Below are 143565 nucleotides of genomic sequence, written 5' to 3' on the forward strand. Positions count from 1 at the left end.
GCATTAAAAGCCACTGGAATTGCATTGTTTTGCTTTCAAAGACATCTAAAATTAGTTTTGCTTTTGAGAGCTTGTTGCCTTTCCCACAGACTTCCTCCAAATTCCTGCAGCATGTTCGGGAAATGCTCCCTAGAATGCAGATTTCCTGGTGGATGTGTGGATTATTCTTCCTTAATCTCAAGTATCAATGACTGGAATCTGAACCTAAATAAGGAGCTGACATGTGTAACTAATTTTCAAAAGAACTTTCTTTAAGCTTATTACCAAAGCAACTGCTTTCATTCTTAGGATTTGGGCAATATAAATAAAGGTAATTCCTTTATCACCCTACATAAAATCCTTTATTATGCTGTGTACTAGCCAAAAAATGAGTAAATTCTGATATAGTCATGAAAATTATTTCACAAGAATTTATCACATAAGTGATACATATATTTATCACTTTATTTCCAGCCAGTATTTATTGTGGAATAATGCAGGAAAAAGCTTTCAGTGTGTCGCATTTGCCATTAGAACATATTCAAATGTACTGTTTCTATTCTCAAAATATTCAGCCACTGTCTAAGATGCAATAAAATATTAACATAGTTTAAAACCTACATTCTTTTGGCTGTGTAGATTTTGTGTGTTTTCATTTTTATTGCTATCTTTGGCTTCTAACATCTTCATGTGAGCTTTCAAAGGAGCAAACCAAAGCAAGGTTGGAAAAGAACAAGAGCAGGGGCACAGTGTTTAGAATTTAATGAGCCCAGTGATTAAAAACTTCTGATCATACAATGATTTCTTCCATGGGAGATATATTATATCATCTCAGGATAGTTTTTAACACCATAATTTATAATACTTCACATCGTTTTGAAGGTAATTTTTCTCCCCTCAATACCTGTTGGTGTTTAATTGTCACAGGATGGCTTTATTGAGCTGAGTCATGACAATGACACTTGAGGAACTTTAAGGTGACTTTCTCTGCACTGGTTTGGCCACAAATGCTGCAGAGAAATGGAAATAGGAAGTTCTCTAAAATACAAACTGCTCCAATGCAATGAAATTATTAAAATTGTAGATCCACAGCCCCCAGATTAAGCTGCTCCATAATATCAGGATCTGTATTCAGCAGCTACAAAGGCACAGCATTTTTTTTTTTTTTTTTTTTGGAGGCAAAGACATTCCTGGGTGGAAATGAGTGCAGGAAAATTCTCTGCTGTAAATTATTTTACTATTCCTTCATGGGGATGAAATGGGTGGAATTTTGTATAAACATTCTTCATTTGGCTTATCCTCTCAGCCACCTGGCAATAGTTCTGGCTGCTTCTGGAAGGAGCCAAGGTGAAGCCTGAGGATTACATAACAATTTAGGAAAAAAGTAGAAGATCATTTACCTCCTACCGTTCCTGAAACATTTAAATTAGAGTTGTTTACGATATCAGGTCAAAATATGAAAATATTCATGGTGAGTTGAGCGTCTGGAATCTTAATTAATCAAGTACATTGTTTATGAAAGTTCTGTAAATGTTTCTTCCAGGGACAGCCAGTGAAATTATCACTGCCATTTAGAAGGTTTTCGAGATATTTTAACTTTCGGTTCACAAAAAGAAGCAGCGGAAACCTCTGGATGCAGGAATCCACATGACCAGAAAAGCCCGAGGATTTCACCCACTGCTCTCACTCAAGGCTGAGGGATGGAAGACAGGAATTTACCTGAAAATACACCAGTCAGGGAGCTCCCCTTTCTGGTTGCTTCTCTGCAGCAACAGGACACTGAATTACTGAAAAGTGGTAAAATTCACTGAGTGGTAAAATTCAAGTGAGATTCACTGGGCAAGCAGCGGAGCAGTAACAAACAGGACCTGCATCAGCAGTATTGTAGACTATTTTCTCAACCTAAATATATTTATGCAAACATGCTCAAAGCTGAACCCTCTCTTTTGTTGCTGGGCCACAGATCAGTCTGCTCCTGATTTAAAATGCATGGCTAAGTTTAAAACTTTAGTAAGGGCCAATCTCTGAATAATCCTTTAAGGATTATTGTAATTAAGGGACTAATCCTTAGATGCTTCTTAATTTGTGTCCGTTTTAAAATGGAGTGCCACTTCTTTCATCACAAAAGAGAGAAGAAGAGGTGAAACTCACAAAGGTTTAAACATTAACAGCCTTTCCTGTCACCTCATGCATCTGAGCCACACAAACAGGTAGAATATTTCAAGCCAGGAGGTCATTAAAACCAAACCGAGCACGGAACCCCACCCCACAAAAAAAAGCACGCCTGAAAACCAAGAGAGATTTTAAACCTGGAGATGGGTTGATGGTGAAAACTATTCTGTGTGCAGATAAGGCAAATACAGTTTAAGGACAGACACTTCAACTTGTGAACCCTCAAATGCTTCTTTGCATCAACCCTTCCCTACGGCGTTTTTTAATCTTCTTTTCTTTTCCTTGTCAGGATCGGGATGAAAGCGCTAGAGACGGTGTTTCAGGCTCAAATGTTTATAATTTCTTATCTATATTACAGAAGTCATGAGTTCTACAGCATTCTACTAACAAGCTACAAAAATGGCTAATTATCTTTCTCTACAAGGTCTTTTAAGGATAAATTGTCCAATTAAGGAATGACACCTAAATTATTTTTACTTTTAACCTAATAACTAATCACCCGAAGTCCTCAATGCGGATTTTTCTGTCCAGTTACACAAAACCACCCAAACCATGAAGAAGAAGGACCAGCCACCGTCCTAAAACCTCCATCTTGCCTTATATATATTGCTATGTTCTAAACCCTTAAACTCTTAAGTTTTCTACCATGTGATATTACACACTTCTATTCAAACTACACATCCCTAATCCTAGTTCTGTCTTTCAATTCTGGAAGCATTCTCCACGGCCTCAGGTCAAATGCAGTGTTCTCCTGGGGGTCTGTGCCTTTCAGCACAGAAAGTTTAAAATTCTCAGCAGCCAGGGTTCCAACACTCCCCTTCTCCCCAGCAGAAGCCTGTTTGAAGAACACATCAGTGACAGCCGTTTTTCTAATCACCCCAGGATATATATTTATTGTTTATCATGGAAAGAGTGAATTGGGCAAAATGCTAAAGTAATTAAATTCTTGATGCACATGAGGGAAGCTTCATGGTCTAATCTAAGGAATGTCGAGGCTGAAGACAGTGCACAATCAGCAAAAGGAAGCCATGGGGTGGCATTGCTGGGCTAAAACCCCTGCCAGCAGTGCACTGGCTGTACCTGGGCATCAGCTGCCATTGCTTAAAGGTGCTCGAGGTCTCTGCTTGCAGCACTCCTGGGCTAAGCAGTGTAGAAAAGGAGGCAGGAACACCTCGCAGTGCTACAGGGCTTGGAAACAGCCTCTCTTCCCAATTCCACTCTAGATCCGGGCAGGACACAGATCTGGATGCCTCTCTTCCTGTATCTGTAAAATGAGAATGTTTATAAATATTTACAAAGGAAAAAAACCCATCCTAGGGATTGTTGTTATGAGCAGAAAGAGAGTGAGAAACAAGCAGTTGATGCATCTCATGCCGTGTTACTTTTGTGTGGATGTGCAGCACTGGAAGCTGTGTGAGTTGGAACAGGGGTGAGAAATCATTAGGAGACATGGGAAAAGGCTCACTCTTGTTTATACCCCTTGGAAATAGCATCTCTTATTTTTATTTCTGCCTGAAACATGTAAGTATTACAAAGGTTCCATGCTGGATGTTTTGGCACGCGTGCAGGGGCAGGTGTTGAACATTCTGTGGGCTCCATAAGGATGATTGCTCCATGATACACATTTATCTTTAAGATAGTTTACAGAGTTGGGGGTTTTGTTGTTGTTGTTGTTATTTTTTTGTGGGGTTTTTTCCCCTTTTCTCTGTGACAAATTACATTGTGCTTTATGGAAATGTAACATTTTGTATGAATGGCTGGCAGCAGCCATGTTGCATAGCAATGAGCAAGACAAAGTGGCTCCACTCTTATTTGCAACTGGCTCAGACCTTTCCATTAGCAAATTAAAATCTGTTCAAATTTATTTACTAATATATTAGGAGAAGCTTCATGCTAACCCCTGTTGACCTGTATTGTATAGCAAACAACTGTAGCAGTGAAAATAATTAATAGAATGTATTGCACCTCCTGCTTGTTTCTCCATCACAGCCCGGGGTCGGCTGCAGAGTGGGTTTGCCATCTGCATTCTGTTACAAGGCCACATTTACTTAAAAATTATCAATTATATTCTGAAATTACTTCCTTTAATTGAACTCTCTCTATTCAAGGGAGCCCCTGTTTTTAAAGCTTCTGGAAGTGTGTACATGAAAATGTTTTCCTTTTCAAAACTTGAGGGGAACTTGCTGAATTACCTGTGGATGCAAAAGGAGCAAATATACAACAACAATTCCTTGTTACATCAGTTATTCATTATCATTATTATATCATACTTGTGTTATTCAGGTGGAAAGTATTACAAGACATTTTTTAATTTTGTATTTGCTATCATAATGTTTTCCAGAGAAGCAGTGGCTGCCCCATCCCTGGAATTGTCCAAGGCTGGGTTGGATGGAGCTTGGAGCCACCTGAGACAGTGGAAGGTGGAACTGGATGAGCTTTCGTGTCCCTTCCCAAACCATTGGGGTGTTACCCTCATTCAGCTTTTTCACCCTGGAGAACAGCTAATTCTGAGGTCCTCATCTGATTGATAAAGGAGAAAGCCATTAGGAGACAGAAGGATGAAAAAGGGGGGTGTGAGATAAAAATGCAGTTTCCAGCTGCACAGACGGAGGTTTAGGTGCTAATGAACGCTGGGGATGTGTAAATGCTTCCTTTCTATCAACGCAAACAGCTACAATACAAGCTGTCAGAGGGTGATCAGCTGGTGAGTCTTAGCCCTACACGACATATTCAAGTTTTAAGAAGGAAGGCAACGTGCCACTTTAACATCTCAGTGAAACAGATTTTTTAATGCCTATAGGTACAGAAATAAATTTACAATTAATGGCCATGGTGACAAATTTCACACAGTGAATGTAGGCCTATTTTATTATTATGTGAACAAAACCACTGATGATCTCTGGAAAACATACAATTCTAGGTAATTTACTCAGTTTTTGATAACTTCCTTTCTGTATAAACGCTAACATTAATTAATGAGTGCTAGATCATCACCCTTCAAATGTCTTGGTAACAATCTTATGATTATTTCTATAAACAATAGAAGATCTTCTCTAAAACAACTAGAAAATCTACTCTGATTAGGTGTTTTTTTTATAATGTATTTCCTATATGGAAAGAAGGGCTATTAGCCATTACAGGTCGCTGTTGACCTCTTGTGGTCCCATTCTGTGGTTACAGAAAAACTCTAAGGCCAGCCAGGAGTTGGACATCGATGCTCCTTGTGGGTCCCTTCCAACTTAGGATATTCTATGATTCTGTAATTCTCTGATAGCCAGGAAATCCCCGGAATTCTCCCCTAAACCTTAAAAAGAACAAACCCAATATCATTTCTGCATCATAAGACTGGAATAGAAATCAAATTATTGTTTAGAATGGCTTCTTTCCTGTGGAGCGGCCTAAATGCTGATTTAGCAATTATTAATTATCAATTAATCTATATATAAATTATATATTATATATATATATATAATATATTATAAATATATATATTATAAATTTATCAATTCTTAAGAATTGCATTTAAATTCATTCAATACTAAATAAGATAAAGGACTCACTGCTAGCAGCCAGCTCTTTCTTTCCCAAAATGGAAAAGAACAAAATTTATTTAAAAAAAAAAAAAAAAAAAAAAAAAAAAAGGATACAATACAACACAATGTTCTTCTTCTCTATTAAGTATTCAGCTAACCAAGAAGTAACAATTAGCAGCAGGAGAAAAGGCAATCAGTGATGTGCTGTGTAATTACTGTGCCCCAGGTCTCATCGGGAGAGCACTGAGTCCAACAGGGACTGGTGCTCTGCTTCCAGCAGCCTGGCTGGAGTTCTGCTGGGGCAACTTCTTGACACGGCACTCATCACCCCAGCAGCCAGGAAACACAGACAATTCATTATTTACTTGTCACTGGTATTAATATTGTGTTTCAATGTGTTCATCTCTTGGAACAAAGCTTGTGAGGGTCAGGGCTTTGTTTTGGAAAGGAAAGAGGAGAGGAGGAAGATGAGAAATAAAAGAATGAAGATCCAGATTACTTTCAGCACTGATAAATCAAAATTTAGGCCATTCCACAGGAAGGAAGCTGTTCTAAGCAATCATTCCCTCTGGAAGCTCTACAAGCTCTTAACTTTCTGCGCTAGTGAAAGATTATCTGAAAAAAATTCAATCTCTATATTCAAGTGAAAAAAAAAATGTTCAGAAACTCAGTCTGGCCTATTGTCTCACAAAGAAAACCAAACCCAAACATGTTAATAAACAGCTGAAAGAAAGCAGCACAGTTCTAATTGTTGCTAAGAAAAATAAACAGAGCAGAAGCCCCCTCCATCTCGATAACAGCAATTGGAATATTACCGAGAAAGCAAAATTCTGTTGAGCTACACATATTTGCGAAGAAGATTTAAATTTGCACTTTTATGCTAAGCAGGAACAAGGAAAACTGTAGGGGATCCTGTGGGGTTTTTCCTCCCTGCAATTTCATGTTCCTGCTGCCTATAAAGATATAGCAATCCAACATTTCCCAGCATGAAAACACAGGCTCTGCTCTGTGTTTGCTCTGAAAGCAAAGGAATATTCAATACAATTGTGAAATTAATTAATTAAAAATGCATAGATGCTGTTGTGTCTGGTATCCCTGTTTTATCTCTTAGCATGTATCACGTTTCCTCTGGCCCACCACAATTTCAGCAGCTGCACAGCACCTGGTTCAACCACCTGTGACCTCTGTGCCCCTCCAGGCTGCAGAACAGCTCCCAGCTGCTTTTCCCTGGCTGGGAGGGTGAATGGGCAAACAGGAACCCTCTCCTCAGGAAACGAACATAATCCTAACCTGACTCCAGGAAACCGAGCTGTGCTAATTCACAGAAATGCCACGAGGTGGCAAATTGGGATTGCATTAAGCCCTTGTACTCTCACAACCAACGGCAGCGAGGGAAAAAATCAAACTGCAGTCACTGGGATGGGAAAGGTGCATTCATAAAAACCATTTAATCTAATGTTCCTATCAAAGCCAAAAAGAGTTTTGAATAATAACAATAATTTTTGAATTATTTCCTTTCCCTGTCTTTAAACTTAGCAGGATCCTCTCACACACTTCTCCATGGAAAGAGTTGTCATGCCCTGGAACAGGCTTCCAGGAAGGTTGTGAAGTCTCCATCCCTGGAAATCATGTGGATATGTTTTTTGGAGACGGTTTTTGTGGCAGCAGAGGACACGGTTCAGTGGTGAGCATGGTGACAGTGCTGATGGTTGGTGATCCTAGAGGTCTTTTCCAACCTTAATGATTCTGTAATTCTGTTTTCCTCAGCAGTTTCTGTCTTGTTTTCAATAATAGCAAAAAATAAAGAACCACATTTCTGTTTTGTTTTCAATAATAGCAAAAAATAAAGAACCTCATATCACAGTTTTTAAATATGTAATTACAAAATATATACATGACCGTTCACTTTCAGTGAAATGGACCCAAAACTACCTGATTCAACTGGAAGTAAATGTTTTTTTCTTGGCGACCAAGGCAGGGTAGGTGTGGGAATACGTGCCAGGAAATGTTCAGTACCTGCATGCACGCATTTGCACCTGAGGGTACGGAGCATCTCCACCCTACACAATTGCTCAAGTGCCACAAATCCCACGATTTCCGTGGCGCTCTGCATTTTGCACACAATGTTTGTGCCTTTAATTGATGAAGGGAACCACAGGAGCGCTCCCGGCTCCTCGCTGGGAGCAGGACAGCTCCTCAGTGCTACTCCACCACCAGGAGCCCATGATTTATTGTTAAATGTGAATACGTCCCAGGAACAGCACTTGGAAATTGCCTTCTTGGGAAAATGGAAGAGAACAAAACTGCTCTTCCAGGCTCTCTTCCCTTTGCTCTGCCATGAAGATTCTTCGCTTGGGATTTTTTCTGTTTGCCAGACAACAGATGCTCTGAAGCACCGGGTGCAGGTGACCTTTGGGCCCGAGGAGTCTGCCAGGTCTCCTCCCTATCCCAATCTCCCCCCATTCCCAATCTCCCCCCATTCCCAGTCTTGCCCCAATCCCAGTCTCCCCAGTCCAGTCTCCCCCTATCCCAGAGTCTCCCCATTCCCAATCTCCCCATTCCCAGTTTCCCCCCAGGCCCAGTCTCCCCCCATCCCAGTCTCCCCCCTATCCCAGTATCCTCCCTATCCCAGTTTGTTTTCCCATTCCCAGTCTCTCCCAATTCCCAGTTACCCACCTTCCCAGTCTCCCCATTCCCATTTCCCCCATTCCCAGTTTGTTTCCCCATTCCCAGTTCGTTTCCCCATTCCCAGTTCGTTTCCCCAATTCCCAGTTCATTCCCCCGTTACCAGTTCATTTACCCATTCCCAGTTCATTTCCCATTCCCAGTTTGTTTCCCTATTCCCAGTTCTCTCATTCCCAGTTCGCTTCCCCATTCCCAGTTATCCCATTCCCAGTTCATTCTCCCCATTCCCAGTTCGTTCCCCCATTCCCAGGTCGTTTCCCTATTCCCAGTTCGTTCCCCCATTCCCAGTTCCCCATTCCCAGTTCTCCCATTCCCAGTTTGTTCTCCCATTCCCAGTTTGTTTACCCATTCCCAGTTCATTTCCCCATTCCCAGTTTGTTCTCCCATTCCCAGTTTGTTTACCCATTCCCAGTTCATTTCCCCGTTCCCAGTTTGTTTCCCCATTCCCAGTTCGTTCCCCCATTCCCAGTTCTCCCATTCCCAGTTCTCCCATTCCCAGTTCGTTCCCCCATTCCCAGTTCCCCCATTCCCAGTTCTCCCATTCCCAGTTCGTTCCCCCATTCCCAGTTCTCCCATTCCCAGTTCCCCCATTCCCAGTTCTCCCATTCCCAGTTCGTTCCCCCATTCCCAGGTCGTTTCCCCGCTCCCAGTTCGTTCCCCCATTCCCAGTTCTCTCATTCCCAGTTCGTTTCCCCATTCCCAGTTCATTCTCCCATTCCCAGTTCGTTTCCCCATTCCCAGTTCATTCTCCCATTCCCAGTTCGTTTCCCCATTCCCAGTTCATTCTCCCATTCCCAGTTCGTTTCCCCATTCCCAGTTCTCCCATTCCCAGTTCATTCTCCCATTCCCAGTTCGTTTCCCCATTCCCAGTTCATTCTCCCATTCCCAGTTCGTTTCCCCATTCCCAGTTCTCCCATTCCCAGTTCATTCTCCCATTCCCAGTTCGTTTCCCCATTCCCAGTTCTCCCATTCCCAGTTCGTTCGCCCATTCCCAGTTCTCCCATTCCCAGTTCATTTCCCCATTCCCAGTTCATTCTGTCATTCCCAGTTCGTTCGCCCATTCCCAGTTCTCCCATTCCCAGTTCTCCCATTCCCAGTTCTCCCATTCCCAGTTTGTTCTCCCATTCCCAGTTCATTTCCCCATTCCCAGTTCTCCCATTCCCAGTTCCCCCATTCCCAGTTCGTTTCCCCATTCCCAGTTCTCCCATTCCCAGTTCTCCCATTCCCAGTTCGTTCGCCCATTCCCAGTTCTCCCATTCCCAGTTCGTTTCCCCATTCCCAGTTCCCCATTCCCAGTTCGTTCTCCCATTCCCAGTTCGTTTCCCCATTCCCAGTTCGTTTCCCCATTCCCAGTTCCCCATTCCCAGTTCGTTCTCCCATTCCCAGTTCGTTTCCCCATTCCCAGTTCGTTTCCCCATTCCCAGTTCTCCCATTCCCAGTTCTCCCATTCCCAGTTCGTTTCCCCATTCCCAGTTCGTTTCCCCATTCCCAGTTCTCCCATTCCCAGTTCGTTCTCCCATTCCCAGTTCGTTTCCCCATTCCCAGTTCGTTTCCCATTCCCAGTTCTCCCATTCCCAGTTCGTTTCCCCATTCCCAGTTCTCCCATTCCCAGTTCTCCCATTCCCAGTTCGTTTCCCCATTCCCGGCCTCTCCCGCCTCTGGCCCCTCCGTCCCGGCCCGGCAGCGCCCCCTGGCGGCCGGCTCACAGCCCCGCCCAGTGAGCCACGCCTCTTAACTCCGCCCCCGCCGCCGATTGGCGGGAGCGGCCGAGGGGCGGGCCGAGGCCACGCCCCCTGGTTATTGAGGGGCTGGTGGGGGTCGCACCAAGATGGCGGCCGGGCGGGGGACAGGGACCCGGCGCAGCGGCGGGGCTGGCGGTCCCGCGCACCTCGCCCGCTCAGCCCTGGAGGAGGCGGGCAGCTCCGGCATCCTCCGCCTCACCGGGGTGCAGCTGCGCGACGACCCCAGCAGCGGCAGCGCGGCAGCAGGTGAGGGGGCTCCGGCCGTGACGGGGCCGCCGGGGACGGGCGGCGCGGGGGCCGTGAGGGGAGGCAGCGGAGGCGGTGAGCCCTGTGGTGGCACGGGAGGGCTGCGGGGGTGACACGGGAGCGGCAGCTCCGGGCCCCGCTGTGTGAGGGCCGTGGGGACAGCGGGGGCTCCGCCTCTGGGGGCTCTCCCTGCAGGCAGCGGGACGGGCTCCGGAGCGGGTGGGGGCTCCCTTCTCGTGGGTGGGGAGGGGGACTGGAAGCTGTGCCCGCAGCAGGGTGTGCAGCGGGAGGGGAGCTCCTGAGCTGGCGCTGGGGGAATCGGAGCTGAGGTGGGGCTGGACCTGCAGGGTGTGGGATCCCTTGCAGTGAAGCTGTCCCGGGAGGATGAGAGGGATGTGCGATGGTAAAAGTAAACCTTGGACAGCCGCGCAAGCAGGGTGAAGTAAAGCCACCCCATACAGACCACTCTGCTAGTGGGAAAGCCCAAATGAGCAAATTTCTTGATAACATGCACAGAAAGAGCTCTTCACATAACACCAAATGAAATTCTGGGAAAAGGAATCATTCCTGAGTGCTAGCTATTTAACTAAGTTTTTTTTCCAAACATATTTCCCAACAGATGGATGCTCGTGGAGAAGGGAAACTGCCAGGGATGAGAAGATCACTGTTGAAGCAGGGCACGCTGCAAACATGACGTGCTCTTTCATGCTTGAAGCTGGATAAATCTCCCTGCCTCAGCAGGTGGAAAGTGAAACCCAGGCCTGGAGCAATTCTGGTGGTTTCTGTGGTTAATCCCCAGATGGTGCTCCCCACTCCTCAGAAACTCCTGGCACTTCTGGGCTTTGCTCTCTTGGTTTTGGTGATCTCAGTACCACGTTTTATTCTGAAATGTAAAAGAGCCCTGGGGCAGTTCAGGATCCTGCTCAGGTCCAAGTGCCCTGGGGCAGCTCAGGATCCTGCTCCACGTTCATTGCTGGCATTTCTTGTCTGGACAGTTTGGTTTTGCTTGATGCCTTGTGCTCAAATGGCATTCCTTACTCCTGCTCTTGCTGAGGACACTCAGTGGGTTGGGGCTGGGCCCTGCTTGGAGCAGAGAGGGATGGGATTGCAAGGAGCTTCCTTCCAAACTGTGAACACACAAGGGCCCTGATGAGACAGGCACTGAGACTGTGCCCAGTGCCTGGCAGTCTGCCTGTGTCACAGCTCCAGGGGCACAGTCTGCTCCTGCAGCCCCTCCTCTGCCTGTCTCCTGCCCCTGGGATCTGTATTTTCCGAAAATAAACGGAATTTCACCCTTCAAAAGTCTGCTTCAAAGTGACAGAGGAAAAGCTTAATAAAAATGCCAAGGTCACATTTCTTTGCCTCCTAAAATAATATGACAGATCCAGTATCTGTATTATTAACTATGAGTGTGAGCTTGTTTTCTTTTTAGGGGCTTTCTGATTTACCTGGGGTCTTGTGCTGCACAAGCACATGGCTGCAGCCACTCCTGAGCCTGTGGGCAGCAGCTCTCTGGGACCAGTGGTTATTTACTGACTTGGCTAAAGATGCCCTCTCAGTGCAGAAATAGCTGTGTGAATGCTCCTCTCTTGGCAAACGTTGTATTCTGACAAAAGCCTCAGTGTTTTGCAGAAAAATCCCTTTGCAAAGGACATTTATTGTTGTGTTTTGAAGTGGAGCAGTCCTCAGGCTGAGCAGAGACAAGCAGGATTTCTCCAACAACCCCACTGTCCTCACCTGCCATTGGCAGTCCAAGCAAGGCTGCAAAATGTCACTAAAATCTTCCAGGAAGTGACTTAGTAGCAATAATAATTTTTAAAAAAGCAAATTTTGATGGAGATGGCATTTCATGCAGCAGATCACTCTGGTTTGTAGGTAAAAGCTAGTGGAACAGAGTGTGTGATCACTTGGTGTTAGAAAAAAACCCTCAAAAATAGCATGTTTGGCAAAAGCGACAAATTAGCTGCAATAACTGAAGTATCAAAGACAGTTACTGATGGGATAATTTGGGTTATTTAAGTCTGTCCTGGGAAAATGAGGATTAGGAAGAGGCATAATTAAAATATGCAAAGCCGAAGGGGAATAGAGAATAGATATTAAGTCACTTCAAATTAGTAATTCATGAGAGGGTGGAAGGGAGAGAAATGGATGAAATTATGCTCTGAAAGGGCCCTGATATTCCATTGTTGCAGAGAGAAAAGCTATTCAGAGCCTGAGCACGTCTTCTGTGCACACAGAAATTGGAGAGGAGAAGGATTGAAAGGAGCTGATCCTGTAGGGTTCCCTCACATCTAAAGGAATATGTTCTTGTAGGGGCATCAGGAGTCTTCCAAGCTCTGTTTTCTGTACATTGACAGCAGAGCTCCAGGAGCTCGACCAGGAGAGTCCTTAGCACCTCAGTGTAGGATTGTGAGAGGCAGAGTTCCCTGGTGTGCTGAAAATTAATTCCATCAGGGTGGGGTTTACTGTCTAATCAGACAGCAGAGACCATTTTGAAACATAAACTTTAAGGGATTTAGAGATTTTAGAGGAGCTAAGATTTTAGTTAGAGATAAGCCTTACTGGAGTTAATTAAAATAAAGGGATTTTGTAAGTAGGCCTTGATGAAGTTAAGAGTTAGTAGCTAACTAATAATTGATTGCTTGTCAACACAATGTTTAGTTAGCTGGGTTTGTAATGGGGAATATAGAAACTGACAAACAGCTTTTAGGAACATGAGACAATTGTGGGCCTCCTCTGTTCTGAAACCAGTTGAAGACAGGGAATGGGAGTTCTACCAAGGTTCATTTGTCATATTTGCATTGAAAAGGTAGAAAGGTCAGAATGAGGAAGACTTCATTTACTTGCTCACTCTGGGACCCCTCCCCATGAAAGGGACCACTGACCCATTTCAAGGAACAAACTGCGCATGCTTAATAGCTTTGGGAATGATAAGCATAGGAAGCGAGGAATGGGATGTACTAAATGATGAATATGTATTTGTGTTTTGGGTATTCAATTCTGGTGTGGATAAAAGGACTCTGTAATCATTGGAAAGGTGCAGTGTGTATTTGGGAGCTGTCCCGCACGCTGCCCAGCGCCGCAATGAACATACACTGTCTAACTTTAAACTGTTAGAGAGCTTTTGTCCGTCACAGTTGGATATCAGTACCAGATCAATATCCCTATTTCTTTAATAAATCAATTTCAGCAAGATGTTTTTGTTCCTGAGCATCAAAAGTCCAGTGCAAAACTCCTGAAGGCACTGTTTTGTCTACCAATAGAAAGGAGTTTTGTAATGGAATCAAAGAACCACCAGGAAAATGAGTTCAGCCTTAAATCCTTACTCCCTGGAAGTTCAGAGTTGATTTCCAGGTGGGCTCCATGCAGGAGCTTTGCATCAGGAGGAAGGTTGACATCTCACTGCCTTAAAGGGATGTCAGGCTCCAGAACGAGCAAAAGTGAGCGTCCAGCTGCTCAAGAAGCAGCCTGGAACCATTCCACAGAGTGTGAACCTACAGCTGCTGCCACTGTGATGTCAGAGGCCGCTTGGGGTGTCGCTGAAAGGTTGGCAAGTCCCCGCAGTGCCTACAGGACACTGCTGTTCCTGCAATCCAGACCTCCTCGATGCCTCCTCCTGCTGGCATTCCAGCAGGATCCTTCTCCAGGAGTTCTCAGTCAGCTGCCTGCAAACCAGCCAGGGTTTTATAGCTTTTGGGCTATGCTGTTCTGCAAGTTCTAGCGCAGGTCTGCAGAAATGATCCGGCAAATCGCTGCCGCAGCGTGTGATTTTCTGTCTGCCACATCTGCAATGTATTTTTATCCAGATAAACCCTGGCTGGTGACAGCTCATCTGGGGAGTAAGTAGTGCTTTTCCCTAGGTGCAGCATATCTGGCTTTGGGATCGCTGTGCTCTTTCTGCTCTTCCTTAGGAGCTGAGCTGATTCTGGAACAGAAATGCCAGTGAGATGCCTTTGGTTTGGTAGAGCTCCTGTCAACAGCTTCTGCTAAAAGGGGTGTCTCAATGGGGACAGCATTTGGAATGTGGGGAGCCCCGTGGGGATTCCATTCCCCACGCACACCAGTCTGGGGGGTCTGTAATTCCCTCACTTTGCTGCTTCAGCCAACTTCCAAAAGCAGACTGGAAGAGCTTATCAGAAGTGCTTCTAAAAACTGCAATTATCTTCAGAACTGACAGAAAACATCTTTTTCCCATAATTAAAGGATTTGACTAATAACCTGTGCTAAAATAGAGATAACCTTCATGAGGAAATGTAACTTCCCAACAGTGTGTGCTCCTGAACCCAGGAGCTGTTCCTGTGCAGTGTCAGAATAGAATTCACACTGCTAAGGGGATTTTGGGAAAGCTTTTCTAGGGAAGCATTTTCAGCAAGCTAAAAAGAACCAACATATGCAATTTAATACTAGGAAAAAAAAAAAAAAGGAAAACTTCTCTAGCTCTTGGGCAGAGCAGAATCATGGACTATTAAAGAGCAATTTACATTTTCTTGACTGAGTTTCTATTTATCTATTGTTGAAACAGCACAAAAAATAGAAAAATGTAGAAAAAAAAAAAATCTGGTATTTTGTCCTGTCCTGTTGCTCACTGTGGAAAAGAACTGTTGCTCCTAGAGGGATGTTATGAAATAAAAATGCTCTCTTATTTGGGCTGACTTGTTCCATGGGGGATGCCCTACCAGAGGCAGTTTTCTAACAGCATCTGGTTCATCTTCTCTTGCCCACTGCAGATCTGATCACCCAGTTATCCAGAGGTGGATACATGGCAGCCCATCCTTTGGTGAGTGGGAAAGGAACCTTGGACATTCCCAGAGTTTAAGAACTGTGGAGCAAGCTGTGAGTGAGCTTTGCCTGCTCCAGCAGTGTGCCAGCCTGAAAAAATGTCCATGTCTGCTTTTGCAGCAGCAGCAGTGGGATCTCTGGCTGTTTCCTCAAATTCTGTTCAAAGTTTTTAAACAGATGAAAGTTGCAGGGAGAAGATTGTGGGTTTAGCCATGGTGGAATATCTAATTCACAGCAATTTTCAATACTGTATAATTGCCTCATTTTAGTTTAGTTTTAACAACTTAGAATTCCCTTTCTATCGAGTTTCATGATTTATCTTTACTACAGCTGGATATATAGCTGAGCATAAATAAGGTTAAAATTGGTAATGTAACTCACTGGAGCCATTGAAAGAAAGTTTTAAATAACAATCCACACTTACAAATGTTGGGTTGCAATAACAATCCTAGGGAGGGGCATGACAGCCACATTAATATTGGCCAAATTTATTAGGGTTAATATTAAACATTTTAAAGAGAGCACCAGTGAGATGTGAAGTGTAGAATGGTGCCTTTGATTTGCTTCAGTTCTCTAAGTGGCCTTTGTGACAGCTTTAAAGCAGTTGGGAAACAGCAAATTTGGGGCAACTTGATGCAATGCTGTGCCCCTGCAGAGCAGCAGCTGGGGCACCCCATAATTTATAGATATTTAAATTGTACTGTGACACGTGCAACAGAGAACGGAAGCTCTAGAGCCACGTGCATGTCTAGATCAGTTTCTGATGTCAAAGCAGCTGAAAGCTGTGTGTAACTACAAAGCTCCCAAGTGGCAGAAGGGAGATTCTCACTCCTGTTACTGACTGTCCCCAGGCCACAACACTGCCACCAGGACGTCAGCTGGCTCCTTCCCTTCCTGGACAAGAGGATAGTGAGAAGGAGGTGGACAAGGAGCCTGCAGCTTTTGCCTCAGCAGAAGCAGTAAGTGCCAGCTTTGGTTACCATTGGTGCAATTCAGAGTTTCTGGTCAGACAGCAGCTGCCTCTCACAGCTGGAGGTGCTGAGGGCTGGAGTCCTGCCATGACACTGTGCTTCACCCCAGCCACTGGCACCTGGAAAATTGGTTTTGAACTTCCCTTTTAGTCAGCAGTTTCTCTTGCAGGATACAGGAGAAACTGTCTCCTGGATGTACCTGCACCTCTGCACAGATTATTTAAGAAAATCCGTGAAAATTGAACATGAAACTGGCCATGAACTTGTTTTGTTTTCGTTCATTCAGTTTGTGATGTGGACAGCAAAAAACAGATTAAGCACTGGATGTGGCTGACAGGCATCTTCCCGAGGGCTTGCATTTGGAATACGAGCTCAGGAGATCCCTGCAAGCTCCCTTCCTGACATTAATTTCTCATCACAGATCCACACGAGCTCTCTGCTGGGAGCTGAAGAAGCAGATGATGAGACATTTCTCGTGTCTGACACCCTCAGCCAAAGCGCAGGCGCTCTGGACAAACCCAGGGCCGGGCTGCAGAAGAAATGCCAGCTGACAGAGGAAGTGCTGGAGCAACTGAGTATGTGTGGTGTGCCTGGTGTCTGGCGTGCGTGTCCTGACTTCAGCTGCACCAAAGGGACAGAGGAAGCAGGAATTCTCTCTGGGCATTCCTCAGGGCAGCTCAGACTGGGTTCAGTTTCTCTGCGCTGGAGGCAAAAGCAGGGATGGCTTCTGATTCAGCAGAAGGTGCTTTGACCTAGTGAATGAACTACTGAACTCCTGAGTGCTGATGGCCAAATCAAGCAGGATATTTGTTTCCTAAATTCTCTTTAGTCCCCTGACAAGTCACTGGAGCAAAAGTACTTCATAGCAATCTATTAGATTGAAGACAAGCAGTGTGGTCCTTCAAATGGCACAGGCAGGGTTATCATCAGAATTTGGCCTGGTAACCCATGATGAAGGTCCTGGATCCTAAAGCCCCATCATTATTGATTATAACATGAGATGCTGTTCTTTAAAATCATAAAGACAATCTTTTGGCAAACTGCTGAAAGTTGGGAAGGTCCCCTTCTCTCCTGGAAACACTTTGCACCGTTTCTTAAAAATTAATCCCAGAACCCAAAGTGTATTTAATCTTCGGAAATAATAAACCTTTTGTTGAATCACACAAAGGGTTTATTCCCAGGAAAATAAAGGCTGTGTTGTTTTAGCTCTCCTAAATATTTGTAGAAAACAAACTCTTGCTTTGGTACCTGGCCTTTCCTGATTTCTGTCTCCTGTGGATATTTCTCCTGGTGCTTTGTTTTCCTGTCAAGGTAACTCTTCAAAGCACTGTAGAAAATCAGAAAATCTGTGGAGCCATCTGTGCTTTGGAGCTGCCTCTGTTGCTGTTGTTGCCCACAGAGGGCTCACAGCCAGACAGTGGGGCTGCATTTTCAGTCTGCTGGAGGGTGGTGTCTGTTTGAAGTGAGCATCCTGCATTTCATTTCTTTCAGGGGGCATTGTGAACGAGGGGGACCCCAAGACCAAATACACTGAATTTGTTCACATTGGCCAAGGGTAAGTCCAATCTTAGTTACTCCTACAAAGCCACGGGCTGGGCATTTTGCTGCTGTAATAGCAAGTGTGAATCCAGGCAAGCTCCAAACATGATGTGGGTTTAGATCCTCCCATCTCAGTACAGGTCAGAATTAATAATTTTGGTCAAAAGGTGTTGTCAAAGAAAACTTGACACTGGCAGTGCCTTGCCTGCAACAAGGATCAGGACCTGAAAAATCTCCCATCCCTCAAACCTTTTTGCCTAAAAGAGCACCTTACCACCCCACAGCTGTCAGATAAAATTTCTCAATAACATTTATTTCAAATATTTTGCTTAAAAAATATTCAGTAATCCAGAATACAACCACGTAGTTTAGCAATTAAAACCAGAGGTGAAATACTAAGCTCTCACACTGTCATATGAAATCCCACCCTGTGTAGTCTGCAGCATACATTCCCTGGAAAAAAATACACACACAGACACAAAAAGAAGGAAAAAAACCCAACATAGCAAGGCAAAATGGAAAAAAAAATTAAATATTTCTCAGTTTTTGTAGGCACACTCTCCCCCTGCTCTTAGGTTTTGAAGATCTGTGCTCCAGCTCTTTTTCTTCAGTTTTCTTCTCAGTTTTCCCTTGGACACCCTGCATGGCAGAGGGCTGCTGTGCTGCTGTCTGAAGAATAGATGAACCAAGGTGTTTTAAAACACTTCATGCAGCAGAGATCTCCTGTCTGGGCTGGCTTTCACTCCCAGCACCTGAATTGCTTCTTCTTTCTTCACTGCTCTTTTGTTTCCAGGGGTTTCGGGACTGTTTACAAAGCCATCGACCCAGCCACAGGAGATGTGGTGAGTGTCAACACCCCCAGCACATTGTGCAGCTCTTCAGGGCTTTCCCCTCTGCTGTGAGCTCTGCTGGAGCTTTGGGTGGCCAGCAGAGCTTTCCTGGGCAGGCTGTTCCTCAAGCACAGAGCAGTGGCAGCCTGCAGACTTTGTACCTACTCAGTTCCAGAAAGAATGCAAGAGGGCAGTGGTATCTTTCAGAGAAGGACATCATTAAGGCTTAAAATACCAGAGAATGGGTTATTTCTTTAGAAACCCAGAAAATAATTGCAAATCTGAACTGTGGAGTTCAGATTGCTCATGGAGTAGCAAAATCAAAGTTCAAGAAGCGAGAAACGTTGTGGGATTGTAATTTTTTGTGTGTGCGTAACTGCTATGATCTTTTAGGGTGGGATTTTACCCATCATGTACGCATGTGTTTGCTTTTTTATGCAACCAAGACCAGCAGCAGCTGCTGAAATAATGGCCAAACCCCATAGAATTGCTGAAGGATTCCCAGCTGTTTTGATATATTTTCACAGTCACAAAATCCTGCTTGCAAAACCTGTGTGAATAATGAGAGAGGTGATAAACTGAGGCCATCAGGGAAGAATGTGGGTGCAGGGTGTTGTCAGAGATCTGTGGGTGATAGCTCAGGGAAATTTTTGCAGAATTTAGAAGGCAAAATGTCTCTGGCAAGTGTCTTGTAAGTGGCACCAAAGCAAGTGGAGAAATCAACTGTTGTCCTGTCACTTCCTGAGCCCTGGAGTCTGATCACAAGGTCACACAGGGCAGTTGGCACAGCCCAGCCCCATCATTCCAAAAACACTCTCTCCTTGGTCATTGTGCTCTCCTGCAGCAGAACTTCTGGAGCCCATGGTCTCCAATTTCATTTCAGGTGGCCCTAAAGAAGATGCCTCTCCGCAAACGGAGCAGAAAGGAACTCGTTGTCAACGAGATTCAGGTCATGAAGGAAAACAGGCATCCCAATATTGTCAATTATATAGACAGGTGAGTGGTTCTGGTGTTAGCACGGGAATGTTAACGGCAAGACAAAGGTTAAAAAACCCCTCTGGGCACTGGCAGAACATGGAGCTCTTTCTTAATTCTCTATTCATCTCCAGTGGATGGGAGGAGATGGCCTTGGGTCTCCATTAATCTTTTCTGGTGTTTGTAGTTGGAAACCTCTTTTCAAAAACCTGGATGTGCCATGTCTTACTAAAACAACAGCCTGTCAGTTCATTACCTCTGTGTTATTTCTGGGGTTTGGTTTTTTCAGGTTGATCATATTTTCTATGCCTTAACGATAAGTGCTGATAAACCATCATAGAAATTATCTCCCTTGGGCTGTTGCCACCATTTTCCGTTGCTGTGGAAGACTAAATTCTCATTTGCAGAACCACATAATTTGCCAGCTTTTACATAGTTTTTCCTCTTTCTGACTGTATTTTATGCAGTGTTTTCCAAATGGTTGGCCAACACCTGTCCTCAGTGGTGCAGAGCCTCCTCCCACGGGTAACTCAGGAGTTGTGTTGCCTTGTTCCTGGAGTGAATGGTGGAAGTTATAAATTAAGATAATGGCTCAGTTGATGGCAAGTGTCCTGGTTCCAGATTGATCTCTGCTGTTACTAAATTGCATTATTCTCGTTTGCCATCTAAGGCATCTCCTTTTTCATGGATTTGCCTTTCTCATTTAGACTGCACAGATTCCAAATACTCTGTAGCCTGCAAGGAATGTCTCTCCATTTCATTCTGCCTCCATTTACAAGTGACCTGGAAACAAAACTCCCCTGCAGTCTTTTCCACGAGGAAATTTAGCTGTGCACATTCACCTCCATGCCTTTGTTTTCTTCTCTCAGCTACCTGGTGAATGAAGACCTGTGGCTCGTGATGGAATATGTGGATGGAGGCACTTTAACCAGCGTTATTGTCCGAGTCTTTATGGAGGAAAGAATGATAGCTGCTATCAGCAGGGAGGTGAGGGACCCTGCTTGTGCTTCCAATGGCTTGGACAGGGTGGGACAGGAGTGACTTCATGTTCAGAGCTTTGTTCCAGTGCTGCTGTTACGAAATGTAAAATAAAAGGGTGTCTCGGTTTGAAAAGACAGGTGTCTATTAAGGAAGGCAGGAGATTCTCTTGAAATGGAAAATGTAAACCCCCTCTCTCTGAATTATTATAATTTTGAAATTAAGAGGCTCTCGGGTAAAGATATGGGAATAGGAATAACAGTTCTTTACAAGGACAATTAAAAATACAAAAGCAATAGTACACTGCCAACAGAACCACAGGCAGTGGAGGACAGGCAAAGTCTTGGAAAATGTGGGGTCACTCACAAAGATGCATTTTGTAAGAAATGGACTTAAAGAAACCCCAAAAAGCCGTGCCACAAAATCACAAAGTGTACCTAGATCCACACCTCTATTCCCTATGGCTCTTCTCCCTTAACAGAATTTCCTTTTGTCAGATTTGACTAGGAAAAAATTCCATTTTTGTGAGGTGTTGTGAACTGTTTTTACTACCTGTAATAACCATCCCGGGTCTGAGTATTCTTGTAATGCAATGCCATGCAGCAGAGAACCTGTCCACTTTATAGCTTTGCTCTCAATATTTGTTCCTCATTGTTTTCTCATCTAAATGTACATTTGCAAGATGTGTGTCAGCCTAAGACAAAGGGCATCTAAGTGAGCTTCCTACCAATACAACTGCATTTCTTATACTCTGTTATACACTTTTGTCATAGTCTCTTTTTTAATTTATTTAACGTTCTAAACTTTGCCTCATTAAACTGGAGCATGTCTGCACTGCATTCTTGGCCCGTAAAAGCAAACATGCTCATGGCAGAATTTTAAAATGGCAAATAAAAATAGAGCTTCATTTCTCACAGCCCTCAGCTTAAAAGGAGAGCATTGCACCCCAAATGGTGTTTGCTTCTGAAAAATGACTAATGTGCTACTCCCAACTCTGCTCTTGAGGCCAACATAAAACCTCTGTCATGCAGCCTCCCACACAAAAGTGATCCACTTCATAATGGAGGGAGAGATGTTTTCCTTTTTGACAAACCCTCCTTGTCACCTGGATGGAGAGAGCAGAACCACTGCAGCCATTCTGGCTGGGTTAGGAATGGAAGTCTATGTCAACAATTGGTGTTTCACCTAGAAATTCAATCTTTTAGAGCCATTCCCTTCTCTTGTGTGATGAAATGAGGTTCATTAACTTTTACCCTCATGGGTTTTGTCTCAGTGCCTCAAAGCCCTGGATTTCCTTCATTCAAAGAACGTGATCCATAGAGATGTCAAAAGTGACAATATTCTTCTCGGGATGGACGGATCTGTGAAACTGAGTAGGTATTCTTGGTCAGCACAGCATCCCCGTGTTCTCAGACCTAGAGTGGGGAATTCTTGTGCTCGGTGTCATGGTTCAAGCTGGTTTTGACAGTATTTTTGTTTTCCTCCTCAGCTGATTTTGGCCTGTGTGCTCAGCTGACCCTGGAGCGGAGCACACGGTGCACAGTGCTTGGCTCTCCTTACTGGGTAGCACCAGAAATCCTGAAAAGAAAGGAATATGACACCCAAGTGGACATCTGGGCCCTTGGGATCGTGGCCATTGAAATGCTGGAGGGGGAACCTCCGTACTTTAAAGAAAGCCCTGTCCAGGTAAGGTGCAAACTCTGTCATTTACCACTGTCTTGCCAATCAGTGCCATGTTTTGTCTCCCATGAACCAAAACCCCACTCAAATCAGCCTGAAATAGTTCTACCAAGGCCCACTTCTAGAAATGTCCCTGCAGAACATCTCATCAGAGGAGAAGTGACCTGTGCAAGTGCAAAAATGTGCCCTTTTGGCCTCCAGCACTGCTTGAGTTCCTCCTGCTGTGTTTGATCTCTCCCTGAGCTGGAGCTGGGAATGACAGCAGTGAGTTTCTTCAATTGGAAAATTATTATGAAAAGCATTACAAGTGTATCTGCAGGCCCAGAAGTCTTTTCAAATTCTGACCAGTGCCTTTCAGGGAGGGTCACTGGTTCTAGTGATGCCATAATTATGTATTACCCAAAAAAACGTCTAAAAGTATGTTTTAGCAAAGCTACTTGTAGTAAACATATTTTGAAGTTTTCAGTTTTAGATCCTAATTCTTTAAAATTAAATGATGAGTTCTCATATCAAATGATGAAGGAATAGTGGAGGAATGTACACAAGGATGAAATCTCATGACTAGCTGAAACCAGGTTAAATGCTGCACAGTTAATTCCTGAGGAAGACAACAGTTCTGAAGATTTCAGTCTTCCACTCTTTTTGAAAAAGTTCCCTGACTTTTCTTGGAAGACCACTTTTGGATTGCTTTTGCCTTGTATAAGGCAGCAAACACAGATGAAGAGAATTATTTCCAGATCCCAAAATACTCGGAGTTGGGAGGGATCACCAAGTCCAGCTCCTGAGGGAATGGCCCTCTGGGGATTGATGTGACCAGTGCCACGCTCTGACCAGCCGAGCTGCACTCAGGGTCATTATCACCACTGCTCTGGAGTGACAGTTCCCTGCTTCCTTACCCTCAAACGCTGAGAAGCCCTTGAGCCCCTTGAGAAGCACCAGGAGCTCTCAGAAAGCCAGGAGGGGCCTGCAGTGGAGCTGTCACCCCAGGGATGGTCAGTGGCTGTCCTGTGCTTCCTGTGTCCCCAGGCTCAGCGCCTGATCGCCCGGAACAGGTACCCCCCTCTGAAGATGCCCAGCAAGATTTCAGTTCTGTTCCACGCCTTCCTGCACTCCTGCCTGGACACCGACCCCAGCGTCCGCTGGACAGCCAGCGAGCTCCTGCAGGTAAAGGCCCAGTGGCTGCAGGGGAAAGTCCCCTCACCAGGTGCCCTCCTCTCCTGTTAATCCCCAGTCTCGGTGCTTTGCAAAGTAGAATCATAGAAGAATTTGGCCTGGAAGGGACCTTTGAAGTCCATCTGGTCCAACCTCCCTGCCATGAGTGGGGACATCTTCAACTTGATCAGGTTGCTCAGAGCTCTGTCCGACCTGACTTTGGATGTTTTCAGGGATGGGGCATCCAACACCCCTCTGGGCAACCTGTGCCAGTGTTTCACCACCCCTAGCATAAACAATTTCTTCCTTAGACCTGAATCTCTCTTTTCATTTAAAACCATTATCCTTTGTCCCTTTACAACAGGCCCTACTAAAAATGGGTCCCCTTGAGGTTTGAAAGGCTGCAATGAGGTTTCCCTGGGGCCTTCTCTTCTCCAGGCTGAACAGTCCCAGTTGTCTTGGCCTTTCCTCAGAGGAAAGGTGTTCCATCTACCCTCTAACCCTTTGTTGTATTTTGGGAGTGCATTCAGTTTTAGCTGGTGGCAAGAGAACTGCAGTAGAATGGTGCCACGTACAGAGGCCCAAAATGGTGTTGGTGGAAAAGGAACCCAGTGCCAGCCCAGCAGTCTGGGAGATTTGGCTGTTCTTGTCTTGGTGCTGAAAACCTGCACCTCAGTGTTCTCCACAACAGCACAGGCCTAAATCCTAATGGGACCAACATTTCTTGGAGGTGCTGGAGTTCCCTGTGGAACAGCTTGCACTCATCTTTTCTGACAACTAAAGCAGCCCCTACCTTTAGAAAAAAGGAACCTAAGTGAGTCCTTTCAGTTTCCTGAAATGAAAAAAGCCCCGAGGCAGCAAGTGGCATTCCCAGAGTGCTGGCAGGGCCAAAATCCCAGCAAGCTGAAGACACCTTGATAAATTGATTAATGGGATTACTGGGCCATGTTTGCCTCTGACAGCAAGGTCCTGAATATTAAGATGAGGTGGAGATGGTCCCCTCAGTCCAATTTATGTGTATTTCTGGTAAGCAGAGGAATCATGCTTCCCCTTGTGAGAAACTGGGTTTGGAAAGTAACAGTTCCTTTCTTTTTTCTTTTTTTTTCCCTTTGGGCAGCATCCATTTTTACAAACAGCCACGAGTCTCTCTGTCCTGCCTGACGTGATCCATATAGCCAGGAAAATCTGTCGGGCCATGGAAGCACTTCATACCAGCAGTGCCAACCTAGAGGAAAAGAAGGAATAAAATTTTCACTCCTTTGGGAGATTTGCTCCCTTCTCACCCAATGGTTACATTTTCTTCTGAATTACTGGTTGCTTCTTAAAGATGGAAAGTCGCAATTATGGGGGTTTTGGTATGGTTTGGAAATGGGAAAAGGTCTCCTTCATTCATCAGCTCCCTGGAATGCCCACGGGCTGGGTTTTGCCCACTTGTGGCACTTCTGGATGAGGAAGAAAGTGCAATTGCACTTCCAGACAAAAACGGGTGAAGAATGGGGCAGCCAAAACATCCTGTTGGATACACACAGTCAGCTGGGACTGTGGAGTGCTTGGAGAATTCCCTGTCCTCCCTCCACCTGGCAGAACATGTGGACACAAAAAATATATAATATATAGAGATTACAGAGAAAGATATGTATATAACATAGATGGCTAAATGGGGGTGTGCAAATGTACATAGACACATAATGTACTGGATAATTATTACATGTATAAATATTTATAGAATATATATTATTATTATAGTACTATATATAGAATGTTTTTATATCATTATAATTATATGTACAGATAGTGTGTTACAGAGCTGTGGACATACATTTACCTTGTAACTTATATTGTCCCCTATTCACACCCCACCCCATAACTCTCCTGCATTGTAGCTCCTTATATCTATAATATATATCTGTATATGCATATATATATGGGGTGTGTATATATAGTATGTATACACAGTGTGCATATATAATATTTTATGTATTATAAATATAAAAATATATAAATATAAAAAATATTTTATATATGTTATATATAAAATAAAAATATAATATATAATTTTAATAAAAATATTTTATATGTAAAATATGTAATATTTTTATGTACACTCAGAGGCGCTTCTGTAACTGTTACAAAATGTACAGAGACTATAACAGCGTGTAGAGGATAACGCGTGGCACCCTCTATAAATCAAAGGCCGTTTTTATGCGGGTGTGTTGCACCGGCCGCGCTCAGGTGTCGGTACCTGGCCGTGCTCACACCTGTGCAGGTGGGCACAGAGCGCCCTCCCGCGGCCGCCGCCGGCGCAGAAATCGCTAAAACGGAATTTTTTGGTAAAATTTTATTTAGCTCACTTCGTATTGAAAAGCTACAAAAGGTTGCAATGAAACGTTTTACACCCATTTCCACCTGTTTTCATTTCTGAGGTGGCTCGAGCGTGTACATAAATGCAGCCCTTCTCCCCTCCCAAAAAACCAACCGCAAGATGTTTTCCCACATGTCAGTATTGTTAAAAAATGAACAAATTTAACTACCAATGTTAGGAGCAGACAGCAGCACAAGCCCCTGTCAGCCTCCCTTGCCTGGCTTCACCTGGGAAGGCAGAAGCATCTGTAAGCCAGCAGAGCCAGCTGTGTTCCCAGGCTGGATCAGCTCCTCCTGATGGGAAAACCAAATAGCTCCCAAAAACAACCAATGCAGAGGTCCAGGCATCCTGCTGAGCCTCCCAGCACTGCCAGTCCCTCCGGGCAGCACTGGCCAGCAGTGCCTGTCCCCATGCCATGGGGGCAGACTGGGGGATTGTCTGGAGCTGGCACAATGCTCAAGGCCTGAAAGTCACATGTCTGTGCTCCCCACCCTGACTCCCCACTTTTCCAGGCTGTACATGCCCAAGAACCGCTGGTCACACTCCCTGTGTCCCACTGAAGCTGGGGACAACCCTGTACAGAGGCTGGAACAGGGTGGTGGTGCTGGGACTGGGGGCCAGGGCTGTGGGGCTGCAGGGAAAGAGCCAAGGGACTCCCCCCCCAGCTTGGGGCTGAGGTGGCTTTGTGCCCTCAGTGGGCTCAGGAGCTTCCTCAGCCACCAGAGAGTTCAGGAGCTCAGGAGCTTCCTCAGCCAAATCGTGGGGCAGGGAGGCACAAACCTCTGGTGCCAGCTCGGTGTGGATCTTTTTTCAGGCTAAACACTGACCCTTGGCCAAGCCAAGCCCTGGGAATGGCCCCATCCCATGGGAACACTGCGGGAAGCAGCTCCCACAGCCTGGACCAGAGTGTGAGGAAAAGCAAAGCAAACAGCTCTCGGTGCAGGTCTCGGGCAGCCCTGACATTTGCAGTTCCCCTCATCCCAGCTCTGCTCTGCATGAGACAGTTTATGCTTTTAAAAAGAGAAATCTCAGTTTACAAACACTTGTGAGAGTAAGCAGCCCTGAAGCCATGATCTTACAGAGAATGTCACTTGCCTGTGGGGCACCTCTGTCAAGATCTCTGCTGTGCCAAAGGGCCTGAGCCCAAACTGTCTGAAAAGAGCTGGATTTAGGTCCTTGGTACGTGCAAGCTGATGGCACTGCAGCATCATTCACAGCCCCACAGACCATCCCTGGCATGTCAGAGAAAGCATTTTCCTCCCACAGCAATGATCCTTTTGGAGCCCTGAGGAGACTTCAAAACCTTTTGGAAAAACACTAGCTCTGTCAAGGGCCATTTCACAAACTGTAAAAATCGCACAGCGTGGCTGAAGTGCCTAAAAGGCACACAGAAATCCAAATTTCCTGGCTGTAAAAAAAGGCAGAACGGTCCTTCAGCTTCACTTTCCCACCCAGAATCTGCAGCTGTGTAAAATCCATTTCCGAGTGTCTGGCACAGAGCCCCGTGCACTGCCAGGGTCACTGCCCAGCGTGCCCACCCCAGACAGCTGCTGAGGGAACCCTGCCGAGGCTGCAGGGGAAGGGAAGAGCTGGCACCAGACCCCTGCTGTGAGGGAAATGTGAAATAACACCCGTCCTCCGTACCCAAGTGAAACTCCATCAAACATCAGCCGTGCCAGCAATAAATGATGGCAAAAAAATTGAGAGTGAAACCTGACAACTGCCAGGGAACAGCACCCTGCTTTTGCAAACCGACCCTTCTCATGAGCTCATTCTTTCCTTTTTCGGGCTGGTGCTACATCTACCAAAACAAGAGGGCTGTTATCCCATTTTTAGCATTATGTGGCTTAAACAAAGCAAGGAGGCTCCCATTACTGAATCTGTGCCCTGAGCAAAGCCACAGCTGAACTGTGAGGTGCCCTTGGACAGAGATACCAAACTGAGAGTCACCAGCTCGAGGTGGAGAAGAGAACAATCAGAAAGTCAATCCGAGAGCCTTTGGGTGGACAAAGCTCTTGTTTGCTGTGGTGTTCAAACAGGCACTGCAAGATCTGCCCCTCTATTTTAATGTCGTCCTGGCAAGACTGGTCTTAAGGCCATGAGCTATGACTGAGCCCCTCGAGTAGTGACATTTTCACCAAGGAACAGAAACACCTAATCTGGAGTGAAATTCATCAAGAAATTTATATCCTTCTATGGCAAGGATATGGAAAAAAAAATCCCCATGAATCCCCTTTGTATTTGCCAGTCCCCAAGCTGCTGGTGGGTGCCCGATGCAGCTGCAGCCATTCCTGCCTGCATCCTCAACGATGCTGCTGGGAAGATGCTCCCATCCTCACGAACTTACCTGCCAGCATCCCATTTGCCCCCCTCCTACTGCATGAGCCGTATCACGAGCATAGATATGTATAAATACGCATTTCCCCCCTCCCAGCGCCTCTCCGCCCATTACCAGTGGTAACGCGGAGAGTCGGAGGGCTTTTTTTTTCCCCTTTAAAGCGATTATGCTGATGCGCACCCTGCGCTGCCGAGAGGTGACAGCTCCGTGTGGCTCTGCGCGGCCGCGGCGCTCAGAGCTCGGCGAGGTCATCGCTGCACAGCACCGTGACGCTGATGTGACCCGGCAGCTCGGCTGCTTCCCCGCCGCCTCTGCCCCGCAGCCGCAGCCTCCGCTGCTCGCGGGGCTCCCCGGGGGACGCTGCCAGCACCGCCTGCCCCAGGAACCGGTCGCTCAGGAGGCTGCTGCTCCAGACCTGGCGACGAGAGGACACAAATGACCCGGCTGAGGCAGCGCCGCTGTCACACTCCGCCGGGAAGGGTCATCCCCGATAACCCCTTGGAGAAGCAGCGAGGAGGGGGTGTGCGTCTAAATTTAGCTAATTGTCTAGAGAGCGTGAGGGAGAGTCTGCATTTGCATGCTCATTTACATAGACTATGCAAATAAAGAGAGAAATGCAGGTTTTTGCTTTCTAGGTCACAGCCTGCATAGAAGAGGAATAAAAATGACCTTTTTTTAGCTCATCAACAGTAAAACCTACCTACAGTAGCCTGTCTGCTGCTCTGCCTGCCTGTGCCCACCTCTGTACCTCCTCAGTGCTGGAGTTTTAGAGCCTGGCCCACAGACTAGACTGAAGATGAAGTTTTCCTCGACTGCATCATCTCAATGCCGAGCTCTATTTCTCCAGCTAGTGCTGAGGTAAACAGTGAGGTCTAATCCCCACAGGACTAGAATTCAGGGTAGAAAACTTCTTAATGACAGCCTTAGCTTTGGTTTTGTTTCAAACACTGACTCTGAACAACACTTGGCTTTTCTTTGTCTCTGTTGCATCAGGTACCACATGGGGCAAAAGGAATTCTGTAAATTCCATCAAAGCCTTGGAATGAAATGTGCCTTGGAATGAAACATTCCTTGGAATGAAATATGCCCTGTGATCCCAAAGTGCCATCAGCTGGTGTTTGTGGAGGAGAAGCAGCAGCAGAGCTCCAGGCAGAGCCCAGCAAGGGGAGCAGAGGTTCTCCCTCTTCTCTCCTGGATATCAGTCACACAAAGGAACAGCTGGCCCAGTGAAGGCCAGGGCTGCTGCTGTGTTGCCCTCCCTGCCCTGGGCAGCTGCCCTGGGGCTGTCTCACCTGGATGGTGACAGGACTGTCGATGTCCTTCCTGTAGAAGATCACCTGGGTGTTGAAGACGGGGCTGGTGGTGCCGTGCTGCACCGGGGAGCGCCGGCTTTGGTTCTCACACTTGATGAGCACGTAGGGATCTGCTCCTGGAACACAGTCAGCAGCACAGCTCTGGGCACACAGAATGGCAGCTGAGAGCTGCCCAGAAACCCAGCAGAGACAATCCCCTCCTGTGCCTGGCAGCACCACAGGACAGGGCACCAGGGCACGTCACAGCCACTGCTCCCTGTCCAGGTGAAAACACGGAATCATGGAATGGTTTGGGTTGGCAGGGACCTTAAAGCCCATCCCATCCCACCCCCTGCCATGGCAGGGACACCTTCCACTGTCCCAGGCTGCTCCAAGCTCTGTCCAGCCTGGCCTTGGGCACTGCCAGGGATCCAGGGGCAGCCACAGCTGCTCTGGGCACCCTGTGCCAGGGCCTCACCACCCTCACAGGGGAGAATTTTTCCCTAATATCCAATCTAACCCTCATATGTGACCCCCTGCAATTGTTCAACATTCTAGAAATGCTTTGTTTTTACACTGAGCATTTTTAGTTCTTATTAAAGTTGATCTTCTCTTTCCTTTACAATAAGAAGCAAGAACCATTTTGGAAAAACCAAACACATTCAAATAGAATGGGCCATTCCATTTTCTAATTCACTTTTAATTATACAAATGCAATATCATGTTTTATATTTCAACACAACTCTGTCCATTTCTGTTGTTAATGACAGAATACCTTTTTTTTTCCCTCACCTTGCTACTTCTTAGGTACAGATTTTAAATAAACCCAGGGTATCTGTAAGTCAGGCGTGTGAGTGTTTCTAACACACTTTTTTCACCATCTACTTGAAAATACTAGCACAGCCAGAAGGCAGCACAATTTTAGGCAACTTTAGCTTTTTAACAAACCATACCCAGATGATTTTTCTCAGACACATCACTCATTTACAAGATCAGGTACAACACCTCACACGAACAAACCACACAAGAGCTGCATCCAAGGCAGACACAGCCACTTCCATGTATGAGGCAGACACAGATTTTTCCATGTGTTGCTCTGTGGTTACACCTGGCCAGAGCTGTTTCCCTGACAACCCCTCACAGTTCCATGGCAGGTGGCAGGATGCTGGCTTTTTCTGCTGGGCAATTGCCTCCCGTGTCACTGAACTGTGAATTCAGCTCTGGGGCAGGGGGTGGCACCAGGCTGTGGCACCAGGGCTGGAAAAGCTGCCCTCTTTGCAAAGCAATTTGGATCTGGATAAAACGGGGTCTTGCTCCTCACCCCAATGGTGTTAACAGCTTTGTCCGAGGGCAAAGAGCAGAGCAACACCTGATTATTAACAGTAATTAAGAGATAAAGAGCATAAGGAGGGGTTGGGAAAGGGCACAGAGCTAAAGAGGTGACAGGCACATCTGCTGGATGGATGAGGGAGCAGTTAATGAGGGGACTGGCTAAGTGAAGGGAAAAGGAAAGAAAATATTTGAAGGAAACATTCAAATTCTCAACAAGACCTCACAGAGGGAGGTAGAAGGGGGACACAAAATGTTCCTGTACCCATGATGCTCCAAAATGTTCTGACCCCGTGATGGCAGTGCTGGATGAGTCAGTTGTTTTAGGAAAACTGGCTCTAATCCCACAACAAAAGCAAGCAGTGGAGAGCACACGGGGGATCAGATGTTCTCAGCTATGGATGGCCCAGTTCTGTGCCTGGTTTATTTACAGGACAAAGGAAAAACACCAAGGTCTGCTAGAGTGGAAAAGCAGTGTCCTGGTATTGGCCATGGGCTGGGAATGAAACTGGAGCTCTGGCAGTGGAAGGAGGGCTGGGTTCAGCTCTGGGGCACACAGATGGCTCCAGCTCTGCCCTGAACCCCATAACAGCTCTCTTCCCTCAGTCCTGGCCATGCTGCTGCTTTGGGAAGTTGTACAAAAGAACAGTGCAAAGGAAAAAGTTGGAATCTGTAAAAGCCAGAAACACCTGAACAGTAATGGCATTTCTAAGGCTTAAAGAAATCTGTATTCAGTAGTCTAAGGCTTAATTTTTGGGTTTTTGAGAACTGCTCCGAGGATCTAACACCCACATCCTACAGCACTGTACCAAAGCAAAAGGCTTTCTGGAAAACATTCCTGAGGGAATGTTGCCAGCTGCATTCCCACTCCTCCCTACTGCTCTTCCCAGAACCTGGAGAGCTCTGACAGCCTCAGCCCCTGGAAAAGGGCATGGCACAATCAGCAGGCACAGTGCTGAGACACAAGCACTGCCCTGGCAACCACAGCAGGTTGCTTTGCCTCTTTTTGCAGGTGAATCTCTGCTTCTCCTTCCTTCTCCTTTCTCAGGCTGCTCCCAAGGCAGCTTCCACTAAAGATTCTCTGCTTCCAGGGCCATCACACACCACGGATCTCAACACTCAGTTTATATTCTAGAGTGGTGAAAAACAATCCAGTGTGCAAATCCAACATGGAATGTCAGCAGGAAGACTTAAAGGTGCAAAAGGTGATTTGTTCTCAAAGAGAAACTCGGGGAAAAGGCCTGACAGACAGTAGTGAGAGCCATTTTTAAAACAGGCTTGGGAATGAGGGACAGAAAATCCTCTAGCATAGAGTTTCCTCATCATCCTGCAGACCTGCCACTGTGCTTGGCTCACAGACAGCTGGATCCACTTCAGAGCACACTGACTTGGAGAGAGGCACATCCACAAGGAGCATCCAGGACTGAGGCTGGGCCAGTACATTCATCCACTACTCCTAACAACAGCAAACCATCCATTGCTTTGTCCAGACAGAGCAATGGATCAGAGACAGCACCAAGGAGGAGCTTTTCAATAAACATTTAAAATAAAAATTAAATAAATTTCCTCTGGCCAGGAACAGGGCTCTGATAATAACCAGCACTGAGCTGTGAAAAATGAAGACTATGAGAGAGCAGGAGTAGAAAATGAAAAAGCAAATGACAACTGGCCAAGTTTTCTAATTAATTCAACATCAGATGCTATAAAGACATTTTGGTGTCCTTCAGGACACTTCTTCTGACAGACACACAGTCACGTACAAAACATTTAACCCCTCTTCTACTTTACCCAGCTGAAAATGATTGTTGGAAAACATGAAGTCCTCCTTGAAGTGCTCTAATGAGGTAAATGTAACACATTACATGAGTCTGTGTCATTCAGCTGCCTCCTGGATATTTTAGAAAATACACGACCCTGACAGAAGAACCTTACTGATCTCCACAATTAGCTCCTCAGGAGGGTCTGCCTACTCCTGCCCATCCTGCCCACTCATGGACCTGCCCATAACTTGCTGTTGTGCATCCCCATATTCATCTGATCTCTCCACTGGAGCAGGTTTTACAGCAAGGTGGAAAAACAAATCCCATAAATCCTCTGTTTGGATAATTTCTGATTGCTTACATATCAACCCTAATCATCTTTAGAGGACTGAAAAGCCAATTCCACTCCTCCAGACTCTCTTTCCACTTACCTCCTGATCTGTCTTGTTTCTGCAAACCCTCTGCAGAGTGGACTTTGATTTGGGTGACTCTGCGTGGGTAGCCACGAAGAAGACTCCAACACGTCATTTTAGGCCTATCTGCCTTCAGCTCCCTGAAAAATCATGGAAAAAGCAACCTAAGCAAAGAATGTCAAGCAAACAATCAATGGTTGTGGAAATCTGGCATTTTTAGAACATGAGATTTGTAGTTTTTCCTCATCTGCAGTTTTTGAATTCTGTGGCGCAGAAATGACAGATGTAAGAGATAAAAATAGAGCAAAGCAAAGTAAAACAAATTTGTGTTATCTTTTGCGTGGAAGTAAAAGTGGTGAAAAAAAAAAAAACCAAACCAATTTTAAATAGTGGAAAACACTGTCAAATCAAGAAATAAATGCATGGGCCTCATTCATGAAGCACTGGTTCTACTCTTGGAGCAACCACTGCTTTCAGAGGACACGGTCACAGAAACAAGCACCAGCTGCAGTGCTCAGTGTCCTGACCCAGAATTGGGGGCCACAAGAACTGAACTAAAAAGGCCAAAAGACTCAAAGTGCATCATCCAAGATAACCCTCACTAAACATTTCCTCACCATGCACAAAGCTGGAGATTCTCAGAGGTGCTCCTGATGTCTCCAGGGCCCAGTTCTGGAGCCACATGAGCCAGTGAGTTGGAGGACAGCCCGGCAACCCCTTCCACAGAGCTGCAGCCTGTGGGCTAAGGAGGATCTCCTGCAGCTGTGAGCGGCACTCACCTGAGTTTTGAGGGCACATCTGTGTAGAGCCTGAGGATAAATTTTGTGGGGACACCTGGGATGTAGGTGGTTGGGACGAGGACGTAGCGGCCTTGCTGGAGGGTCCTCCTCAGGAACACGCTGCGTGTGTTGGAGTAGGGAGATGTGGCCACTCTCTCCTGCACCGTGAGCTTGTGCAGCCTGTACCTTCTGTTGTCCTCCACCTGCAGCAGGAGAGGGGTTAGTGCCAGCAGGGACAGCAGGGCAAACGGGCAGGGCTCTCCCTGAGCTCCACACACCTTTTCACACAATGTGCAATAAAGGCAAATCGTTTGGCAACTGTTTTCTCATCCACTTCAGCTGTGGCAGGTAAAAGTTTGGGGCTGGCAAAGACAGGAAGCCACTGAAAGAGATGATGTGATGCCACTGCAGAGCTTGGAACACTTCCAGAGATGGACACACACACTCCAAGGACTGCACCTGCTCAGACAAGGCTGAGATCCTGTGGAAGAGGTTTTACAGCAACTTCTGAGAGCCAGAGAGAAGTTTGATAAGAGGATCCACGTTTACCCCTGAAAGAATTTCCTACCAAGGTCGTTGACATAGAAACCAGGAAAGAAAGAAGAGAAACCTGCAACTGTCAATTCCAATGAGCACTTTGTCTCTCATGACCAATGAGTAAAGTGCAAACTGATGAGTTTTGTAAGAATGCATAAAAAGCATGCATGTTATCATAAAAACAGTTTGAAGCCTTCTGAAAATGGAGTGTGCTGCTTTGCATTGTGACCATCTCAACTACAAGAAGATCCCTCTGCCTCCCTTCTCTTGCCTTTCACAGCAGGCTCCCAATCCAGATGCACACAGCTGGATTTTCCTTGCCCTTTCCTGAACACAAAAGCCACAGAATAACCATGCATGTTTTGTTCTAAGCCCTGCAGTTGTGCTTAACTCTTAACATCCTCTCCAGGGGACTGGTATTGCCAGAGCACAGTTTAAATCTCAACCTCTCTCAAGCAGCTCTTGGGGCAAAGGCAGCCCTTCATTCTTTTCTGGCAGCTCTCTTCCCAAGGCCTTTAGTCATGCTAATGAGCCTGGTGTGTTAGAATTTATCTAAAATAGAAAAATTATTGGTCAGAAATAAAAATAGAGCACTGAAGCTTTTAGGAGGTGTGATTTTCTTTTTCAAGCCTTTCCAAATTACAGGCATGAACAAGGGAAATTATTCTGCTTTCTGCAACAACAGTTTTCAATATATGTGGTTAACAGGTGATTGGCAAATGAGTAGGTGTGATGCAGATGTCAGCAGATCTAACCAACTGTTAAAAATTGACTTTTTTTAGGGTAGGGCCATAGATTTAATGTAGTCCCAGGAGCTGTAGCAACAGATGCCAGGATTACCCCAGTCCTCAGTGAAAGAGCAGAAAATTTGCTGTTTCTTTGCTTCCCTCCTCCTCTGAGTTTGAGTGTTTTCATTTTACTCAATTTGTCTTGAGAGTGCAATTAAATTACCTTTTGGGATCCCTGTGGTTCCTTTTCCCATATATTCATTTCCTGCTCACCAGTCCAGCTTTTGACAAGACTTTTTTTCTAAGTGGCAACAGAAAAACTGAAGACTTTTCAACCTCATTCTCCTCGTTGTATTTGCTGGTGAAATGGAGGCAGAAGAAGGAGAAAAAACCCTCCTTGTTTTAAGTATTAATATAATTTTGCCTTTCTCTAGAAAGTTTGGGGATAGGAAAAGCACTTAAATTATTTTGCAAGGGGCGAAAATTATTTATTTCAAATAAATTAAATGTATTCAAACAGTGTTTGAGCTGAACTAAATTCAGCTGAGTTCCCACAGCCTGAGCACAGTGCCCACATGAAGTCGGAGCACAGAGCCAGAGCCCAGGATAATCCTGGTATATTATCTGAAAGATCCAGTTTCAAAGTAGTAACTCACAGAGTAAGTGCCCAGACCCCACAGGCAGTAAGAGAAGTCTGTGCCTGAATTTGTGTGTGCTGGGAGAGAGAAGGGCAGGAAGGTGGGAAAGGGAGTAGGAATGGATGAACAGATAAACTGATTATCTAGATTTATCTATCCAGAGATGGATCTGTATCTGCCAAAGACCTCACTGTCAGGGTGAAGCAGGACTGCGCAAACTGAACACACTCGCACCAGGAGCACAGCTGCTGCCTACCTTGAGGATTTCAAAGCCGATTGTGATGTTGTCTCCTCTCCCTTCTTTCCTGTACTTGCGGCGATCCTCCTGCTGTAATGACACCAATACTTTGTCCTGGGCCTTCTTAACATCAAAGAGGTACTGGGAGGAGAGAGGGGAGAGAAGAGATGCTAGAATTACCTCAGGAGGCTGAGGGTAAAGCCATCACCAAGGAAATATGTTGTCTTAGGTTGGAAATGGGGGTGTGTATTCTATTTCCATCTGTCAGAGCTGGGGCAGTTCTCTGCTGTTCCTTGGGCAGTTTTCTTTATCTCTCCCACAGCCAATCCTCCCTCCAGGAGATCTCTTCTCTTCATGGGCCATTAATTATTAATTATCTCCTGTTCATGGCCAGTGAGTGTCCCTGCATGGCTGAGAAAATTCCATCATCCCACGGGGAGAGGCTCTGCCCAGGAGAGGAGCCAAGCATTCCTACCTGGATACAATCTGAGATTTTGGGACACCACAGCAGCCTTTGCCCACTGCATTCCCAGAGGAGCAGCTTTCTGCCCCACTGCATTCCCAGAGGAGCAGCTTTCTGCCCCACTGCATTCCCAGAGGAGCAGCTTTCTTCTCCACTGCATTCCCAGAGGAGCAGCTTTCTTCCCCACTGCATTCCCAGAGGGAGCCCAGGCCCATCTCCAGCAGCCCTGGAGCTTCAGAGGAAAACTCCAGCCTTGTCCAGGATCCTGCTCCAGCAGAAGCACAGCTGGCACTGCAGGAGGGCTGAGCCACCATGGAATGGCACTGCTGCCCACACCCTGACCCACAGGCTGCCAGGGCCTGCTCTGACTCTGGCAGTGCTATTTTATATTACTGCATTTTTAATTTTTTTTTCTCTAGTAAAGAACTGTTATTCTTGCTCCCATATCTTTGCCTGAGAGCCCCCTTTAATTTCAAAATTATAACGATTCAGAGGAGGGGGTTTGCATCTTCCATTTCAGGGGAGGTCCTGCCTTCCTTAGCAGCCACCTGTCTTTTCAAACCAAGACATGTGTGCATACAAAGGAGGCAAATGGGAATACATCTGGGGGAGGAAGGAGAGTTCTCCATGGAACAGACATTCCCAGCAATTCACAGCTGGAAAATGAATGCTAATAAAAAGGATCTTACAATCAAAAGTAGCAGGTAAATAAAAGGTATTGATGAACATGGTAATCTTAGTGATAGGACATAGGGAATGACCTTAAGGTGAAGCAAGGTAGGTTTAGACTGGATGTTAGGAAAAAATTCTCCCCTGTGAGGGTGGGGAGACCCTGGCACAGGTGCCCAGAGCAGCTGTGGCTGCCCCTGGATCCCTGAAGTACCCAAGGCCAGGCTGGACAGGGCTGGGAGCACCTGGGACAGTGGAAGGTGTCCCTGCCCATGGCAGGGGATGGGATGGGATGGGATGGGATGGGATGGGATGGGATGGGATGGGATGGGATGGGATGGGATGGGATGGGATGGGATGGGATGGGATGGGCTTTAAGGTCCCTGCCAACCCAAACCATTCCATGACTCTCTGATTCTATGAACTCACATAAAAGACAGCCTGGGACAAAGCTACAAAATAACTGGAGTCAGCAGGAGGACACCTCACTTGAAAGCAAAAGACAAAAGATTAAGTTTTATTTAGCTGTAAATCAGGAATGAGATTAGAAAAACAAACCAACAGACTCCACATGGGGTCTTAGATAATTTTTTATTCTCCTTTTAACTAAACAGTGCCTGTAAATTTCAAACATCTTTATATAGGGCCTGTACATGAAGGAATCTTTGAAATCTTATTTAAAAGGCACTTTGTTCTGCATCTACAGTTCCTATTTAATGTGAGAATGACAGGAATGCTAATTTTGGACTTCTCAGTTTTCCTGAATACCCAGTAAAAAACAGCTAAGAAAGACTCCTGCACCTCTAACATACAAATATTTTATCCAAACTGTTTACAGTAAACTTGAGTCAACTTGGGTTTAAGACAAATCAAAGGAATTTATCTCAAGTTTAAGCAGCCGTTCCCATCTTACTAAATCTGATTTGAACAGTTACATCACTAAAAATCACTACCAGACCAGTTCATAAGTATGAACAAAAGAAGGTCAGACAGGTGTTTCTTTATATGACAAGGAATTTAATTAATTTGTTCATTATTAGAGAGTCCTTTAAATTTTGCACTGTGCATGCAGAGGGCAAACCTGAGCTGTCAGGACCAGCGGAGGGAAGAGGACATTATTTACCCCACGTTTGGACAGATGCTGTACTCTCCCATCCTCAAAGACATTTAAATGTGAAGAAAATAAATAGAAACATAAACCTGCAGCAGTGCACAGCTGGGTACCACGTGCACCACATGTTCTGATTTAAGCAGAAATTCCCTGGCACCATGGAGAGGAATATCATCATTGGCTCAATTCCCTCCTCCCTTTTCCTTCGACTGCTGCTAAAAAACAAATTATTGAGCTTTGCTCTGAGGTGGATATTGAGATTGCCTTGGCTCCAGAACCATCCACATCCCTCTGCCTTGGAGCTCTGCTGAACAAGGCCCCATCCCAAGCTCTGATTTGTGTTTTATATCACTTACTGCAGCAGAGAAAGCACAGGGCCCTGGGAGAGTCCCAGGGGCTGTAAGGGAACCTAAAAAGTGAGATATAAAGCTGCAGCAACACCCAGTAAGGCACATTTTAATTCCTGTCCCTGCTGAAGCATACACAGGTTACCCCCTCAGGCAGCCCAGGGTGCTCCAAGGCCATGGAGGGGTGGAAGGGCAACAAGGGGAACCAGGAAAGTTCTCCTGGTCTGGTGACAGCTCTGCAACTGTGACCTGCTTCTGATGGCACTTCGGCTCTCTCAATGGGCAGTGATCTAGAAGTCAGCAGGTGACTGCAGAATACACAAATACTTGGTTGAAACTGCCTTATCAAAGGAACTGGAAGCGTCACAATCCCTCTCTGCACAGACAAACCTCACAGGAGGCCTCAGTGCCAGGAGAACAGAGATTATCTCTAGATTATGGTGGGCTGTGCCACAGTAACCTGTAATGGCCCTAAAATAACACAAATGTGTTCCAGCAGTGCTGCCAAGAGCCTTTTAATCAACTGGCCCAGAGGAAACACTGGAATACAGAGGCCTTCCACGGCATCAGGCATGGCACTCAGCTGGAACATGTGCATTTTGTTCTCTGTGACAGCTAAACACTTACAAATGAGACCAGACAAGCTCTGGGAACACATCCAGAATCTCACAGGGCAATACCTGAATTACATCACCCCCTGGAAATGAGGCACTGACAGAAGGCAGAGCAGTGAAGAACTGCAGGGTGAGCTGGGAATCTGAGATCTGATGTGAGCAGCAGAGGCTGCACTGCTCCAGTGCTCCATCCTGCTCTGCAAACACAGGCTGCAGGCAGAAACCTCCCTTGCAAGTGCAGAGAAGCAGATCCAAAAATATCTTTAATTAATCTGGACAGAAAGATCGATATTCAGAGTAGTAACTAACAGAGTAAGTGCCCAGACCCCACAGGCAGTAACAGAAGTCTATGTCTGAATTTGCATGTGCTGGGAGAGAGAAGGGCAGGAAGGTGGGAAAGGGAGTAGGAATGGATGTACAGATAAACTGAATAGCTTGAAATGACCAGGTAGGATGAGACAAGGGAAATTCTGTAATGCTGATGAGAGGGTGAGCTTGGGGTAGAGATCAGAATCTTTCATTAATGCCAAGGCATGCTAACTTAATACAGTGGATCAAATCCCCAAGCTGTTTAAGGGGGTTAAGTGAGTTCTGTCATTACAAAATCAGACTTGCTGCCTTTCTGTGACTGGGAGAATGAAAGAAGTCCAGGCAGGACGTCAGTAATTTTGTTGTGTGTGTGACTCACCAGCCCCAAGCATGATCAGTCCTAAACAAATATCCATACTCTTCTGAGAAATTGAACCAAAATAATGAAACATGCAGTAACAGCACACTCCCAGGGCAATGAGATTTTTGTCTGGTAGTCACTGCCAACTCCTAAACAGGGTGGATACTTCAGGAGCCCCAGCTAAAGTGGGTTCACTTCCATATCTCACCAAACTTCCCACCTGGGGGTTCTGCAGGAAGGTCTCTGTCATCAAATACCTCACAAAACACAGGAGTTCCCACCTGGGGGTTCTGCAGGAAGGTCGTCTCTCTGTCATCAAATACCTCACAAAACACAGGGGTTCCCACCTGGGGGTTCTGCAGGAAGGTCTCTCTGTTATCAAATACCTCACAAAACACAGGGGTTCCCACCTGGGGGTTCTGCAGGAAGGTCTCTCTGTTATCAAAGCAGCCCCCAGATCGGTTCAGCAGAGGCTCTGGATGCTTTGCCCAAGCCCCATACATAATTTCCTTCTCCCAGGTCTTGTGGAGGCTGAAGCAGGAGGTGTTCACAGTCCTGCAGATGTCCACATCTGTGAAATTCTTACACCAGTCCTCAAACGTCATCCTGCTCCACAGAACACCAGGGAAGTAATGGTTTGTTTAAAAATAAACAGTGATATTCACGCAAAGAGCTAAAACAAAACACAAAATCTTCCAGTAATTTGAAGAGGAAGCATTGCTCAGCTGTCCAGGGGACAAACTGATTCACTGGAAAGCTTTCCATGTGGAAATACTCGTGAAGCCACAATCACAGAGTTTTAGAGCTTAATTCAGAGCAGCATCACTCAGTGTGTTTGGTCAGATCAGGATCTGTCCTGTTGCATCTCCCAAGCCTAAAGGACTGGTTGAAGCTCCCAGGCTGGATTTGATAACACATTTTACAAAAGCCAAAGACATCACCTTCAATTAAAGCAGGATCCACTCCTCATTATTACAGCCCTTATTGTCACATCTGTCCCTGAGCACGACTCCAACCTCTGCACTCTGGACAGAGCTTTTGTTTAACCCCGTCTCACCTGTGCCTGCAAAAGGAACGGGCTGGACTGCAGAGCAACAGAAAAACAGCCTGGCTCTTTGAATTACCATCATGGTCTGGCTTATTCATGGCCCAGAGCCAAACCCTGCAGCTGCCAGTCCTGACAAAGCCAACAGAATTACTTTCACACTGAGCCCTGCCAGCTCGCGTGATGCAATATTGATCATCTCCTGAAGGACCTGCTGGGCTCAGGATCTAAGCTTTAAGCAAGGTCAAAATTAATAGAGCTCTGGACATTGTATAGAGAATGAACACTTCTCATTCCCATGCTGGAAAATCCCTACAAATATCAAAATTCACTGGATGCAGCTCTATTTTTAGATGCCTCAGCCATGGCTGACCTACAGCAGGCACAGACCTCAGCAAACAGGGTGTGAAATGCAGACATTTTTACCCATTTCCAAATTTAACTGGTCTAAACAGTGTTCAACACTGGGCATTGTGTCATGTAAACCAGCACATGCTCTCCTGGTTTCTGAGAGATTATCCTAAATACAGACAATAGATTCTGAGAGCTGCTAATTTTCTTCTACTAGTTTTAAATCCATTTTTGTTATTCTTCCCTGTCATCCCTTGGGAGTTTGTAAGAAACAGACTTTGGGATAACTTTATCCATCTGTTTTTGAAGCTGTTAAATGGCAGATTAATGACAGTTACTCAGAGTAGCCAGTGTCTCCAAATCCTCCCATCCCTCCCACTCACCAGAACTCTCCATCGTTCTTAACGGTGAGCCCCAAATTCTTGCGCTCAGAGTCGCTGACTTTCTTCCACTCTTCAGAACTAAAAGGAAATAATTTTTTAAAAAGAGACAAAAAAAAAAAAAAAAAAACAAGACAATAAAGATGATTAATAACTTAAAATAAAAACTGTCACCTGGGAAAAAAAATTAAGTAAAAATCTCTCCTGGTCCATGGTTTTAAAAAGAATATCAGAGTACTGAAAGGGCAGATGATATTGATGAAAGTGTGAGGCTTTCAGGAGGAGTTTTAAAACATTAATTGATTTGAAAGCTACTAAAAAAGAAAGAGATTAATAGGAAATAGGCTCAGCTAGAGCAGAACTTTATTGATTTCCTTTGTCACACCCTCCATTAGGACTCTTAAACACTTAAACAGCTGGTTTCCAAGGTCACAGGAGATTGACTCCATTCCCTGAAGGCCCCTCAAATGAAACCTGGTTTTCCTCCTCGGGAGATTATTGAACACTTCACTTAGACCAGAGTATTCTCTTTGTCTTTTAATCACCTTAATAAAACAGGCCTGAGGTCTGAGATTTCCCCGGGGGGGCTTTGAGGAGAATCTGCTGGAGCCTGAGCACGGTGTCCAGTTTGCAGAGGAATATTCCAGTGCCCAGAGCCTCCAGGCACACAGCCCCTGCAGGCACCTGCTGCTGCAGGGCAGCACAGCCCCTAAATTCCAGCAGCCTCCTGCAGAAACCCGAACCAGACCCTGCTCCTGCTGGGTCACACCAGGCAAACAGAGCCACAGCTCCTCGCTGCCCCTCCAAAAGCACCTGGAGGCTAAAGCTGAAGGTGGCTGGAAGGAGGGAAGGGAGGCTGCTCACCCTAACAGACATTTGCTTAACCTATTTGGAAATTGTCAATTTAATTCTGCTAGGCCAAAAGCCATGGGCCAGCGTCAGAGTCCTCAGTGCTGGCACGAGTGGCAGCTGTGCCAGACCCAGGCTACTGGAGAGCCCTAAGGGCTTCAGCTGGGCAAGACACAGCAGCTCTTTTGTGCATTCTCTGCATTTCGCCCAGACCAATCTCTCTGAAAGTAGTAGATTTTTGCTAGCTAAAGCATGGATTATAAGAAATTAATATGCTGACGATAAGGACACTGCATTGCTAAATACTAAATGCTAGCTGGTGAGCCCAGTGCTGAGCTGTCACATATTTTTCATGTATAAATCACCCATGATGGGAGACATCCCCTCCAGCAATCATTTCTCTTGCTGTGGAGGTACCTGCTAAGCCTATGGCCCAGAAGAAAATTCATTAGAAAGTTAATCAGAAAGACATCACAAATATGGCACTTTTACAGCATTTTTCACCAGCCACCTAAATTATCTACAAGACTTTTACCATCCCCAGCAGCTGGAAATGACAGAAGAGAAACTGAGTCCCAGACACACTGGGTGGTGAAGCTGGGAACGAGCCTCATGTTCTTGACTCATGAGCTGTTTTTCCCCCCACGTTCCAGTGGGCCAGAAGAATGATGTAAACAGTAAATAAGGTCCAGGGGGCCATAGACTCCTCCAGGACATGCTCATTTTCTCAGAGGAAAATGGGCAGAGATGCACAGAGCTCCAGCCATCTCTGAGTATGGCTGTTCCACCAGTGTTTACCCACAAATTCCAGTGCCCAGCACAGCTTCCCCCCTTTGACACTGGGTCTGCAGCTCTTACCTGTCGCTCCAAGCACCGTGCCATTCTTTTTTGCCCCAGGGATTCCTCAGCCTGATCATGAACAGCTTTTCTGCCTTGAAGGAGAAGACGAGGCTCTCCCCGAGGCGCAGCTTCCTGATGGCAGTCACGGAGTAGGCATGGCCCACGATCAGCCCCATGCCTGTCTCTGCTTCACTGGGCCGGCCAGGGGCCTCCTTGGGCATGAAGAATGACAGTGAAACAAAAAGAACTCATGTCTCTGAGGAGCCTGACAGCTCCAAGTGCAAGAAAAAATCTGGTTTTCATTCTCTTCCCTGAGTGATTTCACTATGCATAATAAGAACAGCACTGGCAGTCAGAACTAGGGGCTCACTAGTGTGGTGTTGGTAGTGCCAGACAATTCCAGTGCCAGGGCACAGGGGAATCCTGCCTGCTGCAGCCAGTCTGTCTCCTCCTGGCCTCAGAGGTAGAGATGGAAAATCAGCCCTTCCAAAATCTTGGCATCTCTACCAAATGGCTCTTCTGATGGCTGTGGTTGTGCCCAGACTGGTGTTCTCACCTGGGCACTCATGAATTTAGCTGGTGATCCAATGGTTGTTCTTGTGTCAGAATAAATATCATACCCAGGGAGAACTACTGGCAGTGGGTAAAAATGGGAGAGCACAGGCACAAGTGAAAAAACTTGCAAGCCATTTGTGTCCTGTACCTCACTCACTCCTGGCAGGGCTCTCTTCCGTGGCAAAAGGAAGATCTGTAGGGTGCTTTAGGAATTGGGTTTGCTCATCAGAAACTCCACATAAGAGTCTCAGTTTCCAGCAGTGATCATCCTGTCCCTAAACTGTCCCTAAACTGTCCCTAAACTGTCCTGTTTGATGACCTGGGCCTGATCAGATGCTGATCTAAGAATACAGAAAAGTAGTCCAGCTCTGAAAAAGAGCACAATTTCATTTACTGCATCCAAATCCTGATCTAAAGCCAGAAAAGCAGCACCATACAAAAATGTTGGAGTTGTTTTGATGGTCCAGATTCTTCACACCCTCCCTGAATCCAGCTAAGCCACCCTTGAGTCTCTCTCACCCATCACCCACAGGGCCTGGAATCACATTCTCTTGGACACCAAGGAAGGAAGATTTGACTCAGTGCAGTGTGTAACCCTGTAATTACCTAATTAATGCTCAATCAAGCCTTGGCTGTGGTGGAGAGAGCAAGAGGTATGGCCTCTTGGTGTTACTAATGCAAATATTTAAATATATTTTAATCATTACACATTAATATATTAGTATAAATATAAGAATAGTTCAATAAAAACAAGGACTTTCCACAGGTATGAAACGTACATAAAAAAAAAAAAAAAAAAAAAAGGGGAGTGGAGAAATTCCTATCAAATTGGAACTGACAGATGGGCTGGCAACTGTGAGAGTGTCACCAAGCCCTCTGTGCCTCTCGCCAACAACAGCTCCCAGAGACTCAGCCCGAGTGTTCCCCAGCCTGGCTGACATCCCCGCGGCTCTGGGCTCCCTCCAGGGTAACACTTCCACTGGCATTTTTCACAACTAAAAGCAAACAAGGAGTCCTTGACAGCACGGGAGTCTGTAACTTCTCCTGCTGCCTTTACTACCCCCCAGGCTTTGCTCACTGCTGGCCTTTCCCACCTCATTCTGAAGATACTTATTTATTTCTTTATTCAAATGAGAGATTGAAGCATCTCCTGTCGGTTCAGATTTCCACATGGTGATGCTCAGGGCCATTCTGTAATCCAAGGCAAATGATGACATGTTTGTAAGGCAGCAATGAAGCCACTTGAGTATAAAATATTCTACACCTAGCAAGCTCCACTGCGTGTATATTACATCAAAAAGTGACAAAGGAAGGCAAACTTAGGAATGGCCTCTCTGTAATCAATGTTTAGAAGCATTTGTGTTTTATTTGGAAGGCAGAAACAAAATGCCAGGAATCAGTGAAAGCATTACAATTTCCTAATTAATTGCTTTTTAAAATGCAGCTGCCTGTACTGAGTCAATCACCTCACCAGATTCTTGTTAAGAAACAGAACTGCTCTAGAATTTGGGAGCAACCTATCATTCTGGAAACAATGTCTGCAGTACCAGTTCACACCAGGCAGTCTGCTCTGCCAGCCTGCTCTGAGCAAATCAGATGGAATTCTTGCAAATAAAAATTCAGGCCTTATAAAAAAAGGTAAAACAAAACCCAAAGACCTTGAAGCTTTTGTTTCTGAGCTGTTTCCTGATGTTGGTGGAAGGGACAGTCCCTGTTGTATCTCAGGTTAAAGTTTGTGTCCCAGAAGGTACCAGGTGTTCCTCTTTGGTGCCAGGCCCTGGTAACATTCTCAGGAACCTCCAAAACCAGCTGATTTTCTGCTGTTCGTGACAATTCCACAACTCTCTTCATACTCACAAGAATTTCTGAGTGAATCATCTTCATTCACAGATAGGGAAATTAAAGCAAAATATTTAAGTGATTTAACTAAGATTAAGGCCTTAAACTGAAGCAGGGGCCACGGGAGGAAGATGCTGAAGTGCACTTAGACGCCAACCCTGCAGCTCCTAGAAAATGATCCCTTTTCTGAGGGCTGCTGGATTAATGGTTCACGATAAATGATTTAAAAAATCATTTAAAAGCAATTTTTTAGGAAATATTCAGGTGCCACTGCAGTTTGTTAGCCCTTCAGATGTGATAACAGCTGTGGACAAGGTGAGGGTTTCAGCACCATCCAGCCAGGGCCTGACACTGCAGACTCACACCGAAGGGGAGCTCAGTCCTGCTGTCAATGTTTGCCTCCTGTGGCCAGGGGCAGGGCCATAGGTGCTTCGTGAAGCACAGAGCATCCTTTGGGAGCTGTTATTCATCCATCCTCTAGCACAGGACTGGAGAGGGGTAAATCTTCCTCAGAAACCATCCCCTCTCTACTGACTAAGGGAACTTCAGGGCCACGGCCTCCTAATGTGGGCACTGAGATACCTGAGCCTCACATCAGCCAGCACAGGAGTTCTGCAGGTTAATTCCAGTGGGGAGATTATTCAGTATATTCAATATCAAACAGCATTACCTGAATAACCAGGTGAGCTCAGCCTTTCACTCAGCTCCACTGCTACCCTGGCTGCACTGGCACAACCACAGTCAAGAAGCCTCAGCAGCTCTGTGCCAGAACTGTTTTCTCCGAAGAGATTTCTCTAAGAAATAAAGCAGTTGAATGCTGCTATCTGCTCTGTAAATTAGGGTGGATTTACCTCAGGTCAATTCACAACTGTGACCATTCAGAAAAAAAAATTTCAGTCACAAAGTGAAGTGGCAGCACAGGAAGTTGTGATTGTGTTTAGTGGCTCCTGGAGCTGGAAGCACTTGCTAGATTTCTCCATAGAAAGCTTTTCCAAACATGCAAAGGAAGGACATACTCAATATCCTAATAATGGTATTTCTTCCAGAATATTTTCATTGAAATAAATCCTTAAAATCCAGCTCTCTGTACTCACCGAAATGGAGCAGCTGATGAACCCTCCTCTTTTATGCACTTTCATCAAGTCTTCAAACAGCTTCATCTGCTCAGAAATAACCTCACCATATTTGCCCTCTTCCAAATTAATGGATTCTGCCACTGCTCCAGTGAAATCCACCAGGGCTTCTGCAGCACAGCCTCCATCCAGAGCTTGGTAGGATCCAGCCAGCCTGGGAGCAACAGAGAACATTCCCAGTTTACAGGGGCCTGGAACAAGTGCTCTAATTTGGCTTGAATGTAGGGAACATGTTTGTGTCTCACTAAGGACAAAACAGAACAGAACAAAAAAGCCTGAGCAGACTGCAGATAAATCTTCCCTGGTTTCTAGGATCCTTAAGGATTTGGGCTGCTGGAGTAGACTGCATTGCACTCCTTTATGATTTACATCCTTAACAGAGATTAAAGAAGGAGTTCTCAGTCTTTTTTAGGTTCTCTACCAGCAGCAAAACTAAAACCTATGGAAAGTCTGATAGAATTGAAAGACAAAACAGACAAAGGGACAACACTGAGGACTGCAAGGACGTTGAACCAGCTCATACTTCGCATAAGCTTTCTCCAGCAAAGCACTCCAGAATTCATTTCTCACGTTGGAACGGCAGTAGATGAGCTCCCCATCCTCTGTTGGCAGCAGATCATCCACCACCACCTCTGTCCACTCTCCAAAGCGCCAGAAACGGAAACGGAAAATCCCAGCGTATTTCCTTGGGTTTTTGGGGTCCCATTCCTGCTCCTTAGAGTCTGGAATCACCTGAGGAACCATGGAAGGGAAGTTCAGCAAGTGCACTGTGCTGAGCTTTATTCCCAGGGCAGACTGCCCCAGGACATGTTAAAGAAAGGGAAGATTTGGATCCACCAAAATTCACCCCTTGTTAGTCCTAGGGAGAAAACAACCAAGGTTAGCTTGGTTTATTAGCTTTATTTCCTGCACCACACACACCCATCACCCACCTGCTGCCAGAGGCTTTTCCTCAAAGCCAGGCAGGAGCACGCAGCCACAAACCAGCAGTTCCCCAGCTTGCCCTGGTGGAAGTCGTGGGAGCTCATTCCATCCACAAGCAGGTGGGGGTCTTCACAGAGGTCCTGGCAAAGCAAACCAGAGATTGCTGGAGGTTGCTGGATTCTACTCCCCAAATGATCCCAGCATCCTTCCAGTCAAGAAGAGCAGCAGGAATTGATGCTGCTGACACCTGAGCTCTGAGCTTCTCCTTGTCAAGCCTCTAAAGGGGGGGATGCTGCCTTAAGATTTTAGCCTTTATATTTTTCAAATCCTGTGCTGCAATAGTGCATAACTCTACACTTCATATAAAGTGTTAACTACTGTCTTCACACTTGGGTGAGACAAAACAATTCCTCTGGGCCTGGAACTCAAGGCCACCATCACAGCCTCAGGCCTGAGAAGTAGCAACAAAAGTAAATTGGGAGGAAGCAAACTGAGGCAATGTGACTTCATTACCTGAAGCTGTAATTGGAAAATGAACCTCTGATGTGCAAATAGACCAAACTTATATCTGCCCAAAAATCTCCTGACCACCGTGCATCTTGGGTGTAGCCTCTGCCAGGCTCCTGCACTGCCCAAGGTGAACCTGTTAAAGGCCTTTAATAAATACCCACTTTATTTTTTTTAACTCTGTCTGGCCTCTGCTCTGGGTAGCCACTCCAAGGCATCATCTTCACTGCCACTCCTTTGGCTGACACACTGGAAACCCTCCTTCACCAAGAGCCTGGGTCACTGCAGGGACCCCAACCCCTCAGCACCCCAGCAGGAGGAGAACAGCTCTTTGTGAAGCACACCTTTTATTCTCTGGGTCTCATAACTCTCCTGGCTCTGGCTCCTGTTAGAACTATTTGTCCCTCCTTTCCTGGCTCCACCTCTCTCCACATGCAGATTCCCACCAGAGCATGGCTGGATCTTCCTGGGACGTCTCCCTGCTCCTCCCTGGATTTCCCCTGGCACTGCAGGGAGAACCTCTCTGTTCATGGACCGTGGGAAAGCCACAGGGGTGCATTTTGCAGCAGTGATGTGTTTGTCCCCACAAAGTCCTTGGCAGAGGTGTCCTGCTGAATGGAGAGGGAACCTCCCACCAGCACTTCAGCAAAAAGGAACGGGACCATTCCTAACTGCAGGGTTCAACCCAGTGACTGCTCCTGACACTCTCCTGCCAGTCACTGCTCCTCCTGACTGGCTGAGAAGATGGCAGAGCAGGCAGTGGCAGGAAATTCTGCTCCTTCAAAGTTTAATAACCCTACATTCCAACACTGTGGAGATGATCCTATATCCAAGCATTAGAAATGCAGAATAAATAACTCCATCTCATCTCAAAACAGCAGGAGACCCCAGATTTCCTGCAGTCTGTCCTGTCTGCCATCAGCAGCAGAGGAAGGAGCTGTGCTCCTTACCTATGGATTCTCTCTGCCCTTTGGTAACTAAAGATGATGATCCCAAAATAGCAGGACTGCAACCCAAGCGTGGCTACAGACCACAGGCATCTCTCTGATGTGACTCTGACAAATCAGTGCCAGATGAACTCATTTCCAGAGAAAAGAACCACCTCAGTGCCCAGCTGATGGTTTTAAAACCTGGGCTGGTTTAGCCAATGGCACCTGAAATCAGCTCACAGCACGGAATTCACAGAGCTGCAGCCGTTCTCCTTAAGGAAATTCTACTTTTGGCATGAGACTTTTCTCATTCAATAACAGCTGACATTTTAAATGCCTTTTGGGAAACAAGCAACTGATCATTGCATGACACTGCTGTCCTGTCAGGAATTCTCACCTGTCTGCACTTAGAGAAAATTCAAAGCATATTAAGAGACCTTAACAAAAATCTGAGTAACAAAATGGTGCTGACGAGGAACACTGAGCACGCACAAGATGCTCATCAGCATCAAGGACAGATTCATTCAGCCTCCCTGGATGCCCTGACGTGGAATGGCAGCAGCAGCTCCAGGCTAGCACTTCAGAGATGTAAATCCACCTAGCTGCAGGGGTGGACATCAGTTGGCCACTTGGCTTTCGTGGTGGTAGCACAAATCCCACACCCACGTGGGCTAGATTCAGTTTTATATCTCATTTCCTGGCATCTCTGGCATTAATAATTTCTAGTTTGTTTTTCCTTTCAAAATGTTATTTTGTTAGAATAATAAATGAGGGATAAATGGAGCCATTGGGGTTAAAACTGTCCAAACTTTTCTGTCACTAGTGGAATCCAAAACTTTAATTAGTTTTAGAAAGAAATTAAGCACTGTTGTGTATTACAAAGACCTTATTTGGCTTGTTTTGACAAAAATAACCACATTAAACTGCCATTTTTTAATTGAAGTGTGTGTCTTGCATCTCACAAAGTCCTCAGAGGAAAAACAGAGCAGCATGTGCCAACTGCCAAAATTTATGGATGAGATCAGCATTTGCTGAGAGCTGGGGTCCAAAGCAAACATGGAACAGCAGAGCTCATAAACAGCACCTCCCTGCTTCCACCAGAGCCACCAAATTCTCCAGATCCTTTCTGATTAAACCACCTAAGAGCTCTGGAGTTCAGGGCTAAAGAGCAGTGTAAGAAAGTGCCACAATTCTGTTTCTTTTGTCATTCATTCTCTTGTCACTGTAACAGCTTCTATGGTGACTGTCACTGTGTGGCTCAGATGAAACACAGTAACACTGAGGCACAGCCTAGAGCTCAGTTCAGCTCTTTGCTCTCTTCTGGGCTTTGTGATTTTCACCACTTATGCCATATAGTAAATTCTTAGGAATACTTTTATCTAGCTAAGCCACAATTCCCCCAACACAAGTTAGAAATGTACTATTTCAATATATTATTCTGCAGTCCTTGTGAGGATCTTTAAGCGTTTTTGGTTGCCCCAAGCATGTAAAAAATAGAAATGAAAAAGAATATATATATATATATATAATTAAAAAAATGTATTTTTCTATAATGCTCCCAGCAGTTAGGATATATAATTTTCCCAATTTAGGGTAGTTGAGGACCAAGCCAGTTACTATCAGAGCAATTACAAGGAGGAGACATCACACACATCACATGAGATGTGATCCAGGCACTTCAGGAGCCCCAGTCCCTTCTCTCTCTTGCTGCCTAAGCACCAAGCACCGGGGCTGTGACTTCCACCAGAACCTCCTTCTTTGCAAACACAATGGTTTAACCCCAATGCTTTTTCTCAGGATCATATTGCATCAGATGTGCTGTGAAGGAGAGAAACATCTTCCCATTTCCAAGGAAACGTTTAAAGGCAGTTCCAGGATCCTACTACACACCATTAACGCCTGACAGCCACCCCGTTTCTGACGTCCCACCACAATCAAAGCAGTTGCTGCAGTATTTGTGCCTGCAGGGAGCATCCCAGAGGCAGAGCTCTCCCCAGTTCTCCCCTCACACATGCACACAACGAAATAAACACCATCTGCAGAGCTCTAATTGGGCTGGGCACAGCCTGGAAGTGAGGGTGGAGGTTTCAGGGCCTCATGGTTCTGCTGAAAGCCCTGATGCCCTCACTGTCCTACCAGGCTTTCATTTACATGACAGAAGTCTGGTTGTGTCACCTCCCATCCTTGCTGTGCAGGCTTGAAATATCTGACATTCAGACACTGAATAAAGTGGCTCACAAACCCCTTTTTTCCTGATTTTAAGCGGTCCCTTTATTTGTAACAGAGCAACCTGGTCACTGGCTTGCAATCCTACCCCAGGCGGGATCCTACAGAATTCCCATAGGTGCCTTCCTAGCCCCTCATCCGATCAGCAAGGAAAATTCGGATGGGTCAGTCCTGTAGGACTCCAGCAACACAGCTTGAGACTACTCCAAGTAATTATTGCACCATGACAGAAGTTTTGCAAAACAGTGTGAACCATGGGACACAACAGACGCCCATTTCACTGGAGCCATGAAATGGTTTGTGTGTTGTTCTGCCACAATTCCATAAAATTAAACAAAAAATATTAAAAAAGAAAGGATGGGTTTTATTTGAGACCAGATGCACCCCTGAAAGTACAGCAGGCTGTGCACTGACACATGCAGTGACTCTTGGAGTAATTTAGCTAAAGGAGAAAATCCCCTTAGCTCTGAACATGCATCTCCTGGTGTGAGTAGGGCCAATATTCATGAACTAGAAGTTATGCAGTATTGGTTATAAACAGGGAGAAAGATATTCAGAGGGTTTGTTAATTAGCTGTGTGTCTTCACAGGCGTTAGCTGAAGCTGCAGTGTAAAAAACATTAACTGTAAAACATTAAAAGGGACCTCAGATGTCCAAGAAAAGGGAAAGATGATTTTTTAACAGATTTAAGGTCTGTCAACTGTCTCAGAGAAAAACAGAGATTCAGTCAAGGGAAGAAGAAACAAGAGCAGTAATTGTTTGCCACTAAGATTTGCAAAGGTTTCTGTGGCATTTAGAGCTTACTTTCTCCAGCACCCTTTAAAGAACCCAGCCCTAGCATGACACGTAATCCACTTTTGCTTGGACACGAGACCTACAGAGGCAGGCACTATCAGACTGATCTACTTAAGCCCAGTCACCATTCCCTTAAATTCTTTAAAGCAGGTTGATTTCTGTCAGGGCTCAGGATTGTTTCCATTTTCTTCCCTTCTCCCACCCTCACATCATCCTGAGACAACTCCTGTGGAGGCAGTGTAGGGAAGCAGGGGGAAAGGCAATTCTTTCTAAACATGGATGGAAAAATTCAGCTTTGGCTGCAGCTGACACTGAACCAACCTCATCCAAAGGAAGGCAGCAAAGACAGCACCCTGTGCTCGTGGAGCTGAAGAGGTAAATGGGGTTGTCCATCCTATAATAAATCCCAGCTGTGCTGGCATGGCCACAGAAGCCCTCCCCAGAGCAGGCTGTGTGCCAAGGCATTTGCAGTTAGCCCCAAGAAGCAAAAGGACCAAGCCCAACTGCACTGGATACTCCAGTGCATGCAAAAAGACCTTTACAACCTTGTCGTGGCTGAAAAAATCTGCCTGTGGAGTGAAAAAAAGAGAAGTGACCCCACAGGGGGAGGTTCTCAGAGAAATCTCCATCAAAAAAACCCAGGGTCAGATGTGACCTGACTGAAACAGCCCTTGCTGGGATCAGGAGGGGGCTTTGGGCAGTGCTGTTACACCCTGTAAAGCCACAAAAGGCAGGTTTAGCTCAGCTTTCTGTCTGTACACCCTGAGCTCAGGATGTGCAATTCCTCTGCAAACTCTGTGCCCAGCATCCAGCAGGATCAGCTCCTGAAAGTGAAATAATGCCCAGTGCTGCCTCAACAGAAACTGAGCAGCACAGGAGCAAGGGGAAGGGCATGCCAGAGCTCCAGCCTTGTGTAAAAGAAAACTCAGCTATTTGGGATTGAGAAATGCTTCTTCCCCCTCCTCCCTCTCCACTAAATCCTCTTACAAAACCAAATGCATCACAGACATTTTTATAGTGTTCTTTTTTTCCTTTTTCAGCTTGGGGCTAGTGGTGACTAATATTCAGTCCATGGGTTTCAGCCTTGCCCTGCCTATGGGACACGTGTGTTTTGGGAGGATCTGAATCTATGTTTTGGAAGAAAAAGCCCAAAAAAACGGAATTGGGCAACATGGTGTGTGTCTTGGCTGTCTGTGGGTTTCACCTGAGCCCTGGAGCAGTGCAGCTGCTCTCTCCAGAATGCTGACAGGGCTGGGCAGGGCTCAGTGATGGGCCCTAGGGCTGACCTTTTCCTGAACCTCCTAACAAAGTGTTTGCTGAAGCTCTGCCAGTCCTCTGCCACTGCGGCCCAGAAATCACCCCAGACTACAATGAAAGATTTGCTGTTCTCCCAGAACCCTCAGACAAGGACAAACCACCTCAAATCACCTCTTGCTGCACTATCTGAGTTGGTGATGCTACACAACTGCAGCACATCCATAACACCTCTAGAGAAAAGCTGTCTTGTTTGAGAAGAACACTTTGTTTCTCTCTCAATTTACCAGAACACAGCCTTTGCCTCTTGCCTTCTTCCCCTTGGACCTATTCCCTTCCCTGAACTCGGTACCACAATCTGTGTGACTTTTCCTCAGCAGCAGCAATCAGAGATGCCATTCTTAGGACAGGATTCACCTCAGGCAACATCAAATTCCCTCAGCCAGATGTCCAAACTCCCCTGGAAGCAGAGCTCAGGTCCTTTCAAAGGGCAGTGCACAGACATTACCCTGCCACTGCCATGGTGCTGTGACACTGGAGAGAGCCCTGTGTCTCTACTGATCAGATAAACCAAGAGTTCACAGCAATTCCAACCCCCATGAAACTTGATTTTCAGCTATTCCAAAGCTACAGCAACTGTGACATAATGAGGGGGGAAAAAAATTTAATCAAAGTCCCAATTTAACTGATTAAAAATGTGTATGTTTAAGTTTCCTGGGGAAAAGTGATAGTTTTCCATCCTAAAGGGACCATTTTGGGGTCACTAATCTGAAGTTTTCTTGCAAAATGCTTTTACAAGGATTTGCTGTTATTTTGAGGTGGTAATGCTCCACGAAAAACAGGTAGATGTAGTAGCAGCATTTGAAAGAAAATCTGAATGTAGCCATGCACCAAAGCAGGGGAAATGTTTTTGCATTAAATGCAATAAAAGAGGATGGCCAGGGACAAAGCCAGGCCTTAGAGCAACTCCCTGACATCACTTCCAGAAACACCCTAACGTGGCCGAGCTCAGACATGGGCTGTAAGGCCACTCACTGTTCAGCTCCAGCTTTTTATTGCTTCCTCAAAACATGTTTGTCTGTCAAATTCTTGGACAAGTTTCCTCAGATGGGGAATAAAAACAATAAGAAAAGGAGGTTGGAAAAAGTCACACACATTTTTTCACAGCACTGACATATTCAGCACTGGACCAGTGTGGAATAAACTATTCCCAGGTCAGTATTCCTGACTGTCCAGCTCTGACTGGGGAGGAAAATATTTGTTTGCCTGATAATGAGCATCATTTTGGCTCAGGGGCCATGATCTTGTCCAGTCTGACCTTCTGCTGTGTCTCAGGGGGCTGGCAACTGATGCAGATGGAATTCTCCATCACTGCCTTTTCTGAGGAAGGGAATTTGCTGTTTACAAAAGAGTATCAGGCAGATTTCAGCAAAGTCACTTTTATTTTTTTTATTATGTTGAGTATTTTGTGGCAAAACTAAAGTCAAGTCATCTAAACATTGTCTGGAGTGAAAATTCAGATTAGTCTGGGAGATGATTTGTTTTTCCTGAAAGGAGATACTTCTCCCTTGCCAGTGGCAATGCATAGACTACAAAGATTAAAAAGCATGAGTCTAAACACCACCTTAAAGAGCATAAACCCCTTTAGTAACAAATTCCTCCTTTCCACATCATTTTTCCAGCAGGGCTTGCCTTCAGCCTAGATTCCACTATCTACCAATCATGGCATTTATCTCAGACACTTCCTTAAGGATAAAAAATCCTTCATCCTCTTCTCCCAGGCTCCTCATCTTTTTCAGACTGCACCTTGAGCTGTTCTCCCACTTATTTGCTTCAAGCAAAAATACGCCTGGGATAAGAGCTCAAGGCATATCCAGTGAAACCTTGCACAGAAACCTTTGGAATTGTGATCCACCCCACACCATTCTGGACTAGATGCTTGCTTCATAACATAAAAAGAGGAACTGTAAAACAACATAAAGCCCTGGGCATAAGGCACAAGCTTCTTAGACTATGAGCTGTATCAAATTTTGGATTTTGAAGCGGTTTTTTATAGAAATTTTGTTCTAGCCAGCACAACACAACTTTGCTGAGCCTATGAAGGTCAGAGTCTGTGGAGGGTCGCTGTCCCAGCATGACACACATCAGATTTAAATTCTAGTCTGGACATCCTTTTTGGCAAAGATCAGCCTTAGAACATGTAAGCCAGAGTATTTTTCTTTTAGGAATATAGAAAGTTCAAATTCTAAGCTATAAAAATATTGCTTCAAAAGTGACACAGCAGCATTCATTTTACTCCTGAATACTGGAAGCACTTTTATGTCTCAGCCAAATCAGTGTGTCACAGAATCATAAATTCACAGTAACTACCAGGAAGGCTTTTATTTACACATCTTGAAAACAAACAGCAGCTTCTATCTCTAAAACATCTTTTTAAACTTTGTCTTGGAAGGATTTTCATTCAGCAATAAAGTTATCAGCATGTGAGATAAGTTTCTTCAGTTTTGAGTGATGACACTGAAAAACCCACATCAGTGACTTCCAAAGATTAAGCAAAATCACAGTTGCTGTATCTGCCAGGCAATCAAGCCCATGCTTTTCCCTCTATGTAGATGATTTTGTCTTGCACAGATGGCTATTAGAGTACTAAAATGAATAAAATATGTTTGGATAACATGCTCTTATACAAAGTGATCTTGAGGATTTCTTCTTTCCAGCCTCAAGAGAATTTCCAGGCTAAACCAGTCTGAATGTGCTTTGTCACTTTGTCTGCATGTCACTTTGGATATTATTATTGTGCAACGTAAATGCCCAAACCATTGAAAAGCCAGAGGAACCTGGCTGCTTTAATCACTTAAGGACTTGTGAAAACGTGGAGCTCTATCACTGTTTGAACAGTCAGTAAGTTTCCTAGCACCATTAATGATCATTAATTTTGGATTCTCTTCTGCTTCAACCCAAAACAAAGAGTAGAGCAGATTCAGTCAGACAGATCCATGGACAACAGCCTTTGGCTGCCTGGGAGGACTCAGCCTCTCAGGGTGTAGTCAGAATATTTACTTGGTCATGATTTTATCCCAGTTGAAGCACAGTGAGTTTCATCTTTGTGATGAAATTGTTCAGACATTGAAGAGACTTCTTGCTTGCAAAGACAGAGTAGTAAACCTTTTTCCTTATTTATATCAAGCTGTTTCTTTCCATAGCTCTTTCACTGCTTGAGCTAATTTTTGATTTTCCCATTGTGATATAAATACACTGAGTTGAATTCACCACTTAATTTCAGACAAATTTCTCTGTTAAACACTAACATGAGTGCCATCACTGAGAAATTACCCTCCTGATTCACCAGCTTAGAAATCTTTGGAATCCCAATAATCTCCCTCCTAACTTTTGCAATGACTACTGGCAGCCATAGGAATATTCACCGTGCCCAACCTCACAGCAGTTTCCAGAGAACATAAAGTGTTTGATTTGGAATTATGGAGTTGCAGCCACATTCTGGGTAAAACTAAAGGGATCCAGACCTCCAGTTCCTCTTGTGTGTTCAAAGCACCACAAAATTTCCTCTAAAGATGAAGATTCTCTCAGAATATCTAGGAATTGCTGTGAGAACGTCATCATCTTTATTGAATCGGGGACTAACAGAAAAGTGAAGTCAGTGAAAAACCTAAGGAAACATTTCTTAACTCTCAAAAGGCAGGAGAAGGGCCTGTTTCTAATAATGTTGAGGTTTGTCAGTGTTGCTTTTCCCTCGTCTTACAACATAAGTATTTATGGTTCAGCCATTATGCTCACTGGGGCCGACGTTGGTTTTTAATTTTTTGCAGATTTTGGAATGTCTGCACAAGTAGCTTAACCTGGTGTCCCTGTGTCTTCCAAGCACAGCCTCCCCCTCAGGGTATGCAGTTTTCAGTCCACCCAAATGCAGAGCTGCAGGGCAGATTCTCAGCTGTAAATCATCATCACTTCAGCTAAAGGGCTGATGGTGCTTGCAGCTTGAGGTGCTTCCACCTCTGTCCACAGGCAGATACAGCTTTGGTTTGGTTCATGAGACATTGATCATTTTAGGAAATAAATGTGCTCGTTAAGACCAGGAAGGAGAAATGCCATGGTTGGATTACATCTGAAATATTTGGATTAAATTGGAGTTATTCCTCTTACAGTGCAGACACCAGCTCTTTGACCAGTTAGATCATGTGCCCAAATGTGAAAAGCAGCTTTTAGGCATCTGTCACTTCTGAGGAGTTTTATTTGTGGAGAGCAGAGTCAGAGAGTGAGGGAGGAGGGCAGTGCTGCATTCACATCTCCATTTAGGGAGGAAAATCAGATGTCCAAGGCTTAAATGCCTTTATCTGAAGGGAGGAGCAAACAGATAGCAGTGGTCATGCACAGAAAATGCAGCTCTGCACAAAAATGGATTATCTATAGGGTTATCCTACTGACCCAGGGTGAGAAAATTCCTGAATTTTTGTCTTTTATCAGTCCCACAAGTGCTTCCTTAAAATTGCTGTGGTAAACTTGCAGCAGCAAGAAAACTCCAAACGTGCACACCAAAGCTCAGCCCACAGGTGGATCACAGCTAAATGAGATTTAATTTTTTATTCACCATCACAGGACTGAAGAATTAGTACAGTCTTAGGCAAAAAAACCAACCCTATTTTGCTAATTATTCACTGTGTCAGACTAGAAAGTGCTGTCCCCAGACAAAAATCAGACCTCAGTGTGCTTTATACAGCACAGACACTCTTTATTAAGCAGATCTTGGGGAGCCACTTGTCCACCTCCCAAGCTCAGGAAGGGTCACCTGGAGCAGGAGCGCCCAAATGTCTCCTGGACAGCTCCAGACACAGATTCCATTTCCTGATGCACACGAGGAGCTCAAGGTGGCCTCTGCCACCTCCAAGGCTGGCCAAAATTCAGTGTAGTAATTGAATAATTGTAAGATAATTGTAAGATAGCATTTGCTCTTAACAAAAACGTATTTTTCCCGAGAAACAACATTTTATTTCCTGAAAGCTGGGAAGTAATGTAAATTCAAAAGGGTTTAGCCTTTGTGATTAAGGTAGAAAAATTGCCACATACAGGCAAGAAAGCAGTTCTAAAAGGTCCTTTCAGCTGTGCAGGAGTTTTAAAAGCTTTGTTTTAGCCAAGAAAACATACATATTTATTTAAACTTTAAATAGAATTAATCTTGAAGGAAACACACATTTGGATCACAGGAACACAGCATGAAATTCAAACAAATTACTCTGCAAATCGGAGGCAGGATGGCTTACTAAACCTCAAATTCCAGCTCATCCCAAATACCCTTTTAAATATGGAAATAATACGACAAAAACATGAAGCTCGTCACACAGAAAGCATTTTTTGGATGTGGATGCTTTCCACTCTTACTGAAGAGTGTTGACAGAACAATACCTCAATTTCCTTTGCAACTGGCATGTTTGGGCTGTAATTTTCGCTTCAGAGAAGTCAGACATTTAATTCTTTTGGAAGACTAAATCAATGAACTGACAATTACTGTAAGAAGACTTATGCTAGCAGGGGATATGATCCTCAGGCTTTTTGTTTTACAGTCTCAAAACAAATTTTACCATGTCATTCTTACCATCGCCACATCGCCTCAGGACAAACAGAAACTGTTTGCGAAACCAATTTTCATCTAATGACAACTGAACCAACTAAATAAAACATGACATTTTAAAGAAACGTTCAGAGCCTTGGAGTTGTACTGTTTGTTCTCTAGAAATGACATTGAGGTCGTTTAATGTTTTTTTCCTATAGAGGAAACAACCACAACATAAGAAAGACTTCATCCAATCTGAGGGAGGGAAATACAAACTGGAAAAAGTGCCAAGAGAGAAGATAACAGAATACTGGCATCTGGAGAGCTGTCTGCTTGATAAGCATGCATGTCTGTCTTGGTTTGAAAAGACAGGAGTCTGAGAAGGAAGGCAAGGGCCTCCCGTGAAATGGAAAAGGTAAACCCCCTCCCTCCAAATTACCACAATTTCAAGATAAAAGGCTCTCAGGCAAAGATATGGAATAACAGTTCTTTACTAGGAAAAAGAATTAAAAAATGTAATTAGTACATACAAAACTACTGATAGAGTCAGAAACCTGACAGCCTGAGGAGTCAGGGTGTTGGTGATAGTCCAGTTAAATGGTGGCTGCTCCTCCTGGAGTGGCAGATGAAATGCTGCTGAAGCGATGATCCCGTAGAAGGGTGTAGTTTTCTCTGAAGGTCTGGTGATAGAGTGGATGGGCCTGGTCTTCCTCTGGGAATCCAGTGAAGAGGCTGAGTTGCTGTCCCAAAAAATGCTGATTTTATGCAGGTAGGGATGCTTGGCTCCTCCCTCTGGGTGGAGCATCTCACAATGGGATGATGTAACTTTATCAGTCATGCCGTGAGCCATTCAATGGCCCATTAACAGCAGATATCTCCCCGGAGGGAGACATTGTGCTTGGAAGAGATAAGAAAACTGCCCAACAGAAGATACCTGCCCCACCTCGGACAGATGGCAAATAGAATATATGCTTATCTTACAAGCCAGAACAATGTCATCTACAAATGTTTGCCTTTAATTATAGTCCTGGAAGACTTGGGTGAATAATACCACTGAGCAAGCTGCCACTTTCCAACCGTTGCCACTTCATCCTATGGAAATAAAGGGTGGCCACTGTGGGGTTTTTGCTTCCTGTCAGGATGCAGCCAGCAACGAAGGGCACAACTAAAACCAAAGAATTTTCTGATGTGACATCAGCAATGGGATTGGGCCATCAAAGTGATGTCATATGGGGTTCACTCAGTCACCAGGCTGTACTGGAGAGGTCAGACCTGGAGGCTTTATGGTGCCTTGCTCATCTCTTCTTCTGGGCAAGCCCCATCTTAACAAGATTTTCCAGGCAAAATAAAAAGAAAATGATGGATTTCATAGAATAAGGGTGAGCAACCGCTCAATTCTGGGAACATTCTGGCAATTTCAAGAAGAAACGTGTCACAACTTCCCCAGCTGAAAACATTAAGGACAAAATATTATGGGAGGAATGTTTTATCCAGGCAGAAACCAAGATGGAAATATGCCAAACAGTGTTTTCATGATGCCTCCCATTCTCAGCCTGTTGGGGGACAGACAAGGTGACAAACAGAACACAGCAGGATTCCCAAAACTCTGAAAGAAGCCAGGGACCAAAAACCCTGATAGTAATGTTGAGGTGTGCCAGCATAAATCACTGGTGGGACTAAAAGTGAATTAAACTATGTTTATAAGTTTCTATTGTTTAGAAAAGGACACTTTCTTAAAATAACATTCCCTAGAGAACAAAACAGTATCTCTTTCAGTCTCAATAGAGCTTCTTAAATTAAACACTCATCTCAAAAAAAGTGAGGCCCTCCCAAGTTCTGGAGCACTGTGTGCACCCATATTTTCATTTTACAAATTAACACAAGATCTCTTCAGGGTGAAGCACTCTGCCAGAGCTGGGCATCACCAGCCTGCTGCAGAAAGCTGAGGAGAGACACAAAATCCTAAAAGAGTGTGGAATTCCTGATCCTGTTTCTGGTGGACCTTCACAGACACAGAAATGGAATTTTATCAGGTTCTGAGGGTTTCTGGTCTAGAGCCACAGCACACTGCACTCACCTCAGCCTGGATGTGGCCTGCAGACCCTGGCCTGGGGAAATGGGACCTGAACAAGGCTTACACAGCTGGACACGACCCCCAAGAGTGGAATCCCAGCCCCTGCCAGCAATAAGTGCTGGGAGGGACTCAGGCAATGAAGAGATCCCTCCCTGTTTGTTTGGCTGTGTGAGAGGAGCACCACATGCAGCTCTGCTCCACTTTCTGCCTCCAGGAACCAAACAGCTGGGAAAGAAGGTGCTTAACAACATATCTGCAACAACCCTTTGTGTCAGGTGACTGCTCAGCCCAGTCACTTCTCCTTGGACCCATCCTCTTTCCCATCACTACTCTTAGTACAAAAAAAAAAAAAAAAAAAAAAAAAAATTCCCTTATAAAACTGCCACCATTCAAACTCTACAGTACAGATTCTGCTTCACCCTTCAGCATCATGCTTCCCCATTCATGTACACACATCCATGTGCACATATCCATTTAAACACACCCCTGCCTGCCTGCTCGGGGTTCATGCCCTCACAGCACACCATCCAGGCTTTATTTTTGTGTTAGAAATTGGGCTGGTCTCATCACAGACAGAAATGCTGTTGCAAATGAATCAAGATTTCAGCTTGCTGGGGGGGTTACATTGTGTAATTGATAATTGTATGTGAAGTTTATATTATTTAATTTAAAATTCTCTTTAGCAAAATGCAATCCAATATGAAGTATTTGCTGTTAACAGGATTTTCTCAGGGTCCAATGCCCGTCAGATTTCCAGAGACAAGCCTGTTAATTATTACTTTGAGGCTTTGGTGACAAAGGTTACTTTAGAATAACAAAAGGCCAAACCTGCAGACAAAGTCAACACGCATTTTTCAGTTTGCCTGGTGATAGCAGAACACCTGCAGAAGCTGAGGCAGGGCTTGCAGCAGAGATGTCATGGCCATTGAGAAAGGATCAGTGTCACGTTGAACATGAATTAGCACAGTGGCCATGGTGTGGGCATTTCAACCCTCCCATCCTCTTTTCCTGGGGTCAACATAACATTTCCTCAACTGACTATTAAGTACTTTTACTATATTCAACAAGGTATATTTTGTGGCAGCTCTTCTGCTGTGGCAATAAAGGCCCTTCCCTTTGCACCACAGGTTGGCTCCAGAAAAGATTAGCTAAGAAATTAATGAATAATAATATTAGCCTGGAACAGGAGACTCCTTTGGAGTCTTCCTGGTTCCTCAGGAGGCTGCTCTCACATGTTGTGAGCTATCAAGCACATTTTACATGCCTGATGTAACAAAAATCCTCCTGTTTTGTTCTTCCTTTTCCAGCCAGTTATGAAAAAAAAAAATCCTGAATGAACCTCCCAGCTGTGAAACACACAAACACACTCCCAAAAAAGAAAAAAAAAAAAAAAATCCACCTTTTCAAGTTCTCATCCAAGAAAGGGCAATGGACTGTAGGAAACAGCTGCCTGGAGCTCCCTACCTTCACCTGCCAGGGTGCTAGTAGGTGCCACATTTTCTCTTCAGAACATGTTCAGTGAAAAAAAAAAAAAACAACCCAACCTCAAAACCTTAGGAGAAAATAATAATGGGAGAAGGGAAAAAACAAAACAAAGCCCACAGTGTTTTCAGTGAATTGTTTGGCTGGACACCATCAGAACATGCTGTTCTAAGTACCTTAAAAGACCAACAAGGGAAAGCCCTTCAGGGCTGAAAAATGTTTCTTTGTCTCCAAGACAAAAAAAAATCCAATAAATATTTCAGCTTTATCAGCACATTTGGGGAAAAGTTACAACATTAAAATTAAAACCAAGAAGTATTTTAACCCAGTATTTCCCCCCCACAAAAAAAAAGTCATTATTTGTCCCTTCCATTTTTACAAAATGTGTGTGCTCCTCAAAAAGATCAATTACTTGGAACAGCTGAGACTGTTCTTAACTTCAAAATGATTACAGGATTGTATTAGGGTAGCACAAATAATGACAATGGTATTCTGTCATGATGTGCTCTATGAGAACTTCCATTCTTGGTTGGTAAAATGAGAATTCCAGTTACTTTTTTGATCTCGGTAGATCAGTGCATCCTATATGTATTTGAGTTATTAGAACATGTATTTAAATTACATTTAGATTTCAACATCCCCTCCAAGATCCTGGCTGCTAAATGCTTTAGAAAGTTTTGAATTTCAGTGAATTCCCATGGATCTCAAACACCAAATCACAATTTGGTGAAATCACCCCATGGCAAAACCAGGTGACCACACTTCTCTTGAAAATGACCTCACATTTCCAGCTGCTGGTGAAAATGATCCAAATCAACTGATTTCACCAAATAAAACAAGAAAGCAGATTCTGAACACAGCCGATCCAGAATTTCAGCCACACAGGAAGGGTAAGACTTGTTTTGACCTGGATTTGAAAGAGCCTGCCCTCCACTTTTGGACACCTCCTCCCAGGAGCCCAGTTCCCTGGGACCTTAGTAAACCCTGCATCTCCAGTCTGTGGATCACCAGGATGCAAGAACATCAACAGCTCACAGAAGATCACTCACTCCACCAAATCCACCCTCATTAAACAAATAAGGCTCCCCAGGCAGATTTTTAGTCGCTCCAACAAAAAAACCCCAATGTTCAGAAGCCAAGTGCCAGCACTAATTTTACCCTTAAAGAAATCCAGAACACGATGAAGCCCTGCCCACCCCGGCATCTCAGAGGGGTGGCAGCTCATTGTTCTACCCCCAACACGCACCCACCACCCCTCCCCTTCCCTCCCAGCTCCAAATTAATTCTAACAACGTGAAGACAATTCGACTTAATTGCAACTGCACCATCTCCTGCAGGATCCCGCTGCCAATCCTGCCGTTTGAATGTGCGGTTGCCAGGGCAACGGCTGCGAAGAGGATGCTTTTGTGCTGCCACTTGCATCCTCGGGAGCCGTGCCAACCTCGGAGCTGCCGCAGCTGGGATGGGGTTAACGCCTTCCTCGCCGGGAGCCGCCTGTCCTTCCTGCCGTGGGCAGCCCTCGGCAAGCAGCTCCTCCCGCTCTGCAGAGCGACACCTGCGCGACAGGGACAGATGGCTGCAGCTCAGCTCGACAGCTCCGAGCACCCAGGCTGCTGGAAGAGCTCCCCTCGAACGTGCAGCAGTGCCAGGCTCCGTCTGCAGGAGCTTTGGGGTACACGGTTTGTACTTAATGAGGAAAGAAAAGATACTCAACCATCATTTAGGAATTATTTTCTTCTGGTGGTTTCCCTTCTGCCTGTTGTTGTCCCCTCACCCACCCCCTCTACACTAACAGAAAACTGCACCATGTCTGCAGGACTTCATGGTCCCTGCCTCCACAATTTTAACCTAAAAACCATGATTAATGTGTACAGAAACCTCCCCCTCAGTCTGTGATTGTCTTCCAGGGCAGACTGCTTCCCAGAGCTCAGCTCTTAATAACTTTCCTATTTCTTTAAGATGAAGAGTTTAAACTTAGGTCAGAGCCTACTTTGCCTGTGAGCTTTTATACCACTTTTGAGTCTGCAAGGCTTAAGCCCTTCTATAAAAGTTAAGGTGCACTGCAATCATTCTCTTTATATACACACACATGCAGTTAACAAAGAAATATCTGACTTTAAACTTTTCCACAGATAATGAGCTATAGCTGCAGATCACAAGCTAAATCTGCTTGTAATGGCAAGGAAAGCTATTTGCAACAGTGGCAAACAGCCTCCTTGCTAGTGCACTCACAACTAATTACAGCATCCAAGATGCCTGTTGAAATGATCACCAGTGTCATCTAGAAAGTCCTAAAATCCTCCAGTAGCCCTGTGCAGCTGCACTCATGGAGTGAAAGTCTGAAAGTCACCCACTGAAGGGTGCTGGACTGTCTGTGGAGGACAACATCCATGGTGTTGAGATCCAGGATGTGACAGACACATGAGGAAAAGAAGCCAGTTCAGGACTGATTTCATCTTAGTGCAAAGCTGAGTCTTTCACAGCCCTTTTCTGCTACAAACAGGTCCCAGAGAAGCCCAGCAAACAAGCAAACCACAAGACACTGGCTCACACAGCCTCCAACCTTGAGACCACCTTTGTGTCCCCAGCTGTGCTTGAGGCACATGACAGGATTTGTGAGCTCCCTCAAAGCTCAGCAGAAGCTCAGCACCTTTTGAAACACATTTCCTCACCTCCCAGATGCCACATGTGCCATTATTTCCAGTGCAAACACGAATGTCAGCACACAGAGCTTTGCAACTTGTGTTTACCTACACTTGAACAAGAGCCAATAACCACCACCAGCAGAGAAATGTGGACAATCCTGGGATAGGCAGGGAAACAGAAGCCTAAACTTCAGTTGTTTCAATACATGTAGCCTTTGCTGAATAAGTAATTTTTTCAGGAAAATAGTAATTATATAATGCAAATCTTTAGGGGTGAGGAGGAGAAGTGGGGAGGGACCCCTATTCTAATTAAGCAAGATGATTGCTGTTGCTCCATATTTTTAAGAGGAAAAAAAAAAAGGGCTGAAGGAATTTAAAAGGCACATTCAGATGTGGAAAGTGATAATTTAACCACGAGCCACACTCCAGAAGGTTTTGGGGCATGGAGAGGGGATCTGGCAGACCAGGTAAGCGTCACTGCTCAGGGGGGCTGTTACAAGCCCATCACTTTGTCTCACAGGAGGCAGCAGTGCAGCTGCTCTGAGAGGAGTGCACATCACTGCCATGCCAGCTGATGGCATTCCCCTTTAATATCCTCTCTCCTCCAGCTCTGGATTCCCCCAGGCCCCATCCTGGCAGATATCCCAGGGTGTGATGAGCTGTCACTCCACTCCATGCCCTGAAACTGCTCGTGCAGTGGTCATGCAACTGCTCAAAGCCTGAGGCAGTGCCAGGACACCTCCCTCTCCTGCAGGCACCACTGGGCTCCACACGAGTCCCAGACATAAGCAGATGTCTCTGGTCTTGTTCAAACTGGAAACAGGGTCAGACAACAGTGACACAGCTACAGAGGAGACAGAGGAATTAAATGATGAGGAGCATTACATCTGAGGGACATTTAACCCAGGCCTGCTCACACCTGACAGCCAAATCTTTCATGACCCTCATTCCATGAAATTTATGACAACTGGGTTACTGTTGAATATTCTGGAGGACACTGAGACCACGAATCCTGTCACTGTGGAATAAAGAACATTAATGCAAAATCTGTAAAGTTCACCCAGACTAAGTGCCCACACAGGGATTTGCCCCAGGCTTCCTCTGCCTTCCAAATGAGAGCAAAATCTTAAACAGCTAACAAGGTAGGGGAAGGTTTAAGGTTGTAAATATGAAAGATGTTTCAGCTCCTGAGACAACGGATCATTTCCCACCAGTTCGAAGCAAACAAAAGCTGATGCTGCCTCCCATAAACATGTGAAGGTGCAGAAGTCAGAGTCCCTGAATTCTCTGGCACCAGAGAATAAAGGTTGGATAAATCACCAATCTGCTCATCCCACACACCCCAATTTGGGAAGTGGGGAGACACTATTCCATCTATTCTTATCACTGTATCATTCCAGAACATAGTACTGCCTTATTTCCTGGACTTTTCACTTGCATGGTGATAACCACCCCTGAAAAGGCTGGCAAACTGGTGAGAAGAGTGGAGAATGGGGCCCATGGCACGCAGTGTTTCCAGGAAAAAGGGCACTTGGCTGTGCAGATGCAACTCTCCACCTTCTGCCAGGTATCTGACCTTTGGAGTTAATGGGAATTTAGTCAAACAGAGCAGTGTCCCTCTGTGGGCTGGGACACAGGAGGGGTTTTTGGGGAAGCAGATCAGCAGCCCTGTCTCATGGTGTCTTTCTGTGCTGTTTTCCTGGACACAGACCAGCTCTGTCTTCCCAGAACATCAGGGTGCAATCACAGCCCTCTCATAAAGAGAAGATGCAGATGAAAGCAGAATCAGGGCTTAAAAAACACGGGGTCAGGCGGGGAAACCAGGAAAGCACATGATAAGAGTCTCATTCTGTAGGATCAGACTATTTTCCTTTGTGAATAACTAAAGAACACAGTTTATCTCTGAAGCAAGCTTACCCACTCTTTCCTCACATGCCTGCCTGCCCTGCTTGGGAGATCACTGCTGTTTTTTTAACACTGACAAAGATGTCCTTGAGATTCCATCCTTTCTGTGGGGTCAGTGAAAAAGTTCACACAAACCCGAGGTTTAGTTAAAAATAAGACAAAGCATCCATTCAGCAGTGACAGGAACTCCTGGGTATTTTCAGCCCATGCTGAGCAGGAGGCCGTGTTAACCATGACAGGTGGCCAAGGATGTCCCCTCTTGGCAGGACACAGCTGCCCCCAGCCCCACTTCAGCCTGGCAGAGGGGGGAAACTCCAGAGAAATCACAGGAAAAGGGCAGGGTGATGCTAATATCAGTGGGCAGAAAGAACGTCCACTAACCAGAGGGAATGTTTCTTACTCTTTTTCCAACAGACCAGCAGGTTTTCCCCACAGAGAATCTTCCCAGGAGGCTTTCTGCATGAACTGAAGGGCTCTGGAAGATGCTGCACCTTTGAAACGGTCATGCTCAGCTCAGTTGTTATTTCACAGGTTGATTCTCAGAGGAACTGGGGTATCAACAGAGCCCAATGTTCTGAAACACCAGCAAAGGATTCACGTACCAGGAGAGGTTTAGATTAGATACAAGGAGGAATTTCTTTACCAAAAGGGTTGTCAAGCACTGGAACTCACTGCAGTTGGAAGTGGTTTTTTAGAGACCTGGTGCTAAGGACATAGCTTAGTAATGGACTCAGTAGTGTCAGGGTAAGTGTTGGACTCAATGATCTTAGAAGTCTTTTGCAACCTAGAAGATTCCATGGTTCTGTGTTTTTGGCATCAGCACCAGAATTCAGCCTCTGAACTTCTGGCTGGCAGAGGCCAGGGACTGGTGGGATGTGGTTCAACATCTCAGGAGTGTCAGGTCAATCTGTGCCTGGTTTTATGATAAATGATAATAAAATTTACATAAACAAAACATTAATTAATATGTGAGGTTTCCTACAATAACATCATGTTTCATGGGTAATAATTGAATGCAAAGCTAATCACTGACCTACAATTAGACTTCAAACCACTGACCACCACCTTGAACAAACTCATACCCACAAGAATGGCCCAAAATGGCATCCTTGGCTAGAGTTTAGCTCTTGCTTCACATCTTTTATGAAGAACAAACACTCTTCCTGACCTCACTGAGAATGGTTGCGCAGTATTTCCTCTTCTAGGAGGGGATGAAAGACTCCAATAAACAGGAGAGTGCTCAGAAATAAAAATAAACCCCCAGACTTTGGAATGTCTTGTTTTTCTTTCCCAAATTTATTCTCCCCATTCTTCACTCTCATGTCTTACTTGGAAAACTGAAATGAGAATCAGGAAAGCAACCCTTGGACTGCTCACTAAAATTCCAGTAGAGAAGCTGCTGTGAGGAATGAGCACCACCAGGAAAGGAGAAGCAGCCTCAGGCCATCCTGGCAAAGAGAGCCCAGCCTTGCTCAGCCTCGTCTGTTGTCCCCTGTCACAGAACAGCACCAGCTGCATATGAAGGACGTCACATTGGCATTGTGTTTTCTAAGGAAAGACACCCAAGTCTGTGCTTCCAGAAGATTAATCCCAAAAGTGGACATGGGTGAAGTAAAGGAGTGATTCATCATGCTTAAGGGCAAAAATACTGCGTGCATCTGGCTGGAGGCTTCCACTGTCCTCTCCATTACACTTGTCACTGTAAGAGAACAGATGACACTGATGGAAAGCCAGACTGGGAATGGGTTTGTGTTCTTCTGAATTGTTCGCTTATGGCTGTGAACTGATTTAAAAATACATGTGAAGCCTAAAACCTCAGAGCAAAGCAACTAACAGACCCCGAATGTAGGTGGTATTAATGATTTGAAATGCCTGCTACATTAGTTACAATTCAAAGCAAATGACGTATTTGTTTTCCTGTTAAGATGCCACTAAAAGTGGCAAATAGACACAAGCATTCTTGGTTGATTACAGATAATAGCTGATCATTTGGCACAGAAAATCACTGGTGGGTAACTAAGGTTTTACACAAGTCAGAGACAAAATCCACTGTGAATTCAGCACAGCCATGCAGAGACCAGAGCTGGCATCAACCAATAAAGGAAAACTCTCCACTCTCTCTGGGTAGAACTTGCTGCTAAGCCTTCACCAGAACCAGACTGAAACAGCTGAGGGAGAGGGTGGCAATTCACAACAGAACACAGCTTTGCTCAGACACCTCTTGGTGGAAGTGTCTGTGCTGGAGGAGACAGCAGGACTGAAAACACATCCATCCATTACCTTTGGCCGCTTCCATTCCACTTTCCCTTTTGCTGCTGAGTCGTAGTAAAGGGATTCATCCGAGGCTGGAAACTCAGGATCCTCAAAGAGCCGGCCCTGCTGGAGGCACTGCCCCTTCAGCTCGTGGTACCTCTGATCTCGGAAGAGCTGCACTGATGAAGACATCTTCCTGTCTACATAAGATCAATATTGGACAAACCATGAAGGCTCGTGAAAGTCCATAGCTGATACCACTCCCTGGTCTTTAACAAGAGAGCATGTAACTTGTTCTAAATGAGGTCACTGATTTATTTAAAATAATACAAAAAAACCCAGATTATAAATCAGATTATGTTAAAGACTAGGAAAGTATAAACCCAAGAAGATCTTATAGATAAGGATCATACTTTTGTCTGAACAGAAGTCTTATCAGGAAAGAGCCCAGGCCAGGCACAAACCCAACATTTTGCTTTGTCTAATTGATTGGAAAGGTAGCAGAGTGAGGCTTGGCTCTCCGTCTGTACCATGTGAGAAGGGCTGGGCCATCTTTCTGTCCTACATTCTTCTTCTGGCCACTAGAGCTCAAATTATCTACTCCAAATCTTATGCCTAAAAAAACCAAAACCAGATTTCCACATATCTCCATCTTAATTTAAGTGGCAATACCTTGGCTTGTACTATTGTCTTTGAACTTTATGTTACATTTCAGGGAACTGAATTCCCAGAAGAGGAAAATATTTGCAAATAATTGATGAGAACTAAAAGTATTTTAAAAAAGCACAACAATGGCAAAAAACCCAAACAATGTGTTCTCAGACCTTAATTCCCAGAATCCTGATTATCAAACTTGGCAGGTTTATGGTCACACCCACAGAGCTCAAATAAATTGCTTTAAAACATTTTACAAATGAGACATCAATTACAGAAATCACTCAGGGTAGTTTGAAATTTGGAAGACATGAGGGACACTACCTCTGCTTCAAGAGAGGGAGTGGTGAGAGCATCTGAACTTACCCTGTTTGGAAAGGTCCTGTGTGTCAGGTCCTTCCCTTTTCCTTCTGGACACAGGCTGGAATTAGAGATGTATCTCCCCTTCCTTGCCTACAGCAATAAAGACAAATGCAGGTTGAATTTACCAACATCCTGCTCTGGAGCATGGCACCACATGGTCCTGGCAGCCACTGGCTGTGTCCAGCTGCAGGGAGCTCAGCTGGTGCTCCTTGAGCCACCTGCAGCACAAATGGGATGAGATTCCACAAATCTGCAGGAAACTAAACCAAGCTTTTGCAGGTGTGCAAGTGAGCACAGCAAGAGAAATATAGAATAGTAACGAGGAACACTTGGAAATGTCAAATTTATCGTGGTCTTTGTTCTTGTGAGTGAAAGCTGTTTGTGGCTGCCCCTGGATCCCTGGAAGTGTCCAAGGTCAGGCTGGATGGAGCTTGGAGCAACCTGGGATAGTGGAAGGTGTCCCTGCCCATGGGGACAGGATGGGCTTTAAATCCCTCCTCACCAAAGCCATTTTGTGATTCTATTACTTTCTGGTTACTTATCTCCCTCAAAAAAAAAAAAAAAAAAAAGTCTCAAGGCCTCTCACTTGCCAGGTGGCCTCCCAAGACACAGCAAATAGATTTGCTCCACCCAGAAACCAGTTCTTCAAATTCAAGTGTTGAACAACTTCTCAATTTTACAGAGGTACCTCAGGGATCACAACCAAATAGTCTGACTAATTTGGGTGGGATATAGATTATTTCATGATAAGTGGCATTCTTGATCATTAAAATCCCCCATGAGCTATCTAACATTCTAAACCGAGTCTATTTGTTTTTAAAATAGCCCCTGGGTGATGAGGTTTCTGTCACTGCCTAATTCATTGAGACAGGGTTTGCATGACCTCATTCCCCTGCCCTTTCTCCCCACCTATCTGCCAGACAGGATCGTGAGTCCTTCCAGGATGAGCACTCCATTCCACACCTGGGATGTTCTGTGGCAATCACAGAAGGTGGTGATAAAGCACTGCCTGCCTCGCTCTGGGCTGCACAACACGGGAAACACAACAAGGAGGAGGCCTCTCCTGCCAGTCTCTCATCCTGCCCCTCTCCAGACTCCCTGTGACATCTGCAGTGTGTTTTAGGGGCTCAGGCTCCCGGGGCTGCTCATGCTGGCCCCTGAATGTTTCACCCCCTCCCAAGAGGCACCCACCACCACCTGGAGAACCAGGAAGAACCCACTTTCACAGGAACCCAGAGCTGCCCATTTTAAACTCAATAAAAATATCTTTCTCGTTGGAAAGCCCTCCATCAAGAATGTCAGTGCAGTTTCTATACAACAGCCTGGTGGTTTGAGTGCTGAGGATGGAGGAGCAGAGCTGAGCCCACATCTCCTGGAGTGTTCACCTACCAGGACATGGCCTGAGGCAGACCTGGCTCCCATTCCAAGGTTTATTTTTGAAGCAGCTCCCAGGTTTTGACCCTCAGTTGATGACTGAAGCTCCCAAACTAAGAAGCACACTCCTTCCTCCCTCCTCCAGCTGGGGCACATGGCAGCAGAGCATCCCCTGCTCCACACTCACAGCTTTACCCTGGCTCAGCTGGCACTCCAGCCTTGCAGTGCTGAGGAAACACTGCAGGGCTTGGCAGCTGCTCTGCCAGGGCTCCCTGCTCTGCCATGTGATACAGAATCAGCTGTGCACAGTGGACTAAGAAATGCAGTCCTAAAAATACTGCAGCCCAGCTCAGAGACACTCTGTCGTTCTGCAGAGAGAAGGGACCACTCCAGGGGAGGGACAGAGGAGAAAAGAAGGGGTTGAAAATGCTGAAGAGCTCTACAGGTCACCCAATCCCCCGTGGTATCAGCAGAAGTACAGGAGGTCTCACGTCACTGAGCTTTCGGCCTCTCAGCTTTTAAGTTTTTCTCTGCCCCTCTGTTTTTCCAGAGTTTCCCATTCTGATTAGAAAAAAGGGTTTCAGCAGAAGAGTGAAGTGGAGCTGGTGCAGAATCCCCTCTTCAGCCTGACCACAGAACAATCTCAGTTTTACTTACAGTTTATTCTCAGAGGTGATTCCTCTGCCGGAGCCAGCCAGAGCACAGCTAAATCACATTCAGCACTGGGCAAATACCAGCTCCTGGCCTTAGGAGCAGCCATAAATTAAAGGGACATTCACTTGAAATCCAGGTATTCACCAGAGCGTTAAGGTAAGCTTTGAGTGTTAAACTACCCAACAGTGTCTCTTTACACTCACATTTCCCTGTCTTAACCTTTTTCCCCCCCAGCTGCTACACAGGAGATCCACAACAAACAGCACTGACTGTCCAGACCTGCGTGTGGGGGATAACTACACCCTCCTTATCCTTGAATTCATGCAATAAATACACAAACCTGAACAGAATTCACCTGCTCTCATCCCAGCTTTGTTACTCTGTGTGACCAAGTGACATGCAGGGTAAAAACTCAGGCAGAGCAGTTATTGCAGCTGCTAAGCCCAGCCATCCCTCCCACTCCCATCCCAGCCCGAGGGGTGCAGGGACAGCAGGGCTGGGTCTTTCCTAACCAAACCCAGCACTTTCAGCCCCAGAGGCCAAGCAGCTGCAGAGGGTCCTCGGTGCCAGATGAAACTCCTCTGCAAGGAGGAGGCCTGATGTGTTGTAACACATAAATTCTATCACACACCCCACTTTGCTGTTCCAGCTGTAGGACTCCAAGGAATTTCCATGCACAGCACCAGGACTAAAAGGGCAAAGTGCATTTCCAGGCAGGATTTAAGGCCGCAGTTGGATACAGCTTTGAAAATGAAACTGCGTCTTCCAGAAGTGAATCCTGAGTTCAGGCCCACATTCCTGCTGGTTCAGGAGCCCCTCTCTGGGAAGGCCATGGAGGGGTGCCAGAAATGATGCACACAGCCATATTCCATGCTCTGGGGTAGCCTCCCAGGCTGAGAGAGCTGGGCTGCCTCAGCCTGCAGAAGAGAAGGCTCCAGGGAAACCTTAGAGCAGCCTTTCAGTTCCTAAGGGGAGTTTATAAAAAAGAGGGAGAGCAACTTTTTACATGGGCAGAGAGTGATAGGACAAGGGGAAGTGGTTTTAAATTGAAAGAGGGGAGGTTTAGATTAGGATACCAGGAAGAAATTCTTTCCTGAGAACTGGCACAGGTTGCCCAGAGAAGCTGTGGACTCCCCATCGCAGAAAATGTTCAAGGCCAGGTTGGACTGGACTTTGAGCAGCCTGGAAGATATCCCTGCCCAGGGTGGTGGAATGAGATGAGCTTTCCAACCCAAACCATTCTGTTATTGTATGAACCCAGTCTGAAGATTATTGTCCATCTGCAGATACCAAGTTGTCACCTTAGCAGGAGTAACAGCCACACCTGGTTCTCAGGTTTCTCTTTTGTACCTGCAGTTGTGTGCCTGTCTTAACAGCACACAAAAACCTCCCAGCTCCAAACTCTGCTCCTTCAACACTGACTCCTCACCAAACCTCAAGGCCACTGTTTGGACTAGGAGAGCAAAACAGCGACTCAAGTATTTCACTGTTTGCAAACATAGTTCTGTATTTTCCCAAACATCTCTCTCTCCAGTTTGCTTCAGAACAATCAAACCAGTGAATGTCTCCAAAAAAGCAGGCCCACAGCCAAAAGCTTTAAATTACTCTGAACTGGTTTTCTGTAAAACTAATTAAAGGAACTTCCAGATCTCCAGCTGGAAAAGGTTATTGCTCTTTCTTGCTGTGCAGAGTGATCACAGGTCCTTACAACACAATGACTTTGCAAATCTGTATTAAGTGCAGGGGAACTTAAAGCAGTTGAAAATCTTCCACTTCATAAACACTGTGGTTTCATGATCTTGGCTGTTTCACTGCTACTGCTGCAGTAGAAGCATCTCTTCTGGAGAAATTTACTCATTCCAATTCTTTAAACAGCTCAAGACATTAACTGGGAGGCTTTATGCCAGACTGGATCTCCTCTCTTCCTCTGCATAAGCCAATAAAAATGTATAAAGTCAGTGTTAAATCCATGCTGTGTGGATGTGCAATTGCATTTGCAAGACTCTGATAAATTCTGATCAAATCTGCTGCACAGGATAATTTAATACTGCACCCTGTCCAGTATTAATGCCTGTGATCCAGGGTTCTCAGTAGTTTTGGATGGCAGTGCTCTTCCTGACTGGGTGAAGCACCAAGTTATTGTGTGCTCTGGGGATGCCATGAGTGTGTAGCATTAACCCTTCTTTCATCCACTATTTGGATTTTCCAACAAAATAAGGTTAATTTGACTGTTTTATGGCCTCAGGATAATAAAAAAACTCAGGACTTTTACAGGCATTTAAAGAAGGTTTCTCTGTTAGCTCAGCTGAAGAATTACCTACGGGAAGGTGACACAAGCATTTGCCTTCTTGCAGAAACAGGACCATGCCAAACTTGTTATACTGTGCAGTTTTGCCACACTTCAAATCGAGAAAGGAAAGCACATATTTTCATCTGGGAGTATCTGCCCATATCCTGTCACTTCTAGGCAGGAATGTGGGGGAGAGTAACTGGACATCAGGAGCCCACAAGCTGTTTGCTTTCACAGACAGCAACATGGCCTGGCAGAATCAACAGCCTATAAAACAAAGTTTTGGTTTTTTTTTTCCATAAAATTAATTACAACACTAGGACTGCAACAGCACAGTGCTTAACCTGGTTTTTCTTTCAGGTCTCACTGGGATAGGAGAGGTTCTGTGGTACTCCAGCTGGGAGTCAGAATTCAAATTGCACTGCAGAGAGAGGGTGCTGGATCAGGACCAAGCCTGACATTTCCTCAGCCCAGGAGTGGAGCAGGAGCTCTGCCAAGAACCTGTCACTGAATTTCACAGCTTGTTCTCTCTCCATCTCTCTATCTCACCAGTTCCTGGAGAGATAAAGTGCAAACTCATTCTGACCCTTCAGGATGGGAGTACAGAAGCAAACAGCTGCTGAGAAAAGCTGCCCTTGCAGGTGACTGTGCCCATGGGGGAACAGCTGCATCTGGCATGAGCAGAAACACCCCGCATTTGTAGGGCTGGCTGAGGGTCAGGGGTGTGTGGGATCTTTTCAGCTTGAGAACTGAGTGAAATCAATACACACCTGTGATTGTTCAGCACTACAATGCTGATTTCATAGGCAAAACCACTCAAAGTCCTGGCAGAACACACTCAGAGAGGATAAACTCTGGCTGGACTCCCTCTCTCCCCTCCTTGCCTTTCCCATGGAGTTTATCCCCAGTAGTTGCCTGTGAAACACTTTTAACTGTTCTCTCCCCTCGGGCAAGGGCAAAGATTTAAAAAGCAATGGCATTAGCAGCAGACCAGATTTTTGCCTCCGCCTGATTTCCAGGTGAAGCCTTCAACAACATCCTGAAGTTCTTTAAGATCATTGCAAACAGAGACAAAACCATTGGCTCCTTTCAGGATTTTCCAAAGTGCACGGGTGTCCTCATGCTTCAAGAAACCTCGTCCTTCAGTGGCTTCCAGTATAGCCTCAAAATCAGACACATTTTCAGTTAACATCAGAGAGGTTAACATTAATCCAGTCAAATGATCTATTAAAAACTCTGAAGAAAATGCAAACAGCATTGTCACTTAATTCATGCAAGCCAAGGCTTTGTGCTGAAACCACAGGAAACAGCTTTCTTCAGAATTCCAGAATTCCTCTCCATTCTGCCTTCTCATAAAAGTTAGTTTAAATAAAGGGATTGCAAATTAATCAGTAACTCCTTATCAGGCCACTCCATTATTTTATATATCCACTTATCAGTTATTTTAGATACAGTACAAAAACCTCTCCTTCCCAAGAACAATGAAATAAAGTAAAAAAACCCAAAAAACTTGAATTTCACAGTGAAAGAATCCACAGTGAGAACTGACAATATTTTGGAAGATCAGAGACAGCATGGCAAATGGAATTATATGAGCAGAGATCAAATCACACTTTCTCAGTCTGGACCCTTTCTTTGGAATAACTGTAAAGGATGCCTGTAGAGAGAAGAGTGGAACTGGTTATCTGAGAAGAAAGGAAAGCACCCATGCTTTGGTAATAAATCCTGCAATAAAGTTTGGCTCAGAGTTAGCACAGAGCTATGACTTTCTGAAACAACTATATGTTGAACAATTCAAGTAATCCAAAGCATTTTCTCACTTGGCTCGTTAGGGTTCACACAGAGTTTTCTTTCCTGGTGACAAAGGTGTTAATCAGTAAACACCAGTCAGGCACTCACCTGGCTGGGCTCAGCCGCTGCTGGGGCACAAGGAACTCCAGAGTGGCTCCTGCAAACACGGATCCCTCGGATTCTTAAGGAGCAGTTCTCTGGGCTGTACCACGGTCACATCTCCAGGGGGGTGTGTGGTGGGAGAACTCTTCCAGGGATGTCCCAGGGACACCGAGCTGACCAAAAGTGCAGAGCCTCGTGTGCTCCTGACTCACAAACCATCAGCTGCGGCGCGAACCGTGAACGAACTCTTGAAGGAGATAAGGCCAGGCTGTTTGGCAAGAGTTGCAGAGTTTATTTGGATTTTTTTTTTTTTAAAGGATTAATGTGCACCGTGAAACAAAAAAACAAACTTACATTCCTTATTAGGCTGCACAGCACTCATCCTTTTCTCCCTGTCCTAGTACAGGAATTGGTATCACTTTATGGGGGTAACAAAGTTTAGAACCCAGAAAATAATACATTTCTCTGTGCTGTAATAAAATAAAAAGTAGGACACGAATTCGCAACAAGAAGTGGTTTTGGAAAAACAAGCCCCTCTCCATACTTTGCTCAGTTTTAATTTCCTTTGGGCAAATCCTGAACAATTTTGATTTTAATTTGACTTGAATTTTTTTTCTGATTTAAGGATGATAACACCTTTATTTTGCCATTATGTGGCTTTTATTTGTATTTTAGTAAATGTAGTCCCATTTTTGAACAAGTGCCATTTCAAAATGCATTACAAAATTTCATCTGTACTATAGTTTTATATATTCTCCCCAGTTTTCTTCCTCCATTTAATCCTCATTTTAGCATAACTGGTCTAAGTTTACAAATAGGTTCATTCCTTCTCCTCAACATTATTACTGATCAAGTGTCCTAGAGGAGATTGGATCTCAGGGGGTGAGTTATACTCACAAGATACTCTGAAGACTATTAAAAAGTATCACAAATTTCTGTACTGCAAGGTTCACCACAGGACTATTTGCTCTTTTACCCCAATTCCTTTTGAATGCACGCTGAAATTTGGACTGAAAGTCCTGGAAGCTGCCACTACAGTTTTACTATTTCATGAGTTAAAAAGCCTTACATACTAAAGCCATGTGTTTCCAATTCCTGATTGAGTAAGTAGCCCAGAGTTTAAATCATAATAAAAAGCTGATGCCTGTATATTACACGCACACTGTGATTCATTTGCACAGCTGAGGGAAGAACATGAAAACTCCCACAAGAGCACAACAAAATTCCACTCTGTGAGCTGATAATAATATTCACAGCTTATAAGACGTGTTCTCACAGTAGCTGCCTTTGCTTTGATCCAGTGCAGAACCAAAGCATGAGAACTTTTTCATGTGAGTGGCATAATCCAAGAATTGGATGGGATTTGTCTGGGCTGAGGAGGAGCTCTTGCTGGAAGTCTTGTCAGAAACAGAAATTCCTTTGGACAGGCAGCAAGATGAGCTACATGGATGACAAGTAACGGGAAAAAAAAACAACCTGGAAAAGAGGTTTGACTTATTGTGAACCATTTAACCTCACAACGTCGTACCTGAAATGCTTGAATGAGCCCCGCAGCCTTTAGCTTCCTTGGTGGATGTGTCCCCTCCTCTGGATGAACTGGTTTCCATCCATGACTGTGCTGCATCTCCCGGTGTCCCGAATTTCCTCACTGCTCTCCTGCACAGCCTGCAGGCACCCCCTGAGCAGTGCTCCACCATGCTCTCCCCTGCTCCAGATGCTGCCTTCCAAAGCTGACTCCTCCTGCAGCCTCAGCAGCAAAGCAGAGCCCAGAGCCAGCCTGTTGTGTAAAGAGACACCACAGCACAAGGAACCACCAGAACTTTTGCCTTCACAAGGTCTTCTATACCCCACATCTGTATGTTCAGCACCTTGAGCTCAGAGCCTGGTCGTACCTTCAGAAATTCCTGCCCATCACATGCATGCACACTCCACTGCCAGGTTCTTGTGTCCCACCAGAGATATGTTCACCTATTATTCACTTAATTTCATGGGGCAATTTATTAATAAACCATGAGATAGTTTCCAGCAGAGATTCAACTTAAATCCTACATGTTTACTCTATTCTTTCTAATTTAAGCAGTTTGAACAAAGAAGAGCCCAAGAAATCTGAAAACTAAGCAAGATTCACTGAAAATTTTCAGAGTTGTGTATCCAGTTGTGCCTGATTTTGCTCAACAACACCATTTTGAACCTGGATCACTCATCCTTCGCATTGTGGAATTTTGGTATCAGGTTCCTTCCTACTTTCTCCCAAAGCATAAATGACAGGAGGGGTTGGAGTAAAGGATCAGTCCCAGACTGATGGCTTGCTAGCACTGAACCTTCTGCACAGCCCTGAGTTAAAGGAAGACAATCCCTAAAACAGAAGGCACAGAAGGGGCTGTGCTTTGCCCCTGTCTACAGCTGTCACAGCAGCTGAAGTGTTCAGAGCAGGCTTTATCCCCCAGCTACCTTAACTACAATCAGAAGAAAAATTTCTAAAAAGACAAGACAGGATTTGAAGTGGGCGTTTGGAGTTATTTTTCAGGCAAGCTGGTCACGGGGGAAGGAGGAGCAGGGGAACAGCCCTGCGAGGGAAGGGCCCCAGGATTTATTTCCCTGCAGGACACACACTAAATCCACCCTGCCTCCCTCCTGCGAGCCCGGGCAGGGGGGACGGGCCCGCTGGCCGCGAGGTGGCGGCATCGCCCAGGGATGCGAGGGTGGGAAAGGCAAGGGAGAGCTGGGAAAGGCAAGGGAGAGCTGGGAAAGGCAAGGGAGAGCTGGGAAAGGCAAGGGATGGGTGGGAAAGGCAAGGGATGGGTGGGAAAGGCAAGGATGGGGTAGAAAAAATAAGGCAAGGCAAAGGAGTGGTAGGCAAGGCAAGACTAGGGAAGGTTTAGAAAGGCAAGGGAAGGGAGGAGTAGCTAAGGTGCGATAGCTCCCTTGCCTTGCCCTGCATATTCCTCCCTTGCTTTGAGTTCCCTTGCCTTGCCCTGCCTACTCTTCCCTTCCCTTCCCTTCCCTTCCCTTCCCTTCCCTTCCCTTCCCTTCCCTTCCCTTCCCTTCCCTTCCCTTCCCTTCCCTTCCCTTCCCTTCCCTTCCCTTCCCTTCCCTTCCCTTCCCTTCCCTTCCCTTCCCTTCCCTTCCCTTCCCTTCCCTTCCCTTCCCTTCCCTTCCCTTCCCTTCCCTTCCCTTCCCTTCCCTTCCCTTCCTCTCACCTTTCTTTGCCAAGCCCTGCCTTGCCTTGCCCTTCCCTTGCCTTTTCTAGCCCTTCATTGCCTGGCCTTGCCTTGCCTTGCCACCCCTCCCTTGTTCTGCCCACGTGTCCGAGTCCAGAACATCCCTTTGGCTGCTCTGGATGCCTCGAGACCCTGGCAGGGGGCTCAGGGATCTTGGCAACAGGTTAAAAACACCTGTGGCTTCGATTTTAGCCCATGGGAGAGGCTGCCAACTTTGTATGAGGAATTACAAGCCAAAAGGGTTCGAGTAGTGTAATAAGGGAATTGACACAGGGTGAAAAAGTATAATTTTGGGGTTTTTAGAATGTACTTCAGGGGTACAAGATGGAGGAATCTGGGCGTGCCCTAGCCTTTTCCTCCTTCTTCTTGTCCTCCATGTCTCGGTGTGATGGTGACACTTTTCTGTTGGTCTAGGATAGGGACACACTGTCCAACACAGATTTTAGGTATTGGTATGGGAACTGCAAACATGGTACATGTAATTTTGAGTATATAATGTGGGAGACGCCCGGGGCTTGCAGCAGACTGCCATGGCTTCTGTACTAGGTGGACCTCGGCAGGTCACAGAGAAAATCTTTTAGATAAGAAGAAATAAACAACCTTGAAAACTCAGCTTCACGCCTTCAAGACCTCTTCTTTGGCTGCCGGGCTAGGGAAAAAGGACTTTCACACTGTTGGGGTCTTGCCAACCCGACCCCGACACCCACGTTGCCTGGCCCTCCCACACCCTATGGGCCAGTGAGAGCTCCCCGAGGGGCCTTGGGGCCCGGGCAGGGTCACCGGGGGTTCCCGGGGCAGGGAAGGGGTGGCGAGGAGCGGGTGGAGTCACTGCGGTGCCGGGATAGCGACTGTAGGGCTGCGATAGGAATGGAGCTGAGATCACTGTAGGGCTGGCAGCAAATGGCTGAACTGGAGTAAAACTGTGAGGCTGCGGTTGGAATGTGCGTTCTAGAGCTGGAGATGAAACCTCAGAGAGCTGCAACCAAAAAGGTCCTGCCGTGAGCACCAGAAGCAGTTTCACCTGGCGGTGGGGGAAGTGGAGATGTGGAGTTGGAGCTGAAACGGCAGAACTGGCAGTGCAATAAAGCTTGTGGGGCTGGAGCTGAAATCACCGTTGGGATGGCAGAGCGACTGTTGGGATGTGATAGCGGCATTTGTGATGGGATAGGGACTGTCAGGATGGGATAGGGCCTGTTGGTATGCGATAGGGATTGTCGGGTGCCATAGGGACTGGGATGTGATTGGGGCTGTCAGGATGCCATGGGGACTGTCGGGCTGTGACAGGGACTGTCAGGATGTGATTGGGACTGTCGGGATGCCATGAGGACTGTCCGGTTGTGATGGATGTGTCGGGATGTGATTGGGGCTGTCAGGATGCCATGGGGACTGTCCGGCTGTGACAGAGACTGTCAGGATGTGATTGGGACTGTCGGGATGCCATGAGGACTGTCGGCATGTGTTTGGGACTGTCAGGATGCCATTGGGACTGTCCGGCTGTGATGGATGTGTCGGGATGTGATTGGGACTGTTGGGATGTGATTGGGACTGTCGGGATGCCATGGGGACTGTCGGGATGCCATTGGGACTGTCCGGCTGTGATGGATATGTCGGGATGTGATTGGGACTGTCAGGATATGATTGGGATTGTCGGGATGCCATTGGGACTGTCCGGCTGTGATGGATGTGTCGGGATGTGATTGGGACTGTCAGGATGTGATTGGGACTGTCGGGATGCCATGAGGACTGTCGGCATGTGTTTGGGACTGTCGGGATGCCATTGGGATTGTCCAGTTGTGATGGATGTGTTGGGATGTGGTTGGGACTGTCGGGATGTCGTTAGGACTGTCGGGATGCCATGGGGACTCCAAGCCCCTCCAATCCCAGCCGCCCTTTCAACGCGGCCGCGGTCCCGCCAAGCTCTGCCCGGGCAGTCCGGCCCGGCCCCTCAGCCCGGCTGTCGTGAGGCGCAATCTACACGGCCGCCGCTTCGGGACTCGGCGGAGCCGCGGCCCGGCACCGCAACCCCAGCAGGTGCTGTTGGGGCCCGGGAAGGGCCGGCGGGGGCTCTCCGGTCACGTTCCGGCCGGGAGTGTGCCCGGGGGGACGGCGGGGAGCGGGCGGGATCGTCCCCGGAGCGGCGGCGGGAGCGGGGCCTGAGGGCACAGCGGGGAGCGCGGGGACGAGCGGGGCGGGAACGGGCGGGCTGGGATTGGCTGGGCGGGCCGGGGCGGGGCTATAAATAGCGTGCGCGGGAAGCGCGGGCGGCGGTGCTGTACGGGAGGTGGGGAGCGCTGAGGGGCCGGGTCAGGGCCCCTCACGGCCCCTCACTGCCCCGCGGGCCGGGGAGCGCCGCCGAGCCGGGACCGGACCCCATCCCACCCCCTCGAGCGGGCGGCGTCCCAGGGCGGTGTTGGTGCTCGGCCCGGCCCCGTCAGTGCCCGCCGTGCCCCGTGCGGGTTGGGCAGCGGCGCCGCTGGAGGCTGGTGCGGAGCCCGTGGGAGCAGAGTTGTCCCCGAATGAGGGGTGGGTGGGATGCGGCCCCGTGGAGCTGGAAGTAATATTAAAAGTATAGGCAATAAAGTTGCTTGATTCCATTATTATGTTGCTCTCTTGTTCCACTAATGTTTTGCATTATTTTTATTCTATTTTTTTATTCTCTTACTAGATAAGTAGTGTTTATTAAATGAAGGCTGTAGGATTGGGGCCACAGAGAACATAAAGCCCTGGGACTGGAGGCAAAGCCAAACCCACGTGGAGCTGAAATAAATCCCACAGGGAAGGGGATGGAGCTGCAGGAAGGGATGGAGCCCAGGGGCTTCCAGGCCAGCCAGGGGTGGATTCTCAGAGGGGTTCCCGCGGCTCAGAACCGGCCCAAGGGCACGTTTTGGGATGGGGAGCCCGGGGCTCAGTGGCTGTTCCTCGCCCCTATTGCCGGCTGGGGTGGGATTGTGGAAGGATGCGTGTTAGGGGTCAGGTCTCATCAGCAGCGCCCGTTTGGGATGGGTGTGACAGCTCATGGAGATACCGAAGTGATGGCAGTGGCTGATTTGTGTCCTTGTCAACAGCCCTGGGCTGCAGTGAGAACCAGGAGCAGCCTTTAGTCGGGGGCAGAGGGAAACTGAGGAGCTGGAGCTGAGGCAGCACAGCTGGCAAGACATAAACGTGGTACAGCTGGGGGTGAAACCCCTGTGGGACAGGGACAGGGTAGGGACTGAAGGGCTGGAGACAAAATGAAGATCCTGCTGAGAACCTGGAGCAGCTTCACCTGTCAGCAGTGGGGAGATGTAGAGCTGGAGTGGAAAGTGAGCTGGCAGTGAAATGAAGCTTGTGGAACTGGAGCTGAAATAACTGTGGGTTTGGGGTGGGAGAGCAGCTGTAGTGGTGGAACTCCTTGTGGGGCTGAGCTGGAGCTATAGCAAAGATCCTGCTGCGAGAACCTGGAGCAGCTTCACCTGATGGCAGTGGGAAGAAGTGGAACGAGCTGAATGGGCAGAGCTGGCAGTGAAATGAAGCTTGGGCTGGCATAGGGACTAAAGGAGCTGAAATGACCAGTTCTTCCCCACTTCTCTGGTAGCGAGGGCCCTGTGCAGTGCAGCAGGATGGGTGTTTTGGGGGCACACAGGACACATCCCCTGCTGCCATTTGCCATCTGTGTGGGCAGGCGTCAATCAAGCTGAAAAACACACATGAAGAGAAAACTCCCTGAGGGGCTCACAGAGACAGGAGTTCCCTTCTCTTTGAATTGCCATTTGTATTCTGAGTGTTGTGTAAACATTAAATATTTAAAACTGCCTGTAGCACTCTTGTTTCTCGGTGGGATTTGGATAAAGCCATTCCTGTCTCAGGGTCATGAGAATGTGCTCAGGCTTAGCACGTTCCCCTTCTCCATCAGCGATTCCAAGGCCTCCATGAGTGCTGCCCCTCTCACACAGCCTGAAATCAGAGCTTTGTTTAATGCTGGCAGGAGTTGGACGGGGTTTGGCTCATGTTTGCCCTGTCACTCCTGCTCTGTGGGATGCTGCTGCTGCTGCAGGAACATTGTCCAAGCCTCCCCCAGCATAGGAGCAGCTCTGCACTCCCAGACAGAACCCACTGCACCAAGCTTTAGGTTTTTTTTGCAGTGCCCAGGCCATGCTCACTGCAGTTCACATCTGCTTTGGGGCCCAGGATGTTTCACTTTGGACACTTGATCATGCAGTGCCATTTTTTAATTTAGTGAAGGTTTGTCTTGCAGTTTCAGATGCCAGCTCTGCTCTCACAGTGCTGGTGATTTCCTGCACTGGTAACTCTTAGCAGCTGTTGTAGTTTCCCAGGTGAATCTCTTCACGTGGAGTTTGAAGGTGTGATTATCCCCATCCTGCTGGCACCTGGAGACCAAAGAAATTCTAAGCTCACTTTGGGCACTTGCTGTGTTTTTAGTGTGGTCCCAGGTGATTCCCCATGTGACACAGAAACCTGTGGCCACATCAAGAGCTGAAAGTCTCCTGAGTTGTAGCCTACTGCTCTAAATACTCTTTTCCTAGTTCTGGGCCTGGCATTTGGAGTCACAGCCGTTCTACTTTTCTGACCAGAAAAGCAGAATATGGTGAGTCATTTAAAGATGTAAGGATATTAAGGGCAGGCTTGGTTTTATGTACTAAATCTGTGTCAAGGGGACAGAAGGGTGTAATTTAGTTTCTGTTTTAAAGGGGTTAGCCTAGTGGGGATGCTGCATTGGCCTGTGTGTGCCTGGAGCCTGTTCCAGGGTACTTTGTCACGAGACACAGGAATAAGGGAATTGTCCTTTAAAAGGAGAGCACGGGAGGACACATTTGCCCTTGTCCTCAAGTTCTCCAGCACGTAACTGCATTAACCCCCCCGTGTCCCCTCCCCACCCAAAGCACGACCCATTCATTTGCAGAGCTACAAAAGCTTGGCCTCATCTCCCCGCACTTGGCTCCTGCTCCTGCTGCATGTGCACAAGCAGTGCATGGGTGGGCGACCTCATTTGAGAGTTGATTTCATTACAGATCAACTGTGTTCCTCCCCTCATCGTTATCTTCCTCCCTGATGAGGAATTCTTAATTAAAGCATGGACAATTTGTGACAGAATGGCATTTTGCAAAGATTGTCTTTCCGGCTTGCACAAATGTGTCACTCTCCAGAGGCCAGGCTGGTCATGTGTTAATTTAAAATGAAGGTTTTATTGCTCCACCTTGCCCTAGGTGCTGCTCACCTTTCTAGACAGCACCAGAAGAAACACCATTTACAGGCTGATGACAGATTTGGCTGCATTGGCCAGCCAGGCTTCTGTCCTGTGCTAATTCAACCTTATGCTGGCATTGGTGCCTTATTTATCTGCAAAACTGAGGCCATGTCAGAGTGGCATCTTTGTCCCCCTCCTGTCCCCAAGAAGAGTAATTGAGTTGTCCTGTTCCACCAACCCTGGAGACCAGAGCAGCCCCCAGTGCCTCTGGAAGGTCTTTCTGCTTCCTCTGGTGTTCTCTTCCACGGGCTGTGGCACTCACAGGGACCCTGCCCTGTCCCCAAAGACACCGAGGCCACATCAGAGAGCGAGGGAGCTGTGCTGCCTCCAGGACCCCAGCAGTGCTGCCCAGCTCAGCCCCTGCCCTCTGTCACACAGGGGATGATCTCAGGTGGCCTGGTTTAACCCCAACCCCACACAGCCACTCGCTCACTGCCTTCCCAGGGGATGGGGAGAGGGTCGGAAGGGGTGAGAGAACTCGTGGGTCAAGATAAAGACAGGAAGAAACTAATCATGATGATGGTAACAAAAGAGAATTACAAAGCAAGTGATGCACAATGCAGTTGTCCAGCCCACGGGTGGCTTTCCCTCAGTTTATTTGATAAGCATGACTCCAGATGGTCTGGAATATCCTTGGGTCAGTTGGGGTCAGCTGTCCTGACTGTGACCCCTCCCAGCTCCTCACGCCCCAAATCTCCTCACTGGCAGGGCATGAGAAGCTGAGAAGTCTGAGCACAGACACTGCTTAGCCATGACTGAAAACAAGTGTGTTATCAACATTATCCTCACACTGACCCCAAACCACAACACCTGGAGTTGGTGCTCCTGGGAAGAAAATTAACTCTCTCCTAGCCAAAACCAGGCCAGGGAGCTCTTAGTCAGGTCTCTTACGTTTAGAATATATGAATAGTAAAAGCTTATGAATAAGCTTTTAAGGCAGCTAAAGATGCAGGTCAGCCTGAGGAGGCTGACAAAGCACTGATACAATTAAAGCAGTGCCACTGGGGTGTTCATCCCACTCAGGGGTTTTCACAGCTCCCTGGAGAATCTCCCCATGGTTTTGGTCACTCCCATCCTTCGGGACACCTCTGCTTTAGAACGTGGACCAGCATTGCCTGGTGTGTTGTCTGGAGCACAGCACAGAGCCAGCCCGGGGTGACAAGCTGAAAAAAGCTTTTTAAATCACAAGATTTGATGGCAGATGGTGAAAGGGAGCAGCAGAGAGCAGGGTCAAACTCCAGATTTGATAACCCAGGCTCAAGAAGCCCAAAATCTGAACACAGATGCTGAGCACAATTTCCAGGGATCTAAAATCCTCCCCTGTTGTCTTCACAAACCAGGAAAAGCAGAAGACAGCAGCCAAGGGGTTTTGAACCAGGCCAGAAGTTACTTCAGTCCAAGCAACTGATAGCACACAGGGCTGGCACACTTGGACTGAGATTTTTCAGGAGCAAACACTTTTGCTGCTCAGATGTGCCAACATATTCCAGGAACCCTGAAGTTCATTTCTGTCTAGATGCAGCAGAAAGGCTGGGCTGTGGAAGCTGAATTCTACTCTCACTGACACAACAGTAAATTTGGAGTGATTCCATATGTGCCAGAGGAATTCCTGCTAAGACAGCAGCATCATTTCCAATGGCTTGCAGTGCTGGCTGGGGGTGCCACACTACCAGCATTTACATTTCCTTTTAACTCTCTCCGGAGTCCCCGGAATAGCTGTGATAGATGCGCACAGCAGGTTTTAAATCTGCCATTTCCAGAACATTCTGCATGGGCAGGAGCACTTCCTGCAGGATTTTATTGACCTGATCCAACACACAGCCCCTGAAGGAGACACCAGGGCGCTTTGTTGTTGGCTCGAGTGTGCAGGGACACAAGCAGAGAGTTTTCTAAAGCACTCGTTCTGCTTTTCTGGTAACATTTCCTTCAGTTTCAGCCCATAAAGGCTGCCCTGAGTGTGGTTTTCTCCTGGTTTCATGATGGGAACTGCATTTTTTCCATGTGGCCTTTCCCTGCAAACAGAACTGCACTGTCTGTGCTGCTCTGGCCAGTCCAGGCACAAGTGGGTGCCAGCGCTTTGCCAAGGGGGGTGATGGGTTGGTAGCCTAAGCTTTATTGTCATTTCTCAGGGCTCACAGGGAAGAAAGCTTTTGTCCTCACTGTGGTTCTGACAGAGAGGCTGGGAAGGGAAAACTTGGAGTTTTTTCAGGCCTTTGTGGGAAGGCAGGACAAACACAGTGCAGCTCTCAAGTCTCACCAAACTTCCCCAAACTGATGTGGGACTGCACAGGCTTTGCCCAGGCCCTGGATGCCAGGGCAGAGTTCAGATGGGGGCCACATCTGCTGCTCTGAATCCACAGTTTTATCTGCAGTGCTCACACAGGGACAGAGCTGCCCTTATTTTTCCCTTTTCTCCCAGAGCGGGACCCACAAGGATCCCATTCCTTTAGGCAAAAGGATCCTGCACAGGTTGGGCTGCTTCAGTCAGGCAGATTTGTGTCTTAATTAATTCAGGGGCATCAAATTCCCTCCCCAGCCTCTTTTTTTTTTTTTTTTTTATTTCTGCATTTATACAAGTGGGGCAGATTTGGGAAAGCTGAGGTATCAAAATGCACGACTCTTCTATAATTCACAAGTCACAGTCAACACACACCCGACAAATAAAAGCCTCAGAAAGGTTTTTATCGGCCTAAATATTGAAACCAAATTTTATTTTTTGAAAATGACATTACACACATCTTGCAAATGTACATTTAGATGAGAAAACAATGAGTAACAAATATTGAGAGCAAAGCTATAAAGTGGACAGGTTCTCTGCTGCATGGCATTGCATTACAAGAATACTCAGACCCGGGATGGTTATTACAAGTAGTAAAAACAGTTCACAACACCTCACAAAAATGGAATTTTTTCCTAGTCAAATCTGACAAAAGGAAATTCTGTTAAGGGAGAAGAGCCATAGGGAATAGAGGTGTGGATCTAGGTACACTTTGTGATTTTGTGGCACGGCTTTTTGGGGTTTCTTTAAGTCCATTTCTTACAAAATGCATCTTTGTGAGTGACCCCATCTTTTCCAAGACTTTGCCCGTTTTCTGTCTTCCACTGCCAACAGAACCACAGCTAACAAACAAGAAGCCCCTTGTACTCAACTCAGAGCCTGGGAGCGTGGAGAAGGAACTGTCTACAGACCCCCCCAACAACATAATTCCCATATCCCATCCCCACCCCCTCGCTGTGTATCCAGGAAAATCAAAAGTGTGTGCAAACTCCGCAAATCAGGGGCCGTGGGATGAGTCCCAGGGACATCACCACCAGCACCAGGAGTGGGGGCCACGGCCGACGCCGCTCGTGCCTCTTGCCTCAGCTGCAGTGGCCCAGCAGCACCTCACCCTCCACCAGAGCCAAACTTCCAAGGGCTGGACTCGCTCCCCAGCTCGAGCAGAGGCACTGGGGACTGATCTCCACCTGCTGTATCCTGCAAGTTGGATCTGATCAACGTGCCAAGGCAAGGCACTGCGAGAAATACGTTCCCCGAGAGAACCTGTTGAGAACTGCTTTTCAAACCTGGTCATTTATCATTTTATTTATGCCCAAATCTGTACTTTACAACCACGAGAGAGAGAGAGAGACAAAGAGTAAGAGAGAGGGAGAGAGAGAGAATCTTTCCAGGAGGAAAGGAAGAGCTAATTAAGAAAAGAGAGGTACAGGACCATGCATTTACTCTCAAGAGCTTGTTCACGAGCAAGCCAACGTTTCTAACACTACAACCACTCATCTACATCTGTTTGCTAAGTAACTGAGTTCTACCTACAACTAGAGAGCAGAAGGGGTCTTTTTATTTTCTTCCCCTTCCCTTTAAAACGTCAATAAAAATGTTTTCTGTACAAGTTGAATGGCACAAAAGGTGGTTAAAATGCTAAATAACTCACCACAAATGGAGAATGCAAAATTAGTTCAAAACATGCATGGATTGTGTACAGGTAAGCAAGGAATCATTGGCATAAAGCTGCAATATATTACAAGATGATACAGTTGAGATCTTTTGGAATAACCTCTGCTTGTTCTGTCCCTTTGAAGAGACCTTCACATAAAAATTCAGCATAAGGGGAATTCAAGGTATGTATCCAAGCAGGAAGTTAACTATGGGCAACATTATTTATCTGAAGAGAAAAGCATTTCCCCTCCCCTTCTACACACTCCCCCAAGGTACAAAAGTCAACATGATCAGCATTGCTGCAGGCTTGCCAAAAAGAAAAGTTAGACAGGTCTGGGGTAGGAGAACAAAAGCACCATTTAAATTAATAGCTCTTTGTACAATGTCATTAATTAAATACCTTACTCTTTAAACAAAAACATCCTGAAGTTTACCAATCCCACCAAAATAACCACGGACCCCTTCCCACCCCTGTGTCCTCCAAGGTTATGTACACAGAGTTTAAAGTATACCAGCTAAACTTTAAACCCAGCTGCCCCTCCAACCCCACCCTCTGAACGACAGGAGAAAATACATCGTGGCCTCTCAGTTCTGTTATATTATATTGCAGCTTTGTCGTTAATGAGGAAATCATAGCAACTCAATGAATGACCTAAGACAGTAATCCACCATCAGGTTCCAGTTCAGCTGCACATCTCCCTCCCTCAGCACTGCTGGGTGCTGGCTCTGCAGCTCTGGGAGCCGCAGGGTCCTGAGCAAAGGCAGCTCCTGCTCTCCAGACAAGAGCAGCGTGAGGAGCTCAGGCTGAGGGGTGGCAGCTGCTCACCTCAGCTTGGGACAGGATTTGGAACTGAGAAAGCAGACAAAGGCTAGTGACAGCAAAGCCAGCAGGCTGATCCTCCTTTCCCGTGCTTCCAGACTAGACAGTGTCACAAAATCCAGAGAATTATGGAGGGGAATGTGTCATTTCAGAGAACAGAAGAGATTTGGCTAGACAGGTTTCCTCTTTCCAAAAGACCCTGGGTGTCTTCTAATTGTTAATCACAGCTGTACTAGCACTGCCACGGTGCTAAAGCTGCTTGGATCACCCATCATTTAAATAAGAAGCAAACTAACAACAATTTCACGTGTCAGAATTCAGCATGTAATTATAACTCACAGGCTTCCTTGTTCTTACATTCAATACTCCTGCTTCACCATATCTAAGAACACCAATTAGCAGTGCAATTAATCCCCTAGACATTCTTCTTTTTAGGCAGATGCATCATTAGACGTCACACTAAATCTGGAAAAAGCTCCTCTGTCTTAAAGAGAGGGAAAGAAAGGTAAAAAATGTTTTCTGTATATTCTGCAACCCCCCTGTGACTGTATGGTCAGCATGAGAGGGAAACAGAATATCATAGGATTTCACCTGCCACCTGCTAAGGAAAGTGAATTACAACTCCATCCATACCTGCTCTGAAGTGGTTGGAAGCAGATAGAGAAAAGCAGCCATGCTGTAATAAAAAAAAAAAAAAAAAAGACTAAATACTCCCCAACATAACCCCAAAACCCCAAACAACAGCAAAAATAGACCCCACAAAATGTTTCTCAGGGATTCTCTGAAAATAAAATTTGTTAAGAACTGGGCCTGGACCCAAGGCTGGGATCCATTTGGTCCCTTAGGTCCCTTACAGGTATTTCCCAAGTCTGAGCCTGTGCATGGCTTTCCCAGAAGTCAGGGATTCAGACAGGGTTTGGTTCTGGCTCTCCCTGACCAGGTTCCATCCTGACTGCACATGCCAGGTGAGTCCCTGTGCTCTGCAACAACCCCCTGTGCAAATGTGACTCCAGTTTAGCTCCATTTCCTACACATAACTCTTGCAAAGAGAGATGGAAGAACCAGCTTGGATAAAACTCAAAAGCAGCCTTGAGATTAGATGAGTCACCTAAAATGAACCAGACCTTCCTTTTTATTTCAGAGACATTTGGCAATGCTTTTCTCTAAAAACCAAGCCAACCATAAATCTCTATTTTGCCTGGTACTAGCTGGGACTAGAGTAGAAAAATATTGGTAGAAATAGAAATACTACTTCTAGTTCCATAAACCTGCTGGGCTCAGGGCACTGTCTGTTGGTAGACTGAGTGAGAGTGAAGTGAGATGAAGTCAACACTCTTTAGAAGCAAAAAATATGGAGGAGGCCCTGATTTTCTGAGGTTCCTTGTTTAATTTTCAATTCTGAAACTTTTAAGGTATTTCAGCAAACTATTTCAGCTTTATCAGTAACTCTAATTAACCAATACACAATATCTCCCATCTATAACTTGCTATTCGAGGTCCATACAAGAGATCACTTTGTAACTGGGGTCAGTGAGGTTTTCTCTGCAAAGCTGCAGCTGTCACCCAGGAAACTCAATCTGCACTCAAGTAATCAATTACACAAGAATTATCAGCAGTTATCAATCTTTGAAACAGGACACCAACCTTGGACCAAATAGATTAATAAATTAATTACAGAGGAGCTTCTGCCTGGTTAAAGCAGCAGAAGATTAGGTGTATTGGGTTCCATTTGCATTATATTGAGTGTCTGAGAACTTATGGAAATAAAAGGGATGCAATCTTTATGCATCAAAAAAAAAAAAAATCTGAGGCTGTACAGCAAAAAAGTGTTTGGATAAGTCAGTTATTTAGTGGTTTAGGATTAAATTTACAAGCACTATAACCCAACTGAATTTAGGAAAAAGATCTGATGAGAAAACCAGGGCTAAACACAGGTGCCCTTGTTCAGTCCCACTGCTGTGGTGGCTGCAGCAGCTCTCACACAGGGGCTGGGCATTTCCTGGGCAAGATCAGCATCACCTCTGTGCCCACACAGCAAACCCAGGAAGCCTCCCCGAGGAGTCTGTCATTGCCTTTCACCCAGCTTGCCACTTTTCCAGAGTTTGCTGAGCTCTGTGGGAGGGGATGGAAGGCTCTGAGGTACCCTCATTTTTCCCTTACATTCCCCAGAGTGCCAGGTCTGTCCTCCTCAGGCCAAGGTGTGCTGATCAGTGATTGCTAATTCTGATCTGACACAGGGAGGAGTGTAAATAAACCCAACCCACAGCTTGGTGCTGGCCTTCAGCACAGGGCTGGATCTTCCTTCTCCCTCTGAGGGATGGCACATGCTGGCAGGAGAGTTTAACAGCAGCAGGGAAGGAGCTTCACACCAAGTTCTCCTGCCTGCGGCCAGGTTTGGCCTTATTTGTGCCAAGGGGAGAGGGACAGACACTGCTGTGTCACTTATTTGTGCCAAGGGGAGAGGGACAGACACTGCTGTGTCACTTATTTGTGCCAAGGGGAGAGGGACAGACACTGCTGTGTCACTTATTTGTGCCAAAGGGGACAAGGACAGACACCACCCCCTGGCCTAGGTACCTGCAGGGACATGACTCTCAACAAACAGCCAGGAGCTGCTGCTGCTCTTCTGTCCAAACCAAGGCACACATCCTCAGTTAGCCCCAGCCTCCTTCTTTGTTTGTCCCCAGAATGTCCTGGCTTTTGTCTTTCATTATTCCCACACATCAGTGGCACTGGCATGTCCAGTGCTGTGCCTCGTGCTCTCCCTGCCATTGGATTTTCTCTGAAGTCCCAGCTCATTTCATGACTCAGTACCTACCTCCTAACAAACATCCCCCACCACTCCTCTAAGGAACAGGCTTTTCCCTTCCTTCCCTGTGTTTTCCATCATGGCATCTTTCCCTGATGATGCCAGCTTTCTCTTTTTCAGCTGACAGATTAATTACTGCCAAGATTTGTTAATTCCCTTTGGGCATCCTCCTTTTTCTTCAGTTTGAGTGATAAACTGTCAGACCTAGGGGGCCTCCAAAGTGGCTCCAGAGTCCCGAGTTCAGGGAGATAAAGAGCAAGAGTCACAAGGGGTGGTTCAGGTGCACTAAGCAAGGACACTGCTCTCTCCCATGTTGACATCTGGCCACGAACACTTTCTAAACAAGAAGGTTTTCAACATCTGGCCCACTGTTTTCTTGGTAGTAAGCCACTGAAATAATTAGACTTACTCACTGTTTGTAAACACAAGGCCCATATTTTGATTACTAGCACAAATTGCCCCTGATATGTGCACGTACATCTAATAAAAAAAAAGAGGGGCAGTGAGGGCTGTATTCAGGCAGGAGAGAAATGGGCTGCTGGATGAGGGTATCTCCTTCCTCCCAGGGATGTTGCTGGTTCCCCCATGGTTTCGACGGGGACCTAAAAATGAGGTGTCTGTCTTTCCCCATGACCGAAATACTGAAGCATTTTTCCAGCAGAGTTTTGAGAGAGCCAGAGTTCTGTGAGAGACTTGCCAGTTTGCTTCTGTAACGTGTTCAGAGTTGCTGAGCAATGAATACATTTTAAAATCAAGCTCTTTGTAGCAGCTTACCTCAAAGCACCCTACAGGTGGAGGGAAGTATTGGGACCAGCCCTCTGTGCACTGGGACACCACGGCACGAGGAGAAGTGATCTGTCCAGAGTTGTGCCACACTCCAACAGCTCTGAAACCCCAATGCCTCTGAAACCCCACTGCTGAGTCCACTAGGTTTGATTCTCATGTGCTCAGAAGCTCATCTGTTGGTCAAAAATAGGTGTTGGTGTATTTTACCTTCTCTAAGCAGTGTCCTGAGGGATGGACAGTGGTCTGTGACCCCAAAACTCCATTTTCCTCTGCAGTTGTAATACTCACATGAGGCCCTGCAGCTGGGATCCTGTCAGAGCAGCTGTGCAATGGCATTGCTGGAAAAAGCCTTTCCACCCACCTACTTAAAAACCCTGAAAATCTCCCCTCTCCCTGTTAAAATGTGGGTTTGTCAGCTTGGCCTCAGACCTCCAGTCACCAGTGACTAGAACTGTTCCAGAGGAAACAAAACAAAGCAAAGAGGGGTCTACATATTGCTGCTCCCAGCCTTTCACTGCAGGCACCAGGAGAAACCAGCTCTCGAGCCAGGAGCAGAGGAGGAGGATGAAGAACATCTGAACAGCAGAATCAACAACCACTGCAGCAGAACCCAGCCCTGTTCACTCCACAGTGAGGAGCAGCTGTGAGACACAAGACTCAGCTTTAACATTTCCTGAGATACTGTGGAGAGGCTCAGATTCATGCACACGGGACAGAGGCATCAGCCAGAAGAATTCTGTGGTTCTGGAGACAGCAATTTTCAGGAGATGGGCTAAATACCTCGAGAATTGAAGTGTGCCCTGTCTCCTTTGGTCAAGGCCATTGAACCCTAGGCCTTGCTGGGCACATGCACAGTCCTGCTTCTGAAGCCCAAGGGATGTTAGAAGGCACTTAAAGTCTTCACCTTCCTGCTCTCATCACACCAAGGTGGGGTTCAGCTGGATCCCTTCCAGGTGTCTTGTGTAAAGCACTCTTCCTGACTGTAGATACACAGAAAAAAGATCCTCCTCTCATGCCATCCATTTGCTTCTACAAAGAACCTCACCAGTCCCAAACACTGTCCCAGCCTGCTTCCATCAGCAGCCAGAAAATTGACCTGGAGCCTAAGCCACCACGTGGGAAAAGAACTGTTTTGTTCCATCGTGGCCGTGATCAGCACCTGGCGTGTGGCAAACACACCCCTACAGAGCTTTTCTCTGGTTATGGATTGTCTTAGCTTGAGGAGACACTTTCTAGACTAATTTTATATCTACTTTACTTGGCTATTTTTTATCCCTTTCTCTAAGAATGATTCTGCCTCTACTGCAGTGGAAGAGAACCCTTGGTTGCTTTGCATGGCTGTGGGGCACCACGGAGCTCAGCGACAAAATCACTCCGGTGCTCTCAGCACACTGGGGGAGGCTCAGGCTGCAAAATCCACACTGGGGCCCTGCAGAGATGATGTCACTTCCAGGGATGGCTGTCCCTGGAACAGTGTCTGGGTAGGGATTCAGCCTGGAATCCCAGAGCACTCCCGCAGGGTGTGCTGGGAAGCAGCAGGAAGAGCAGCACTGACCTCAAAGAAACGAAAAAGCAAAGACAAGGCATCCTAGAAAATGTTATCCATCTGGATAAGGAGAAACTAACACTTGAATGCCCTTGCTTCCCATTGGAAATGCCTGGGTGTAACACTGCTTTGCTGTTTGCCACAATTTTTGGTTCTACCTCCTTTTTTCCCCTTCAGAAGTACTGAACAAGCAAATGAGAGAGAAATAGCAGCTCGACCAAGTGTGTGGTTTTTTTTGTATGCCTACATGGGTGTTAGCTGAGGGTGAGAGAGATGTGGAAGTTGTTTTCTAAGCAGGATTCTTCCACTGTCTATGGAAATAACACAATTAGGGTTTCTAGCTCCTGAGAAGACAATAAATAATGTGCAGACATTGGAAACACAGACAGTGGTAGGGAAAAGCTGCTTCCAACTCCCACCACAAAGCAAAATCCCATTATCAAACTCTTTCCAAATCACTTCAAGATATTTAGCTGGTGGAACTGAACTAGCTCCAAATCATATACCAGATGAGGTTTTAAACCAGAAATTTCAGGATTATAAATGCTTTACAAGTGATAAAAATCCCAAGGCTGAAGGTTTTGCTGCATTGCTCTCATCTTCTACAGTCAAGACCATCACCTGAGTGCAAAAATGCTAAACCCTTCTGTCTGTACTATTCCTTCCTAATGACTATGACAGGGATCTTACTATGCAAATTTGCTAAATTATTCTGAATAAAGACAGATTTCAAAGAAAAAAAGCCCTGCTACTTTAAGAGTTTCTCCAATTTGTTTTTAAATACTGTATTGTTTTAAAACAATGTAGTCTCAGTGATTCAATTAGTCTCTGAAAGCACTAAAGGCAGCCTCATGAGGCAAATTAGACAGGGTTTTTATAGCAGAATTAATATGGCAAATCCTCATATCATGTGGAGCTTTATGTGCCTGTAAATGTAAAAAAAAAAAAAAAATAGATGAAAGGTGAACTCTGGAGTATATAGTGGAGTTACTATCATCTGCTCCAGGATCTCTCAGGGTCTGGAATTGCTATAGTAAATTGGAAGTAATTACTAATTCACAGCAGTTCAGGAAAGTCTTCTGACCAAACCCAAGCTTAATCTCATGAAAAGTCAACAGGAGTAAAGCACGTGCTAAAATTAAGCTTTTAAGTTATTTCCTGAATCAGGGCTGTCCTTCTGTCTCAGTAACTAAGGTCTGATGCCTGTGAACTGTTTCTCTTTGTATTCAAATCTAGATGAGGGATCCTACAAAGCCACAGATAACTAGTTTTGAATGTATGTAACATTCCACATGCATTTCTGTACAAGAACTCATGCAATATTGGCATTAATACAGACTTCACTCTATGCTACAGCTGAAATGCTCACTGACTTCTACTGCCCAGGCATTTCTACCTAGAAAATTGCTTCTTAAAACTTGGGAGTCTGACCTCATACCCTGTTCTCTTTGTGGCTTCTGCTGGTTTGAATGGCTATTTTTCCCACTGAACAATTAATTTTAATTCTTTTAGGCCTTTTCAAGGTCCCCCTAATTCCCTGAAGGAATTGCTGGCCTCAGCCTGTTTGCTCAGGATGATCCTCATGCAAACAAAGCTGCATTCCCAAGGGAGAGCTGGCAGGATCAGGTTTGAGATGTGTCACCAGGTGCAGCTCAGGAGGAAGAGCTTAGTGATTCCTCAGTGATGCTCCCCCAGGAAAAGCATCTCCAAACAACCAAACAGAGCTTTTGGCAGGAAGGAAAGGAACCCCTTCTCAACAACCATCCAAACAAAGGATCATTCCTCCCTTGGGATCCTGCTTTCTCTTACACAAACTGCACTCACAGACGCTGGCCGAGAGCATCTCCCAGCTTCCTTTCCTCCCACCAGCAGCTCCAGCAGCTCAGGCTGCAGAGAGCAGCCAAGATTTGGGTTTCCTGGTGGATCTGTGGTGAGTGTCCTGCACTGAGCAGCACGGGAACCTGGGTGGGACTGCATGGCTGGTCTCCTGGTTTGTCTGAGGCAAGGTGGCAGGACAGGCTCACCCTGACTGTGACAGGAATGGCCCCTGTCACTGTGTGACAGCACCCTGGGCTGCAGTTCCAGGCCATCCATGGCTACTGCTCAGGGTCCCTGGAGAGGCAGACACTCAGGGAGGGACTCTGAGATTTCCACCAGCAGAACAGGGGAGAGGGTAAAAGCATGTCAAGTTATCTGTCCCACCAAAGCTTTCCCTAAGACAAAAGCTCTGATGAATAATATTGTTATTAGCATAACCAAGGCCTTTGACATCCTTATACTTTAAAAAGTCCTTTTTGCTCATGACCAGCATCTACAGTAGCACTCACAAGATTAAACAGCCAAAAACTAGCACCCATAACCAAATCTGCACCCAGAATATTTCAGCACCTTCTGTTAGAGGATCTGAAAGCACTTGACAAATGTTAACCAACATTTGGCCTCACAACCCCCAGTGAGGTAGAACAGAGCTGTCCCTGCAGGGACAGATTGAGGCACAGGGTTACTCAGAGACCTGCTCCCATTCAGACACGAAATTCAGCAATGCCAAAGGCTTAGAGGTGTGCTGACTGCTGCACCCAAGCTTTGTCCACAGCACCATCCTTCCCCTCACAAACCCTCAATGAGCCCTTAGCCTGTGAACCTACCCCAGGATTCTATTTACAATATTTAAAAATGACCACTTAGCAGTTGTGCAGTCAGAGAGTTATTCAATCAAATGAAGCTATCAGTGAGAACAAATGGTTCCTTGTGCAAAACTCTGGGTGTAAATGATCATGCACTAAGACTACTGGGTGCAAATTTGGTGCATGATAACTCTGACCCCTTGACAATTCCCAATCCTGGCCTCTCTCTGATAAATCTCTTTTAAAAAGTTGCATTTTAAGTATGATCACACGAACCCCGAAAGATGCAGCCTGCACAGATTGTTTCATCCCAGCAATGCAAGCAAACAAAACGTGGAGTGGCTTTGGGAACAACCCAGCATTCATGGAGCATCAAACATCACAAGGATAAAATCCATCCTAATCACAAGGGGTTGCAAGGCAACAGGGAGTAGGTGTCTATGTTGGGAAAAAGAAGAAAAAAAAAAAGCAAATAGAGCAACAAAGAAAGACTTGATTGCACAGATTTCATTTAGGTAAAGTTCTGCAAGAATCAGTTTCATCAAAGCTTATTCCATGAGGGAGGGAGGCAATGGCAGCTGGCCTAGGACGAAGCTTTGGTGCAGTAAAAACCACCAGCCCTGCGTGAGGAGATGAACTTTGCATTCTGGAGGAGGCATTACTGATTAATAAAAGCAAAAGCTTTCTCTAAATACAGCGAGTTTGTTTTTCTCAAATAGAAGAGTTTCTTAAAATACAGGTTTTTAGAACACCACAAAACTTCATTTGTTATCTAAGTAGAGAATCTGGCCATAGTTAGGAATACTGAAGTGTAAAAAACCAAATACGTAGTCTTAAACATTACAAAAACTATCAAAACATTCAATATTTTGAATTGACCATTTTTCCCCCCCTACACGTGTCTGTTTTGGCAGTGATGACAAGACTTCTAAACTGAGTTGCTGTTATTATTGTTCTGCAGTTGTGGTTGGTTTTTTTTTTTGTACTTTTTTTTTTTCTGAACGTGTTTTTTAAACAAAAGAAAATTACCAGCTTTTATAAAAAAGAAGGAGCTTGAATCCTTACTCCCAAAACACAGATACAAGGTTTTCCTTTATAAAAAGTGTATTGATTTTTTTGCTATAAAAAGTGACCTATAGGGTGTCAAACCTGAAAACAAATTCTCACAGTGTTTTCAGTGTTGGCTGTTCAGAAGGCATTATTGTTACAAGCAGAGATAGAGAGATACCATAGGGGAGGTATAAATATTTGTTACCAGCTAGCAGCATTGCATGTGGAAGGTGTTCTACTCCAGATGACTCAGCTGATTTATGGTTTTTTGCTTAATTGCTAAAAAAAAAAAAAAAAAAATCCCAAACAATATTTGAATAATTTGAATTATTGTCCTAACCTTACTTAGCATCTGACACGATCATTCCTAATCTCATCCATGCGTCTGCTGGCATATTAAACATCAAACTAGAGATTCCCTTCCTGCCCTCCACAATAAAACCGAGACTCTTTAGAATGCAGGTGCCAAAACTGGGGCTGTGAATGAGGAGCAGGTGAGCTGGCAGAGGCTGGCAGTTTGCCCAGGTGGAGAACATCATCTGCCCTGCTCCAGCTTGCAAACTGCTCAGCAAGGGGTCCATTTGCACACCTCCAGGGGAACTACTTCACTAACACTAGGAAAATCACATGGTTGCAGCAGCAGAAGAAACAAAAGAAGAAAATGGGAAATGCACAGAATCGTTGGCACGCCGGCCCCAAACTTCTCACAATGCCCATTTTGCACCCCTGCAACTCAGAAGAATGGTATCCCTCTATCTCTATAGACTGGCAGGTGTTGGTTTGTGGCACAGAGAGGAGAAATCACAGAACAAAAATGACATTTAACCGTGTGTCCTTTGACTTGAAAGCACCAGTCACCGATCTGCTTGTTGTGGCAGAGGAACTTCGCTGTATCCCAAATGCAGTGTGGACATCCCGCTCTACATGGAGTCTCCGAGGGAATCCGAGTCATCCAAAGACAGAGGCAGGTACAAGTCCTGTAGGGAGAAAGGAGAAAATGTTAACTCTCACCATCAGCTCCCACCCTTGGCCACTCAAAGGGAAGCAGCCGAGTGGCTCTGGGCAGCTCCGAGGCTAAAATTCACATTGCAGAGGGTGGGATGTGCTGGTGGCTGGGCTAGGACCACCAGAATCCAGAGAGTTCCAGGCTAAAATCAAGGCAGGCTCCTTGCACAGAGGAGCAAGAGCATCTCTGCTCCTGATGACTGTTCAGGGATAAGTTTCAGAAATGTTTTTTTATTGTTCTGGATCAATGTGTCCATTCCAGCAAGAGCATCTCTGCTCCTGATGACTGTTCAGGGATAAGTTTCAGAAATGTTTTTTATTGTTCTGGATCAATGTGTCCATTCCAGCAAGAGCATCTCTGCTCCTGATGACTGTCCAGGGATAGGTTTCAGAAGTGGTTTTTTTAATTGTTCTCGATCAATTTGGCCATTACAGCATATGCATGAAAGAGCAGCACTGTGCCTTAAACACATCTCTTTAAACCTGAGTCCAAAATAAAGAGTCTTACCTTGGCTTGACAGCTGCCCTCAGGACAAATCTCCAGGAAAATCACATGTTCCATGGTGTATTCTTTATTTTAAGTAACTTCTAATCAGTTGGAAAGGTTAATAAAATAATCCCAAGTTTATGATTTGGATCAAATTCTCAATGTAAAGCTTTTCCAATGTCCCTTTCTGGGGTAACCATTTTATTCCACTTGTTTAAAGTCCAGTGTGGGACAAGGTACAGGAACCAGCTCAAGAGCTAAAGCTCTCCTGGGACCTTTTTGAACTCTGACCCACACACAGGTAATAACTGTGAGCAAAATGAAGAAAAACCCAAATATTCAGGAAGAAAATTCACAGAAATCTTGATATAAGAAGCTGTAAAATAGGATTTTGTGGTGAACTCAACCTAAGCATTTATCACTTGAGCTTTAAGGGGAGAAAAGTGATTTCATCAAAAGCAGGAAATTGCTCCTGGGAGAAAAGACAATGATGCATGAATATTCTGGTAACCTAAAATGCTGCATTTGTGTTTGCTGATTGGCTTAACTTAGTGGAGAAAATCATAGCTGGGTTGGCTTTGCCCTCAGCAGTCACCATCTATTACAAATGGTCTCAGGGCTGCACTGGAAAGGTGATGAAACACCCAGCTGCAAACACACATAAAACATTAAAAAGGTGATTTTACTTGTCTTGGCCGAGAAACAAATCCTCACCTCCAAAGTTCTCAGTGAGATGGAAAGTTCAGAAAATATTTTGTGTCCCTGATGCTGAAGCAAAGGATGCAGTTTGCAGATGAACTGAGACCATGGGCCAGATTCTGTCCTCAATTATAAATTAGTAATCAATCTGGACACATTGTGTTAAATTTAGTGTGTTTTCTCAAACTTAGACCGAGCAGCTGAGAACAGAGTGAGGTCCCGAGGAAAACACAGTTTTCATTTGGATTCAGCTATGCCTTTGTTAAACAGAATTAATTCAACCCCTGCAACTTGGCCCACAGTGGGTTCCACGTTGACCGAAAAACCACCAGAATTTTTAAATTACTCTTCAAAAACTTGGAGTCAATGCTTTCAAAGTCGGGCTGAGAGGTACATTCTGTTTACTAAAGAGAAACCACCCTGACTTCCTCTCACACCTACATTTGTGTCCAAGCTTAAATACCCGTACCAAGTGAAAACTGCTGGAAGCAGCATTGTGGCTATCCCAGAAATGCAAATGCCCACGGAAATGAAAGTCAGAACTCAGCACAGAGTGGCCCTGAATAACAGGAACTGAAAAAGCTGTGACAGCTGCTGTACCTTTTAAATAAATCAATACATGAATTATCCATGAGCCAGCACAGGTTTCCTGATCTCTGCCAGGATGCTGTGCTACCTGTTGGCCTGTTCCACAACACAATTACCACACCAGCTGTAAGAATCACCTGCTTCCTGTAAAACAGAGCATGGCCTTAAATAATTTAAAAAAATTAAATTTTTGAGGAGCATCATTAAATTGATGTCTCAGAGCTCCAGTGACATTTGTGTTGCTTCTGCTCTTTACTGGGCCTGATTTGCCAGCACTTGAGGCTTTTCAGGCCAGGAGGGTTGACATGAAACCACATCCATCAATGATTTTTTTCAAACAGTGGTACAAGCTCACGGGTAAGTTGTCTCCTCTGATCCCTCTGGATGGTCTCCAGCACACGTTAGCAAGTCCAGGTGAGGAGTCAGGCCAGTGTTTTGCTCACCACCTTGCCCAAAAGGACAACTTTTACAGGGAAAGGGCCAAACTCCCCTGTTTGAACATCAGGAGCTGTTGTTATTCTTCCAGAGGATATGGCCATGACTTGAGTGTCACCCAAAGCTGCGGGGCTGAGGCAGAAGGAGCTGTAGTAAGGTATAAGAAACGTAATACCTTGTGCTTACGGAGGCTCCCTGGGCTGGTGGGCGTGGAGATCGGGGACTGCTTGGATTTGGGTGTGGACAGCTGGCTGCTGGAGGTCCCGTTGGCTGGCAGAAAACAAGACACAAGCTGGAAATCAGGCAAGCAAGGGGAAGATTTTTCTCCTTTGGGGAGATGGAAGGTCTCCAAACATTTAACACCATGGTTTATTCATATTAGGCAGAAGGAAAAAAAACCCAAGTGAACAGCAAAGCTATAAACATAACTCTAGGATTTCAGCTGCTCAGGGTGACTGCAAAATACAGTGAAATACAAAATAAATTGAGGGAGCAATACTTCACACAACAAATACTCACCAAGTCAATCTAAGGCACATATTACCAGAAAAACAGAATGACAAGTTCTGGGTTCTCAAACTGTTTAAGGGCATGACTGGAAACCAGAGGCTGAAGATATCCTGAATCCCACCCAAGCAATGTCAGATGTCAATTATACACATTAAAAATTAGACAAACAGCAGCCTGGAATGCCCTGGCTGTAGTTTGCTGTGGGTGGGATTAAGTGATCAAAGAGCCTGATGGAATTGTGCTTTCAATTGTAACAGCTGAATCTACAAATCAGTAACTTAGAATTCATCAAGTACTTGAGTGTCTGGAGGAGACTGAAGAAGTGTATAAAGTATCAGAGAGTAAAATGTTTGAATGTTGTATTTTTAAGAGCAAAAACAGCACAGCTCTTGCTTTAGTGCCTAAGAAAGCCTCACTCCTCTTCTCTGTTACCTCCTTGTGAGGCACGGGGGTAGCTCAGGTTTGCAGCAAAGGCAGAGAGGTCAGACAGGTGTGAACAAAGCCCAAAGCTCAAAGCCCCGGGACAAAGGAGGAGCTGCCAGCACCTTAAAGCAACAAATTCATGGTGATGTGGCTCCTCTGCCTTCACATCCATCATTTCCATGCACTTCCCCCTCTGTTGGAAGAGGAGGTGATTCATCACACACAGCTTTTCTCCTATTACAAATGCACCTCACTGAGGAAATGGATATTTTTAAAAGGTGGTAGAAATAACGATTTGTAGATAATTGGGGAACAGAGTGACACTTCACCTCCCTATCTCACTCAAACCATTCTTTATTGATAGGGGGAAAAAACCTGTTCTGGAAAGGCAGGAGCTGTTTCCTGCTGGCCCCTGCACTGAGCTGAGCCACTCTACAAAATGAGCTGCCCTCCAGGCTGGTGGGAAAAAAAGTAAGATTCTCTAACTATATGCCAAATAATGAAGGCAATTCAGTAAAAAAGAACTTGGATCTCTTTTATGTTTTATTTCACTGAGTGAATTTGTGTTTCCTATTAAAGAAAATGTGGGGAACAAGAGGACTGATATCATCTCCATTAGCCAGAATCCATTTCCAATTTCTAAAATACCTCTTTCTTTATCTCCAATTGTCACCAAACCTTCCCAAGCTGAAGAATGCCACCTAACAACTCTGCAAGAAGCACCAATTTCCTTTCCACAAACAAGACTGGAACAGCAGCAGAGCCAGTGTGCAGCAAAATGGATGTAATTGCTGCAGGGCAGGACAGAAATTCCCTAATACAATGAGAGTTTTAAGTGCTACAGCAGGCATGTAAATATTTTATGAGCATCAACAAAAAACCAGATGTGACATCCAAATCAGAAATGGAACAAGACGGGTGGATATCATTACAAATACAGCAGAATTTTGCAGCAGGAGCAACAATGAAGAAGCCCAGTTTAATTTTCTCTGCCTGCTAATGAAGAATAGTGTTCATAAGCAAACTTGCCTGCATTTCCTTTGAACTGAAATGCAAGAAAATAACAGGAGGCAAAGAGCATGTCCCAGGTGGTGCAAAACACTGCTGCTCCACTAAAATCTGCTGATGATTTAGGGTAGCTCAGGATCTCACCTACACTCAGCTATTAGGAACTGTTCTTTAGAACCAGCTTTCATTTTGATTCTTTGGGTTTTTTCCACCATTTTATTCTTTGTGCATGATGGCTTATTCATGGCATTGTATTTGCTCTGCAACATCAATTTACCTTAAAGTGCAGATGTCATAGCCTTTAATTGCAGGAGCACGTGCACCTTTTTCCACAGGATCCTCACCTCCCCCTGTGCATGAGGCAGTTTGTACTCAGGAGAGAAATCAGGCTTGTCCAGCACATGAGAGGGAGGATGGAGAATATTCCTGTCATGTTTGAGATGAGAGATCCAGGTAAACTGAATTCTCTGTCTGCTTCCCCCACAGATATTTCAGAATCACAGAATGGTTTGGGTTGGAAGGGATCTTAAAGCTCATCCCATCCCAACCCTGCCATGGCAGGGACACCTTCCACCATCCCAGGCTGCTCCAAGCTCTGTCCACCCTGTCCTTGGGCACTTCCAGGGATCCAGGGGCAGCCACAGCTGCTCTGGCACCCCCACAGCAAAGAATTTCTTGTTAAGACCTAAACCTGCCCTCCTTTAGCTGAAATCCATTCTCCCTTTCTCCTATCACTCTATGTCCTTGTCAAAAGTCCCTCCCCAGCCTTTTTTGAGACCCCTTTTAGGCAGGTTTCTCACATGGAGCAGTTCCCTGAGTGTTGCTTAGGTCTGCTGGGGGGGCCTGGGCTCTGGATCCGAATTCCCAGTGGTGATAAGCACCAAGAGCTGCAAATGAGGTTAGTGAGATCCATCTTCTGAACTCACATTTCTGTCCACAAACAGAAATGAGAAAAGCAGGGCCCAAGGCTCACAGTGAGTGCTCAAAATGTGTGGAGATATCTGTTTCTCCTAATTTGTTAAATAAGGTAAATAACCTGTGCTTGACTGGGGTTCTGAGGACTCTGCAAACGAGATCCCAGTCTGAGAAGCCCGTACACCACAAGAGTGAGAGGAAGGAGCATGAAATTCAAGGATAGTTTTGTCTCCAGGTCAGGGTTTGAAGTGCCACCAAGAAAATAAAGAAAGGGAACAAGCAGAACAAGACAGCAGGAAGTAAATGTAGAAACAGCAGCTTGTTCAGAGAGCACGAGCCATCCTGCCGTTCAGGACAGAAAAATAAACCCTCAGGAATGGAAGAACTCACATTGCACAGGCATCCTTTGCTCAGGCACCTCCAAACTTCCAGGCACTCAGCTCTGCAGTGCTGGCACCCTTTTCCCCCCATGTTTGGTGAGGGGATCTCTCCTGGGTGTGCCCTGTGGGCTGACAGCAAGCAGGACAAGCAGGGGACAAGCAGGGGACAAGCAGGGGACAAGCAGGGGACAAGCTGCTCTGCCCGATGTGGCTGACCTACAACAGAGGCTGGACAGAGCTAAAGAATAAAGTAGGGATTTATTGAAAGGATCTCCTCAATGGATCCACCCTGCAAGGCTGCACCCAAAATGAACCAAAATGGTCCCAAAATGCCCCACAGGTCACGGGGTCTCTCACTTTGATCAGTTCTGCTCCATTTGCACCTTGCAGTTCATTGTCCAATTCCAGCTCCAGCCCATGCAGTCCCATCCTGCTTGTTTTTCTCTCTCCAGCCCACGGTGTTTGTGCTCCTGAGCCTGAGCTTTGGATCATTTGTCCTTGGTCCCCAGCTGGAGAAGGAATTGTTTTGTCTCCCTGCTCTGTGCAGAGAGCTCACCATCCCCAAATATGAAGCTCAGACCCACACACTAAAGCAGCACAGAATCTGAAAAACATAAAAGCTGAGGCATCATGGCTTTCCCCAGACATCTGCTGCCTTTGGACAGGCTCATCCATAATGACCCCTGGGAGCAGCCCTGCAGCAGGACAGACGGACACTCTGGGTCTGTCTGCTAATTGCTGCTGCCTGCTGAATGTGCTTTTGTCCCTCTGTCCATTAGTGGACTAAGACATTAAAGTCCTGCAGCAGCCTCAGAGCCCTGCTCATATTTTCCCCAAGCCAAATCAAGGCAAAGGCATTTCCAAATTTCAGTTCAGGTACCTTTGACTCTGTGCTGGTTTTAATAATCATAAGCTCTCCCACCACAGCACATGCTTTTATACAACTGAACCCTTGTTGGACATGTCAGGTAGTGTAAGATAAATTCAAGTTTTTATAACAAAGAAAGAATGCCAAATGACATCATTATTTTCTCTCCTGTATTTCTCCCCTGAGATTTAGCTCTGGCTTTTGCTTAGCCTGACACCTTATTGGAGCAGTCTGTTAAAGAAATTTTGCCAAACTTCATGCTGACCCTACTCCATTTAAATCTCATGGATCAGAGCAGAAGCACAGAGGCTCCTCTCCTTATGCCCAGTTTTCCTCTGCCATGTTAGGAGAAGGAATTGGCTGGTGCCCTGCAGGTGTGGTTCAGTATGGATTTCACTGCTCTAAGCTGTGTCTTTTAGCAAAGCTGACTCCCTAGGAAGAAAAAAAATGAGGTTAGAAATGCATAGAAGCTTTGTAACTCCAATTTTGCCAGAAATCCACTGGCATTGCTTAGGAAGTACAGATATGGGTTGGCTGTTAGTGAGGGAAAGGAGGAAGGATTTCCCTTGGGAATACAAGGATTGGGGTGAGTTCCCATCTCCTTAGAGCAAGGAGGCACTTCTTTGTTCTGCATTCATTCATTTAATTTTCATTCATTCATTTAAACAACTGCATGGTAAAAGGAAAGCACCGTGCCAAGAAAACAATGTTTAAATTGCTTCTGTGGATTTGCCACCTCACTTTTTTGGATATCCTGGGAGCTGAAGGGCTCTGGCTGCCTAAAGGGATTGAGCTTTTCCCAGTGAGGCCCTGACGCTTCACTGTGAGGTGGGTTCAGATTCCTCTCACCCAAAGATTTCCCTCCAAACCTGCACAGACATCAGTGCCCAGATATGTCACAATGGCCTTGGAGCCCTTGGTGGGAAAAAGGATACAGAAACCTACACAGAAAAGAACTGGAAAGAACAGAAACAACAGAAAACCAAGGAAACACCCGTGAGTTTCCGCATGACAACCACAGCAGAGCGAAAGACAACAAAGACAAAAGGTACAAGTGGGTAGGAGAGCAAACACACAGCAGAAATATTGCATATATTTGAAGTAAAACTGCTTTTAAATAGTTTCACGCATTAAATGGGTGAGATTCTGGGGGGAAAAAATAGGTCAGATCATCTTTTATTAATCAGACTTCATTCAGCTTTCTTTGCTTTTTGAATATGATAACTGCAAATCTCATCTAAATGTAAATATTGATTCTTAAAAGATGTGTAAATCCACTTAATTTATTACCAATTCAATACAAGAATACAAAATGGTATTTTTTTTCCTCTCTGTCCTGAGAAAACAAGAGTCTTCTATTTTTCAGTACTAAAAGAGCTCAGTCTTTTTTATTCTCATTAAGCAGGACAAGTGGCATTTTTTCCTTTATTGAAATTACAGGAAAGCACGAAAGACTCTTGTCTGGACAGATTAAAGAAACCTGATTTGCTCTTCATTACTGACTTTAACTCCAGGAACTGGTTATTGTTCAGCCTTTCTGGTTGTTTTAATCTCCCCCTGAAAAGCTCTGCTAAGTGTGTTCATTAAAGCTCATCAGATGAGTCACCATCCTGGGCCTGGAGTCGCTCAGTCAGTTAAAATCAGGCACACAGTAATTGCCATTTCACATTAAACTCTGTGCTCATGCAGTAAACTCTGGTTCTGGTGGGAATCAGCACCTGATGCTTGTGGAGAAGGTTTAAAGCTGCTCATGCATGAGCTGACTCCCCCATCACTGAGTGTCACTTCTGGGTTTTTGTAAACCAACATCACGTTCCCCATGGTGCCTTCAATGTGCCTACACAGCTTCAGCAGGCATTTGGGATTGTGGAAGTGGTTAAATTGTGGCAAGCCTGATTTGAGAGTAGCCAACAATGGAATCTTGAAGAAAAACTTTATGAATCCAAAATCACTTAGAGAGAAATTTTTTTTTTTTTTTTTTAATTCAGAGTCCTGGCATTTGCCAACCAATCTCACACTGTCTCTTTAGGTAGCTGAAGAACACCCACACACCCTAAACAAATTAACTGCTTCCTGGGGGAAATCCTTCTGACTACTGCCAAGAGAATTTTCTGTCTAATAATGCCATTTCTACTGATGGTCAGCTGTTGTGTGATGTTGCCATGCAACATGCAGCATGTTAGCATGATGGTGAAAAGGAATTTCTGGTTTATATCACCTGCGTGGATGCTGTGGGACACCTGAACTCAAGCTGTGAAGCTCTCCTGGAACTCTGACATGTTTAATGATGATTTGGCCATTTCAATGAGAGGCCATGTCTGGTTCTCTTTTGGAACAGAACAGGCAGGCAGGTGAGAGATCAATCATAACCCCAGAAACTCTCCATGACTCTAAGAACTACCAATTACCAGAATTACTGCAGCATGCAGCCCAGCCTTGGACTGACAGCCCTGCAGCTCTCCACGTGTGCTGCCAACCCAGGTGCTGCTGAAGGAGGAGGGAGGCATTTCAAATGGTGCAAGCTGCTGCAGCAAATTAAGATTCCCATTTTCCCTCTCTTCCATTACTGAATGAGTGTCTCAGTGTCACATCAATAAACCCATCAGCAGTTCTGCAATTGCAAGGTCACTGGTCTCCTTTAAATAGTGACTGCGAGGAGCCACTCCTGACCTGGGCAATAATCACCGTTTGCTTTGCACAGGAGGTTACCCTTAATCACTCTGTATCTGCAGGGATCATCCGGGAGCACTGTGGGCCTTGATTTCCTGCCTGGGGAATAGAAAGTTCTTTTAAGATATTTCTGGGGAGGGAGGCTGTGAGACTGTGGCTGGAACAACCTCAAACCACAACCGCGCTTCACCAACCAGGAGATTCCTTCCCAATCTTCATTAAGCACCCCTGTAGCTTCTCGTTTCCAAAAGACACCCGAGTTTCCTTTGCAAACACAGGGAGGTTGTGCCTTTCCCCCGAGCACAGTGAAAGCCAGACACCAAGAAACAATCACTCACCATCTTGGTGGTTACCTGAATCGGCCGGGGACTTGCTGCGGCGCATGGGCGCGGGGCTCTTGGCCGAGCTCTTCTGAGGGGTGGGGGAGGATTTGCTGCCCGTGGCACCTGCTGGGCTCCCCTTCATCACCCGGCACTCTGGGGAAACACAAACCCACCTGGTTATGGCCCTGCTGCTCCCTGGTGTGAAACGGCCATGCCAGCTCAGTGCCTGGTCCCCAGAGAGATGCAGGAAACACCAAAAAAGCCGGTATCACCCCTTGTTCTCCAGGGCTGAAAGGAGAACACCAAGGGCAGGGCAAAGAGAGCAGCTCTGCTCCTCTAGAGGAGGTGCTGAGACTCTCTGAGTGTCAGGCTGGCTCCTACCTGTGTCCTACCAAACATTTTCTGCCCTTCCCCTTCCCTGGGCTCTCATGAGCACGATGAAAATGGCCAACACTGACTGAGGGAACATTCAGGCCAAGAAAATCCAGTTAATTTGCTGTAACCAGTACCAGGAATGATGAGAGCCCTTTCTGCAGGTGCAGAAAGCCAGCAAGCAGCTTATGGTGTGCTATAAATAAAGTCTCCAAGTGGCAGATGGGGCAGCTGCCCCAGGAGGCTTTCACCCAGCTGGAACCAGCCTCTTCTGTCCTCAACAAGCTGCAACTTTTCAGATGCACAAAGCAAAGGAGACAAAATGGTTTTAAAAAACACATCCTCCGTTCTGGCCACTCGACCCTTTCAGCAAGGTTTGTATAAACAAGCCCAGCAGATTTATGTACTGGAAGACATGAGCAGATGAGGACCCCAACTGTGCTTTCTTAAAAAATAAATAGGCCAGGAAGAGTGGAAAATGTAAACATGATCTACAGAGTCCTGCAGAGGGGAACTGAAATGCTAACAAAGCTCCACGTGTCCAGGATTTCAGGCATGCCTGATCTTCAGAACAAGGCTTTATTTACATTGAGAGCTAACAGAAAAAAAAAGAACTTTCCACCCCTCAAGTTATTAACTTAACCCAGTTAAAAAGAAGGCAATAAAAAAGGGATTTCCTTTTGTCAAATGTTAGCTGGTTCCACCTCATCTTCTCCAACAGCTTGTCCTCACCAAGATGTGAAAAATGTGTCCTTTTTCCAGATGTGAATTACGTGTTCCACATGCAGGCAGTTTTTTATGGAAAAGTTCAGCTCAGCCTCACGTGCTCCACACTGAGGAGCCCCTGGGATGGGGTCCCCAAAGGAATTAAGGCAGCACAGAGCAGATAAATAATTGGTCAACCAAAAGCAAACTGTCTGACCTAAATGTATGTGTTATTTAATTATATATCAGTGTATCTACCAAAATGTAATTGCCTTAAATTTTTCCCCAGGCTTTCCTCATTCTCAGCCAGCCAAGGCTCCATCTCTGCTCCTTCTGGGTGGTTGGAGAGAGAGTTTTGCTGTTGGGCCATGCAGCAAAAGAATGTCAGGAGAGGAGGCCTTGTGCTCCAAGGATGCTGCATGGCAAGAATTAAACCTTCAGTCAGCTTATTTTCTCTCCTGCTAAATCAATTTTGGAAATGGTAAATCAGGGGTAGAAAAAGTTGTGGGTTTTTTTCCTTCAAAAATACTTGAATTCTCACAGTTGATGTCACAGAAAGGCTTGTAGAGGTCCAGCCCCAATATAGCTCCAATTTTTTATATACGAAGAGCAGTACTGATGTTGTGGGGAGACTCAAAGGGTGTCAGGCAGCTGTGTTTAGTCACCTGAATTACTTACCAAAAAAAACCCCCCAAAACTAAAAATACTTCATGTTAGGTCTTTGCAAGAGCTTCCAAATTTATGTTCTTCCCAGGGGAGTAATTCCTTGGAAGGAAACCTGGCTTTGCATTTTCCAGCACAGAAAGGCTGACTCTGAGGAATTCCTCCAGCTCAGCCCTTGGCAAGTGTCAGTACACCAGAGGCAATCCCTGAACTTTTGCAGGAGGTAGAAACCTGGCTGTGCTGAGGTTGGTGTGAAAAGGCCTCGAAATGTCACCCAAGTGTGACATTTCCACCATGCTGAAACCAGTGGGTACAACAGGGACAGAGCAATGTCATCTGGGAGGTGCTCAGCAGCAGGATTAGAGGGTGGAAGCTGTGGTGGGCAGCCAGGAGGAAAAAGATGACATAATCCTCTCTTGTGCTGTTTCTCTTTTTGTTTCCTGACGTCCTGCCAGAGTGAACATAATAACCAGCAATCCTGGTGTGTGTCATCCAAACAGGCAAGGGAAATTTGCCCATGACAGAGGAGATTTTATTAAGTGACACTCATCTGCAAAACCTCAGGATTTGCAGCTCTGCTGGCAGCATCTGCCTCGGAACGAGGAAGGGTGATGGGTGTACAGTGGGGAAACACTGCTGAGGCTCCTCATCTGCTCCCTGAGAGCTGCCAGGCTCCCCTGAAACACCTCCGGAGCAGCTCACTGCCTTCCCAACAGCAAACTTGGCTTCTTCCTGCCAGAGAAATCCAAGCTGGAGAAGTGAGCAGTGCCCAGGAGTGAAGGCAGAGAGCTGGGCTTTCCATGCAGTTGTTCTGCCAGGACTGCATCCAAGCTGTTTTCCAGCGTGGAGCTCCCTGTGGGGCTGACTCAACTGCTGAGTGGTGAAAAACAACGTGAAGCTCAGCTTACAGATCACTTCCCCAGCCTGACACAGGTTTTATTCTCTGCCTGCAAAGTCTCAGCTGAACCTTGGAAACTTCCTTTGAATTACCCCAAGACCATCAAATGGGTTCATCTGGAGTACACAGGTCAGAAGTAGCAGCACTAAAATAAAATCAGGCTTGCAAAGGAGTAATAAAAAACTTGGTGTTTGGAGATTAGAGGCTGCTTGGCTTCCTGGCATCCAGCAAAAATCCTCTTTGGTCCTCAAAACAGAGCCAGTTTGCAGCATATAGGACAGGATGGGGCTTGTCTTCCTTACACAGCCCACCTAGAGCTGTGGGAAGTGTGCCTAGATGTTTGGAGACCACATTTTTTTAGTTTAAATGGTTAAAATGACATGAATTTCCTCTTGCTGCACTCACTGGCACCTGCAGACAGGTGGATACAGTTGCCAGGTGGGGTGGGTGGTAAGTCCTACAAGCAAGCTCTGTATATTCTGTAAAATCAAAGATTTCATGGTGTAATTGATCACAGAGACTCCCATTATTACAGACTTCTGCTGGCAGTGGTGACAAGGAAAAATAACAGTGCTGTCCCAGTCATGCCCCCAAAAGGGAATTATTGCTCTGCTTTTTGAATCAGCAGAAGTAAGCAGTGGAAATGTGATCTTTTATTTCAACTGTTGCTTGTTTCCATTTTTAATATGCATGTGTCTACATAAGGATGATTAGTTCTCAAGAAAAATGCATCTATCTGAATGTGACTGGAGAAAGTTGAAAGCATAAACACTCCCAGATTTTGCAGTAAATGTCAAAATGCTGTAGGAATTAATTTATTCTGACTATACCTCAGTCAGTATTTGCCTGATTATAATACTGCTGACTGGATAAGTATCCCAAAAGGATGTTAAATTCCATGTACTGGGTCTTAAAAAACCAGAACAAAAGCATGCAGCATTATGATCAGATAGGAGCAAGGGGATGAGAATGAAATAAAAGCGCAGTGTGTGTTTGATGTTACCGCTTTCATCCAGGGAAAAGTCATCCTGTGCATAGCGGAACTTTTCTGGACCACAGGCGATAAACACATCATCATCCCCAAAGAAATCGTGGAGACAGGTCACCTACAGAGAGAGCAAAGTCATTCATTTTATTGTTAATTGGCAGCGTTCTGATGGGCTCAGCTTTGGTGAAGCAGAAGGGGGCTCTGCCGCTCTGCTGTCCCCCCACCCCACATTAATGTGGTCCTGCTTTCCCTAGGGCTGGTGCTCATCACACAACTGCCCAGGGCAGGTCAAGCCTGACAGAATCATTAAAAAAAAAAACCCAAAACCAGAGATAAAAACCCCAAACAAATCCCTTGCAAGTTCTTGGAGGTTTGGCATTTCCCACCCAGCTGACAGGATACATCAGTCACCTCAAGGAATGACACAGCTACATCTGAAATAAGAGCAGAGGTGCCCCCGTGCCACACTGGCAGGGCTGTGACACCACTGCCTGTGCTGGGGGGTGTCTTGGTACCCACAGAGCCTAAAACCTCAGAGAATCACTGGGTATAAGCACAGATGTAGAGCTGTGACTCCTCCTGAGCAATCCTGGTGACAAATTTTAAAGCCAAAATGTTTATCTGTGCTATTGGGACAGACCCAAAGCACGACAGGACAACATTCTCACCCCAGCACCATTTAAATCCAGATTTACTGCAGGTGTTGTGCCAGCCTCTCCCTCCCTGAGTGCCTTGCTCCCCATTTTTGCCATCCTCAATAGGAGGAAGTTTTATCTTGCAGCACCTGGAGCTCCAAACTCTGCCTTGCCTTGCAGCATCAAACAGAAATAAAGCACAAGATGTGGGAGCCCCCGATCCACAGATTTAATCAGAGAACTGATACTTGGGAGTTTGGAAATGTGAAAATGCTTTCAGGTTGATGAGAGAAAAATTTAAAATCCCATCAGGCTGGGAGCTCCTCTCCATATTCAGCTGGCAGAGATCTGCAGATGATGGACTTGCTTTAACAATTCCTAACAATATCCTGATATCCCAGATATATGCTGAACAAATATTGTGTCAGGAGCAGCAAAAGTGCCCGTCTGCAATCACCTCAGCGTGGAACAGCTCCAGCAGAGCCAGCCCGGGGCAGCCACACCCCCGAGCACCCAGCAGAGCCCAGGGTGGCTTCCTAAAGCTCCACTTTCCCAGGAAACCATTCCAAGCAGGCACAGGCTCAGCGCTGGTGTTTGTAATGGAGGCAGAGGCTGAGAGCTGCTGCTGCTGACCAGTGTTCCACCATGGCTGGGCACTGGGAGGGACGGGAGAGAGCACTGGAGATAACCACGGGCAGCTCGCTGGAGGCAGAGCTGAACTTCTCTATCTGCTGATCTCTTGGAGCTGGACTGTGAAAAGTTAATTTCAAGCTCTAATAAATCAACTCTAAAGAAGGCTTTTGGCTATCTTAATAAGGCTCAGTATTTCACACTGGTTAGTATAATGTATAATTAAAGCACTGCCCATGAGTGCCAGCACTGGTTACAATGCCAAACCGTAGAGAAAAGCCTGTTTTTCACATTGTCATGACTTTTAAAATGGAGCAGGCTGAAATCTGCCAAGGCCTTGATGATCAGAGTTAGAATTTTCTCTCCTAACTCCAGTGAATTCCTATTTCTGATTGTCTAAAATTAGATTAAAAATAGCTAATTTCATCTGTAGAGAATTCTCCCAAAGAAAAGATGACATTTCAAACCAGCACTTGGTATTACAGCCCTCCCCCTGAGGATGTGTGGCACCGGTTCATTTGCAAATAATTGGGTTTGGCTCAGCACACGAGTTCCCATCTGAATGCTAAGTACTACACTTGTGCCTCTGAAAAGACCCGTGGGTTGCTCTGCTCCACTGTGCAGTTAAATTTGTGATCTAAACTTGGATCCAAAGGCTTCAAAAATCTCCCAGCCTTTTGCATGAAATCAGAAAGAACCCACAGATGCTTTTTGTCTGCTTTTGATGTCTCCAGGTCAAGTGTGGATTTTGTCCTCGACTGCCCACAACCACCCCAAGCAAAAAGAAAGTCCAGGCAATCAAGAGAATCTTCAGATCCAAGGGTCCAACCACGGTGGAGAAGTCCCAGAGTGTCCAAGGACAGGAACCTGACTGCATTTCAAACAGAGATACTTGCAATTCACTTTTCTGCACGCCTGTCCCTCCAGAGAGCAGTTGTGTATTTTATGAACAGCTGGCTGAGCACTGGAGGCTGGCAGAGAATTCAAGAATCTACTCCGAATATTCAGGAAACAATCACTTCTGTCTTTGCCTTATTTGTTCCTTTTTGGGTTCCTGTTGTAACTTCTACTGCGAAGAGCTCACCACAGCACAGTAGAAAGGACAACCAAAACCCAACCCCCCTCTCCTTAAACAGTGCAAAACATTGCAAAATTCAGAAAATAACTGGGCTCCTGTCCTAGGGGGCCTGATGCTCTGCTGCTTATGTTCACCATGTGTGTGGTATTTTCTATTTACCTTTTGTTTATTCAACCCCAGTCCTTGATCACTGCTCTGAGTCCCTGAAACACGTCCCAGATGGGTTCCTGCCCGCAGGATGTCACTGGAGTAAACTTTCTTTGGGAAAACATGGGACTTCTCTGCCGGATCTGAGAGCCAGCTTGTCTGAGGGGTGCATGGAAAGAAGAAACTCACCAGGATAAAGCTCATCCCTGAAGGACATGAAGCTGGGCAGTGGGGGCCATGCTGGGATACCTGGATTGAGACCCCATTAACCAATATGGAATGTTTAAAGGCTGTTCTTGACAGGCAAGGCCAAACCTCTACCTGTAGCAATGTTGTCGAGGCTTTTAGTGGCTCCCAAATAACATTCTCCCCATTCTTCTGAGGTCTTTTTTCTGATGTTTTCTCCATTAAAATAAATAAATAAATAAATAGATAGATAGATAGATAGATAGATAGATCGATAGATAGATAGGTAAATAAATGTAATACGAGTCTCTCCCCAAGCAGTGTGGACTTTTTAAAAGAATATTTTCTGCTTTAGCTTAGTCTGATCTATCACTCTAATTATATCCAATAATTCACCTGGAACACCATGGAAAAAAAAAAAAAAAAAAAAAAAGAAACCCTGAAAGAAGGATCATAGCAACAAAAAATTTACCCCAGATGATAACCTGAAAATATTTTTTTTTAAATGCTGTGGTTTGCTTTTGTTTATAAATTTATTAAAGCACAAGACAAAACCCAATAGTAGCCAGAGTGCAAGGAGCAATGCTGCCACTTGAAAATGGTGATTTTGTTGGTGGCTGTTGTGATGCAGCCTCAGCAATGACACCAGGAACCAGCAAAATAGGAAGAATTTGTCTTTCTGCAGTTTTCAGTCTACAAGCATTTTTCATCTATAACAAAAATTAAACTGTGTTTATGGCTACAGTAGACAAGATAAATAGCATTGATTTCCAAGCATGCCTTTGTTTAAGGGAGGATAATATTGAATTTGAAATTCAGGATTGAAAGGACAATATTGACTTGGGAAAGGATCATACTGTATGAAATGTTTACTCTCCAATTCCTGTAGCTTAAGCAATTCCAAGGAAGGAAATCATATCTTCACACCCCAGTTGATGAGGCACAAATTTATTTCTTACAAAGTCATTATTTCTAATAGATCTGAGGGTAGCATTTTTCTTTGTGCCAAGGTCTGATCTTTAAAAACCCTTATAATATACATTATGGAAGAAATGGAAGGTTGTAGAGATTAGTTTGCAATTCCTTAGGTTTTCCTTGTTAAATGAAATCCTTCTCTGCTTATATGAGAAAAAGCTTCCCTGAGAGGACAGCCTAGCTGGGATTTCTGCAGTGACAGTCCATCAGTGTCTGCTGCAGCAATTTTAATTGCAGAGAGGAAAAGCTGCAGCCTTGTGAGAGCTGCTGAGCCCCTGCCTCATTTTAATACAGCACTTGTAGAACTAAGCATTTTTCAGGATTTTGACAAAATGGAGCTTGCCTCACACACATCCCTGGATGTGAGCTCACAGTTTGCTGAAATGCCTGCGCTGGCACAGGCAGAAATTCTGAGTTCACCTGGAAAAGGAGCAGTAAAACCACAGGATCTACCCTGGCACAGCTCGGAGTAACTGGCTGTTCCCAGCTTCCTCCAGGAGGCAGCAGCACTACTTAGAAATGGTAATTTATTAATAAATAAAACAATTAAAAAGAATTAGAAATAAAAAGTTTGAGGACTTCAGCCTTAGCCTGAATTACCCAGCAGGGCAGAGCCTGGGGTGCTTTGAAGGGTTGGGATTTCCCAGCTCCTTTTGCCCCTCGCTGTCCCTCACAGCTGATGGACACTGTCCCTCACTGTCCCTCACTGTCCCTCAGTGTCCCTCTGTCACTCCAGGACAAACGTGGGCACAGCAGTGACAGAGGGTGAACAGAACTGTCCTTTCACCCTTCAGAGAAATGTCCTTTTCAGTCAGAAAGTGTTCTTATTTTCAGCTCTCTCCCTCAGTCACAATGATTTTGTAAACCATCCTCTCTGGCATCTCCCATTTAGGAATTTAGGCAGCAGAAAAGTGATAAGTACATAAGTAGCTTCAAAGTCCCTAAGTTTCTGCAAATCTAATGGTTATGTTCAAAGAAAACAGATCTCCACTTGCTTTCTTTAAATCATCACAGTTCTTCAGCTTGTAGGCTTCCAAAGGCCAGAACAGGGGGAAAACTGTCTACAGAAAAAGCCAAAAAAGGACCAAAAAGACCACCGCCTGTAAGAGCAGAGCTGAATTAAGGCACAGTCTTCTTTTCTAGGCTGCTTGGATAAGTGCTGTAAAATTGAGCACGTCCAATCATCAGATAAATGCAATTAATGTGCTTTAGATGCCTGCTCCTGTCCTTTCTCTCTCAGCACCAAGCTGAGCAAGTCAGACCAGCAGCCAGACAGGCAGCAAGAGTTAACTGAGCTGAAAATGTCACTAAAACCTCTTTAAACTCTGTTTTAACTCACACCAGCAATCTCAGGGGTTTATTTACACTCCATCAGCTGTACTCCAAGTCAGGCTGGCAGTGACCTGTTTGTTTCAGGTCTGAGGAGCCAAAGTCCCAAACCACAAAGAAAATTGTGCTTTATGATGTGTCACTTGGGTGTCTGCAATCAGCAAAGCACAGCCCAGAAACCAAACACGCTCAGACTGACCCACAGAAAGATTCAGGAGGGATATGGGAATTGATGAACATGGGCAGTAAGCTCTTCGCCACACACCCACAAAGAAAAAGATTTCAGAAGACTGAAGGGTTAAGGCAATGCAATGGAAAATAAAGATGTTGGTATTGGAACGCACAGCACTTAATGCATTTTTCTTTTTAACAGTCTGAGGACTGCAAGCCCCAAAGCAGACACTGAATTGATTTACATTTTATTAGATTCTGGTTTCCTGCATTTCAAAATAAGAGATGTTTGGATTCAATTATTTCTTTAAAGTACGCACACACCCACTCAATAGATTCCACATTTGCATTCACAGAAAGAGAATTACTTATCCGCTTTCCTGAAAATAATACTGCTTAAAATTGATAAGCAATAAAAAGAGGAGCAGGAAAACCACAAATATTAACATTCCAAAGTGGACCCAGAGCACTCCTGCATGCCCAGCCCGTGCCACACAGATATTTTAATTGCACTTTGGGGAGCCCTTCTCTGAGCCACCCAGCAGTGAGGGAAGGGGCCTCTGTCACCTCTTCTTCCATCTCTGCCCCCCTGGGCCACCAAATGTCCACGTGGAGACCCGGCCAGACCATGGCCACGCTGTCCCCTCACTCCTGTGAGGCACTGTGAAGGGCAGGAAAAGTCACCTCTGGGTTTCTCTGTGACCTCTCAACAGAAACACAGAGATTTTTCCATTCCTTCATGCATTATTCAGAGATCTCAACTTTTTCTTGTGTTCACAGAGACCATTCAGGCCCTACCTACACAGTTTGATTGAAACAATCAAACTCCACTCTCCTGTAGAGGTTTTTTCCTTCCTTTCTCACCTACAGAAGAGAAAGTTCTGGGCCAGTCAAGACGATCAAATGTTTTCTTTGATGCCAGAAAGAATCTTTACAGCTTTTTGTTGCTGAAAAATGCAGATCCTCTTAATTAGGCTGTATAACTCCAGCAGGTTGATCATGAATGCTTACACCCACTTTATGAGGCAACTGAACCAGAGTAGGGGCACCAGCTCCTGACCAATATGCATTATTTCTAGGATAAGCATTTGTGATGCTTATTTAAGTGGAAGAAGAAACATTCATGCATGTATGTCCACAGCAGCTTGTAAGACTTCATGCATGAAGAAATGCAGCTCTCAAGGGGCTGCAGCACACAGTGCCTGTTTATTTAAGTACTGGAAATGGGTAGGTTTGAAACAGAATGGAACAAAAAGCAGGAGGGAGGGAGGTCAATAGGCAAGCTACCCAGTAGGAATGTTAAAGCTGAATTTTAATATCTCTGATGAATTAGTGGTGCTTCCAAACTGTGTGAAATCCAATTAGCCTCTGGGAGAAAGGTTAGTTTGTTATCCCCATGCCCTATACATATGGAGGAGACTGTGAAAGAGATATTCAGGCTGTTGATTCTTTTTAACCAGAAGAAAGACTTGCTCTTGCATTCATGAGGGTATTACGCCGAGGATAAACGTGCTGTGAAGTTTGGGGGAACAAAGAGCACGGCCATGCAAACCAATATATAAAACATTACCATTTCTCCACTGGAAAACCATAGAACGAGGAATTCTGGGTGACAGATTGACTTTGAAAGGAGAGATTGCCAACACAAATAGCCCCAGAACAGCTTGCCCTTAGGAATTCAGAAAACTGCATCCTAATCAGCATCCCCTCATCACTCTTGAGAGGAAACTGTACTTTTGGATGACAGAAGAGCAGCAGAGACTTTGGAAGTAGCACAACCACATGGCCAAGGTCAAACAGGATTAATAGAAATGGGAGTCGTGAAAGTAAGGACACAGGGAGCCTGTAAAGGTGAGGCTGGAATATCCATTAATGGGATTTCCAACTCAAAAAAACCCCTAAAATCTACAGCTGTTGCTGATCCTGTTGTGCAGTTTCACAGTAGGGGAAGGCTGTTGTTCAGCTTCGTGCAGGTCTCTCTTGAATGAGGCACTGACAGTGATGAGGAGATCTTGGGAAACAGATCCTCACCCTGCTTACAACACAAACCCGTGCCAGGATGGAGTGGTTTGGGACAAAACTGCTGTATCCATGCATTTCCATTTCCAGGAGTAAACCCACCGTCTTTAACCCACCCCTTCTGCCCAACTGCTGCCCAGCACGCAGCCATGGCAGCATCCCAGCACCAATAAAGGTCTGGAGAAATGGAGATTACACAAAATAGCTGGATTTGTTCCTACATCCTCTGTGATGTGGTGTAAAGAGACACAAGAGAAAATTCTTGTCTTCGCTAGTCACCCAGAGTGACAAAGGAAACGACATCAAATATGATTTCGTTTCCCTGTGGATGTGGATGTGTTTTACTCACTGAGGCAGCCTCTCTGAGAAATGGGGTTATTTGAGGTTGTCCCACGTCCTGCTGACATCAGTAACTTCCTTCCAAAGTAGGTGCTGGGGAGAAATGAGAGTCAGCCTTGCTGTTTTTATCAGGGCATCAGGACAGTTCGGGGACATTTCAGTTCAAGTCAGGTTCCAGCACTCCTTTGGAGGAGCAGATTTTGCACTGGCTGTGTCTCTCCTGGCACAGCAGCACACTGACACATTTCCTAAGGGACACCCTCATCCTCCTTGGCACTTGTGGAAGACAGAATATGTTGGTTAGGTTGAGTGAGTCACAAAACCCTCACAAATCTCACTCTAAAAGACACAACAGCCTGGCCTTGTTTGGCCTATGTCACCTTCTTTTCAAGAGTGGCAATAAAAAATAAAAAACAAACAACAAAACACAATAAATCAAGAAAGCAACGGGATAAATGCTTTCCCTCCATCTTATTTGGCACTTTGGCAAATGTTTTTGGCCTCCTCTGTGCCATCCTGGGCTTCCCAGCCCAGGGCAGACACAGGTACAGGGTGTGTGCCCCAATCCTTTGGGATGTGAGGGGCCTGGGCACAGGTACAGGGTCTGGCCCTCTGTTTTGTACATCTCTAAAATCCTTCACACCTCCCCATCGAGGGACATGTTGAGGAGTTGATATTTTTACTTGCTGCTATCAACCTTCATGGAAAAAAGACACCCGTGTGAAGTATTCAACCTCCAAGTAATGCTTCCTAACACGTCTCCAAACCTGCTGAGGGACAAATGTCCCATCCTCCAGCAGTAAAAATTCATTTACAGACGATGGATCCAAGTCAGCCAAATTCTTGAATTACATGGGAAGATGCAACTGGTCTGTGTCTAATTTACACTGGTTTTCATTTCATCTCACTCAAAACATCAGTGCTGTTGCTCAATTCCTTAAATATTCTGTAAAGGCCCCCAGAGGCATTCTGACTCGTTACATTTCACTGTTTGCTAGGATCTTTATCACACTGTAATTCTGGAGATTAATGGGAATTAAAAATGGTAGCCTTTAAAAATTAAATTGTAACAAATGCTACATGAAATCTAAAGGAAAGTAACAATTGTTATCAAGCTGTTCTTGCAGGGAGCTAAATTTTCTTCCTTAATTATAATTCTGAACCTGTTCTTTGTGTTTTGGGAGATATCCTGAATTTACAGCAAATGCATATCCCCTCCCTATCAGAAGAGTTTTGTTTTCACCCTAATTTCTGTTAATCTTTGAATAAAGCTATTAATATTTTTTTTCCTAATTAACAGTTCTTTTCAACTCAGCTGTCGGCAAACAGAGTAGTGGAAAATTCAGCTTTGTGTCCTGAGCTAAACCATATTAGGGTAGAAATTAACAGGCTGGGAGATAAAAATACTTTGTATAGCACATGTTGAGAGGCTGCTGAAATGGATGTCCCAAAGCCTTTCACGTGAAAATACCTATTTTTGCCTTTTTTTGCAATGCATTTCATCCCTTCCACATCTGCAGGACCAGTGACAGGTTCTAGCTTAGTGTGCAGCAACGTTAATGGAATAATTGATGCAGGAATAGTGAAATAGATGATGTGTAAAATGGCAGGCTGCATAATTGTCTGGAGTGAGTTCAAGTATTTCTGCAGTGAAAAATTGTCCTGTTTTACACTCCCATCACGTCTCCTCGCTGCTGCGTGGCAAGCAAATTTCATTTGGAGATGATCCCAAGATGCAGTTGATTTACTGGCGGGATTCCAGAAGGCAGGAGGTTAAAACCTTCCTAGCCCAGCTAAACAGCACCTGGGAGAGGCATTGCAGGGCTCACACTGGTCTGGGGAGCAACCACTCCAATTACAGCTCGGCAATAAACACAGAGCACATCAGGGTGGATCTGTGCCACTGAGCAGCGGCAGCGGAGCGCCTGATTAGAGAAACAAAAATACGACTTTGTAGTATTTGACCTTCCTTTTTGCAATATAAAATATCATGTGATGGAAGAAGGGGGAATGGAAAGAACGTGAGTTTTTAAAATTATGATGCAATTAATTTCTGCTCCTGTGAAACGTGCAAGAACCATTACATTTGCATGGCATTTCTCATCAAATCAGTTGTAGACTACTGAAGCAATTAGAAACTAATTGCTATGAGATTCCCCCCAGAGATATATGATGGAAACAGGAGGTGGCCAGAGACTTACAAGCAGAAGTGTATCTGTTTCTTTGCCAGTCTCTAGGAAACAGCACATTCCACCTCTGGAATGGTGCAGAGGTGGCTGCAGGGCTCCCAGATCAGCCTGCTGCAGATGGCTGCACTCACTGACATTCCCTTTGTGCACTCTCTGGGATAATTGGGTGTTGCTTTGCTTGTTTGAACCACAGGAAGGATGCATCAGGATTTTTAACTCCTCCGTCCGCTGCCGCATGAATTCATCAGCTCTTCACCCATCCTTCGCTCTCCAGCTCTTCCCAGCCCTCTCCCCTAGAGACTGAGTGTCATTTCCAGGATAAATGGATCCTTTCTGCTGGTGTGCAGGACACCAGCCTGGCACCTGCCACGCAGTGCCACAGGAATGGGCTGAGCTGGTCATCCCCCCGGCACTCTGGTGTGAGGCAGGAAGGAACACAGGGAGCACCTCACGGTGCTCTTCACCTTTCCAGGGGTGGATATTTTAGCTTCTTTCCTCCCCTGACCCTTCCTGCTGATCCTCACCTCTGCACAAAAGAGTTTCTTGTTCCTTGGCAGGTTTTGAGTCAGCTTCTGATCCTAATTATGTGCCCACCAGGCCTGGGTCAAAGCATTCTGAGTCCTCTCTGTGACTGTGATCAGTAACTCTGCAACTACAGTTAAACAAAAGGATGTTAAATAACCCTTTGTTAGGTTCAGCAAAGCTGACACATTAATAATACCCATTAAAAATGCAGGTTTTTTGTTTGGTTGGCTTGTCATTGTGGGGTTTTTGTTTGTTTGTTTGTTTGAGGGTTTAATTTTGTTGTGGATGCCAAGAAAGAAACAAGGTTTGTTGTCTGCTGAGGACAGGAATGTTGCTCACATATAAACAGATATGTAGATACTGCACAGAGACTGAGGATGCAGTCACGAGCAAGAATGTAAACAGAAGGGCCAAAGCCACACTGACACATGAGCCTCTTGGTGCAAATCCACGGGAGAATTCCACAGAGCATCACTCGGGCTTCACTCCCTGATTACACTGACAGCACTTCTGAAACTTTGTATTTTTCGTTTTTCCCCCTCAAATGTTTTACGGCCTCCATTTGCTGCCTTCCCCTTTCATCTCAGAGCCAGATCATTTCTGACAGGTAATCCAGCAGTATCAGCCTCTCCCTCCCCTCAGTGGTGTGCTTTCAATTTGCTGCAGCACTCCCATAAACATCCAGCACAGACAGCCAGGGCTGAGCTTTTTTAAGAAACACTGAATGTCTGCAATTCCAGTCGGGCTCAAGAACTGCAGAAAAACAGCATTTCTGAGGCTTGGGATAGCAGGGATAAGTGGAGAGAGGTAATTGTAACAAAACCAGTGTTGTGCTTTCCTTGGTGTCTCTGAAGAAATCTTGTTCAGAATATACATTTCCATCCGGAATACGGTGCTGGAGTTCACTAAAATGTCACTGTGCTAAAGCAACTTTCTCTTATTTCCCTGTGTGCCCAGGCAGTGAAACATCTGTAACCAAATAAGGCAACACACGAGCATCCTTATAAAAGAATTAGGGACTCATGTCCTGACAATTAACACACTGGTGCAGTCAATTCCTGGAACATCAACTCAGCCCTGATGCTTGCACACTACAGCAGCTTAACAAGCATTTTGCTTTTGCTGTCTTGAACTCAAACATGCCGGAGTAACTTTAAAAACCTGACACTCTTCTCCCTTTGTAGTCCAGGCTAAATATTTTGTTTCTTTCCCCCAGAGAATACATAATCTACACTATTGTCTTGTTTTTGTTCCAAGGCAGCCTTCTTAGACAAAAGAAAAATACTGGCTGCCTAGAAAATCAGCCTTAGATAATGAATGGTACATTTTCTTTGCAACTCCTTTTCACTTCTTTGTAACAGCAAGGCAAGTATTAAATTCACTTACCGAAGCTGACTTGTATTTCAGTTTTTACTGAGAACTCTGCTTCCCTTTCCTCTGGTTATCTCATCTGGTCCCCTAGATGCACCCACTGTCCCTGGGTGTGCTTGATTAAGTCACAGTTTTATTCAGCAGGGCTCTGACCATGTGTGCAAACCAAACTCAGTGAGATGCTGCTTTGCACCCAGATCTCCTTCACTGGGAGCAAACCCAGACTGTATAAATAAATATACATTTATTTAAGGACCATCAGGTGGTCATAGAACTAAACATTACATCACAATAACATCCTGACTCATAACAAAAAAGTTCTATTCTGGCCACTGCATGTAAGATTTAGGACAAGAGTGGCAGAAAAAGTTCCCAGTCTTCTCCAGAACAGATTTTTTTCTTCTCTTCAGGATGCAAATGGAAATTGGGAAATCTTATGACCTGAGCCTTTGCCTTTGTAATGCCATTTAAAGAGCCCATTTAATCCCATTTCAACTCACCTATATTGAATTAGAAATAAAATATCACTTTTGTAAGCTCTGCCACTGTGCTACAGGCATCCACTCCAATTCTGTGTTAAAGGACATCTCTGAAGAGCCCTGGGGTGCTTTTATTCCATCCTTTGCAGCTCCTCTAATGCTGATGAGAGATGTCCCAGAATTTGGGGGAATTTTGAGTTTACCCTGGTGAGCACCACACCCAGAGAGCAACTCTGAGCCCTTGTCATGAGATCAAGGCTTGAGAGCTGCTCCTGGAGCTGTGTGTGGGGCAGAATTGGAACAATGTGAAACAGGTACTTTGAAACAAATAATGGGATACAAACAGCAGCTGTGTCCCATCTGGTGGTGCCTTGGGTACACGTGAAAAATAATTTCCTTGTACTAGATTGAATTTTGAATGTGCTGATGAGAACTTGGTTTTGGGTTTTTTTTTTGTTTTTTTTTTTTTTGTTTTTTTTTTTTTTTTTTTTTTGTTTTTGTTGTTGGTTTTTTGTTTGTTTTTTTTGTTTGTTTGTTTTTTTCAGCTGGTAGCATCACAGAAACACACAAGAAAAGGCATCCCATTTGAATTGTGTACATATATTCATCATGTTGTAATTTCCCACTCATGGTTACAGCCCCTAATAAGATGATGTTGCTCTCTTGTTTGTGCACACAGCCCAGCCTGCCGTCTGGGGGTTAATGAATGATAGCAAGTGAAAGCATGGAAATAAAATTAGCAATGCCCAGAGCAACCCACTTTATCAACCTCACCAGTTTATAGGATTAGCAATGGATTGTGTGCAAATCTCTGCTATGGGTATTACGGGCAAGGTTTATGCCAATTAGCAGTAACAGTGCAGATTATTTGGGAAGAGCACTGACAAGAGTTAAAAACTCCCTCTACTTTCAAACTGTGTTGTTGGGACATCCATTTCAAGCATTCAACTCCACTTACAAGATTATTTTTACCCATCTCCCAAGTGCTATTTGATTTCTTAGGTGTATCCATGGCATTGTTTCCTGAGGCAGTGAAGAAGGCTGAATTGTTCCTTTCCTAAGATAAATCTCACACTCTTTCTCTCACTTTTTTGGATTCAGGTCAGGCTGCCCTCAGCAGAGCCCCACGTGTGTTATGTTCTGCACTCCTCTGCAGCAGATGTGATTCTGACCACACAGACCCCACTGGGGAAATTCCCTGCTGAATTCCAGAGGGATCAGGCCCAAATCCCCATGGCAATCAAGGACCTGAGGGAAAGAATTCCAGAAATGGGTTGGTAGGTGCCACTTGGGCAGCAGCAGAGCTCAGCCTGTCTCCAGCAGAGGAACATTGCTGATGGAACACAGCTCCTAAAACCTGCAGTTTTCCTGTGGGCATCAGGACAGCAAATCCACGAACAGATTTCATTGATAATCACATTAGAAAAGGAAAACTTCATGGAAAGTGGACTTTTCCCATACACTCAAACTTACAAGTCAGGGACATTCAAGATGAAACATCCCTTGGAAAGCCAAGTTTTTGGGGGGAGGGCCATTTGTTCTGCTTCTCTACAACCAAGTTTTAATAAATGAATGAACTTCCAAGACAGCATCCTCTCATCTCTGCACAGTGGATTATTTGGAGCCCTGGGGGATGTGTGAGCTGGTCCCACTCTGAAGGGACAAAAATGCTGAGTTTGGTCTAATTCCACACACACTCACACACACACACAAGCCACAGATACACTAATGGGTTTTTGCTCTAAAACAGTTGATAATCTCCCAGCCAGTTTATCCTGAAGAAAAGCTGGTTAATAGAACTAGGTATTTACAACTGTGACAATTACATTGAAGCAATTTGTGTGCGGACATAATTATGTTTCTAATGAAGATTAACTTAAATTAAATGCTTTTAATTACAATTTGCAGTGCCTTGGGCTATTGTGCAGACCTTATTCTGACACTCATGCCTCACCAGACACGAGATTTATACTTTGCTGTGTCAAAGCTGACCATAATTATTGGCTGGATATCTGATGTCAGGTGCTGCTGACATTGTAAAAAGGGCTCAGTGCTGGAAACCACGGTGTGGAAGGATCAGAGATTGAACCTTTCAAGAGCTGTTTGCTCAAACTCCTCTGATAACACCCTGTCTGCCCTTGTGATTGCAAGTTCTTCCACCTGTCTGCTCCACCTTTCTCCAGAAGGAGAGGGAATGTTGCTTTTTATTTCAGTAGGAGCATGTGGAAGCCTCTGTATCTGTATAATTTGCTGGAGTCCCTTCTTTTTGACAACTATGGGAGCCCAGCTTATATATTAGAGCCAAATTTGAAAAAAATTAATTCCAAAGGGTCCTTAGAGGCAGCATCTTCATTATTCAGAAAATCTTGGCATGTAAACTCCACCTACCAGCATTCAAAAGGAATGAGTGATCAAAGCCAGATTACAGATTCATTAGTGATTAATCTGTTCAGGAAAACCTTCCCTGGTGCTTTGCAGGAATATGATAGGAATATGATTAATAGTAATAGTTACAATAGGATCACAGCCAAAGCCATAAACAGCCATTAAGGAACATAACCACAGGAGCCTTGGAGTTTCCTTCCTGAAGAGATCTTGTTTGGTGGAGATGTACTCAGAGCTCTGTGTCCTTCCACTGTGACTGGAGACCTTTACAAGCCTTCACATCCCTGGGAAGAGCTGGCAATAAGAGACCTCAGTTGCATTTCACTGCCAGAATTGCAGGGCCTTGCCTCCATTATGCCCTGTCCAACTCTCATGTCTTCAGGAAAATTGAAGATGACATAAGGCAGGGCAGAACTTAGCCCAGGGCTTCCCCTCTTGGGGTTTGCCTCGTTCTTCCTCTTCATGTGTTAGAATGGGGGTGAGTTACAGAAAATATTTCATCTCTCCCTTCTCCCTGTAGAGACTGTCACAAAACAACTCTCACTATGGGCACACGTGTGACACCTCACCTCCAGCACAGCCCTGTGGCTTGGAGCCTGCATCAGCACATTCCCCTTGTGCCTGCCCTCCTTGTGAAGGGGAAACCAGGAGGTGCTCAATTCCCCTTCAAAGCACAGTCTCAGCATAGAGAAGGAGCGTTTTGTGCAGTGAGAAACATAAAAAATCTCCAGCAAAAGTTACAGCCTCACAGGAAAGAATCAGAGAATGGTTTATGTTGGGAGAGAGCCTTAAGATCGAGTCCAGCCACTAACCCAGCACTGCCAAGGCCACCACTCAGCTGAGAATAATGCTCATCCCACTTAGTGTTCATTCCAATACATATTTCATCATGTTGATGCATATTTTATTGCACTTTTTGTACCAATTCCTCCAGCATTTTGCTTTTGCAATGGTGCCTAATAACCCATGATTGCATGTAGCCCTGTGTTTGTGACTGCTGTGATTCCCTCCTGTCCTGAGGAGGGAATGATCTTTCCAGGCTCCTGTTTTCTCTGTGTATTGCTTCCAGTTTAGTTCTCCCTCCCTGGGTTTCTCAGCCCATGTTTTTTCCATTACAAGAATGATCCCATTCTGAGCTCCACTCAGGCCATTCCTGCAAACTTCCACCCTCCAGCTTCTTAGGTGCAACATCCATGGCCACTCTACCCACATAAACAAAAAAACCTTGGAATTTTTACTTTCACCCACAGTCACCCTAATTGGACTAAGTTTTATTCATAGAAACACAGATTATTATTTGGTAAAATACTAAGAATAATGCATATTTGCACAAAAGCTAAGCCAACGCTCACCATGTTTTAAATTTTGTTCTGAGCCGCTGTTTCTGAGTTAAGAGGCTGGCTTGTGCATGGCCAGTGCAGTGCACCACACTCTGCAAGATCAGGCAATGGAAACCATGAACATTTGTGCAGTACAGTATTTCCAACAGGTTGTTTCACCCACCAATGAAGTCTCCCAGCTTTTAAGAGCTCAGCAAGAAGGATGTCGAGCAGTCTGATGATTCAGTTCACTCCACAGCCCAAGCCAATCCTATAAAGAGCCACCTGGAAATGCATGAGATCATATCTGCAGAGCTGTACATGTGTGCTTATGTTTATTTATTTTATGTATATTTATATCCTTATGTGCAAGTACAAAAAGATGATTTCACATCTTGAAAGAGCACACAATATGATATTTTACAGTACCCCAGAGGAAATGAGGGCATGGTTTCACCATCAGATCCTCAGGGACAAAATGTCAAAGCAGCTATTGAAGGTCCTACATAAATTAGTTCCTATAAAGAAATAGATTTCCATCTGCAGAAATCACCAGTGGCTTTAATGACCCATGTTAGAACTTGGAGCATATGAATAAAACTCCATGAATGTATCAAAATAATTTAAATCAATACACTTGCAGAGTGATGTCTTTTTAATCATATGCCATATGTGTTGTTGCACTCAAATTTAACACATGAATTTTAGGCCGTTTCCCTAAGAGAAATCGAATAAACAAATTTCATATGTATTTATTTCTAGCAGTACAAAATACATCCCCTTCCCAACACACATCAGGGAAGATTTACAGGAACTAATTAAAAAAACATACACGTACACACGCATGTATGTGTGTGTATATAGAGATACATATAGATAGATGGTAAATTTTATATATATTAAAACTATTATAAAATCTATAAAATAATAAAATTATTTTTAGAATTATAATTATTTTATTTTTATACTTATAATTATAAAATAATTCTCTATTAGTCTATTATTCTATATTCTATATTATATATGATATACTATATATTATATATTATATATTATAATAGCGTATTATATTACTATATTTTATATATATATTATATATATATAATTTCCCTATATTTTATAATATATAATAAATTAGATAATTAAATTATATATATATAACACATATATGTTATATTAATCATAACATGATTATGTTATTAATATTTTCAGAAAATTATTTTAATTATTTTATCATTTAATTATGAACTTAATTTAATTATCGAATTTATTATTATTTATATTATAAAATATAGAAAAATTATATATATATATATATATATATATATATATATATATATATATATATATATATATGTATTACCATCTTTGTGGACACCCAACGATGCCCAGGGAAACACAAGAGTGAGGAGCACCACTGATATTTTTTCAATGTGTTTCAGGCCACTGGGAAGGCAGTGTCCAAGTGTGAGGGCCTCCAAGGTAAGGTATTGAATTTTGGTCTTAAGGTATTGAGGTATTGAATTTTGGATTGGGGAAGCCCTCAGAGCACCCACTTTGCTGGTGCCTCAGCATTCGAGGTACGAGAAGCCCTCTCAGGAACTCATGTCCCAGACTATCTGCACTTTTGAAAATCCAAGTCAATGCCCTGATTTTGTAACAGAGGAGCAGGGAAATAAAAAGAGAAAGAAAAACGTGGTTTAGCAAATGACAGCCTTGGCGGTTTCCCCCCTCTCCTGATGTTCTGTGGGCAGAAGAGCAGAGAACAAAGCGCAGAGTGGCAGGTTCCAAAGGGCTGGATTAGCACAGTGAGACCCAGCTCCCCAGCAGCAGATGGGCACAGGAGACCCCTGGGACAGGATCTCACAGACACAAAGCCTCTTCCCTGCGACAAGCCCACGGAACACAGGCCAGGATCCCTTCCGTGGCTGCAGCCACAATCCTGTCTGGGCAGCTTCAGAGTTTGCTCTTTGGCCAGTAAAGCACGGGCACTAAACTGGCTGAATTTAGCTAAATTCAATCGTTCTCCTCTCTCCCTGAAGGTGACATAACCCAGCTTGTTCCCGCCATCCCCCAGCTGCACAGCACTGAGGAGCACTGACACAAACCAAGCCCCAGAGATGTGTCCTGACAACGCAAAGAACTCCACCAGTGTCACCCCTGCAGGTGACAGGCAGTGCCTCAGTGGGCACCAGCCTCAGGTGGCCTTTGCTAGATGTTTACCCCGTTTTTGAAAAACCCCCCAGCCAAAGCTTTCCAGGTGTTTTTACCAGTCCATTTGCTCTCCACTCTGCCTGCAGCTGGTGCATGGCAGGGGATGTGGTGCACCCACTCAGTGTTTTTCTGTGGTGGGGGCAGGAGGGCAGGATTGCTGTGGTGGGGGGCAGGATTCCTTTCCTGCACCCAGGATCAGGAGGGCCAGGACATTCCCTGTGCATCCAGGTGCTCCAGGAACAGGTAAAGCCATTTATCTAACCAGCGAAACAGCTTGAAAAGCATCTTCTACTAAACAGAACTTCAATGTTTGCAAAGGATGCTGGAAAAGCACTGCTGACTCTGTTTTAGCTAATTCCCTTCTCCTGCTCTTCCAAATCATTCCCTGTGGCAGATTAATGATAAAGAGGTTCTTCTACCAGCCACACATGGGGCAAGTAATGATCCCAAGCTTCAGGTCACCAGCCTGTTTGTTGCCCTCTCATTTCATCCTGTACTCTCCATGCACACCTCCCCCACAAGGAATTCTTTGTTCATTTTGGAGCTGTGAAAAAAATCAAGTTATTTCAGCTGCTCACACCTCCAGGCCCCATTTCCACCTGGAGCTCCTCCAGGGATAAGTGGAGATTAATTGTGCTCTCCACAAAGTCCTTACTTTGATAAATGGAATTTGCCTACGTGCTTTGTCCAGGAAGAGCAATTTGGAGCAGGTATGGAGTGCACACAGTGCAGCAGTTCAGCACAATGCAGTTGGGAGCCTGGTTAATTGACAAGAAAAAATAGAAATAAACCTTCCAAGGACTGTAGGGAACCAGGCTACCTTAGTGGGGGAAGGGAGAGAGGTGTGGGAAGGATCACTGAGCTGGGCAGGAGAGGAGGGAAATGCTGAAACCTCTCCACTGTGGTACCTGCTGGGTGACCTGGACCAGCCAAGAGGGCTGAGGGTGTAAAACAAAAAGAGATCAGTGAGGGATGGGGTCTTGGCTGCTTTTAGGACCAGTGTGATATCTCCTACCCACAAAATGAGATGTAACACACCTGAGCTGCACTGTCCTTCCTGAGGACACAGCATCACCTCCCACACCCAACACCACGTCTCTTTATTCTCCAAATGTACTTGATTTCCCTGGATTTTGGTCTGACTCACCCTTGAATAATTCAATCAAGCATGAGGTGCCTGGAGTATTCATATGCTTGACTAACTGCTTGTTCTGGAAGGTGCTCTTTTCCCCCCAGATTAAAAGGTGTGCTCAGCCAAAGTAATCCTGTTTTGTTGAGGCATAAATCCATTTTCTGCAAGTTACCAAAGTTACCACTCAGCTTTTGAGGACTGGAGAACATAGAGAGTGTCCTATATTGAACTGAATCACAAGTACTTCTCCATTTCCGCACTATTCCCTGAACTTCCCACTCTGAATTCCTGCAGGAGAAAGTGCCTTTCCCTATCACTGTCCTTACATTAAAATTTTTAATCTTTCATGTCGCCTGCTGGGACCGTCTGAAAAAGGAACCCAGAATAACCACAGTAATCACAACAGTTCTAAACTTTGAACTTAAATTCATCCATTTGGCACCTGTGATTAGTGAATTTGAGCCCAATTTGACACCACCCTTATTTTGATGCAGATTTGCTACAGCATTTCTTTTGCCATGTGCCAGTTCAATTACAAATACTCTGTCTCCACACTGCTGCCTTCCAGATGCACTGAACTTCCCTCCTGCAGACTACAGGAAAATCACTTGGCTCCCTTTCCACTGCTTTCTTTTTATTCCATTACATCAGGCAAATAAACAAGACTAGTGTGCACTAACTTAGTACATCACTTAAAATTTCCTGCACTATTTTTTTTTCTTCTGAAGAGATACCAAAAAAATCCCAAAGCATCCAAGCTCCATGCATTGGTAACCTGTATACTAAAATACCCATATTCTTTCTTATTCTAGGGAGAAAGAGAAGAATAGAAAGCAAGAGGATTTATTATGACATCTCCCCAGGAGGTAAATGTTGATTCTTTCTTATAACTGAATTTTATTACTGGTGTTCAAGGGCCAAATCTTGTTTGAGCTTAATTTTCAGTCCACCTATTTTATATAAATTCTGGAATAAAATGAAGAAGAATCTGGTCAAATTCACTATAGTAGGTTAATGAGGCACTGGATACTTGCCTTCTACAGGTTTGTTTTGTTTTGTTTTTTTGGTTTTTGGGGTTTTTTTTGTTTTTTGTTTTGGGGTTTTTGGTTGTTTGGGTTTTTTTTTGTTTTGTTTTTTTGTGTATGTTTTTTTGTTTTGTTTTGTTTTGTTGGTTTTTGTTTTGTTTTGTTTTGTTTGTTTTTTGTTTGTTTTTTGTGACTTCCAAGATCTGGTCTCTTGGTTGCAATTCATTCAGTGACAACTCTCAGAGCAGCACTGATCCACAGACAGAGATGCCAAGCAAATGGCTCTGCTCACTGTCCTTCTCCCCAGTGACAAACCCCTGCCAGAACCGGTGCCTACCTTTACCCAAGGCCCTTCAGACTTGAGATCTGCTCCAGCAAGCAAATGCAGGCGACCTATTTGATAAGGCTGAAATAATCACCAGACCGGATGCCTCTTATAACCAAGGAAATGAACTTTGGGACCTCATGATGCCCCTCCTGAGCTCCACAAGAAGATGAACGTTTCCAGTCTAGCACACCGGCCGTGCTGGATTTAGAGCACCCGAGCATTTGGCCTTCTACAACGATTTTATTTCTTTTTGCAAGAAGGAGGCAGCACATCCCAGGGGCACCCTTCCATTCACCTGTGCAGGCATATGTTTTAATCCTCTGCCCATTGGGGTGTGCAAAAATGTCTCTTTCCTCACCTGCCTGCCTCCACGGGCACATGGGGAAGCTGCTGCTGCTGACCTGCCAGCCAACCGCACCAATGGGAATTGGTGCAGCACCTTGGCCTTGACCCGGCTGAACCAGGGCTGTCTCCAGAGCAGTGCCACCACAGCAAGGCACAACAGCCCTGTATTTGCTCCACTTCTGATCTGCTCTGGCTCTGGGGACCTCACACCACCAGAGCTCTCCTCAGATCCCACTGCCAGCAGCCCCTGGCTTTGTTCGGCCATTTACACCAACATAAAGTGAGAGCAGACTGCAAAGGAAGACAGAAAATCAGGGGCTCTGTGGCCAGCTGAGCAATAAACAAGCACCTCCACTAATGGGATTAAACTCTTGCTAGATTACCAGTGTGTCAAGTTTGCAAACAATCAGACTGGGGCCGTGCCCTCAATTTGCAGCGCTTGACGCTACAGGTGGCAGCTCTGGGGCAGGCACACCGAGCCTATTGGTACACACATTATATTTGGAAGTTCAATACAATGCCCTCCTCCTCTCCAGTCAGACCCTTTCCTGTTTTCCTTTCAGCACATTAAGTGGATCCCTACCTCAGTGCCTCTGTCCAGGTTATTTTCCCTGTCACTTGCTGCCACACCGACGACTCGTCCCTGCTAGTGGCCCCTGCACAGTGGAGAAGCCAAGTGCAAGCTGGAGCAGATGTCTGCTCAGTGAGTAAAAGAAAAATCTGAAAATTACCTCCATAGAAGTGGAGGAAACCTGGAACTGGGAGATGGTTTTATGTTCTGCAGGTAAACAGACAAATGGCTGGATTAATAAAGTCCAGTTCTGCTTACAGATTCTCGGATGAGATTTGAACCACGGTATTCCTGACCGCTCCAGTCTGTCTGTTCTGTACATCCCTGTAAATTAAAGAGCCAGAGCAGCATCTCAGAAGGTGCTTGTCTTACCCTCCAGTGATGCAGCAGAGGGAAAGGGGCCACGTCCTGGACAGCAGGAGCTTGGGTGGCTGACGGTCCAGCTCTGACCCGTGCCAGTGGCACGAACAGAATGAAAACAAGATAATTAGGGGAGCACCTCTGGGGAAAATACCCCTTCTAAGGCAGGCAGGAGAAGTTATTTCTTGGAGCTCTCTCCTGTGCAATGCAGCTCCTGTGCCACAGCCTGAGCAGCTCAGCTTTTCCAATTCCTCAGACAAAGGATGTGCAGGGTTACATCACTGCTGCTGGGGAGACGTGTGAGCCCAGCTGCACTGAGATGCTGCATGCTCAGCCCCACTGCCCTCACCTCCCCTCTGCTGAGAGAACTCTGCTACAAGGATGCAGAAATTATCCTGAGCTGCTCGGCTTGCATAAATTAGGAGAGATTTTTCTTCTGCACGCTTTGTTTTTCCTCTGCAGCCAGGAAGAGGACAAACGCTGAACCTCCTGCCTGGAGCTGCCTCAGATGCTGGCAGGGAGAAAATAGTAAAGGTTGTTTTGTCTGGTGCCTAAGTGGATAAAATGGCAGATTTGCCCTAAGAGAAAACTGGGTAATTTCTGAGACTGGCAGAACAATGCTCCTGCTAACAGTATCATGCTCAAACTCCTCTGTACTCCCTTTCCAAATGCATTTTTAAGTTGTTAGCACTTAAACAAGGGACAGAAGCAACACTGCTAGGAAGGACAAGGGAAAGCAATATGAACTACATTACTTTGGTTTTAAAAGCAGCTTTAGGAACCGATTATCAGCCAGTGTAAGTCAATAAATCTGCACTGTTTTTAATAGAGTGACCCAGGTTTATGTGAGTTCTTCCTCTGCAAATAGCACCTCAGACCTTCCCATTTACAGCAGCTCAAATTCATGCTTTGGGGATATTCCACTGTCAAGAAGGATCTATTTTACTAACAGTTCTCTTGCAAATACATCCCCAAATGTGACAGCCAGACAACTCCCATACCAGCCCTGCTAATGGATTTCTGCAAAGTCTAGACCTGCATGCACTGTGCTTTGGGAATATGTTTGTTTTGAGTGCTGCCAGAAATAGCATCTCCACCACTGTGCCATCAATTACATGGGTGCTACCCACAAGTAATTCTTCCACAGCTCTCCACTGAGTGTTCAGCATCTTGCTCCCAGCTAAAAGGAAGAAAAGGGTGGAAACCTCGAGTGTCATGCCTAGTTATTACACTGTGGCACAGGGGATGTTCCCAGGCTAGGCCCGAGGTCCCCCCCACAAAGTGTCGCAGAGCTCCATCTCTCCCTAAGCTTGGATATTTTCCCTCTTACAGGAATTATTTAAAATCTGAAATCACACTGAGGCAGCTCCAGCCACGTCCATTCCTGCATTCAACAAGATGCACTGTTTTTATGGGAGAACAAGCAGAAAGTGCTGAAACAGCACTGGGCAACAGAGAACAGGCTCTGCTTAGGCACCTTTAGTCCAAGAAAATGCTGATGCAGGGCATCAAGACCAGAAAATATCAGAATTGCTTTAGTCAGGCTGAAAAAATGACATGCAATTATCAAAACCATTAGAAAAGGCTGCATTTTCAGGGGACCCACCCAGAGACTTGATTACTGTCACAGCTGCCTCTGCCTTTCTCAGGGGTTCCTTAAAACCACAAACTGAGCCCAGCCAGGGCAGAGACAGCTGCAGGAGGGGACAGACCTGCACACAGGTCACTAACTCCATCCTAGACACGAGTAAAACAATACAAAATAAAAGTAGCTCTTGGGGATGCTGTGACCTTTGGTACACATGGGTTTATTCCCAATGACAGAAGCATTTAAATGACTGGGTAATGGTTTCCCCTCCAAAATTGCATTTCTTGCTACATCAGACATTGCTGATTCCTAAATTATAGTTTGTCTTTAAGTAGGTTTTTCCAGTCATTGCTCCACAGGAGCTGGCTGGGACAGTGATATCATTCCCAAGGAAAAGCCACAAACTTTAAGTGAGCTACAGTCAAATCCAATTAAAAACAACACAAGCATTTAGAGTTACAAAAGAACAAAACTTTCTACAGCCAGCTGGCCTGGGGGGTGGGGGGGGTAACCCATAAAATCAAGGCTTATTTTGTGTAGCAGCAGATTGGAGTCAGTGTGCTGGCATTTTGGATGCAAATGCTGCGAGGGGAGAATGGACTCTGCTGAGAATGGGGATAAAGGGGGGGCTGCTGAAGAGCCTCATTCGTGCACTGGTGAAAAGCAAGTCCAAAGTGCAGCGTGGAGCAACAACGGGGCAGACAAAGAGCAGCCCAGAGGGGCTGGAGCCACAAGAGGAGAGCAGGCAGGGAGTAACAAGCTTCTGCAGTGAGGGATGAAGTAAAACAAAAGGCTGGTCTGGAAGAGCTTTGGCAGTGCAAAAAACAGGACACATTTACACAGGTTTCTTCCAAATGGCCAGCTAACCACTGCTGCTTGTAAAGCTGTGCACACACCATGCTGTGATCCCAGGTGAGAGCCACCCTGCCCAGGGCATGAGGAGGCACAGCAAGCAGCATGGGGGAGTGATGCTCCATAGCAGCACATCCAGGTGCTTAGCTGGCACCCAAAATTATCTCCACAACCAGGGGCACAAGAGGCAGAGAAAAGGAGCCTCTTTTCTCTGTCGAGAGGGGAAACCAGAGCATCCTTATTGTCAGAGGTGACAATTCAGGAGCAGTGCTGGTTTTCCCCTTGTCATGGAAGGCATTGGACCATCAGACTGAGGTCATGGCCTGTGGAAGTGTTCTGTAGACTTCAGCGAGCTTTGCACAAGGCTCTGCAGCTGGGCAAGAAATAAATCTCCACGCCTGAGAGATTCATGCACATCTATATAGAAAAAGATGAGTGCAAGGCAGTGCCCAGTCCCTGCCACGTGCTCTACTCCAGCCTTTTAGTACTTCTTCGAGGTTACATAATAATGTCAGGTTTATTCAGAATGACACCACCTGCACTGATGGACACTTCCTCCAACCTGAGCAGTGGAAGCCCAGGACTGGGGGAGCCGTGTCAAGCTGCAGGGCACCACCTGCATTGCTGCAGGGCTCAGGAGGGAATCCTGTTCCTCCCACTCCTGCAGACCCTACTGTAGTGCCCAGAGAGCATTTCCAGCTAAAGCAAAGAGTCAGCCAGGGGCAAAATGAAGGACTTGGAAGGTTAATGGTCTCATTTGGTGTGGCAAATCCTCTGAAATCCACTGACAATTTAGGAACATAATCCCTTCTCTTTTATTAGCGACATGCTTCAGTCTTCCCTACAAATCGTAGACTTCCCTAGTACCACAAACTTACACCCAGCGATTTCCCTCAGAAAGGATGGACTCCTCAAACTGCCTGGCAGGAATGTCTTTGCCCCTGACCACAGTGGGGATTAAGGTGTGAAATTCCTATTAGGGCAGGGGGATTAGGCTGTTGCATTTACATAAGGATTTGACACAGAGGACCAGTTCATCGCTGGCTGATGCACAGCCTCTGTCAGGGGCTAATAGCTGCTGTCTCAGCAGACAGGGAAGCTCCTCCTTCACAAATGTACTTACATCTTTCTGCAGGATGCTGCCTGGAAAGGCCAATTCCTTCCTGATCCCTTCAGTGATCGCTGTAAACCCCAAAGCGTGAGCTAGAGGATTGCCCTGATTATTGTCTCCATACATCCAAAAGTAATGGGTGAGGAAAACTGCTCGATTTAGAATCAGCAAAATCCATGCAAATACCACACATGCAAAAAGTATCTGGGAAGCACCAGCTCAGGGATGAAAACTGTGCCATAAGTGCCTGTATTAGAGTGACAAAATGCTTTCAGGTCAAGAAAGAGATTATGGCTTAAGTATGTGATTTTTATGAAAGAAAATCCACCCTGGCTGCTGTTTCTTCACTGAAAAGGTTCATGTAGTAATGCCCCATGCAGGCATGTGGGCATAAATAAAAAGTCCAAAGCCCCCAGGTGTCCACTACAACACCTGCTATGACAGCTCATGAGTGTGAGGCACTAAAATTCAGACCCCTCATTCTTACAATCAGATCAGATCCCACCAATGTAGCCCTTTCCCTCAGCAGCTCTGCATGCTACATTTAGCACTGAGTTAAGCAGGTATGTTTCCACTTCAGTTCATGTTCCTCAATCTTTCTTGACTTTAGCCCTGGGAGCAGAGCGGCCCAAACTCTCAAAAGGTAGTTTTACTTCTTGGTACCTCAGGGCTTTTGATCTGGGAGGAAAATGCCAGAAACCAACAACATTTCCTCTCTTGAGTTTAACAGCAGATCCTTAGCGCATTCATACATCAGTTTATCCATGTTAGTGTGCATTTCATCAGTGAACTGTAAACATTTAGGGTTTATTTATTACCCCATAGCACCTTGCATAAATAAAGCCATTAACACCTGACTAGAATTAACATGTTATTCATTGTTTCATCTTTCACAAAATCCGAAGAGCAGTGTGCTCTTCTGAGGCAGAGGAGGAGTCATTCATAGCTATTTCACAGATATGACCTGCACAGCGCAGGATTATTACAAAGAATGAGCAGGCAGGCAGTCACACACTGGATTAAGGAACAATGATTCATAAATCCAAATCCCTGTCTCACATGTTGCTTTTATATAGAACCTGTAAAAGCCTGCCTGAAGCAGCAGTGGAAATCACAGCTTTTCATTTCATTCCTGCATTTCTGACATTACAAGCCACTTCTAGCACACGCTGTCACCTCCCTGACTCGGGAAGAAAAAGGTGCATGCTAAAGAAGCCATAAATAGTATCTGCTGGTGCTCCCTTTTCTATTGACTTTGATTCAGGTCCTCGCAATTGCTGGGAACAAGAGAAAGATAAATAAAATTATCCCAGCTGTTTGTGGCGGACAGCCCCGGCCTCCCAGCTGAGAGCTCTTTGTGCTGCTGAGAGCGTCACCAAGCAACCAGCCCTCGCAGCTGCCAGGCTGCAGAGAACTGAAAGCATGACTTATGGAAAGGAAGCACACGTGAAGGCTGCGACTGAATCAATCTCAGCTTTGTCTCCTGCCTAAACATGGCACCAGAGATTGCCCTCGGTGGATCCCACCCGCTGAGGGGGCAGAACCCGGATGCTTACTTTGTTTTGGAAGCCAGAGCCTCACAGAACTAAGACCAGGTATTCTGTAAGCTGTGCAGTGAAAAGAAGGGGGGTTCAGTCTGCTACGATGCTCTTGAGACTGCTACTCTCCATCAGTCTTAGCTGGTGGTCCAAAAAGCAGCAGAAGGTGGCCCACGATACAGCTGCCAGAATGACTGCATTGTCTCAGCTGTAAGTCATACCCACGTGTAAGTTAAGTGGAGGTGAAAAAAGATTGTGTGATAATTGGAACAATACGGCGAGGAAAGCAAAGCCAACAGGCAAATCCCCATGCACACAGGCAGGGAGTGAATAAAACGGGAGGAGGGGAAATGGAGAGATAAATGACCATTCAAAGTGTGCTCTGCTTGTTCCTGACTGCACAGCACTGTTAAGAGAGGGGCAGCAGACATTCTTCCTGCAGAATGTAGGCAGGGCTGAGAAAGCCTGGCTGGCACCTTCCCCGAGCCCAGCATTCCCCAGCTCGCAGCAGTCTTACAAATGAGTCCTGTTTTACCTAAAGGCAGCTAAGACAGGGATGCGTGAAAACTCTTCCAACCCGGACATTAAAGACAAATTGACAAACTCATTTCAGCTCCCTGTGAGTTTAAATGTGTCACAGCAGCCCAGTCTGAAAACAGCAAATTAATTGCCCTGCTCGTGGTCACACAGCGCAGTTGGATTCACGCCAGGAGCCTCGAGAGCCACTCCTGAATACCTGCAGCACACTGCCACTCATCTGTGACAGCAGATATTTCCTGGGGCAGTTACCTTCTTCTGCTTTTGAGAGAAAGAAGGTCTTTGTGAGCTATGCTGGGAAGAAAAAAAAAAAGAAAAAAGCAAGTTGGTTTTCACTCATTATGAGATCTGTAAAACAGTGCTCAGTGCACTTTCGGCCCAACTTTATTTTTCCTTATCTGCTGTCCATTTTACACTACACTGAACACATGCAGCTGGAAACAGCCCAAACCATCAATGCCAGGATCAGACAGCATTTTCTCCAGCATCTCCTTTTTGGAAGAAAGGGTCTTCTGGAGAAACGGTGTAAAAGGGAGCACTTGTGCACTGCTTGGCACTAAATCACTACCTGCTGCCAAGAGCAGGGCAAAAACTTTAGGAAGAACCTCGTGATATGGATGAAAATTCAAGGAAAAGCAGACATTTCAAGAGCTGTTCTCCATTTTAAAACTGCAAGATATGCCAAGACTGTAAAGATCTCTGTTGCTCTACAGTGCTAAAAATAACATTTGCCAACAACTCTATCGAGTCTCTTGTACAAAATTCAGCCTTATGGCTTTCATTTTGATTGTGAAATGAGCACATCGTTTTGCAAACCTCCGTGACTGGGGCTGTCTAAAATGAAGGAAATCCCCAGTACCATTTACTCTCAAAATATTAAATTCACTAGAAGCAAAAAAAGATGCTTCAAATTTCAGCTGGTATTAAGAGATGTAAGTTCTTGTTTCTAATCCATTATGAAGGGCTTTCAAGTAGGCAAGAATAATGTTCTTAGATCCTAATGTTGGCTACCTAACTCGACTCTTTGATACACTTCATTTACATGTAATCCTGCAGCCTGCCAGCAGTTGATAAGGTTCCTGATATCTGCACATTTGAGAGAGAGAAGTTGAGTTCATGATGGGCTAAAGCTGAGCTCCATGATGGAAGGCTGCTCAGGTTTAGGGTTTCACACAGATTTTTGGCTCATCTGCAAATGGTTCTCAGCATTTCTCCCCAAGTAATTTATCTGCCAAGTTTAAAATTCTTGACCAAGTTGAAATGGCTGCACTGGATTTTTGCTTTTTTACAGTACTAAAATATTTTATGAGTTTCTGTTAACACTGGGTGGTGGGGAGGAAAGTGAGGGGCGTATTTTTCTCTCCACTCCATTTATACTATCTGGTAGTTAAAAGGAGAGCAAAAGTTACAGAAGTGGCTGAGAGAAGCTGCAAATGCTGAGTTAGAGGCTCTACAGCACATCTGACTGAAGGATGGACAGGCCCATATCCATCAAGACCAAGACATTTACAAGCACTGAATTTTATGTCCCTCATGTAAAGAGCAGGGTCATTCCATGCAGTTTTGACAAATTCATTTCAAAGGTTCCACCAGAGAATCATAGAACAGTTTGTGTTGGAGGCAACCTTTAGAAGGACTCTCCTCCAAGCCCCCTGCAATGAGCAGGGACACCTTCCACTGTCCCAGGTTGCTCCAAGCCCTGCCCAGCCTGACCTTGGACACTTCCAGGGATCCAGGGGCAGCCACAGCTGCTCTGGGCATCCTGTGCCAGGGCCTGCCCACCCTCACTGTAAAAAACTTCTTCATTTTATCTAAATCCACCCTCTTTTAGTTCAAGCCCATTACACCTTGCCCCAGGCTAAGAATGTGCCCCCATCTTTATTAGAAGCCCCCTTTATTTACAGAAAGGCTGCACCATGCCGTGCCATGCCATGCAGGGGGATAAGATGTGTCACCTGCTGTAGAAATTCAGGGTATTCCCCATCTGCAGAGCTACAGCTGGAGCTTCTCTCAACACCTTTGCATAAGTGGATCTCCTTGGGTCTCCAAAAGAAGGGACCCTGGCAGCCAGGTCACCTCCACAGCCCAGCCACAGCCAAACTCCCAGGTTCAGAGGCACAAAAATGCAGCGAGGCTGGGCAGCAGGGGCTGATTCAGCACTCAGCCCTCCAGAGAAAACAGGCTCTGACCATCTGTAACCCCCTTGGTGTCCCACCAAAGCCCCAGCTCCAAAACACTGCATGAACACCAGTCCCCAAGCACCTCCTGGGTGCTTCAGAAGGTGGGAGCACAGCACAGCCCCTGGAAGAGCTCTTTATTTCCTTCCACACTCTGAGACACATCTGAGAAGGTGGAGAGGTGAAGTGGAAAGATAAATGGAATACAGCAATATTTTAAAAAGCTGCTCCTTTCTGCATGAATTTTGAATGGATACCATATGCTTTAGCATGCTGTTTTGATTCTCTGCTAAGATATTATTTACTAGCCTGCCTCAGCAAGGCAATCCTCTCTCCAGAATAGTTATTTTTAGTTTAAAAAAACAAATATAAGAGTAATTTCTACCAGTGCTGCTTTCAACTTACGATCATCCATTACACTGCCTGTTCATCTCAGTCTCCCAGCTTCTTTATTACAACAGTCCTTTCATCATCTTCACCAAGAGCTTCCACCTCCAGATCACTCAAGAAGATAGTGAACACCACTTGTTTATTGGTATTTTTTTTACTCTGATAAGAAGTTATTTCTACCCTGGTTTCTTCTTCTAAACCTGTTTCAAGTCTGTGATAACAGTTTCGCTTCTTATCACTACCTCACGATCCTTCAAAGGTTCTTGAAGGAGTCTTTCCTTCCTCATGAATTTTGAAGCCAAAAGGTTTACTGGCTCTCCCCCACCCATGGTTTTATTATTTTATACTAATAGATCATCAAGCTGAAAGGGGTTTTTGCATGCTGTAGCACGCTTTTTTCACAATTTTGCCTTTCACTTGATTTATCTAGCACAGAAGCTGAGTTTCCTGGTGTATTTTCACTGCCAGACACACAGAGGAGAGCAGGTACCATTAGTCCCACTCTGCTCCTCTTCCCGCTCTATTCTGGGCGTGAGGGAGTGAGGAAGGGCACAAGAGATGATGTCCAGAGTGCAGGGGCACAGCAATAACTTGAGGAAAAGCTTCTTCCACAGAAGAGTGCACACACCAGGAGATGTTTTCCTAAACCCATTTCTGTCCCCTGCTCAGAGAACCTGAATAGAGACAGAAAAAACAACACCTGCAGCCATTAATTGTTCTGCCAGGAGGGCTTGGACTGCTCTGCCATGGCCAGGAACTGATGCCCATGGCCAGGGATTGATGCCCATGGAGAGGAATTGATGCCCACGGCCAGGGATGGGTATCCACAGCCAGGAATGGATGCCCACAGCCAGGAATTGATGCCCACAGATAAGGATGGATATCCACGGACAGGGATGGATGCCCACAGGCAGGGATGGATGCCCACAGCCAGGAATTGATGCCCACAGATAAGGATGGATATCCACGGACAGATATGGATGCCCACAGGCAGGGATGGATGCCCACAGCCAGGAATTGATGCCCACAGATAAGGATGGATATCCACGGACAGATATGGATGCCCACAGGCAGGGATGGATGCCCACAGCCAGGAATTGATGCCCACAGGCAGGGATGGGTATCCACAGCCAGGTATTGCTGCTCACAGCCAGGGATGGATGCCCACAGCCAGGAATTGATGCCCACAGACAGAGATTGATGCCCACAGCCAGGAATTGATGCCCACAGATAGGGATGGATGCCCATGGCTAGGTATTGATGCCCACAGATAAGGATGAATATCCACAGCCAGGACTGATGCCCACAGACAGGAATTG

At 45.5% G+C, this 143565-nt stretch overlaps 3 protein-coding genes across 7 annotated transcripts in view; 1 reads left to right on the forward strand and 2 right to left on the reverse strand.

Moving 5' to 3' along the window:
• The first annotated feature begins 13889 nt into the window (after positions 1-13889).
• On the forward strand, positions 13890-24548 carry LOC128795400 (serine/threonine-protein kinase PAK 3-like). 2 transcript variants are annotated; one of them, XM_053956129.1, is made up of 12 exons: positions 13890-14196; positions 15085-15134; positions 15988-16095; positions 16529-16682; positions 17599-17662; positions 18440-18488; positions 19360-19472; positions 20321-20438; positions 21703-21802; positions 21919-22115; positions 23136-23273; positions 24379-24548. In XM_053956129.1, exons 1-12 carry the CDS (start codon positions 14094-14096, stop codon positions 24505-24507), a joined length of 1323 nt encoding a protein of 440 aa, XP_053812104.1. In that variant the 5' UTR covers positions 13890-14093; the 3' UTR covers positions 24508-24548. The 2 variants fall into 2 exon arrangements, with proteins under 2 accessions (XP_053812104.1, XP_053812105.1); XM_053956130.1 differs by having other exon boundaries at positions 13891-14083.
• Positions 24549-28164: 3616 nt separating this feature from the next.
• On the reverse strand, positions 28165-78414 carry LOC128795234 (calpain-5-like). The gene is made up of 15 exons (XM_053955843.1): positions 77858-78414; positions 76336-76597; positions 70122-70208; positions 69129-69301; positions 47474-47605; positions 47065-47273; positions 46503-46695; positions 43033-43226; positions 41329-41406; positions 39960-40155; positions 35694-35816; positions 33535-33737; positions 32774-32895; positions 29254-29390; positions 28165-28376 (listed from the first exon to the last, which is right to left on the reverse strand). Exons 4-15 carry the CDS (start codon positions 69291-69293, stop codon positions 28194-28196), a joined length of 1935 nt encoding a protein of 644 aa, XP_053811818.1. The 5' UTR covers positions 69294-69301; positions 70122-70208; positions 76336-76597; positions 77858-78414; the 3' UTR covers positions 28165-28193.
• Positions 78415-99098: 20684 nt separating this feature from the next.
• Positions 99099-143565, reverse strand: part of DCX (doublecortin) — a 63544-nt gene continuing 19077 nt past the window's right edge. The window contains exons 3-7 of one of the 4 annotated variants that reach the window (XM_053955751.1): positions 112317-112419; positions 108706-108828; positions 101754-101848; positions 101587-101589; positions 99099-99341 (exon numbers count right to left, since the gene is read on the reverse strand). In XM_053955751.1, the coding sequence (XP_053811726.1) occupies positions 99285-99341; positions 101587-101589; positions 101754-101848; positions 108706-108828; positions 112317-112419 (381 nt within the window). In that variant the 3' untranslated portion in view covers positions 99099-99284. Of the gene's footprint in view, positions 99342-101586; positions 101590-101753; positions 101849-108690; positions 108829-112316; positions 112420-143565 lie in introns of all 4 variants that reach the window. The other 3 variants (XM_053955750.1, XM_053955753.1, XM_053955749.1) reach the window with 3 other exon arrangements.

Source organism: Vidua chalybeata, chromosome 14, assembly GCF_026979565.1.
Source record: "Vidua chalybeata isolate OUT-0048 chromosome 14, bVidCha1 merged haplotype, whole genome shotgun sequence".
Classification (NCBI taxonomy): domain Eukaryota; kingdom Metazoa; phylum Chordata; class Aves; order Passeriformes; family Viduidae; genus Vidua; species Vidua chalybeata.

Excerpts from the sequence above, each read along its gene's own strand:
- LOC128795400 (XM_053956129.1), top strand. The coding sequence starts at position 14,094 with ATGATCCGGCAAATCGCTGCCGCAGCGTGTGATTTTCTGTCTGCCACA. Across the intron at positions 19,473-20,320 it reads ATTGTCAATTATATAGACAG|CTACCTGGTGAATGAAGACC; the intron begins GTGAGTGGTTCT and ends TTCTTCTCTCAG. Across the intron at positions 22,116-23,135 it reads TTAAAGAAAGCCCTGTCCAG|GCTCAGCGCCTGATCGCCCG; the intron begins GTAAGGTGCAAA and ends CTGTGTCCCCAG.
- LOC128795234 (XM_053955843.1), bottom strand. The coding sequence starts at position 69,293 with ATGTCTTCATCAGTGCAGCTCTTCCGAGATCAGAGGTACCACGAGCTG. Across the intron at positions 43,227-46,502 it reads TCATCAGCTGCTCCATTTCG|GAGGCCCCTGGCCGGCCCAG; the intron begins GTGAGTACAGAG and ends TTCATGCCCAAG. Across the intron at positions 40,156-41,328 it reads AAGAACGATGGAGAGTTCTG|GATGACGTTTGAGGACTGGT; the intron begins GTGAGTGGGAGG and ends TCTGTGGAGCAG.